This window comes from Archocentrus centrarchus, chromosome 18, assembly GCF_007364275.1.
Source record: "Archocentrus centrarchus isolate MPI-CPG fArcCen1 chromosome 18, fArcCen1, whole genome shotgun sequence".
In the NCBI taxonomy this organism is placed as follows: Eukaryota; Metazoa; Chordata; class Actinopteri; order Cichliformes; family Cichlidae; genus Archocentrus; species Archocentrus centrarchus.
Genome location: NC_044363.1, coordinates 8,022,478 through 8,141,978, shown reverse-complemented (window position 1 = coordinate 8,141,978; position 119,501 = coordinate 8,022,478). Strand labels below are relative to the sequence as shown.

General features: G+C 41.3%; 7 protein-coding genes, 3 long non-coding RNA genes and 1 pseudogene across 15 annotated transcripts; 6 read left to right on the top strand and 5 right to left on the bottom strand.

The window, feature by feature from the left end:
• The first annotated feature begins 10,196 nt into the window (after nucleotides 1-10,196).
• On the top strand, nucleotides 10,197-24,636 carry LOC115797093 (myosin-9-like). The gene is made up of 19 exons (XM_030753569.1): nucleotides 10,197-10,251; nucleotides 10,818-10,863; nucleotides 12,607-12,714; nucleotides 12,913-12,995; nucleotides 15,104-15,217; nucleotides 15,361-15,450; nucleotides 15,536-15,604; nucleotides 15,695-15,793; nucleotides 16,044-16,142; nucleotides 16,824-16,919; nucleotides 17,149-17,247; nucleotides 17,664-17,768; nucleotides 18,656-18,760; nucleotides 18,873-18,989; nucleotides 19,738-19,842; nucleotides 20,735-20,821; nucleotides 21,886-22,014; nucleotides 22,226-22,321; nucleotides 23,136-24,636. Exons 2-19 carry the CDS (start codon nucleotides 10,824-10,826, stop codon nucleotides 23,223-23,225), a joined length of 1,731 nt encoding a protein of 576 aa, XP_030609429.1. The 5' UTR covers nucleotides 10,197-10,251; nucleotides 10,818-10,823; the 3' UTR covers nucleotides 23,226-24,636.
• Nucleotides 24,637-25,761: 1,125 nt separating this feature from the next.
• LOC115797094 (myosin-2 heavy chain-like) lies at nucleotides 25,762-36,758 on the top strand. Of its 3 annotated transcripts, none has more exons than XM_030753571.1 (16): nucleotides 25,762-25,842; nucleotides 26,780-26,863; nucleotides 27,362-27,454; nucleotides 27,581-27,694; nucleotides 27,772-27,858; nucleotides 30,454-30,540; nucleotides 30,720-30,821; nucleotides 32,288-32,398; nucleotides 32,609-32,722; nucleotides 32,803-32,919; nucleotides 33,961-34,074; nucleotides 34,272-34,388; nucleotides 34,760-34,873; nucleotides 34,979-35,095; nucleotides 35,790-35,907; nucleotides 36,571-36,758. In XM_030753571.1, exons 2-16 carry the CDS (start codon nucleotides 26,792-26,794, stop codon nucleotides 36,585-36,587), a joined length of 1,494 nt encoding a protein of 497 aa, XP_030609431.1. In that variant the 5' UTR covers nucleotides 25,762-25,842; nucleotides 26,780-26,791; the 3' UTR covers nucleotides 36,588-36,758. The 3 variants fall into 3 exon arrangements, with proteins under 3 accessions (XP_030609431.1, XP_030609430.1, XP_030609432.1); XM_030753570.1 differs by having other exon boundaries at nucleotides 27,769-27,858; XM_030753572.1 differs by lacking the exon at nucleotides 35,790-35,907 and having other exon boundaries at nucleotides 27,769-27,858.
• Nucleotides 36,759-37,013: 255 nt separating this feature from the next.
• LOC115797095 (uncharacterized) lies at nucleotides 37,014-42,619 on the bottom strand. Its single transcript, XM_030753573.1, has 9 exons — nucleotides 42,557-42,619; nucleotides 40,785-40,877; nucleotides 40,240-40,437; nucleotides 40,116-40,184; nucleotides 39,388-39,657; nucleotides 37,789-37,902; nucleotides 37,635-37,700; nucleotides 37,287-37,333; nucleotides 37,014-37,127 (listed from the first exon to the last, which is right to left on the bottom strand). Exons 2-9 carry the CDS (start codon nucleotides 40,813-40,815, stop codon nucleotides 37,068-37,070), a joined length of 855 nt encoding a protein of 284 aa, XP_030609433.1. The 5' UTR covers nucleotides 40,816-40,877; nucleotides 42,557-42,619; the 3' UTR covers nucleotides 37,014-37,067.
• On the top strand, nucleotides 41,831-48,385 carry LOC115797096 (E3 ubiquitin-protein ligase BRE1A-like). Of its 3 annotated transcripts, XM_030753574.1 has the most exons (10): nucleotides 41,831-41,894; nucleotides 42,125-42,194; nucleotides 42,340-42,438; nucleotides 42,584-42,660; nucleotides 42,843-42,944; nucleotides 43,427-43,537; nucleotides 43,618-43,734; nucleotides 47,150-47,263; nucleotides 47,507-47,599; nucleotides 48,014-48,385. In XM_030753574.1, the coding sequence occupies exons 3-10, from the start codon at nucleotides 42,363-42,365 to the stop codon at nucleotides 48,074-48,076; spliced, it is 753 nt and encodes a 250-aa protein (XP_030609434.1). In that variant the 5' UTR covers nucleotides 41,831-41,894; nucleotides 42,125-42,194; nucleotides 42,340-42,362; the 3' UTR covers nucleotides 48,077-48,385. The 3 variants fall into 3 exon arrangements, with proteins under 3 accessions (XP_030609434.1, XP_030609436.1, XP_030609435.1); XM_030753576.1 differs by lacking the exon at nucleotides 42,843-42,944; XM_030753575.1 differs by lacking the exon at nucleotides 42,125-42,194 and having other exon boundaries at nucleotides 41,870-41,894.
• LOC115796666 (sialoadhesin-like) lies at nucleotides 48,371-49,480 on the bottom strand. Its single transcript, XM_030753028.1, has 3 exons — nucleotides 49,291-49,480; nucleotides 48,529-48,798; nucleotides 48,371-48,429 (listed from the first exon to the last, which is right to left on the bottom strand). Exons 1-3 carry the CDS (start codon nucleotides 49,478-49,480, stop codon nucleotides 48,371-48,373), a joined length of 519 nt encoding a protein of 172 aa, XP_030608888.1.
• Nucleotides 49,481-57,516: 8,036 nt separating this feature from the next.
• LOC115796665 (myosin-2 heavy chain-like) lies at nucleotides 57,517-63,700 on the top strand. The gene is made up of 15 exons (XM_030753027.1): nucleotides 57,517-57,559; nucleotides 58,086-58,187; nucleotides 58,334-58,416; nucleotides 59,399-59,455; nucleotides 59,615-59,728; nucleotides 59,813-59,899; nucleotides 60,081-60,182; nucleotides 60,642-60,752; nucleotides 60,957-61,070; nucleotides 61,145-61,261; nucleotides 61,401-61,514; nucleotides 61,712-61,828; nucleotides 62,215-62,328; nucleotides 62,510-62,626; nucleotides 63,638-63,700. Exons 2-15 carry the CDS (start codon nucleotides 58,109-58,111, stop codon nucleotides 63,698-63,700), a joined length of 1,389 nt encoding a protein of 462 aa, XP_030608887.1. The 5' UTR covers nucleotides 57,517-57,559; nucleotides 58,086-58,108.
• Nucleotides 63,701-64,375: 675 nt separating this feature from the next.
• On the bottom strand, nucleotides 64,376-64,934 carry LOC115797111 (uncharacterized). Its single transcript, XR_004021384.1, has 3 exons — nucleotides 64,845-64,934; nucleotides 64,689-64,754; nucleotides 64,376-64,499 (listed from the first exon to the last, which is right to left on the bottom strand). It is a non-coding gene; the product is annotated as an uncharacterized LOC115797111 (long non-coding RNA).
• A 9,026-nt stretch (nucleotides 64,935-73,960) lies between these two features.
• LOC115796664 (sialoadhesin-like) lies at nucleotides 73,961-75,566 on the bottom strand (annotated as a pseudogene).
• A 2,594-nt stretch (nucleotides 75,567-78,160) lies between these two features.
• On the top strand, nucleotides 78,161-80,750 carry LOC115797110 (uncharacterized). Its single transcript, XR_004021383.1, has 3 exons — nucleotides 78,161-78,356; nucleotides 78,696-79,869; nucleotides 80,614-80,750. It is a non-coding gene; the product is annotated as an uncharacterized LOC115797110 (long non-coding RNA).
• A 3,626-nt stretch (nucleotides 80,751-84,376) lies between these two features.
• LOC115796663 (uncharacterized) lies at nucleotides 84,377-90,851 on the top strand. Its single transcript, XM_030753025.1, has 5 exons — nucleotides 84,377-84,517; nucleotides 84,638-84,910; nucleotides 89,286-89,534; nucleotides 89,913-90,050; nucleotides 90,757-90,851. Coding segments are annotated over exons 1-5 (756 nt in total). The 5' UTR covers nucleotides 84,377-84,516.
• A 2,978-nt stretch (nucleotides 90,852-93,829) lies between these two features.
• LOC115797108 (uncharacterized) lies at nucleotides 93,830-97,538 on the bottom strand. Of its 2 annotated transcripts, XR_004021381.1 has the most exons (4): nucleotides 96,279-97,538; nucleotides 95,948-95,986; nucleotides 95,438-95,542; nucleotides 93,830-95,057 (listed from the first exon to the last, which is right to left on the bottom strand). It is a non-coding gene; the product is annotated as an uncharacterized LOC115797108 (long non-coding RNA). The 2 variants fall into 2 exon arrangements; XR_004021380.1 differs by having other exon boundaries at nucleotides 95,948-97,538.
• Between the last annotated feature and the right edge of the window lie 21,963 nt (nucleotides 97,539-119,501).

Here is a 119,501-nt window from a genome sequence, read left to right as displayed (position 1 = left end):
ATGCACATTTCACACCAGAATGCCCCAAGCTCTTATTGCGAAGAGAGAGACCGGAATAGATAGGGAAAAGGCGGGAGAGAGAGGCCTGGGATAAAAGGGCTTGACTCCTCCTTTTGCAGGAGTTATATTTGGAGTTCTAGTTTGTTGTGAGTTTACCTAATAAAGCTGAGACTACATACCTGCTCGTGTCTCCTTCCACCGACTCCTACATTGGTGACCCCGACTAAAGAACATGTCTGCTGACGACAGCTCAGCGGCCGCGGCCGCTGTTTCCTCACCAGCCGCCGCCGTTTCCTCACCAGCCGCCGCCGTTTCTCCCGCTATTTTTGCGGCCACGGTCAAGCTCCCGGAGTTCTGGCAGCACGATCCAGAGCCTTGGTTCCAGCATGTGGAGGCCCAGTTTCACCTCCGCGGGATTACCTCGGACGACACCAAGTATTACCATGTCGTCGCGGCGCTGGACTCTGCTTCTACCCGCCGGCTGATGGGACTGCTCCGGGACCCGCCGCCTGCTAACAAGTATGGAGCGCTGAAGGAGAACCTGCTGCGGATTTATCAGCTTTCAGACGAAGAGCGGGCTGATCGCCTGTTGTCCCTGAATGGCTTGGGAGATGGTAAACCCTCCGAGCTGATGGAGCACATGCTGGCTCTGCTCGGCCCGGGCGACGCTTCGTTTCTCTTTACGCATCTGTTCCTGCGCCAGCTCCCCCCTCCCGTGCGCACCGCGCTAGCCAGCTCCGCTCTGATACGGGCCAAGGATTACCGCGGGCTAGCTGAAGAGGCGGACAAGATTTTGCTGGCATCCAGGCATTCCGGTGTGCATGCACTTTTACCGAGTGCGGCTCTACAAGGGACGGAGACTAGAGAAGCTGGTGCTGTGGCCGCCGTCGCAGAGCGCCGGAGGAAGGAGAGCGTGCTCTGCTTCTATCATCGCCGGTTCGGAGTGAAGGCGAAGCGCTGCATTCCGCCGTGTACCTTCCAGCACCAGGGAAACGAGAGGGCTAGTGCTCACTAGCAGCTGTGTGCGCTGGCAGCTCGGACAAGCTGCTCTTCATTGAGGACACTGCTTCGGGACGCCGTCTGCTTGTGGACTCGGGTGCTCAGCGTAGCATCATGCCGGCTTCAGCTGCGGACGCCTTGGGACAATGTCACGGACCCCTGCTGGACGCGGCGAACGGTACCCCCATTCGCACATATGGAATGAGGTTGGTGACTGTGTGTTTCAAGGGACGTCAGTTTAACTGGGACTTTGTGATAGCGTCTGTGTCAGTACCTATACTCGGCGCTGATTTCTTGTGTGCTTTCAGGTTGTTGGTCGATGTAGCTAATAGGTGCTTGATAGATGCTGTGTCTTTTGATACCTACCCCTGTACACTTGGTAGTCCTGGCCCCCTGCCCCTCGCTAACATGCTTGCCACAGGTGATGAGTACCAGCGTTTGCTTGCCGAGTTTCCCACCCTCACGGTTCCCACCTTCTCTGCAGCCGTAGCTAAACATGGTGTGGAGCATTACATTACCACTGTGGGTCCGCCAGTTTTTGCGTGTGCACGCCGTCTCGATGCCGCGAAGTTAGCGATAGCCAGGGAGGAGTTTGCAAACATGGAGCGCCTTGGTATTGTGCGCCGCTCAAACAGCCCGTGGGCGTCCCCGTTGCACATGGTCCCTAAAGCTGACGGTGGGTGGCGCCCTTGTGGGGATTTTAGGCGCCTTAATAATGCGACGACTAATGACAGGTACCCGGTTCCCCACATTCAAGATTTTTCGGTTCATCTTGCGGGGGCAACTATTTTTTCAAAGGTGGATTTGGTGAGGGGATACCATCAGGTTCCTGTCCATCCGCGTGATGTGCCCAAGACCGCGGTTATCACTCCTTTTGGCCTTTTCGAGTTTTTGCGAATGCCCTTCGGTCTGAAGGGCGCGGCACAGACGTTTCAGCGCCTCATGGACTCCGTTTTGCGTGGTATGCCATTTTTGTTCGTCTATCTGGATGACATACTGGTTGCCAGCCCTTCCGCCGCGGAGCATTCAGTGCACCTCCGCCAGTTGTTTGAGCGTCTCAGTGAGCACGGTTTGATTGTGAATCCAGCTAAATGCCAGTTCGGTCTGCCGGCCATAGAGTTTTTGGGACACCTTGTTTCGCCCCAAGGGGCGTTTCCCCTGCCCGCTAAGGTGGAGGCGGTTTCTGCTTTTCCGCGCCCTTCCTCAGTGAAGCCCCTGCAGGAGTTTTTGGGGATGGTGAACTTTTATAACCGTTTCATCCCCCGGGCTGCTCACCTCATGCACCCTCTGTACAATGCACTTAAGGGCAAGAAAGGCAACCAAGAGATAGAGTGGACACCTGAGCGGGTGCAGGCATTTGACAGTGCCAAAGCTGCTCTTGCCAACGCTGCCCTGCTGGCCCACCCGTCTCCCGAGGCGCCTGTTGCCCTTACTACCGATGCCTCCGATTTTGCAGTCGGGGCCGTGTGCTAACAATGGGTGGGTGGTGCTTGGCAGCCCCTCGCCGTTTTTAGCAGGAAGCTTCGGGATGCGGAGAGAAATTACAGTACGTTTGACAGGGAGCTCCTTGCCCTTTTTCTCGCGACGCGTCATTTCCGGTTCCTGCTTGAGGGCCGTGACTTTACCGCTTTTGTAGACCACAAACCTCTCACATTTGCCATGGCAAAGGTTTCAGAACCATGGACTGCACGGCAGCAACGGCAGCTTTCTGCTATTTCAGAGTTTACCACTGACATTCAGCACGTCGCCGGCAAGTGTAATCGGGTGGCTGACTGTCTGTCCAGGGCGCAGGTTAGTTCTGTGCATTTGGGAGTGGACTACTCTGCCATGGCTGCCGACCAACTTACGGATACGGAGATTCAGGCTTTTAAGGCGGCCGAGTCCAGTTTGCGTTTGGAAGATGTCTCATTTCAGGATAGTGGCGTAACCCTACTTTGCGACGTCTCATTGGGCAGGCCTCGCCCCTTGGTTCCTGCTTGCTGGCGTCGGCGGGTTTTTGAGGCAGTTCATTCTCTTTCGCACCCAGGAGTTAAAGCCTCAGTTAAGTTGGTAGGGGCCAAGTTTGTGTGGCCCGGCCTCCGGAAAGAGGTCAGGGCGTGGGCTTCCTCATGTGTTGCTTGTCAGCGTGCCAAAGTGCAACGACACACCAAATCCCCTCTGGAGCACTTTCCCATACCCCAGAGAAGGTTCGAACATGTCCATGTAGACCTGGTAGGTCCATTTCCCCCTTCCCGGGGTTTCACCCATCTCCTGACAATGGTGGACAGGACGACTCGGTGGCCTGAAGCAGTTCCTTTGGCGTCAACCACCTCAGCAGATGTTGCTCGTGCGTTCGTCTCCTCCTGGGTATCTCGGTTTGGCGTACCGCTTGACTTGACATCTGACAGGGGTCCTCAGTTCACGTCTGAGCTGTGGACTGCTGTGGCGGAGAACCTTGGCGTCAGACTCCATCGCACTACCGCGTACCACCCGCAGGCCAATGGCCTTTGCGAGAGGTTCCACCGTACCATGAAGGCTGCCTTACGGGCTGCGCTGGTGGACAGCAGCTGGGTTGACCGCCTTCCTTGGGTCCTGCTGGGAGGACCTGCAGTCTTCTTCAGCCGAGCTGGTCCTGGGCCAGCCTTTGAGTGTTCCAGGGGAATTCCTTCCTGGTGCATCTGCTTCGGGGGCCGACAAAAGGAGCGGGCCGGTTTTCCCGGGGAATGATAGGTTTTTGGCCCCAGTAGCGGCGCATCACTGCCTTCCACAGTCATATGTGCCAAAGGACCTGATGTCTGCCAAGTACATTTTTATCCGCCATGACGCGCACCGTTCTCCACTTCGACCTCCTTATGATGGTCCATTCCGTGTGCTAGAGGTGGGACCTAAGGATTTTTTGGTTGAGCTGGGAGGTCGTCAGGAGCGGGTTTCGGTGGATCGCCTTAAGCCTGCTCACATGTTTCCGGATGGTCCTATTGAGTTGGCCCAACCTCCGCGCCGCGGTCGTCCTCCCGTTTCTATGCCTCACTCGGAGGACCTGCCCCCAGCTGCTGTTTTTTCCCCTGCGAGGGGGCAGTCTCGCCGTAGTCGGGGCTATGCCCCTCCCTCGTTTTCACCACCTGTGGTCGCCAAGCACAGCCGTAGTGGCCGCCTTGTTAAACCCCCTAGGAGATACTCTTGATGTGGCATTTTATTTTTGCTATGTTGAGTTGAAAATGGTTGCTGTTTTTATTATTGTATTGTTTGCCATTCTGTGTGTTCAGGGGGGGCCTGTGTGGTGGCCACATATATGCACATTTCACACCAGAATGCCCCAAGCTCTTATTGCGAAGAGAGAGACCGGAATAGATAGGGAAAAGGCGGGAGAGAGAGGCCTGGGATAAAAGGGCTTGACTCCTCCTTTTGCAGGAGTTATATTTGGAGTTCTAGTTTGTTGTGAGTTTACCTAATAAAGCTGAGACTACATACCTGCTCGTGTCTCCTTCCACCGACTCCTACAAGAGTAGGTGAAGATCTCTGCTTTATAGGAAGTGAATCTAAACCACAGTGTGTAAACTGTGCTGTTCCACTGAAACAGGAAGCAGATCTGGAGCTGGAGAAATGAAGTTGGACCTGTTCGGACTTGAAATGAACTGTTGTGGAATTTCACTTCAAGGGAATTAGTGACCTCATAGTTTCATTATCCAAACTTAGTATACAAACCTTTGTGTTGCAGTACATAAATACTTCATTTCTTTTTATAGATTAAATCAGAATTACTTTGGAAAGCTAACATCAATAAAAGGACAAAACAAAAAGGAGCCGGGCATAGATTTAAAAAAACAAAAACTTATGAGAATGAGCTTTAAAAATGTGACTTTTTTTTTTTTTTTGAAGCAAACTGAATCTAGATACTGGCTGCAAATGGACCCAGTTTGCTGTGAGGCAATAAGCGTGCATTATTATTTTTGTAATAGCCTTTAGGTTAGCGTAGTGCTGTAGAAAATACTACATGAAATACCATGTTTCCAGTATCACTGTGGTGGAGTTGTGATGAAATGGTAACAATTCACTTTTAAATTCTATTTACTATTAAAAAATTTTTTTACTTTGTTTTCAGGTTTGATTCAGTGTGATAACAGGATCCTGTCAGCTGCAGGACACGGAGGAAAGCCTTTCACATTTACTAGGAGAAGAGCAGGTGAGGTCTGCACAGAGAGACGAGTTAAATCCATGAAGCAACCAAGAAGAACAACAGTGACGTGACAGGAACCAGCGTTCATACTGTTACTGCAATGATCTGGCAGCAACTGACAGTGTCCTTTATCCTAAAATAACTCGCCTTAATCAGCACACATGGGCAACAGGTGAGTGATGAGTAACCAGCGTGTGCACACACACACACACACACACACACACACACACACACACACACACACACACACACACACACAGGAGTACGAAGCAAAGAGCAGAAAGTGGAAAAAATTAAGAGGTCAGGAGGCCTCAGGGGCCCGGATATGCTGTCTCCTTGGATCACGGATATTACAGTGTGTGTGTGTGTGTGTGTGTGTGTGTGTGTGGGGGGGGGGGGGGGGGGGGGGGGTATTTATGTGATACCCTGCTGAATTTGTAAGTTTGTTCATGTCTAAAAAATTGAACAGTGTCTAATTTTTATGGTAGTTTTGTGTTAATAGAGAACAGAATATCAAGCAAAACAGGACTGAGTACTTGGTGGATAAATCCTTTGTTGGTAAGCTCAGCAGAAAAGTGTTTGCACACATCTCAGGAGGAACTTTGGCCCGCTCCTCTTTACAGAGTCTCTAAATCCTTTCAGTTTCTTGGCTGCTACTTGGAAACTTGAAGCTTCAGCTTCCTCCACAGATTTCCTAAAGGACTGAAGTTTGGAGACTGGCTCCACTCCACGACCTTAATGTGCTTCCTCTTCAGCCACTTCTTTTCCACATTGATGGTATGTTTTGGGTCATTGTCATATAAAACCCATCCATGACTCATCTTCAGTGTTCTGGCTGAGGGAAGGAGGTTCTTGTCCAAGACTTTACGGTACACGGCCTCATTCATTGGCCCCTCAATGCAGTGAAGTTGTATCCTGAGCAGAAAAACAGCTGCACAGCATCATGGTTCCACCTCTGTGCTTGTTTGTTGGTGTCCTTTGGGACACACTCAGCATTTCTCTTCCTCCAAACATGGCGAGTCGAGTTGATGACAGAGAGCTCAATTTTGGTTTCATCTGACCACACCTCCCAAACCTTCTCTGAATCATTCAGATATGTAGTGTGTTACCAGTTATGGTGACTGTGCTCCTAACTGTCATCAGATCATTAACAGGCTCCTCTTGTGTAGTTTTGGGTTGATCCACCATTTTTTTTTCACCTCATGAGGCAAAATCTTGCATGGAGCTCCAGACTGAGGGCTACAGATTGACTCATTTTATATTTCTTCCAGTTCAGAATTATCACACCAGCAGTTGTCCCCTTCTCACCAAGCATCTTGCTGATGGTCTTGTAGCTCATTTCAGCCCAGCGCACCTCTATAATCAGGTCCCTGGCAGCTCTTTGATCCTGCCCATGGTGGTGGAGATGCTGGAATGGAAGAAACTGAATCTGGGGACAGGTTTGCTTCATACACATAATGAGTTGTAATCAGGAGTATCTGTAAATGATTACCTGATTGATAAGTTTTATTTTTGTTTGTTTTAAGCCTGTCTTGTTCAGCAGCATTTGGAATCAGAATCATGATCTGAATGCACTGCTGTGCCAAACATATTTGCTTTTCCAAGAAAAGCGCTCAGAAGCCTTTGTTTTTCTTTTCTTTTCATTATCATTCACATGAGTACATGCATAACATAACAATGCCACAGCTGACAGTAAGGAAAAAAAGAGACAGAGGTGCCGTTTACACGAGACCGTTTTCATTTTGAAACGGTGTCGTTTTGATGCGTTTCGGCCTTCTGTTTACACGACAACAGAGTGAAAACGATGTGTTTCAGAAACGGGGTCCAGAGTGGAGCGTTTCAGAAACGCACCGGCTTGCGTTTTCGTGTAAACACTTGAAACCGGGGTGATTTGAAAACGCTCGACTCGCACATGCGCACTATGGTTGCGACGGCCAGTTTTTCGCGCACGCGCAAACTGATAAACAGTACTCGCGGATTCACGAGTGCTTCTTATGCTTTTCCTGTGTTTTTACAGTTTTGTAATTCAGCGTTGTGTGCAGCAGCGATCCAACCTCATCATCGGTCCACACAAAACCTCTCACATTGGCCGTTTTGTAAGTAATGAACAATTTGCCGCACTACCTACTGTGTCACTCCACGCATGCGCGTCTTGCGTAAACAAACTTTGCAAAGAGAAAACCAACGCCAACTTGTGGCCTGGCATGGGAACTACATCGTTTTCATCGTTTCACATGTCCTCGTGTAAACGCGGATCGTTTCTGAAACGCCATCGTGTAAACGAAAGGCTGAAACGCATCAAAACGACAGTGAAAACGGCTTCGTGTAAACGGCACCTGAAAGAAAAAAGGAAAAGAGGGAGAAAATATGGAAAAACAATAAAAGTACCACAAGTAGGAAAACACAATGGAAGATGGTTCACCATCTGCTGCACCTGTGAGAAAGCACGTGCTGTGTGTGTGTGTTCGTGTGTGTGTATTTTCTTTTCCTATATAAAACTTGTAAATTGATGTAAAATTTGAGTTGGGTGTATAAGCTTTTGCTTCTGCTTGTCTTGGTCTCACTTACTGATTGTTTGATGGGCATTTATTATGGATCATTTGTTTCTGTGTGGCTGAAACAAACATAAATTGAACTGAACTGATAACGAGAGTAAGAAGGCACAACACTGCCCCCCCCCCCCCCCCCCCCCCCCCCCCCCGAGCCAGAGGGAGACAGAGAAAGATCCAGGAGACCCGCACAATCCGCAGCACCCCAAGAGTACTGAAGACCCAAGGCCACACATTTCAATGACCACCATGAGAACAGGGCCCCAGGTGCCTGAAAACAGCTACCCTGGACATCAGCCCCCATGGGAGTGGGTCAGTAACCACACCAAAACATGCCCCAGAACCAACAACTACCTACATCCCAGGTGAGGCGGCAAAGACCAGCGGGGAGCCGTGGGGATTGATGGATTGATTAATCAATTGTAATCTGTGTGCTGCATGAGCACACAGCCACTCTGTGGGGGCCAGAAGTGTGGTTGGGTTGTAGGAGATCAAATACTTGTTTCATTCAGTAACATGCAAATTAATGTCAGCTGTGTTTTTTTGGCTGCACTTCTGTCTCTGTCCATTAAAATTAAACTACTATAAAAATTAGAAACTCAATGGGGGCTCAAACTGATCTCCCCCCATTGTGTCTGACATGAATAATGATAATTAAAAAAAAAAAGCTTATGTTACGGAGCAGTCAGAGACAAACAAGTTTTGGCAGCTCATCATTTCCCCTTTCCTTTCTTTAGATATCGTGCAGATTTTCTCACATAAATATAACGTCACCTGCTGTTCCAGAGAAGCAGAAATCGGATCCAAAGTTAACAGGAAAGAATGAAGCAGGGTCTGTTTTAAAGAGAAAATATTAAACACTTCAAAGATGCGCTGCATTTTTCCCTTGAATTCTACTGAAGGCCACGTGGTTGACTTGCTTTTGTACGGTTTGACCTTAGCAAGGAGATGCCTTGTTTCTTAAAGTTTACATATATATATATATACCAACAAAAAGGCTTATGCCTGATGGTTCTTAATGTAAAAATCCCACAAATTTAAAGTTGAGCTCAGCACTGTAAAGAAAAAAGCTTAACTGATCTGTGTTTGCAGATTATGCAGTATTCATGGTTACCTGTATTTCTTTAGTTGTAGTGCTCTGATAACTCTTACACACTGGAATAAAACAGTTTTATACTTCTATAAAAGGCAGCGCGTTATGATGCCTAAAGCCTAAGATATGAGCTTCCAATTATTTCCATACCTTTGGCCTACATAATACCAGACAACAGGTTTAACAAACTCCACTCTGATAATGATTAGATCATTAAATGTAGTAGAAGTACTTTCAAAAGCTTACTATAGTAAAAGCAAAAAAAGAAAATAAAAATAAAGCAGTCTCTCACAGCTAAATACCTCTAAATCCTGAATCTGCTTTTGAACTACACCTCTGTGTATGTGTCCTTGATTAGCAGGATTTCACACCTGTGCAGTGAACACATGTCCCACTTTATGTGCCATTTATTATTCCTTGTTCCCCTCATTGAACATGTTGGAAGAAAGTCCCACGTTTGATTGGGCCTGTGGTTGTCAGAGTCAGCTGTGTGGCAGGCAGGAAGATGCAGGTCTGTAGAATACGATTAAACTAAACTTCAGCTTTATTTGCTGATTGAAACTGGGTTTACAGAGCTGGACGGGGCCACAGCACACACTAGGAAAACTTACTTAAACTAGGATACAGAGAGACAGCACACAGAGAGCCACAGACGATATTACAACAAAGAAGTGATGAAAACACAGACACTAAATACACAATAGAGGAGAGTGGAAACAGCTGGGGAGAACAGGTGGACAGAATCCCACTGACCAGGAGAAGCAAAGCTAAACACACTGTACACCATACAAGACACTATCAAAATAAGACAGGAAGTGAAACTAAGAACCAGACAGAGGTATAAACAAGCAGAAACTGAATGACACAAGGACCACAACACTTGTGTAGTCAACGCATCTGTGGCTGAATAAGAGAGAAAAGATGTAGCATAGCAACAATTAGCAATCAGAAAAGCAGCTGAAACAACAACAATGGGCTTTAATGCAAAGTATTCAGTCATTCAGTGTTGAGGACCTGCATGGTTTAGGTGGTTTTTTTTTATTTTCTTATGATTAATAAATACTTTAAAGCATCACTAGGACCGCCCACAGAAACAGTTTTGCTGATTTGTTAGTTTGTGTCCACGTTTGTGTGCACAGATGCAACAAAGTAGGCACACGCTCAACAAAACATATCTTTACAGAGATTTAAATGTCACACAGCTGCTTAACCAGATTGTCTCATGCTGGCATGCCATGCACATAATGCAGTTTCATTTCAACATAAACACACTCGCATCAACTGACTGTGTTTGTTTTGATGACAAATTCTTTTCCTCCGCAGACTTCTGCAGAAACCACGCCTCCTGTTAACACGGGTGCTTCATTTGTTTAAACCAGCGCTGAAGGAAGTGTTACACTCACACTCACCTCACACTCACCTCATGGGCACAGAGGCAAGGGAGCAAATAACACAAGGTAACAAACTTCCACTTAACTTTGTGTCTTTCAGATTTGTCTAGATGTTGTGTGTCATACTAAACTAGTAAATAATGTGAGATGTATCTATTTTGGGGCATAAAATTGTTCTAAAATCCACTAAAGCTCTAACTGGGATGGAATATCTTCACAGTGTTCACTTGTAGGCTAAATAAGAAAAAAAATTAAAGCTGTGCATTGATAATTACCTGTAATATAGATTCTCAAACCCAAATTTAGTAGTGATTTGAAGTTTATTTGTGTACAACAAGGTACATTACACACTGTGTGTGCATCTACAGAAAGAAGCAGTCTCTAAAATTAAGTACGGAGACTCAGATTTTTAAATTAGAAGTAAAAATTAAATAAAAGGTATTTTCTGTACCCAGATCAGCACATTTCTCACTCGTTTGTTGGCACGAATGTGGCACCGATTTGTCTTATTATGTCCCTGCACATCATTTGTGTGATGTAAATCACAGGTTCATGTGTGCAGATGTGCAGATGAACGATTATTTAGTTCTGTTTCTTTTACTCTGATTTCTAATGTTATTCTTGATTTACAGAGAAAGATGAGCCTAAAAAGCTGGTTTGGATTCCCAGTCTCTCCAGGTAAACTGATATATATATACTGATATATGATCGTGAAACTGATATACACGATCATATTCAAACCCAAAGATCAGGCCTCCAAAGGTCAGATTTTAACCTTTTTTTTTTACAGTCAACTCTTTATTGGTGTTTAAAAATACTCCAGAAAATTTGTTTACTCATTTTTTTCAGACACTCATTTGTAAGTTAGACGATGAAATGACTACGTCTCTCGTATCTGTACCGTAAATGTAGGATTCAGGCAAACAAAATGACACAATCAAAAAAATGTTAAAAAGTTTTAAAAAAGTGGAACTTTGATTAATCCCAGTTTCATGAAGATTATTACCTCTGCAAAGAAAGTTGTGTTTTTGGTGGCGTGTGTGTGTCTGTGTGTTATTCTGTCTGTGAACGCAACAGCTGGAAAAGTTTTGAATGAATTCTGATAAAATTGTGGCAGTGTAGAGAGGAGTCACCGTAACAATCCATTCACATTAACTTAATGAAAAAATGACAAAAAGCTTTATGACTTTGACAATAAGATTCTTAAAAGTTACGTGTGTATTTTCAACATGCAGAAAGTACTGTATAAAGATTTAAAAGATCATATCACATTTGACCTCTGACCTCTCCTTCAGTGTCAGTAGTTTGAGTTGAAGGTCAAAGTGATAATAATGCTAATGTGGACAAAATGGTATCCTTCCCTTAAAGAAAGGAAAACCTGCAATGGTCACTGGAATAGCTCAAAACTGACAGAAGTAATAATAAATCAATAGTAGATAATAAATAAATAATAAAGTAATAATCCATTTTACTGAAAATTAACTAATAAAAATCAGGAAACTAACGAAACTGGCCTGGACAAGAATGTTGGTACCCCTGGAAAATTTTGAAAATAAGTCAAACACAGGGACGTATTAACCTCAGGTGTGTCCTATAATGAGCATCACAGGTGTGTCTAACCTGTAATCAGTCAGTGTGTTTATTTAAAGGGTGAAAAGTCGTCTCTGTGCTGTTTGGTATCATGGTGTGTACCACACTGAACACGGACCACAGAGAGCTCAGGAGAGAGCTGTCCCAGCAGATGAGAGACAATTATCGGCAAGGATGTTAAAGTTAAAGGCCACAGAAATCATCCCCAAGCAGTCTGATGTTCCTCTGACTACAGCTGAACATATTCAGAGGTTTAAGGTTCACAACACTGTAGCCTGGATGTGGCTGCAAGAAAAAAAAATTGATGACAAATTAAAGAGACGGATAACACGAATGGTGACCAAAGAGCCAGAAAAACTTCCAGAGAGATCAGAGGTGAAGGTCAAGGTTCATCAGTGTCAGACCTGCACCATCCCTCACTTTTTCAGGGGGCTTAATGAAGACAACCAGGAGGAAACACTGCTGAAAGCACATCATAAAAAACCAAGACTGGAATTTCCCAAAATGCATATTAGCGAGGGATTCTGGGAAGACGTCCTCTGGACAGATGAGACTAAACTGGAGCTGTTTGAGGAAATTAGATCAGCTCTGTGTTCAGAGATGAAAAAATGAAGCATACAAAGAAAAGAAGACTGTACCTACTGTGAACATGGAGGAGGCTTGGTTATGTTTTGGTGCTGCTTTACTGCATCTGGCACAGGGGGTCTTGAATCTGTCCACAGTGCAAAGAAATCTGATGACTAGAGACTAGAGAGCGAGCTGCCTCGGTGGATGCTTCAAGTGCTTCATCTTTTTATTAAAGTCATGATTTTCTTTTCTTTTTAACTTCAGAGAATTTGACTCCTACTGCTGAGCTCATCTGCATCTGTTTCACTGCTCTCTCAGTCATCCTTCTTTTGGTTGTTGCTGCCATATACAAGTGTACACAAAAGAAAAACAGTGAGTCACAAATTCATTTTCATTCTGAGATGTTTAACAAGCTAAATTAATATTATTTTTTCTCAAGTTAAATAGTATTTGATTGTGTGTTACAACCTCTGTGACGTGAGCAAGGCCACCCAGATTAATTAAGAGTTTATAAGGATTAAACTCAGCACTAATCTACCTTTACTAACTTGGTTACTGTGTTTCCTACAGGAGGGAAAAAGGAAGATAAGACAGCTGAGAGGAATTTAACTAAAGCGTTGAGCTCAGGAGAAACAGAAAATGAGAACAAACATGTGAGTAAATAATGGAGAATATTGTTAAGAACTCCAGAGAAGCAAAGATCAGTGTGTCAGAACAGAAGTTTGATCTGAATAACACCATTCAGTTCAATCAGAGATGAATCAGAAGCACAAACTTGGGAGATGTGCAGAGAGACAAAGATAGAAACAAACTGGCTACAATAAAAACAAATTACAGAAGCTGTCGGTAAAGGTGTGAGAGGGGAACAGTCTACTGCAGAAATCGATGACACAATAAAATAACACACTGGGTCAGTGAGACTCCATTACACAGCAAACACGAGCTGCAGAGATTTCGCTTTGTTGACTTTCTACAGCTTGTTTCAGTCTTTATTGTTAGCGGTGCTGATCTTCTCAGTCTCAGTCTGTTAGCATGAGAGAGCAACAGTAAGCTAACGGGTCGGTTTTGACTCGCCTCAAATCAGCAGGAAAAAACAAACTCAAGGCACTTTTGTTGTCTCTTGGTCACCTTGCTAGGCTTTTTTATCCATGTAAACAATTTTTGGGGGGTAAAACAGAAAAACAATAATGCATGTTTGATTTGTTATTTACTTTATTTTAATATTTTTTAAATTTAGTAACATCTGGAGTGTTACGGGTCAGTTTTGACTGACATATTTCTTTCAAGAAAATGGCAAAAACAAAAAAAGTCTTTGAGTTACAATTATGGGCTTTTTGGTGCTTCCTGATGACACAGCTGCACCTCTGAGAAAAGTGGACATAAGTATCACACTCCTGTTGTTCTTTTTTTCTTTTTCTTTTTTTTTTTGAACAATCTGAAACAGTGGTGGTGTCTGTAAAAGCAAATTTTTAAGAACGTGGATCCATGTTCTTCACCTGCAAACCTTCAGGAGGCAGCTCGGGTTTATTTGATATTATTCTTTTATTGAGCCCACCATGGTGAGTTTGCCCCGGAGAAGTTCCTGTCCAAGGTGCCAATCTGTAGATTTCATGCATAGCTGTGACAAACCTTGAAGGAAAATCCACAGTGACATTTGGACTGACGAGTACCTCTATGTTTATACTGGTGTTCTTCTCACTACAGTACACAGATCCAGCACTGAGGCAGCTGATATCTCAGGGATGCATCAACAGGCAAAAATAGTTTCTGCTCAACAAAGTTGCTCCAGACCTTTTGAATGAATTCAAGAATCCTCAAATTTGACAACACATATACATATACATATACATGTACATATACATATACATATAAAGAGATCAGGGATGTCTGGGTGAGATGGGTGCAGCTCCTTCCACAGATGTTCATCTACTGTCAGAGGTGAGAGTAGATGAAGACTTTTTCCCTTTCCATGGAAAACACCTCTTCCGGCAATGCACACCCAGCAAGCCAGGCAAATACACAATCTGGGCAGGCTGTGATACAAAAATCCAAACTGCAGTTTTCAGTGCTTTCATGTATTAAGGGAACAAAGTGATCCAAACCTACCTGCGCTGTGATGAAGCAGATTGTTGGAAAGCTGAGTTCAGTCTCACTGCCACACTCAGGCCTGATCACTGGAGAGCTGCTGGATCAGGAAGACCCTTAAACAGAAGCTGTCTGACAAAGTGAAGCAGGCTGAAAGATGCCAGGAAGCAAAAAAGGAGCTTCTAAGACAAAGAAGCTGTCAGTGGCATAAACAGAGCAAAATGTCTTGATGTCACTTATTCTTGTCCCAGCAATCCTTATAATCCCAGAGGTCATTTTGATGACGTGTGGAGCAGCTGTCCTGCCATGGAAGCCAGGAGGAACTGCCAAGAGAAGTTACCACTGTTGGATTTATATGTTTCAGCAGGAGCAGTTTCAGCACCTGTGACCTCCTCATCAGACTCATTAGATGTGTCCGTGTCCCACTGCTGCAGAATCTGTGCATCCACTAATTATGAAATCTTCAAGTTCAGCAAAGCCATTCGTACATTCTCCAGCAGATTTTCAATTACTTCCTAATTTTTCATTTCCTCTCTGAACTCATGCACCTGCACATTTGTTACTTACAACTCTTATTTTTGTTTGTCAGTGGCCGTGGTGCAGCCAAGGTTTTAACCGTTGCCGTGCTGAACTGAACTGACACGTTTAACGACCTGCTTCTTTAACTTTCTCCCAGTCCAAAGTCGTAGCAGCCGAGGATCAGATCGATGGACGGCTGGAGAAACAGGAAGAAGTGAAGGAGGAGGTGAAGACAGAGAAGATCACGACCACCAAGACCAAGAAAAATGAGGTTCATCAAGTTTTGAATTGTTTATCTGCTTCATAGGATCCTGATTTTTTTTTCACTTTTTTTTTTTAACCAGTGGACCAAAAGAACATCAGCTATGAAATTAAGATTTTGTGTATTTTTGCGTTTTTTTTTTTTAAACTCAGACTAAAGACATAAACGCTGACATCCAGCAGCTGCAGAGTCAGAATCAAGCGAAGACACTAAACAAAGATCTGAAGCATGACAACCCTGAGGTTTGTCTCTTTGCATTAATGCTTTCTATGTTTAAGTTGTTTAAAATTAAACTTGACCGTAAACTTCTGTCAGCCTGCCTTTCAGCTGGAGCTGCCAAAGTCAGACGAGCAGTTAAAGGAGACAAGACCTGAGCCGGAGATCCAGAGTTCAGAGGTCAGTACACCAAATGCGTGTACCAAACCAGGCCAGCTGTTCCCACAGCTCTTATCTATTCTACTCTTCAGCTGTGTTTCTGTTTGTCAGGTGGACAAATCTGAGTGGCTGAAACATGACACGCTTAACAAAGTGAAGAAGACTCCTTCAGGGCTGAAGCTCGCCCTTGCTCTCACCAGGATGATGAAAGTAAGCAAACATAGTCTCATTTTTCAATTCAGTTTAATTTTATTTATATTACACCAAATTAAAGTACCATTTTAAGTTACTTTACATTTTAATGTGAGAGGATAAATTACACAATTACCTGCAGCCACAGGTGATCATCTGATCTGTTATATTTGACCTTGTATAAGAATTTGACCCCAAATTCATTTATTCCTGCTTCAAGTGTTTTTATGTTTTATTTTTTGATTAAATCATAAATTTCTCTTCTCAGTTGGAGGACAAAGTAGACACATTTTGCAGTGGTAACAATCAGTCGATGGAAAACGACCTGGAAAACCTGAAGAGGAAGCTACAGGCCAAAGAAAAAGAGGTTGATTTTTTTTTTTCACTTTTGTTCTTGTGTATTTATACTCTAAATGGTCTGAGTTTAGATGTCTATGTTTTACCTGATGGTTAACAAACACACTTCATTGCTGCTGACCTGCACACAGACCTTATGTTTTGGAGAAAAGCAAGAAGTAATTTTGGACTGAACATTTAAACATTTAATCCTGAACCCTAACGTCTTCCAAATTCTTGGCAATAAGAGGAGAAAGTTGTAGTCCCCCTAAAAGACAAAATATCAAATCTAATTACGCCCCCACAACCACACACACACACACACACACACACACAGAAAATAAATAAATAAATAAAAATAATAAAAATAAAATATAAAATCATGCAGTTTTCCCCCATGATTGCCACAGTGGATCATCTACCTTCTTCTCACCCTAGCCCCACTTTCCCTCCTCTGCACTGTCCAAACCACCTCAGCCTTGCCTCTAACTTTGTCTCCAAACTGTTCAACCTGAGCCGTCCCTCTGACGTACTCATTTCTAATCTTGTCCCTCCTCGTCCGTCCCACTGACCAAATTAGTAATATAGTTTACAAACAAACTAATATCAGTGTGTTGGACTTTCTCATGGCAGACTATAGTTTAACCATTTCACTATTTGTCCAGTAATTGGGCTAAGCTATGGCGCTAATGCTCTTGACTGTATTTGTTAGCTGGAGAAATATGAGTGGCTGAGAAATGAGCTGATTCATGGAATAAAGTCTTTACCGCAACTGAAGCTCACCCTCGCCATCACCAGGATACAGAAGGTAAACACACATACTTCACTGTACATACACAAACTCTCTACATACCACATATGCACACAATGTCCGGATTGTTCATTTCACTTACATTTATGTTGTACCAAATCAGAACACAGGGTGCTTTGTATAGAAATAAACAGATGGAGAGAAATATGTTTCTGACCTCAGTATCATATCATGCCTTATAATGTTCTGTTTAATAAAACAGGCTCATTCCCATTTCATCTTTCAGTTGGAGGAAACAGTGGATGAATTACTTCATGTTAAAAATCAATCAGTGGAGAACAACCTGCAGATCCTGCAGTTGAAGCTTGAGGCCAAAGAAAAAGAGGTTGATATTTTTATTTTGTCTCTGTGTATTCAGAGTGACATAAAGTCATGTCTGCATGTATATTTCTATTCTTGAATCTGATCTTCCTTCAAGCATATGTCACTGTCTGCCCATCCCAGATTTATTGTCCTAACCTGAATGATTGTAAACTTTTGGAGGACTTCCTTTACTTCACACATATATTCTTTGATAAAATAATAGATCTATGTATAATCTAAATGGGCCTCTTTTCAGTAAAGTTCTACTTTTCTCTAAGTTAAAACACAAAGAGGCCACAGCTCTGAAGCTCTGTGTTGAACAGAATAAGGAAGACGATGAGAAGAACCTGTTATGAGTATGCCTAAACATCAAGGATAAAAGTATGTATTTACTCATATTTTAAAAGCTCTAATAGTTTTTTCTCTCTCCTTTTTCAGGCAAATGAGGAAATGGCTAAAGTTCAGCAGCAGCTCCAGGATGAGCAGCAGAGGAGGGAGGATGCTGAGCTGACTGTTCAGAAAAGGCTGGAGAGCACAAATGAGGTGGTTTGTCCTGTATTACTTCTACTTAAGTTATCTGTATCCAGCTGGAGAATGGCAGTCTTTCCAATTGTCGATGCTTTAATCTTAAAAATTATCAATCTGTCTTTATTAGTTGGCTATGTACCACAGGCCTTCAAAGTGGCTGTAATTAAACCTCTGCTTAAAAAGCCATCACTTGACCCAGCTGTCTTAGCTAATTATAGGCCAATCTCCAACCTTCCTTTTCTCTCAAAGATTCTTGAAAGAGTAGTTGTAAACCAGCTAACTGATCATCTGCAGAGGAACGGTTTATTTGAAGAGGTTCAGTCAGGTTTCAGAATTCATCACAGTACAGAAACAGCATTAGTGAAGGTTACAAATGATCTTCTTACAGCCTCTGACAGTGGACTCATCTCTGTTCTTGTCCTGTTGGACCTCAGTGCAGTTTTTGATACTGTTGACCATAACATTTTATTACAGAGATTAGAGCTTGCTATAGGTATTAAAGGTACTGCACTGCAGTGGTTTGAATCATATTTATCTCATAGACTCCAATATGTTCATGTGAATGGGGAGTCTTCTTCACACACTAAGGTTAATTATGGAGTTCCACAGGGTTCTGTGCTAGGACCAATTTTATTTATATTATACACACTTCCCTTAGGCAGCATCATTAGAAAGCATTGCATCAATTTTCATTGTTATGCAGATGATACTCAGCTTTACCTATCAATGAAGCCAGATGACACACATCAATTAGTTAAACTGCAGGAATGTCTTAAAGATATTAGGCCTGGATGACCTCTAATTTCCTGCTTCTAAATTCAGATAAAACTGAAGTTCTTGTACTTTTTTTTTTCTTTTCCTTGAAACATCATTGGTTACCCCACATCTCACTCTTCTCTCAGATTGAAGACAGAGTAGCTGAGCTTGAGCAGCAGCTCCAGGATGAGCAGCGGAGGAGGGAGGATGCTGAGCTGACTGTTCAGAAAAGGCTGGAGAGCACGAATGAGGTGGTTTGTTTTGTATTATTTCTGTCTAAGTTTTCTGTATCCAGCTGGAGAATGGCAGGATTTCTTTTTCTTGAAACATCATTGGTTACCAGACACCTCACTCTTCTCTCAGCTTGGAGACAGAGTGGCTGAGCTTGAGCAGCAGCTCCAGGATGAGCAGAAGAAGAGGGAGGATGCTGAGAAGGATCTTAAGAACCTTAAGGTTCAGGTGGCAACCAAGAACAGGAAGGTGATGATCTTTATTTTAAGTTTTATTGTATCCATAGAAAATCCAAGTGGGTAGCTAAAGGTTAGCTTTGTTCTTACACATGAAAATGCTTCTGTGATGATCTGTGCATGTTTTGTCCTAAATTGTGTGTCTTGGCTTGTGTGTCCTAGTCTTCCCTCTCCTCTGACCTTGAGGATTTATTAAAAGACATTGAGACCATCTACGCAGAAATGGTTATGAAGGAAAATGACTTGCAGATGCCGAAGAAAGAGCTGGAACCCATCAACAAAGGGGTTGATTACCTCAGTTTATGATTTCACCTTATATTTGACCTTTTATCTCCTGCTGCATGCAGCTTCATATTCTACTCTGTGTCACAACAGTTTTGAAAACTGAATTTAATTTCAGCTGCTGCTCTGGAGCTGATGACACCTTTCCTTTTAAGATTATTGATGTTTCTATTAATGATAATATTGTGTTTTTATTCGTCCCTGCAGTTTTGTGTCATGTCTCAAAAGGCAACAATAGCTTTATCCTGTGACTTTAGTCAGTAAAAATGTTTCTTTAATGGTATAACTGAACTAATCAGATAATTGTAAATCTTTCCAAAAGATTCATAAGTGTGAATAATTGACACAATGGACTGAAAGCACATGATTTCCTTCTGTGTGACTCATATATTTACAAAGCAGTAAGGTGTCTTACTTATTACAGCAAATCACAGCAGAATATAGTTCCTGAAAATAATCCATTTGTTTGTCTGATTTAGCCATCAGCTGATCATGAGACCATGAGTCGGACTATAGATGAGCTGAAGCAGACCCAGACTCAGCTGGAGGAGAGGAACACCGAGATCAGGAAGCTGCGGAAACAGGTATCGTATTTTTCGGACTATACGTCGCTCCGGAGTATAGGTCGCACCAGCCAAAAAATGCATAATAAAGAAGAAAAAACATATATAGGTCGCACTGGACTATAAGTCGCACTTTTTTTGGGGGGGGGGGGGGGGGGGGGGGGGGGTTGATAGAATCCGAGACCCAGAGCAGAAATTCCATCTTGAACGGCAATTTAAAATAATAATGGATTAAAGAACAGGACGAACACGGTTACGCCTACGTTATGCTAACGTAACACATTCAGCTACATGACGCACAACGAACACGTGTTCGGTATGTTAACGTAACATTAAGTTATTCAGATAACCATAGCATAAAGAACATACTAACAAGTTAACCAAACCATCAATCCATTGAATTCTTCATCCTCGGTGTCACTTCTAAACAATTCCGTACACTCCGTAGACGAAGCGCCGCTTCCTCTTCTGTGTCGCGTTAGTCAGACTCGTTGTCAGCTGCAGTTCCAATTATTCCAGCCTTTCTGAATCCCAACAGGATGGTTTGTCACTGAAGCCCATGTTTTCTTGATCCATCCAATGACTTCCAGGAAAGTTGGGTGGCGCATTCTCCCAGTTGCCGTTAAGCTGTGCTCTCCATCCATCATCCACTGCGCCCACAGGTTACGCAAGACTGCCTTAAAGCTGCGGTTCACGGAGATGTCAAGTGGCTGGAGTATTTTGGTTCATGTGTTATAAATGTCACATATACGTCGCTCCGGAGTATAGGTCGCACCCCCAGCCAAACTATGAAAAAAAGTGCGACTTATACTCCGGAAAATACGGTACACACAAACACTTTTAACCTTTTAAGAGACGGCAGACTGGAGATATCTGACCTCTTTGCTTAATTTTCAATATCCTTTCCTACTAGTTGGACCACAAACTCAATGAAGAGAAGCAAAGAAATGAGAAAAACCTGGAGACCCTGAAGAAGAAGTTTGAGACCCAAAAGCAGAAGGTTCATTCACTGACTTTAATGTGTTTATTATTCTTGTAATTTTAACTGAAACACTTACAATTTCCTTTACTGTTTCATTTTATAGTTAAAAACTGTTAGATTCAGCAAGGTATCTCAGAATGTGCTCTCATTTTTGGTTCCTTGATATCTTCCAACCCTCATTTCAGACTCTAATAATGAACATAATTTACAAAATGAACATAAACTTATAGAAAAGTGTTTACTGAGGGTTTAGAGGAAAGGAATGCCATCTAGAAGGTCTGGGTTTGAATCCATCTTGGCGCGGGCCTCTCTGTGTGGAATTTGCATGTTCTCCGCGTGGGTTTCCTCCCACAGTCCAAAGACATACAGTTACTGGGGTTAGGTTAATTGGGCACTCTTAATTGCCCATAAGTGTGAATGTGAGTGTGAATGGTTGTCTGTCTCTCAGTGTTAGTCCTGCGACAGGCTGGCCACCTGTACAGGGTGCACCCTGCCTCTCATTCTATGTCAGCTGGGATAGCCTCCTGCGACCCTGAACAGGATAAGAGGAAGTGAATGGATGAATTACAAAGAACGCCCACTTTCATTTATTTATATACTGTTGCTGTAGCATGCATTATGCACTGATAATCAGAGCATTATGCACTTCATCTTCAATTGGGACTATGTTGCATGTATCTGGCATAGATAGATACAAGAGTGATAAAAACAAAATAAAGTATATGGTAAAGAATAAGAGTGACATCATGCATTAATGATTTGCATTAATAAATAATATGTACACTAGAAAGGTATTATAGTAATACTTGCAGATACTATTCAAGGATAACTACATTAGCTGTATCTCTGCAGTAATAAAATGTAGATACATTATTTGTCTAATGCAGTATTGGAATTATAGCACACTTTTTATTTTTAGATCTTAAAAATAATAAAACTACTAACATTCGAAATGTTAGTAAATCAGTGGAAACCTCTTTATTAAATCCACACTGCAGAAAAAGGACGCGTGAGGTTCTTAGCTGTTCATGACAAATGAACCATCTTTTTAAAGAGTTATATATTCATCTCGTTCCTCCCAGTTTGAAGACAAAGTAACTGAAGTCCAGCAGCAGCTAAAGGACGAACAGCAGAGGAGGGAGGCTCTGATGGAGCTGAACCAGGAGTTTCAGAGACAGCTGAGTGAACTTAAAGCGAGGCACAAGGAGGAGGTCAGTGGTTTCACCATCTGCTCTCCAATTCCTCATTAAGAAAATTACCCAAGACATAAATTATCTAACAAGAAACCTCCGCACAAGAAGGAGGGGAATGAGTTAGAAAAACAAAATCTCACAAGTGTTCATCCAGAAGTTAATCAATTTATTTTGTATTGATTTAGCAAGAAACAGAATGTCCTCTTTCTCCTTCTTACCTCCCTTCCAGCTGCAGGAGAAGACTCAGGTTGAGCAGGAGTGGAGGAAGGAGGTTAAGGAAGAAGTGGAGGTCCTGAAGCAGGAGCTGGAAAGCAAGAGGAACCAGGTATTTTACTTTAAAAGATGTGGACCTGTTTCTATTTTTGTCGTGTCTCATATATGTGTGTGTACTATTCCAGTGGTGGATGCTCATTGTAAACATTGCCAGACTTTCTAATAATGAAGCTACTGCATGTACAAGGAATCCCTGTGAGCCAAAGGTTCAAACTGCTCATTACAGTCAGTTTCAGACATTTTTTTCTGTTCTTGATTCTGTATGATGTCACTGAGTGAACATCCCCAACATGTTACCTCAGGCACAGAAGCCCCTCCGACCTGTTTTCATTCATTAAAGGAGAAAAAAAACTGGTTTGTTTCAGACATCTGATGAACTCAAGGGCTGAACCAAGATAGTGATGATTTTGGACTCTAAAGCATGCAGAACTACTACAGTTGAGTCCAATAATTTAAAAAAAAAATATGGAGGTGGGTATGAGAAGAATAACTATTTATTATTCATAGATTGTTATTCTCTTTGTTCACAAAACCTCCTGTTTTGTTATCTTTAGTGTGTATTTGGTAATTCCTTGATTATAAAATACTAGTAAAATACTGAGAAATGTGAAGTTATTATATTGTGCTTTGTAGGCTTTTTCCAACACTCACTAAGGTTTTTCAGTCTGTATCTCAGTGGTCCCCAGAGCTAAGTTACAGTCATGTCTAATGACTAAACAGTGACATCAGCGGCTCCTCAAGAACAGAAGAGTGGAGTTACACCAAATACGTGACGCATCACAGTAACGACTTTTCAGAAGGTTGTACTGCTCAGATAAATGTGTAACATTTGGATTCTTGTTGTGTGTATTTATTCTTTCCCTCAGCTAAAGACGGCCGAAGAAGAAGAACCTGACATCTCTGCAGATGAACCTTCGGCACCAACAGAACCAAACGAAGCTCTGGACTCTGTCTGAAGTACAAATAATGACGTCATGGACAAAAATTTTCTTTCATTGATCTCAGTTCAAAGTTCACACAAGCAGACAGTGAACTTCATAATAATTTGATTTCAATAGTTCAGTGTTTCTTTTACATTCTTGATCACTGAATCAATTTAGGAAGTGTTGACTTCTGTGGTTCTTTCTTACTGTGCATTTGTATTAATGGAGTGCAACGGTGTAACAGCAGGAGGATTTAAATGCAGATGTTTACATTATGTTTTAATATCTGATTTTTTCACGTATACCTACCTGCATGCTGCAGGGCTTTTATAAAAATGTGATGCAAAAAAAACAACACAGACTGTTGGCTATATGTAATGTGCTGATGCCAATATGTCACCCACCTGCCACTGGGATGCAACATCAGTACAAGTACAATACCACAAACTAACCACCTCCTGTTGCCAGATTTGATTCACGTTTGGAAACCACTGTTCTAGTCAAATGTGAGGCCATCGGTCTGAGAGATCTTCAAGCTACTGAATGATAGGATATACTTAGTGTCTCTCAGAAAGACACTTTCACATGATTGTACAATTTTTTTTTAAGGCAAAAATGAGCAAAACATACTTACGACCAGGAATTCAAAATGTTTTGATTGCTTTTGATTATTTTTTGTCAGGATTTACCTGCTATTTTGGAAATGGCTGTCATGTACCCCTGTGACAGGCAGGTTGAGGACCCCAATGCAGGACTCCAGAGACAGAGTTATACTCAAAAATCTCAGCTTTTTTTCTGGAAAAAAACACAGATGAAAAAATAAACTGGAAAACTCACTCACAGACAAAAACGCACACAGCAGGAGGAAAATCTGTGATGACATCACAACAACAGACATGGGAAAACTGAGACAATATATACACACCTGAAGCTAGACAATGGGAAACAGCTGGGTGGGAATTAATGGAAGTAAAACTGAACACAACACACAGGGAACAGGACACTAGTAAAATAAAACAGGAAGTGAACAAACAGGAACACGGCAAGAACACAACAGGAACTAAATACAAAAACATGACACAGAAGAAAACTCCCAAAACTGAAGTAAGAATCAAAACAGAATCTAAAGGTAAAGAACAAAAACACACTGGGACTCGACCCAGAACAATAGCTCTGCATGTTAACATTGTTTTTAGCTGTGTTGGTGGCCCTGTGGATGACAGTGTTGGTCTGCCGGTCAGTCTTTGGTCCAAGATAATTAGAGTTAAATTATTTGATAAGTTCAGTGAGCCCCTGACTCGCCATCTACTTTTGTCAAGTTGAGATTGAACATCTTTCAGTTTACCTGCACTTCCATCAGGCTCAGCTGCTTTGTGTTTTATTCTAGCAAACCAAGACTAAAAATAAAAGGCGACTGATGCTCAGTGCCTTTTGCTGTATATATGAGCAGGAAAATAAAATGTATTTTTAGAAAAAGTATACTTTTACAAAAAAATATATAACAGAAAACAGCTGATGTCATTGCCAAAACCTTGGCTTTAATAGAAAACAACAAAATAAAATAAAATTTGTTCTGGTTTGTTTTTAATTATAAGCAGGAAATGGCATGTCGGTATCAGCTTAATATGTAATATTTTGTCACTGTAAAACAAAAGGTGGCGAAAAAAATACTTTTAGTGCATTGTTGAGGTTTATTTGGTACCTCAAAGATATGGAACGACTGAATGTAATATCCCTGCGTAATCTGTACAAACTATAGAAACAATACTGAAGTCTTTGTTTTTGCATGAATCAATGACCCTCTAATGTGAAAAACAAGTAAATCTGAATTGTTTATGGGTGTTTATAGATGAAGAAATATTTCCATCGCTTTTATCACTTTGGTATTTGAAAAAAAAATGTATCACAACTTGTTCTGTAAGGTCTGAACAGCCTTCGCGTGTAATTAGACCGCGGGAAACAGGAAGCAGCTCAAATCTTCAGCTGAAGAAATAAAGAGGCTCCTGCTATGAATTGTTGAATCTGATGAATTACTGTGTGCTCACTTGTAGATATGGATTTTCTTTTTTTTTTAGTATTAAAAATATATAATTCAAAACTACAAGATCACAGGTAAAACCTAAAAATATCTCACACAAAGGTGAAGAACTGAAAGTAAAAGGTCAAGGCAAGTCTCTAACATGCCTTTTGCTTTAGCGTTCCTGTGGACTGATTAAATCAAAGTCAGATTGTCTCTGTTTCTGTTTTGGTTTGTCACATTAATGTTGTTGCATGATGGTAACTTTGTGGCATTTTGACCCAAATTAATTTTGTTGGTTTGCTACTTTGTGTCTATCCTGTGTGCATACATCTAAACAGAGTGAGAGTGCACTCGTGAAGAGGTTCCTGCACAGCAACGTCATTTAAAGTAACCTTTGGTGCTTATCTACGATCTAATACACTGACATTTCTGTCACTTTCCTTCTAATGTAGTTTCATTTTGATGTGCGCTGAAACTAAACCAGCACACACACACATTCCTCAGCAAGTGTGAAGAAGTCACTCCTCCTGTTACACAAAGTGCTGCTTATTTTCTTGAAGCAGTGTATAAAGAGAAGTGACAGGGTCATACTCACCTTAAGGGAGCACATTCAGCTCTTTGATTACAGAGGTAAGTATTGTCTGGTTATTTCTTGCTGTACGATGCAAATTTAAGGTCTGTGTATGCTTCTCTTTAGTTCTAACTGGGCTGAAATACAATAGTGTGATTTGAATTGGACATGGCAGAGATTATGTGATGAAAAAAATTATTAATATGGTATTTCTTACTTTGAGACTTTCACAATTTAAGTTCAACTTAAACTGCAAGAGAATGAGACGTTATCAGTCCTTCATTTTAATGTGATTCTTTTTCTTCATTTACAAAAACAAAAACATTCAGCCAGCACGAGTAAGCTGACACAGTTAAATTAAAATTAGAATCTTTCAGAGGGTCATGTATGTTATTCTGACCTTTTATTATTTTTATTATTAAATAAATGGAAAAATAAACTGTGATTTATTATAAATTAAATCAGTTTACATGTTTAAAAAAATTTCAGAAAAGCAGCTTTATTTTTGAATCACTGACTTTTTTTGTTGACAAAGAAAAAAAAATGCTATCAAACATTTACACTAAATACGAAAAAGAGTTATGTATAACTTAGCTAACAACGTCTTCACTAGCAAGTAAACCAAAAAAAAAAAAAACATGAACACTCCTGTAGTTTTATATCATGGAGGTCATTTTTAAATGCATGTTTTTCATTCCAGAGAATTTCTCTCCTGCTGAGCTCATGGCTTTTGGTTTAGCCGTCTTTGCGTCCGATCTTTTTGTTGCCTTCATCGTCTACAAGTGGAAAGAAAATAACAAGTCAAAAATTCCTTTTGAATCTGACACAGATTTGTTAGGCCTGATGAATACAGATCATATTTTCTTAAGTGGATCCAATGATAATCTTCATTTTAAGATGTTGTAAGACAAAGACTACCTGATAACTTGAGGAATTATTCATATGAAACAAAATGCTGATCTACAGTTACCAACATGATTCTCCTGTTTCTGACAGGAGGAAGAAAAAATGGATGAGCATTCCAACACAGCTGAGAGGAAGTCAGCAGAAGCTTTGAGCCCAGAAAATGAAACCAAACCTGTGAGTCAATAATATCCTATCTGCTTCAGAGGAAGAAGGAAACAAAGAGCTCAGGTCAATCTAATCTGATATAAATCAGAAACACAAAACTGGAAGAGCTGTTTATTAAACTGACAGGGAGACAAAGAGATTGTATGAGCAAAAAAAAAAAAAAAAAAATCAACAAAGTGCACAAAGCTTAGAGGAATGGAATCCAAGGACTGAGGAATGTCAGGAATGCTGCACAGAAACCCTCATTGCTAATGTGGTTGCTAGCAGAGTGTGACAGTCTGAATTTTGAAAATATGGCAACTCATTGGAAAACGCTCAGCAAATATTCTCTCAGCAGTTCCCCTGTCTTCTATCATGTATCTATATACTATTTGCATATTCTCCAAAATATGTCAATTCAATGGCATTTAAAAAATTACGATCATGAAAAAATCATTTATTTATACTTAGGGTGTAGCGAAGATGACTTCCCAAACTCAAATTTCCTTATTTCTCAAAATTAATGAGGTGAAGCAGGAGAACGAGATGAAGACAAACGAAGGGAAGACCGATGACATCGAGGTCCAGGTGAATGAGGTCAACGAAGGCAAGGCCAGTGAGGTGAACATGATTTCTTCATGTTCTCTTAATAAAAACATTTAGTTTTCTCTTATATTCACATTTGGTTTCAATTATCAATAACCAATAAATAAAGTTAATGGTTATTTCTTTTTCCACAAAATAAAGATGCCATCCTGTGACTCTCCGATAAAAGATATGAATGCTGAAGTTCAGGATGAGAATGAAGGGAAAACCAACCTGCAGACAGCGGAGAAGGAAACAGAGATCAACAACACTGAGGTTCATGTTCTTCATACTGTCTAAAGACACTTTCCACAGCAGCACTGCTGTCTGACAAACAATCTGCTTTTTAGCAGGTGCTCGAAGAGACAGTCGAGCAGCTGGAGAAGACACAAGATGAACTCCAGAGCATGACTGAGGAGATCTGTGAGCTGAAGGACGAGGTATATAACAAATGAAGTCACGTGACGTGTTCCTACTCTCTGCACTTTTTAGCTTGGGCAGATTGGTGTGGTCAAACCCAGACCAGCTGTTCCCCCAGTTATTATGTAGACATTATGCTAAGCTGTAGCCTAAGCAGTATGACTATTCAATTCAATTCAATTCAATTTTATTTATATAGCGCCAAATCACAACAAACTGTCGCCTCAAGGCGCTTTGTATTGTGGGTAAAGACCCTACAATAATACAGAGAAAACCCAACAGTCAAAACGACCCCCTATGAGCAGCACTTGGCGACAGTGGAAAGGAAAAACTCCCTTTTAACAGGAAGAAACCTCCAGCAGAACCAGGCTCAGGGAGGGGCAGTCATCTGCCGCAACCGGTTGGGCTGAGGGGAGAGAAAGACATGCTGTGGAAGAGAGCCAGAGATTAATATCAATTAATGATTAAATGCAGAGTGGAGTATAAACAAAGTAAATAAGGTGAATGAGAAACAGTGCATTATGTGAACCCCCCAGCAGCCTAGGCCTATAGCAGCATAACTAAGGGATGGTTCAGGGTCACCTGATCCAGCCCTAACTATAAGCTTTATCATAAAGGAAAGTTTTAAGCCTAATCTTAAAAATAGAGAGGGTGTCTGTCTCCCGAATCCAAGCTGGAAGCTGGTTCCACAGAAGAGGCGCCTGAAAGCTGAAGGCTCTGCCTCCCATTCTACTCTTAAGTATCCGAGGAACAACAAGTAAGCCAGCAGTCTGAGAGTGAAGTGCTCTGTTGGGGTGATATGGTACTATGATGTCTTTGAGATAAGATGGTGCCTGATTATTCAAGTCCTTGTATGTGAGGAGAAGAATTTTAAATTCTATTCTAGATTTAACAGGGAGCCAATGAAGAGAAGCCAATATGGGAGAAATATGCTCTCTCTTTCTAGTCCCTGTCAGTACTCTAGCTGCAGCATTTTGGATCAGCTGAAGGCTTTTCAGGGAGCTTTTAGGACAGCCTGATAATAATGAATTACAATAGTCCAGCCTAGAAGTAATAAATGCATGAATGAGCTTTTCAGCATCACTCTAAGAAAGGATGTTTCTAATTTTAGAAATGCACAAATGCAAAAAAGCGGTCCTACATATTTGTTTAATATGTGCATTGAAGGACATATCCTGGTCAAAAATGACTCCAAGATTTCTCACAGTGTTACTGGAGGCCAAAGTAATGCCATCCAGAGTAAGTATCTGGTTAGACACCATGTTTCTAAGATTTGTGGGGCCGAGAACAAGAATTTCAGTTTTATCTGAATTTAGAAGCAGGAAATTAGAGGTCATCCAGGCCTTAATGTCTTTAAGACATTCCTGCAGTTTAACTAATTGATGTGTGTCATCTGGCTTCATTGATAGGTAAAGCTGAGTATCATCTGCATAACAATCAAAATTGATGCAGTGCTTTCTAATAATACTGCCTAAGGGAAGCATGTATAATGTAAATAAAATTGGTCCTAGCACAGAACCCTGTGGAACTCCATAATTAACCTTAGTGTGTGAAGAAGAATCCCCATTTACATGAACAAATTGGAGTCTATGAGATAAATATGATTCAAACCACTGCAGTGCAGTACCTTTAATACCTATAGCAAGCTCTAATCTCTGTAATAAAATGTTATGGTCAACAGTATCAAAAGCTGCACTGAGGTCCAACAGGACAAGTACAGAGATGAGTCCACTGTCAGAGGCTCTAAGAAGATCATTTGTAACCTTCACTAATGCTGTTTCTGTACTGTGATGAATTCTGAAACCTGACTGAAACTCTTCAAATTAACCGTTCCTCTGCAGATGATCAGTTAGCTGTTTTACAACTACTCTTTCAAGAATCTTTGAGAGAAAAGGAAGGTTGGAGATTGGCCTATAATTAGCTAAGACAGCTGGGTCAGTGATGGCTTTTTAAGTAGAGGTTTAATTATAGCCACCTTGAAGGTCTGAGGTACATAGCCAACTAATAAAGACTGATTGATCATTTTTAAGATTGAAGCATCAATAATTGGAAAGACTTCTTTGAACAGTCTAGTAGGAATGGGATCTAATAAACATGTTGCTGGTTTGGAGGAAGTAACTATTGAAGTTAACTCTGAAAGATCAACTAGTGTGATACTGATCCTCAACTGTGTTTGTCTGTTAGCTCGAGAAACTTGAGTGGCTGAGAAACGGAGATGAGAGAAAGCTCAATGAGCTAATCCAAGACTGGCAACCACTGCTTGCTAGGGAAAATTGTATATTCCCCAATCAGTTGGGAGGTGAATCACAGGGCTTGCTTATAGCATAGTTGCTGTGAAATCACTTGCTGAAGCCGCAGTCCTGCAGGCCTAGAGGTCATGTAAGTGGCCCCTATGGCAACCACAGGTCACTAGCTTGTATTTTGTAACTGGAGAGGTGGCTGCTGGAGGTTGCTCCAGTAGCAGTCCCTCGGTGAAACTGAGCTCAAAGAGCTGTGTATATGGAGCTGCATGGAAAACCTCGTTGTAATTTGGTTAGCAGAGTGTGACAGTCTCTGTATTTTCAATGGTAGATGCAACTCGTTGGCAAACACTTTTACCGTCTGCTTTTTAACAGGTGCTCAAAGAGATAGTCGAGCAGCTGGAGGAGACACAAGCTGAACTCCAGAGCAAGACTGAGGAGATCTGTGAGCTGAAGGACGAGGTATATAACAAATGAAGTCACGTGACGTGTTCCTACTCTGCACTTTTTAGCTTGGGCAGATTGGTGTGGTCAAACCCAGTCCAGCTCTTCCTCCAGTTATTATGTAGACATTATGCTAAGCTGTAGCCTAAGCAGTATGACTGGTGTGATACTGATCCTCAACTGTGTTTGTCTGTTAGCTCGAGAAACTTGAGTGGCTGAGAAACGACACCCTTAAAGGAATGAATGAGTCACAACGGAAGCTCACCAAGCTTACCCTCGCTATCAAAAGGATGGAGAAAGTAATACTCAAACACACACAAACTATCTTATATGGATACAAAGTCAGTGTTGTTCAGTTCAGTTTGTGGAAAATCACAATGGACGCCTCATGGTACTCAATAAAGAAAGGTAGCCTTGAACACTCTGAGGACGAAATCTCAGAGTGAGGGAGGGCAGCAACTTTACAATCAATCAATGAATCAATGAATCAATGAATCAATCAATCAATCAATCAATCAATCAATCAATCAATCAATCAATCAATCAATCAATCAATCAATCAATCGCACATAAAAATCGAGTTCACATGCAATTAGTGACTTTTTTTGTTCAAAAAGGAGTAGGAGGAAGCAACTGCTGAATAATTCCTGCCAATAACTTGCTCATCCTTTAATTCTGTCTTGATTTTACAGTCAGAAGAATACATAATATGTACATAATACACATCCCCTTGTTATATGTAACTATATGTAGCCAAAGGTATTAATTTTCATACTATGTCATAATAATCAGTTCTATATATTTCTTTTAATATCCAGTATATTCATATAAATATTTAACAATCTACCTCATTCATATAGCGCTTTATAAGTGTTATTTCATATAATTATTTAAACTGATTTATATTAGTACATGTTTTCAAATTATCTTCTAAATTGTTCCACAAATCCACTCCACAGGCCACTATGCACATGCTTCTCATTATTTGACCAGTTTCAAATTTTACCAAATCCATAAATTTCAATATTTTTGACCTTTCGTAATGTGCATAGTGACTGTAGTGTGCTTTTGTATGTTACCCCATAGTTCAACACAATAATTCAATTAAAATAACACCAATGAACAGTATAAAATATGCAGTGATTTCTAAACCTGCTTTGTTTTTCCTAACAAGGCGATGCTGTTTGTGATTTTTGCTTTTATGCAATTAACACGAGGCTTCCAGCTGATTTTATAATTTAATGAGTTTGTTAATATCAAACCATTGTTTCAAATTATTCATGTCTGTTGAGATTGTTTCTAAAAGCTGATGTCACCTAAAGAAAAGATATTTGTATTGTCCACAAATAGTACAAATTTCAGCATGTTTTAGACTTAAAATATGTCATTTATGTATAATATGAATACTTTTGAACCTAGCACTGACCCCTGAGGAACTCCACATTTATATCCATTCCATGCAGGTTGATTTGTTTTCACTTATTTCTACAAAATGTTGTCTCTTTCTTAAATAGCTCTTTACCCAATTCTGTCCAACCCCTCTGATTCCACACCTTTCCAATTTGTTGAGAAGTATGTTGTGATCAATCTTGTCAAAAGCTTAAATCATTCCAAAATCATTCCTGGGTTTTCATTTGGAAGACAAAGTGGCCAAATTTCTCAGTTCCATTTTATTCAGATTTCATGCAAATATGTATTATCCTGGTATTAAAGAGAGGTAAGATAGAAATTCTGAGTTTAATAAAGCTCTTCATTTATCTTTCAGTTGGAGGAGTACACAGACTTGGACAAGCTCCAATCACTTTGTTCTGAGAATACGTCACTGAAGAAAGACCTGCAGACACGGAAGAAAGAGCTTCAGGACAGCAAAAAAGAGGTTATTATCTCACGTTTATCTCTGCTTCTTCAGTGTGATATGAAGTTATGTCTGAATATTTTTTATAAAGAGGAATGAAAACAACAGTATTTCACTGTGTGTCAGGGCTAAGATTGTTGGCAGTGTGAAACTTTCTCACCCCATCTGAGCTTTGGAGATCTTCCACCCAAAGGTGCCACCTTTTGAAATACTTTTCTCCTTTTTTCAAAGTTGAAAGACAAAAGTGATGAAATCGTGGAGCTCCATGCTGAGAAAAACAGGAGGAAAGAAAACGAGGAGAACCTGCAGACCATGAAGCTGAGGCTTGAGGACAAGAATAAAGAGGTTCATGTATTAAATGTATTTCTTGAACTTAAACTTAAATTTTTTCAAAGCTACCTTTCACATTTTTACTCTCCTCCCAGGTGAATGAGGAACTAGCTAAAGTCAAACTTCAGCTCAGGGATGAGCGTCAGAGGAGGACGGATGCTGAGATAAACATGCAGACGCTGAAGAAGGAGCTGGGAGCCAACGATGAAAAGGTTCTTTACTTCAGTTTCTTTCATTATTTCATTAATCTATTTCACCTGTGTCAGACTCAAGGAGATGATTTCATATAGCTATGATTAATGGCCCACTGTTATATAGTGTTCCCACCACTAAATCAACAAATCCCACAATGCACTGCAACAGCTGCTGTGCAGGCCAAGACTTGAGCACTAACTAATATTTCGGTGTTTCCAGTTACTCATTGATCAGTGATCAGTGGATAAAAACATTGGTCAGCACTTTTTACAGCAACATTTATGCTAGCCTGAACCTCAAAAATGGCCACATAAAATTCACATCACAGTTTTTACCTGAAAAATGTGCAAATGTTTATCAGCTTGAACGATATTCATTTTCCTGATGTTATTTTGAAGAAAAATATAATTTTATATTTTATTTAATGTGTTGAGGGGAAACTTGCTGTATTCTGGCCATTTAAATTCATAATAATGATTAAATTATTACTTTTTAATCCTGTTGAGCCCGCGACTCAGACTGTGTCTTTTTGGCCCATCGTATGGCTGAGTTTGACACCCTTGCTGTATTACATTATATCTTCTGTAATAGTCCTTCTGTTTTAATTCACAGTTTACTCTGTAATTCAGTTGCAGTTTCTCTTTGGAACAATCTTAAATTCACATTTCCTATCTAAAGTTATTCTTGATCTTTTTATTACCTCGCCCACCCAGAGTGGAGAGAATAAAATAAACTTTTGGTCTTTTAATTTATGATGGAGTATGACAACACTGATGGCATCTCTTGCAGCGTTGCATTGGTGCATCAAAAATCTGGAGCGGGGGAGGTATGCGGTCTACTGAGTGCCCTGCTATTTAATGACACTATTATTTTTGGTATTATTACTTTTTCACGGTGTCTGTAATTTTGTCTCAAATCTGAACGCCATAGAAACTTTATGTCCTCACTTTGTTTAACAAATGTCCTCATGCTAATCAGAAATGAGCAGAAAAAATAAATAACCTGCACAAGAAAAGATTTCTGTAAAAATGACTTCAGTGTTTTACTTTTTCTGCAAGATAAAAGAAAAAGAGGATGAAATCCTGGAGCTCCGTGCTGAGAAGAACAGAAGAGAAGGAGATGAGAAGGAGCTGCAGACGATAAAGAGGAAACTCCAGACCAACAATGAAGAGGTTCATATTTTGTTCCTGTCAATAAAGCTGCTCAGTGTCTGAGCTTAATCTTAATTAACCAAAGTTTACACCATGAGGTCCTTACCAGACTTCATTGTATGCATCCTTATACATCACGGATACCTTAAATACATTTAAAAATCTACTGGAAGTCCGAAAGTCTTCCAAAGAAAACTTTGCCTTTTCTGTCCCTACAGCTGACCGAGGAAGTCTCTAAAATAAAGCAGCAGCTTAATAATGAGAAGCAGAGGAGGATGGACACAGAAATGACTCTGCAGTCCCTGAAAACAAAGCTGGAGGCCAACAGCAAAGAGGTTATATCTTTTTATTATGTCATTAAACTACCACCTCATATCTTCTGTTACATGTATTCAGGTTTGATTACGTTTTTACTCCGTATCCCAACAATTTGGAAAATTCTGTACTTTAGCTGCTGTTTCTCTCTGGAATTCTCGGTTTCTCTACAATCCACATTTATTTTTTAAAGATTGTTAATTCTGATAATAACTGTTGCAGTCAGTGAAAGTCGTCCTCATTATGGTTAAAAATAAACTGACATGATCAGACTGAATGTTTGTCTGTTCTGATTATCTTTGCAAACGTTCCTGAAGGCAGATAATGAACACAGATGATCACAGAACAAATGATTTCACCGTTCAGTAAAAATGTTTCTCATTTCTTCAAGATAAAAGAAAAAGAGGGTGAAGTCCTGGAGCTCCGTGCTGAGAAGAACAGACGAGAAGGAGATGAGAAGGAGCTGCAGACCACACAGAGGAAGCTCCAGGCCAAGAATGAAGAGGTTCATATTTTGTTCCTTTCACTGCAGATACACAAGATAAGGATGCACACAGCTAATGATGGTTAAAATATTTATTTTCTCCCAACATAACACAAATACATGCAGCTGCAAGAGGAAGCAGCTAAAGTACAGCAGCAGCTTCAGACAGAGAAGCAGAGGAGACAGGAAGCTGAGACGAGCCTGCAGCAGCTGAAGAAGAAGCTGGAGACCAAAGACACAAAGGTTTATACATTTCATTTAACTGCATTATCAAAGTCTGGATGTCTGAGTTTATTCTTACAACCCACAGTTATTATATTCAACAAGCTATAATATGATTTTACTCCTTTTTTGGTTACAGTGTAATCAAATATATCATTGGGCTAATTTCTCAGATCATGTAAAATGTTTAAAATGACTTAAAGTGTTCATACTTTTATGTAACAGATTGTGGGTGTGAAAAGTGAAGCCAGTGTAGAGGTGTGTTAAAGCGCCATTAGTTCTAATGACCAGCAGGGGGAGACTCTGCTGCGCTCTGTTAGCAGAGGGCAGATTTTCTCAGTCAGCAGCGTTTGTGATGTGAAAAGATCTTCTTAAACCAGCAGCTCCTGAGATCCTGATTTCACTGAGACTTTCAAGATGAGACATAATAACAATAATTACACAAGTGTTTTTATAATAATGTAATAAAATATAATGTAAATAAGAATAGTTTAATAAACTAATGGGAACAAGGCAACAATATCTACCTATCCTGTAGCCCACAGGTTAAAATGACATTGTACTTTTTTGTTGCTGACTTTTTGTTGTTGTTGTTCGTTTTTGGTTAATAAATTGTTCACAGCTTTGAATAAACATTTGATTAGATTCTGTGCTGTGACATTTTTTGTCAGTTAAGCTCCGTTTGACAGTTATATTCCCTTATTTCTCCTCCAAGTTTGAAGATGAAGTAACTGAAGTCCAGCAGCAGCTGACGGATGAAGAGCAGAGCGAGGAGGAATCTGATCAAGAAGAGGAGTTCAAGCAGGAGCTGGAAAACCTAGTTGGAAAAATAGGTACATGCTTTTTTTCTATCCATTCATGGGGGTGGGGGGGTGGGGGGGGGGGGGGGGGGGGGGGGGGTGTTGACTGGAGTTTATCCCACCATCATAGAGCACGAGGCAGGGTGCACCCTGGACAGGTCGCCAGCCTTTCACAGGACACACTCAGTCAACCATTCACGCCTACATTTACACTTACAAGCAATTAAGAATCGCCAATTAACCTATGGGAGTTTTTCCTTTTTTGTTTTTTAAGTATTCTTTACTCTGTATGATGTCATAGACTGAGGCCATCCTTACTAAGGTCATCTCAGGACATCTGGAGCTGTAATGTTCAGATTGTTCCCAAACCCCTGTTTGTCTCGTTAAGTCTGCTGGTATGTGTTGTATTATCACAGCCCTACAGTAATAAGAACTGAGACTGTTAATAAGAAACAACTTGATAATGACCCAGGAGCATGGCCCCCAATGAAGTGAAGGGTAACACAGTGGTAATGGGGTTAATGAGCAGAGTACATCCACTTTAAACTCCATTTCCATCTTTTTTTTTTTGTTTTTGCTCCTTTAGACTCAATAGACTAAAATATGACCAAACATTTGATTTTCTGACTTGCATGTGGTCAGAAAAGATAAAAGTGTAACCTTCTGGTTTTTGTGTGTGTCTCATCTTTTCTTCAGGTAAAGGCAGCAGCTGAGGAAGCTGTGAAAGAATCACAGACCTCTGGAGAAGAAACTGAATGAAGGACTGAACGCTGTTTACAGCACAGAGTCGCAGGATAATGTCACAGCCACACAGTTTACTCTGAGTGTTTTACTCAAAACAGCGAGCTTCATAAATCTAATAAAGTGTATGTATTTATTTTATATGGTGGATCACTGAATCTAATGTGGACGACCACGTCCCTGTGAGGAGGGCTGAGGGTAACGTGGGGAGCAACAATAAATAAAACTGGGTAAAGAAACCAAACAGGAAGTGAGTGATAAATAATTTTTATTAAATAACAAAAGAATAAATCTCAGCTCAATAAGACGACAACGCCGCTTTCAATAAAAAAACTCAACACAAGGAGACGGCATATAACTAAGACTCCTCGACCACGCTGCTCTCAAACAGCCACCACTGAGGCTCTCCTTTCACCAGTCTCTCCAGCAGGTCCTGCACACCCTGGATTTTATCATGTCTGGGCCTGATTGCTGAGTGAGCCCAGGTGCAGACCGGGGAGCATGAGGGACACCTGAGGAGGAGCACCACACACACACTTACAGCCACACATCTCTGCAGTGTGTAACAGCAGGTCAAAGTGCTTAAGTGACATCATTTCCCCTCATCAGCTGTCGGCTTTGTAAGTCTGCACAGTGTAAAGCATGTGTCTGCAAACGAGTCTGTATTCAACCTCAGGAGATAATAAAGAAGACCTCCTTCTCTTCTTCAGTACTCGACCTAAAAGATAAAAAAAAAGCTGCAAATTGCAATAAAGGAAATGAACCTATTTACCACTGAGACATATGTTGAGAGATATGGAAGATGCAAACATGACTCATGAAGACAGTGAGACGAAACAAAACTTAAATAAGTGAAAATTACTTCAGTGTATTTTTAGGTTCCCCATCTATGAGCTTTTGTTTATTTGTGTCTTTTTGTCCTTTTCATACAACTGTGGTGCAGTTATTCAACCTGCTGACATTGACTGCTGCCATTAATTTTGAGGTTTATGACAATGTTTCTGTGCATGTGTGTTTACCTTTTCTCTTGCACTTCAGTGTGTTGGTGACGTCAGTGTACAGCACAACCACAGGGTCGATTTGATCTGCAGCAAAAAAAGTTTTGGAAAACATTTAAATTATGACAATTGGACAAAAAAAGGCTAAAAACAGTCTTTTCTTCTATGTGCTGACCTTTGCTGCTTCCCAAAAGACAGAGCAGGAGAGCTGATAACAACGAGAGGTAGACGCACACCACAGGAAGCAGAGTGTGAGTCAGGACACGGTGAGGTGGCTCAGGAAGTCCTGCTTCAAAGAACAAAAACCACAGGTTAGCATCAGTGGAAAGAAAAATATAAATAGCCACTATGTGCTTGACACACATATTTACTGCTCAAAAAATTGTTTAAAGGAAACTATGAAAGTATATCAGACCTCAATGGGGAAAAAAATCCATATATAGACTGTGTGGGGAATGAAAGATGCCAGATCATTTAAAGGAAATGAAAACGATCAACCTACAAAGTTCTGCATTCAAAAACACCCTGAAAATCAAATTTAACAAATGATGCAGCAGGCCGGGATATCAGCTGAGATTTCATTGCAGCAACTTAAGTTCGGCCCTCACGTGTTTGCATGCATGCCTGACAATGTCGAGGGATGGTCATGGAGGATCTCCTCCCACATCTGGACCAAAGCCTCAGTGAGCTCGTGGACACAAACTGCCTGCATCCTCTCATCACATGAGGCGGGCCATTGTGGTGCACAGTGGGTCTAAGGATTTCATCCTGATACCTAATGGCAGTCAGGGTGCTGTTGCTAGCCTGTAGAGGTCTCTGCGTCCCTCCATGGATATTAGACCATCACTGACCCACCACCAGGTAGCATTAAGTTTTCCACAGTTTTTCCTACACTTTCATGTCTTTTACATGTGCTCAGGGTGAATCATCTGTGAAAAGCACTTCCCAGCTCCACGGTGCTGGGGTGTGAGCACAGGACCCACTATAGGCCCTCGAACCACCCTCATGAAGTCTGTTTCTGATTGTTTGGTCAGAGGCAGTCACACCAGTGACCTGCTGGAGATCATTTTGTAGCTCTGGCAGTGCTCATCCTGTCTCTCCATGCACAAAGGAGCAGATGCCAGTCCTGCTGATGGGTTAAAGACCTTCTCTGTCCCTGTCCTGCTCTCCAAGAGTAGCTGCCTGTCTCCTGAAATCTCATCTTGAGACTATGCTGGAAGACACAGTAAACTTTCTGGCAGTGCCACGTGTGATGTGTCTTTGTGGAGGAGTTGGACTACCTGTCCAACCTCTGTAGTAGTGGCACTGAGCCCACCCAAATGCAAAACTAGTCAAAAAAAACGGGAGGACCACCTGTAACTCTTCAATACTTTCACTGCATGTACTATTACTTGTCAGGATGTATTCATGCACTTAAAATAGCAAGTATAAGTAATGGTTGAATTGACTATTACTGGAAGTAAAAACTGGTGTTAAATGGGATGCACGAGCATTCACAGAACTTTCAAACCATGATCGTGGCCTTTCTTTATATTATTACACTACTAGGAGCAGTTTAGACCATTGATTTAAAGCAGTGAGATACCTTAGATTCATGCTGCTCATGCATCACACTAGTGGCACATGCAAGACTAATTTCACAACTACAGGTATAAGCTAATATACAGTTGTTCCCATAAGGTGCACAGTGAATGAGACAAAAAGAGCATTTTTAAGTTTAAATGTAATAATACTGATAACAATAATAATACAAATAAGAATACTGTCCTCTTACCTGTGATAGTAAAAGTAGGTCGGTGGATAGATAGCAGGCTGTCCGGCGATTCTCCAGCTTCAGGAATGCTGCACTTGTAGAGTCCTTGATCTAATTTAGAAACTCTGTGGATGGTCATGTTCCCTGTAGAGCTGGTCCCAATGAGACGTTCATTTTTATAGAAGTTAGTGATGAAACTGTTGGAGCACGTCACCCTGTTTCTGCAGTGCAGAGTCACAGTATCTCCCTCCATCACAGGATGAACGGGACTCTCCAGGATCACAGAACCAGCTGAAAGAAACACGTAAAAGGACAAAACGAGTAGATCAACATGCTGGAGTCTGTTCAGTTCTACCAGCTTTAACTGAGACACAGAAAAAGACTTCTTCTTTTCTCACTACGCTGTAAATTCTCCTCATTTACATAATCAAAACACAATTGAAACAACGTTCAAACTGGATGTTTGTTGATCAATGAGTAAGGTGCATAAAGACCTATTTCATATGCACGCATGCACATGGACTTTATCAGGATGTTAACTTGGTTAATCTTACTTTCTGTTTCTGTTATCTCCCCTCTTTTGAATGCATGTACACACAGGAATTATCATATGAGATTTTATGATTCCCAACATTTCTCAGGCTGCTACAAAGAGGAGAATTATAATTTAAACCAAAAGTCCTGCCAGCTACATTTTTATGTTTATTACTTAAATATGGTTGAACTGAGAGTAAGTGTCCCACTTCCACCTGCCACTGTGATGCTGCTGGCATCGAAGCACTCTCCTGCTCCAGACTCACACCAGTAAACTCCACTATCTGAATCAGAATCAGAATCTTTATTGTCATTGTACACAGAAGTTGCACAACGAACGATCTGAAGGGTAAAGGTCACTGATGAAGCACTGAGATTCCTTTATTCCATTCAAAGATGAGGTGCATGTTGTGTTTTTGTGTAAGGATGTGTTCCTCTTAACACACCACTCAGAAGAGTTTTCCTGCTGCCCACAGCTCATGGAGACAGACTCATACTGGAAGAACTGGGATCTGTTGGGAATAATACTCAGAGAAGCTGAGAAAAAAGGTAAAGTGAAGATTTTTATTTTAAACACATTAACACTGAAAACAGCTGCATCTTTTGACTTTTTGTGGGTTTTCACCCAGAAATTAGAGCTGTCGATGACGGTGAACAATGTTCAAAATAGTTCAAACTACAAGTGGAAACATTCTATATATGTGCATACTTTCCAGTAATGATAATAAACCAGTACTTGCTTCATGTCTATGAGGTGAAATTAAAAACCACACATTAAATCAAGACCTGGCAGCTGCAAAGTGCTGCAATAAACAGAGTAGATGTAATCTAAACTTTAAGCCTTTAGCAATCCTGGAAGAAAAGAACTTTTATATCGTACTCACCAACAACAGCACAAAGCGTGGTGACCTCCATGCTTCTTCACTGCTCATGTAATGAGAAGCTCAGTGGTGGCCAAAAGGTGTGAAGTCAGTCATCTGTAACAGAGACCACAGCTTCCTGCTGGTGTGGAGATGAACAGCATCACAACTCTGAAGTTAGAGCTTGTGGCTCCGCCCTAATTTTACTTTCTTTTACACAAAATAACCTTCCAATGACCTCAATTAAATCAACCTCCTTCTTTTACAATCACCTGAACAAGCAGAACAGCCTCAGCTTGAATGTGTATCACAAAATCAAAATATCACAATCCAAGCAGACATTGTTTTATTGCCACCTTCACTTCACCGTTTGCACAGACCCACACTTTGGTATTTGGAAATTGTTTTTGTTGTGTGTCAAAGCATATTTTACAAATGCATCACATCTGGTTCAGTAAGGTCTGAAACAGGCTTTGGGTGTAATTAGACCGCGGGAACCACTGCTTTAGCTGAAGGAATGCAGAGGCTGCTGCTATGAATTGTTTGTTGAATTTGATGCTTTGTTGTGTGCTCACTTGTAGATACAGATTTTCTTTTTTTTTTTTCATTTGTTTTTCAAAAAAGTATAACAAAATTATAATTAAGAACTACAAAATAACAAGTAAAACCTAAACTTTTACTGTTCTTCTGGACTGATTAAATCAAAGTTAGATTATGTCTGTTTTGGTTAATGTTTGTCATTATAATGTTGGTGAATGGACGGAGGGAAATTTATGTGGCAATTTGACGTAAATTTGTTTTGTTGGTTTGCTACTTTGTGTCTGTCCTGGAAACACACTTGTGTGCGTACATGTAAACAAAGTGAGAGCACACTCGTGAAGGGGTTCCTGCACAACAAGGTCTTTTAAAGTGACCTTTTGATGTGTAGCAGGTGCTCGTCCTGAATATGAAACACTAACACCACTAATATAGTTTCATTTTGATGTGCACTGAAACCAAACCAGCATGCACACATTCCTCACGCACTTGTGAAGAAGCCACGCCTGCTGTTACACTTCTTGAAACAGTGTATAAAGAGAAGTCACAGGGTCATACTCGCCTTAAGGGATCATATTCAACTTTTTGATTACTGAGGTAAATATTGTCTGGTTATTTGGTGTTGTATGATGCAAATTTAAGGTCTGTGTATGCTTAGCTTAAGTTCTAATTGGGCTGAAATACAATTGTGTAAATTGAATTGGACATTACTATTATATTTCTTATTTTACTTTGAGATCTTCACAATTTAAGTTCAAATTGAACTGCTAGAGAATGAAGAGTTATCAGTGCTTCATTTTAATGTGATTCTTTTTCTTGCTTTACAGAGACCAAAACATTCTCAAACAGCACAAATAAGCTCAGACAGAATTATATTTAAATTATAATCTTTAAAAAGTCAGTCAGACTCCAGCTTTATTTTTTCAACATTTTCACCAGCAAGTAAAACAAACAAACAAAGATGAACAAAAAAAGTTGCAGTGTTTGCTCCTGTAGTTTTATGTCATGGAGGTCATTTTTAAATGCATGTTTTACATTCCAGAGAATTTCTCTTCGGTCGAGGTCATGTCTTTTCGTTTAGCTGTTGCGCCCGGTCTTTTTGTTACTCTCGTTGTGGTCATTTACAAGTGGAGACAACGCAGTAAGTCAAACAACCCTTCTGAATCTGATAATAATAATTTTAGTATTTAAGATGTAAAGACAAAGTCTACCTGGGTAACTTGAGGCTTTATACACTTGAAATGCTGATGTACACTTACCACCATGATTCTTGTGTGCACTGAAAGAGACAGTCGAGCCGCTGGAGAAGACACAAGCTGAACTCCAGAGCAAGACTGAGGAGATCTGTGAGCTGAAGGAGGAGGTATATAACAAATGAAGTCAAGTGACGTGTTCCTACTCTCTGCACTTTTTAGCTTGGGCAGATTGGTGTGGTCAACCCAGACCAGCTCTTCCTCCAGTTATTATGTAGTCATTATGCTAAGCTGTAGCCTAACCAGTACGACTAGTGTGATACTGATCCTCTCAACTGTGTTTGTCTGTTAGCTCGAGAAACTTGAGTGGCTGCGAAATGACACCCTTAAAGGAATGAATGAGTCACAACGGAAGCTCACCAAGCTTACCCTCGCTATCAAAAGGATGGAGAAAGTAATACTCAAACACACACAAACTATCTTATATGGATATAAAGCCAGCATTGTTCAGTTCAGTTTGTGGCAAATCATATTGGATGCCGGCGCGTGGTACTTCACAAAGAAAGGTAGACTTTCTTTGGAGGGACCAAGTAATGACCCAGTGAGCAGCACTCGGCAGCAATGAGGAGCCAAAAGCCCTTTAAGGATGAGACCTCAGAGTGCGGAAGGGCAGCAACGTTACTGTCTGTCATACCTGAGTTTTCATTTGAAAGACAAAGTAGACTCATTTTATTGCAGGAATCAGTTCAATTTTAATCAGATTTCATGAAAATATGTAAATTATATAATTTACATCTTTCTAGCACCAAACCATGTTATGTCAAAGGGCGTTGTAAGGACAGCTCAAGAGCTTCTTACATGATTCTGGTATTAAAGAGGGGGAAGATAAAAATTTTGAGTTTGATTAAGCAATCCGGCTCTTCATTTATCTTTCAGTTGGAGGAGAACACAGACTTGGACAGGTTCAATGCTGAGATCAACAGGAGGAAAGAAAACGAGGAGCACCTGCAGATCATGAAGCTGAGGCTTGAGGACGAGAATAAAGAGGTTCATATATTAAATGAATTTTTCGAGCTTAAATTTAAACTTTTCCAAAGCTACCTTTCACATCTTTCCTGCCTTCCCAGCTCAATGAGGAACTAGCTAAAGTCAAACATCAGCTCAGGAATGAGGGTCAGAGGAGGAGGGATGCTGAGATAACCATGCAGACACTGAAGAAGAAGCTGGGAATCAGCAATGAAAAGGTTCATTACTTCAGTTCCTTTAATTATTTCATTATTCTATTACATTATATCTTTTGTAATATTCATTCTGTTTTAAGCCACAGTTTGTAATTCAGCTGCATTTTCTCTTTGGAACGATCTTAACCCTCCTGTTGTCCTCATTTTCTGTATACTGTACACCCCGTGTCCTCCGGGTCAAAATGACCCGTCTTCACTAAATCCCAATATAAGCAGCTTAATTGAATTTTAAACACCAAATTTCATCTTGCATATTGTCATTCACCACAAAATGTGTGAATACCTGAGTTTTCCCTCTTCAATTGAATTTCTATATTTCTCTTCACTTGAATTTCTATGACCTTTCTAAAGAAAAAAAATGTGCAAAAAGGAGTTTTGAATGCATTTTTATTCATCCCAATGACTCAGTTTCTTGGTTTTTGTCCAGTGAACAATTTAAGACAATGTACAATGCAAAAAATATAAAAATAACATAACCCAATCAACTAATTACGTGAAGAGGTGAAGAAGTTGTCACATGTCACATTGTGACCCCTCAGTCCCTCTGTCACATCAAGCACAACTCGCATGGCCTGGTTCTTCTCTGGGCATCCACTGGTCAGCTTCCCAGTATAGACTTGCATTTTCCAAGCATAGCTTGATTTGGCATTGCAAACCACCCATGACTTGATCCCATATTTTGCTGGCTTGTCACTTTTATTACAAATATGAAAACAGATTACCTCTAAATGGAACCAGTTGCTCATCCACTGTTACGTCAGGCCCTGGATTGTAGAGGTAGGGCAGCCGCTCCACCCACTTGTCCCATACCTCTCTTATGGCTGCAAGTTTGTCTGTGACACGTCTTGCTGGTCTTGATTCACAGTCATCAAATCGTAGCAGTCTTGAGTAGGTGTGAAAGAGTTTGAGTGGCATTGTGGCTTGGAAAATTGGCCTTCCACTCTCTACATCCCTTAGACTAGCTGCAGCCTCACCTCGGGACCTGTATACACCTGCTAAGATTAGCAGCCCTAAGTAGGCCTGCAGGTCAATCTCATCCATCTTTTTCCAGCTGTCTCCATATTTGCGAAAACCCTCCAGATTTGTCATCTCCTTATTTTTCCTGTTGCTGGTGTGATAAACAGGTAGAATGTAGAGACAATGTCATGGGCGTGAGAAACGGCATACCTTGTCGGTCCTGGGGTCATCTTTATGACATTTTGTTCTGCATGCCTGCCGTGTTGGTCATATGCTGCTGAGGACCATGTTATTTTGCCATTTTTTGAAAGGAAAGTCTTTCTTTCAGCTTTAGGGTTTTCTTCTTCTTCTGAAGATGATTGATCATGCTCTGGGTTGTATTCCTCCCCATCTTCTTCGGATACATCCTCCACTTCCTCTTCTGAATCAGAGTTGTCTTGCTGGACATCTGAGAAAATCAGCTCTATAGCCTCTTCAGCGTTATAACGCACACTCATGGCTTCAGCACAGACAGAATTCGGGGTCCTGTTATCTGTAGCACCTTTATAACCTCTGGAAATAAACAGGTGGTCTTTTGAAGTCTGCGAGAACACCTCCTGATTTGCCTTGTTTACTTCTGCTACTGATTGATCAGAGACACAACTAAACCACTGTAACATTCTGTGGTTTCTAAATAACTCTGTGACCTTGATTTCAACTCTATTTGCCTCACGGGTCATTTTGACCCGAAGACCACCTTTGTAACTTTTTTTGTACAGCTTACATGGAAATGTGAATAAAAGCAACATTTCACTTTTTCTACTGTTGGGGCCAATCTAGGAAAAGTCATAAAATTTCAAGTTAAAAAAATAGCATTTAGTGGATTTTTGGGGGGGTTTTAACACAGTGGCGGGTCATTTTGACCCGAGGACAACAGGAGGGTTAAAATGCAAAATCCACTTTTTTAGCCCTTAAATACATTTTGTAGTGTAGTTTGAGTGTGTAGTAATGCAGGAAATTTAAATGCATTCTGTCGCGGTGCTGCTTAGATATCTTCATATTTTTTTTGGGTCATATTTTTCAGGCTGTCCAGTTTTCTCTATTCCCTGTTAAGTCTTATCTGTTACGTCACAGTATTTGCTGTGGAACAGCTAAACATGGTCCTGGACTTCCGGCTAACCAGTCGCATCAATCCTCCAGTATTTTTGCTCGCAGCAATTTTGTAGTCCAGTTTAGTTATGCTGAAGTTGCACGTAGGTAAGTCAAAATGTTCGGTTGTTGGGTGTGATAACCCACACGATTCCTTGCATCGCCCACCAGAATCAGAGCCTATTGGAAGTGCCTGGTTAAATTTTATATTTCTGGGAAATGTACCTGCATCAGTGGGTCAAGTCCTCTGAGTTTGCGCTCTCTCAGTATAAAAAGGGATTTCCCAAAAAACTTAATCTGATTGAGGGGTCAGTTCCACGGACACAGCAAAGCGGTAAGCTTCAAATAACGCTAAAAAGGCAACAAACATTTTTTTGGACATGAATTTTGTGTGTTGATATGACGTCCTGGCCATTGTTTTGAGAGCAGTAGCATTGTGCCTTCTGTTAGTGCAGTGTGCTAGCTTTTAGCTCCTTGAGGATATAATTGTACTGCATGTTTTGAATAAGATTATTTGGCTTTGTGTTTGCTGTTTTTGTCTTGGGATTCAGCGACGATCTTGATGCAGGCATTAGCTAACTCCTACGTCGAGGCTTTATTTACTTCATTCATATTGTGAATAAAAAGTTTCTCTGCCTGTAGCTATCAAACTACAATAATGGCCAAGCGGGGTGGATGGAACGCTCTGCGACCAGGAGGGGGGCGGGGCGTGAAATTTCTCATTCACCTTTAAAGAGACTGCACCAAAATGGGTTGCGATAAAATGGGTGTCAGAAAAGGGGTCAAAGTGGGGTCTGTGGAGCTGCAATAATGAGGAATTCAGACTGAAGCACTGCAGTTCTACTATATATAGACCACAAGTGAATGATTCATATATGAAAAGGAAGGATTTAAAGCATGACATATCCCCTTTAAATATGCATTTCTTTTCTAAAATTCTTGTTGATGTTTTTATTACCTCGCCAACCCAGTGGAGAGAATAAAATGAATTTCTAGTCTTTATGATTTAACACTTTATGATGAAGTATGAAAATATTGGTGGTATTTTTTGCAGCGTTGCATTGGCACATCAAAAATTTGGGGGTGGGGGAGGTACGAGCCCTACTTAGTGCCCTGATAGTTAATGACACTGTTATTATTGCTATTAATACTTTTTTAATGGTGTCTGTAATTTCGTCTCAAAGCTGAATGCCATAGAAACTTTATACCCTCACTTTTTTAAAAAATGTCTTCATTCTAGTTAGAAATAAGCTGAAAAAAATAAATAACCACAAAATAAAAATACAGTAAGAGTGCAATAAAAATGATTTCAGTGTTTCTCATTTTCTGCAAGTTAAAAGAAATAGAGACTGAAGTCCTGAAGCTCCGTGCTGAGAAGAATAGACGAGAAGGAGATACTGAGGAGCTGCAGACCTTACAGAAGAAGCTCCAGGCCAAGAATGAAGAGGTTCATATTTTGTTCCTTTCCATAAAAGATGCTAAGTGAGCTTAAAAATTTTGCATCATACATTCCTTACCAAACTAGAAATAAACGGACTTGATCAGATTGAATGTTTGCTTTGTTCCGGTAAATATGTCTCTGTTCATCTTTCTAAACTTTCATAAAGGCAGATAACGAACACAGATGATTACAAAACAAATGATTTTATCGTTCAGTAAAAATTACTTCAATGTTTCTCTTTTCTTCAAGTTAAAAGAAAAAATCGCTGAAGTCCTGAAGCTCCGTGCTGAGAAGAATAGAAGGGAAGCAGATGTTAACGAGCTCCAGGCCAAGAATGAAGAGGTTCATATTTTGTTTCTGTCACTGAAGTTTTCTAGTGAACAATTAAAATGTTGACATACGTGTTTTGTTCTCACCACAACTTCATTATGAGTATCCTCATCCGTCAAGGATACGCACAGAAAATGGTGTTTTATATAACAGACCCTGGGTGTGAAAAGTGGAGCTAGTGTAGAGGTGTGTTAAAGCGCCTTTAGTTCTAATGACCAGCAGGGGGAGACTCTGCTGCACTCTGTTAGCAGAGGGCAGCATTTGTGGTGTGAAAAGATCATCTTAAACAAGCAGGTTTCACTGAGACTTTCAATATAAGACTCAAGAGACAAAAATATGCTAGACAAGATTTTCTGATTTGCATGCAGTCAGAAAAGATAAAAGTGTAACCGTCTGGTTTTTGTGTGTGTTTCATCTTTTCTTCAGGTAAAGGCAGCAGCTGAGGAAGCTGTGAAAGAATCAGAGACCTCTGCAGAAAAATGTGAATGAAGGACTGAGCGCTGTTTACAGCACAGACTCGCAGGACAATGTCACAGCCACACAGTTTACTCTGAGTGTTTTACAGTCTCAGTTCCACAACCGCATACACAAACAGCAAGCTTCATAAATCTAACAAATTTTATGTATATATTTTTAATTGGTGGATCACTGAATCAAATGTGGAAGGCCATGTCCACACAATGAGGGCTGAGGGTAAAATGGCAAGGATGTATATATACATACAAAGAAGCGTCTGTTTGACATTGTCTGCTCTGCAATAAACTTTTGTCGCAAAGGATTTCTTCAAGAGCACGCACACCCAACAAAGACACAGCAGCCCCAGGTGTAATGCCAATATACAGCTGCTCTCATGAGGTGCACAGTGAATGAGACAAAAAAAAAGTTTAAATGTAATAATAATGATAACATTAATAATACAAATAAGAATACTGTCCTCTTACCTGCGATAGTAAAAGTAGGTCTGTGGATGGATAGCAGGCTGTCCGGCGATTCTCCAGCTTCAGGAATGCTGCACTTGTAGAGTCCTTGATCTAATTTAGAAACTCTGTGGATGGTCATGTTCCCTGTAGAGCTGGTCCCAATGAGACGTTCATTTTTATAGAAGTTAGTGATGAAACTGTTGGAGCACGTCACCCTGTTTCTGCAGTGCAGAGTCACAGTATCTCCCTCCATCACAGGATGAACGGGACTCTCCAGGATCACAGAACCAGCTGAAAGAAACACGTAAAAGCACAAAACGAGTAGATCAACATACTGGAGTCTGTTCAGTTCTACCAGCTTTAACTGAGACACAGAAAAAGACTTCTTCTTTTCTCACTACGCTGTAAATTCTCCTCATTTACATAATCAAAACACAATATCGGTACAACATTCAAACTGGATATTTGTTGATCAATGAGTAAGGTGCATAAAGACCTATTTCATATGCACACATGCACATGTACTTTATCAGGATGTTGACTCGGTTAATGTTACTTTCTGTTTCTGTTATCTCCCCTCTTTTTGAAAGCAGAGTTCATACATTCAGGAAACTGCATATGCATTTATAGAAACAGGACTTATCATATGATTTTATGATTCCCAACATTTCTAAGGCTGCTATAAAGAGGAGAATTATAATTTAAACCAAAAGTCCTGCCAGCTACATTTTTATGTTTATTACTTAAATATGGTTGAACTGAGAGTAAGTGTCCCACTCCCACCTGCCACTGTGATGCTGCTGGCATCGAAGCACTCTCCTGCTCCAGACTCACACCAGTAAACTCCACTATCTGAAGGGTAAAGGTCACTGATGAAGCACTGAGATTCCTTTATTCCATTCAAAGATGAGGTGCACGTTGTGTTCCTCTTAACACGCCACTCAGAAGAGTTTTCCTGCTGCCCACAGCACATTTCTCACCTGATTGTATTGCATGAATGTGGCACCGATCTCTCTTTGTGTGAAGCAAATAAATCAGATTCATGTGTGAAGATGTTCAAATGATTATTTTCTACTTTTTCTTTTACTCTGATGATTTACGGAGAAAGATGAGCATGAAACATTGGTTTGGATTCCCAATCACCCCAGGAAATGATCATATTCAAACCCAAAGCTCAGGACTCAAAAGGTCCGTTTTTAACCATTTAACAGTCAACTTTTTATATGTTAAAATACTGCAGTCACTCATTTGTTCTGGCAGTTAGGTGATAAAGTTACTACAGCTCTCGTATCTGTACAGTAAATGTAGGAGTCAGTCAAACAAAATAACACAATCAAAACAAATTTTATAGTAGAGATCAATCAGAAGGGGGCAGCAAGGGTAGAATAACATCTGAAAGGTCTGGGTTTGATTCCACCTTGGCCCAGGCCCAGGAGTTTCCTCCCACATTCCAAAGACATGCACTTACTGGGGTTAGGTTAATTGGCTACACTACATTGCCCATAGGTGTGAATGAGAGTGTGAAAGGTTGTTTGTCCCTCTGTGTTAGCCCTGCGACGGGCTGGCGACCTGTTCAGGGTGTACCCTGCCTCTCGCCCTATGACAGCTGGGATAGGCTCCAGCCCCCCTGCGACCCTAAACAGGATGAGCGGAAGAGGATGGATGGATGGATGGATGGAGATCAGTCAGAAGCACAAAGCTGAGAAAGAATCTGGGGACACAGGCAGGGAGATGAATGGAGAAACAAAAAGAAAAAACATTACAGACGCTGTCAGCAAAGGTGTGAGAGGAGGACAGTCTGAGATTAATACAGAAATAGGTAACAGCAAAATTACAAAGTGGGTCAGTCAGACTCGTTATCGTTAGTGGTGCTGATCCTCTCAGTCTAGTGTCAGCTTTCCGTTTGTCTCTTATGCTTATTGGTCACTTTTGAATTGTGTCTCAAGTCAGCTGAAAAAAACAAAATACAATGTTTTTTATTCATTTTTTTAATTTTCTCTTGTTACCTTAATGGGCTTCTTTATCCATGAAAACATTAATTTTGGGGGGTAATAAAGAAAAACAATAAAACAATTTAGCTTTACTTTGTTTTTATTTATTATTTACGTTAATTTAATATTTTTAAATATATTAAATCTGGAGTGTTACAGGTCAAATTTGACTCATATATATTTCCTTCAAGAAGGTTTGTCACAGCAATTGTTTAGGGACAGTGGCATAAAAAGTCCAAAATATATCTCAGTGTCACTGCACACCCTGTAATCTCAGAGGTCATTTAATGACATGTGAAGCAGCTGACCTGCCATGGAAGCCAGGAGGTGCTGCGCTCCAACAGCTGTTACCATTGATGGATTTATATCTTTCTGCAGGAGCAGCTTCAGCACCTGTGACCTCATCATCAGACTCATCAGGTGTGTGCGTGTCCCACTGAATCTGACTGGTCCCCTTAGAATTACAAGGTTCTATCTGCATTTTACTTGGTCAAAAAAAAAACCCATTTGCACATTTAATAGGATTTTGATATTACTGGTTTACAATACATATAGGGTGTGTTTCATAATCATGTGTGAACAACTTACTCCATGTGTAATCTTTGCGATACAGAGTGCAAAAACTTTAAAGTTTACTTACTGTCTCAAAACTGGTCAGAACGTAGACAGAACCTTATAATTCTAAGGGGACGTTGTGTTTCCACTAATTGTAAAATCTTCAAGTTCAGCACAGCTATTCGTACATCCTCCAGCAGATTTCAATTCAACTGCGTTCTAATTTTTCATGTCCTCTCTGAACTTATGCACCTGCATAATTGTTACTTAAGGTCTTAATGTTATTTGTCAGTGCCCGTGGTGAGGCCAAGATTTTAACGGTTGCCATGCTGAGCTAAACTGACACATTTATTGACGTGCTTCTATAACGTCCTCGTCTCTCTCCCAGTCCAAAGTCATAGAAGCTGAGGATCAGATCGATGGAGAGCAGAGAAGCAGGAATCTCTGAAAGAAGTGAAGGAGGAGGTGAAGACAGAGACACTGACAGGAAATATGATCGATACAAACATGGGAAAGAAGGTTCATCAAATTTTAATTGTTCATCTGCTTCATAGGAACTTGATTTCTGATGTCACTTTGTTTTTTTAACCAGTGGAACAGAAGAATCTGAAGAACAACTAAAAGCTGTAAAATTAAGATTTTCATGTATGTTTACTTTTTATTAGACTCAGACTAAAGACGCTGACGTCCCGCAGCTGCAGAGTGCGAATCAAGCGAAGAGACAAAAAAAAACCCAGGGATGGGGCCGTGGTGGGGTGGTTGGGGAGGACTGGGCACTGTATTCCCATGCCCAGGCCAGTATGTCCTGTCGCTTGTTTGTGTCTATTGTTGAGTGAATGGGCATCTAGGGGGAGCGGGCCGCCCTCTGCAGTGGGGGCGGGGGCGCAACCTCGGGTGCTGCAGTGCTCCGGGCTCACCTCCCCCTGCCCTGTGCTGGGGTGTGGGGGGTCAGGGTGCCTATTGAGCCAGCGGACAGCTGGCTCTCTTCTTCCAGGATTCTTCCTGGTCATATGCCCCCCTGCCCTCCCCCTCCCCCTCCCCATACACAAACACGCACACACACACACACAGAATACACATCACTCACAGATGTAGGATGGAGAGGCCACGTGGAGAGCTGCACCACCACTTGCCTCTCCCTTTTAATTGCACTTTAGTCATTATAACTCACAACACATACACACTTACAACCTGATACACATAGGACCTTTGGGGCAGGCATGTTACTCAGAGGTTGATGAGGTGGGGCCGCTGAAGTGGCCCCACTCAGATCCTCATCATTGTCTGTCCCCAAATTTTATTTGCACTTTAGACATGGAGGGTTTTGGGGGGACAGTGTGGGCGACCAGCAGTTGGTGCTTGTGGCACAACTGTCCCCTCAATTTTAACAGCACCGTATACACCTCATTCACTCACAAACACATACACTTACAAGTTGGGGAGGAGGAGGGGTGGATGGGTCATCTCACACCCTGATTTCTTACACCTCGCCCAGGGTAGGGGTCGGGTGGTTCCTTGGGGACCGGGCTGGTGGCGTCCTGGGGTCGCTGTTGGCCCTGGGGTGGTTTCCACTTGCCCCGTCTTCAGAGGGTGGGTAGCTATGGATGAATGTGTGTCTTTGTGTATTTGTCACCGTCTCCGTGAGTATGGGTGGGTGAGTGAATGTGTATGTATGGCATATCTGTGTGTGGGTAAGTATGTATGGGCATGTATGAGTATCTGTGCATAAATGTGTACACGGGTGTGTGGGTGTGTTTGTATGTATGGCTGGACCTGGGTCTGGGCCTTGTGCCTTGCCTCCTGGCCGCTCCTTGCTGGTTACCTCCTCCCCCCTGCCCCCCTGGGGTGGGGGTGCCTCAGGGCTCCTGGGTGGGGCTGGACGTTCTGGCGTGGGTGCTGGCCTGCTCCCCTTGGGGGTGCGGTGCGGGGCTGCGTTGGCTTCTTCGGCATGGGGGGGGGCTCTGTGGAGGGTCGGGCGGTCCTTGGGTGCCGTGGGCCCTGGGGCCCTGCCGCCGGCCAGTGCAGGGGGCTGGCCGCTGGGGGGGGACTGGCTTCTCATCGCCTTGGGTTCCCTGGAGCCCTCGCTCCTCGACTGGGGGGGCTCCGTCTGAGACCACCCTCTCCCGTCTGCTGGGGTGGGTGTGCGGTTGTCTTTGGATTGAGTAGCCACGGGTCTTCCTGGCTCTTGATGGGCTGCTGGTGGCCTGGGGTTCCGGGGGCTTTCTCTACCTGCCTCTGGCTTCTGATGGGTGGAGCTGCAGCGTTTTGCCCTCATTGGTAAGTACGTTCCATGACACAGACACAAACATGACACAGACACAAACGCCCACTCAATCACAACTCAACAAAATTGTTGGTGTGCGTAACATGCTTTGTTAGTTTTGTTTTTCACACACAAATTTATTTTTGCAAGTATTGATAGTATTTTTTTATATGTTAAAGTGATGAACTATTTGATTAATTTACTTGTGCTCTTTCCTCTTTTTTTTTCTGTCTATTCTCCTTTTTTTGCTCTCTTTCTCTCTCGCTTTTTCTTTTCTTTATTTTCCTTTTCTTCAGCCTGTCAGCTCTGGCTGTTACATTGTATGTTAGAAATAACTCAGATAAATGAAATAAAGGGTTAAAGCATCGACGGGAGGAGCCTATTGAGAACCTATAGAGCTCATCTTGAAATAGCAAATATGTTTGGCACAACAACGCATTCAGATCACAGTTCTGCTTTCAAGATCTACCAGACATGACAGGCTTAAAAAAAAAAAAAAAAACAGAAAAAGAGGTACATTTTTTCTTGTGTATTTGTGTTCTAAAGGGTTTCTTTTTAGATATCTGTATTTTACCTGATGGTTAACAAAGAAAGAAAAATATCAATGATCTGCACACTGAACCTGTTTTGGTGAAAAGCAAAAAAGTAATTTTGGAGTAATTATTTAATTTTATTATTTAATTATTATTATTTATTATTATTTAATAATTATTTAAAGAGGTGGGCGAGGCGTGGTGGTTAGCACTGCTGCCTCACAGCTAGAATGATATCCAGAAGGTCTGGGTTCGATTCCACCTCGGCCCGTCCCTCTCTGTGTGCATGTTCTCCCCGTGTCTGTGTGGGTTTCCTCCCGCAGTCCAAAGACATGCAGTCACTGGGGTTAGGTTATTTGGTCACTCTAGATTGCCCATAGTTGCAATAGTTGTCTGTCTCTCTGTGTTGGCCCTGCGACAGGCCGATGACCTGTACAGGTGTACCCTACCTATCACCCTGTGTAAGCTGGGATAGGCTCCTGGGACCTGAAGAGGATGGATGATATAAGAAGAAACAGAATCTTCTTTTTACCTCCCGTCCAGCTGCAGAAGATCATACAGGTCGAGGAAGAAGTGGAGGTCCTGAAGTGGACCTGTTTTTATTTTTGTTGTGTCTCATATGTATATAAATGCACTGTTCCCGTGGTGGATGCTCATTTTAAACAGACTTTCTAATAATGAGGTTACTGCATGTACGAGTAATCAGTGCGAGTCAAAAGCTCAGGCTTCAGACTGCTCCAAACAGTTTGCTATAACAGGAGGGAAAAAACCCAAAAACTTGAACTCAAGGCCTGAACCAAGTCCCAGTATGAGTGATGATTTTAAGCTAAAAATCACACAGAGCTACTAAATATACAGTAATAAGGCTTGAGATAAAAACATGGAGGTGGGCACGAGAAGAATACCTCTATATATTATTCCCAAAATGTTAATCTCTTTTCTTCAGTGTGTATTTGGTATTTCATGTATTGTAAGTAGGAAAGTATAATGCTGAGAAACATGAAATTATTATATTGTGCTTTGTAGGCTATAATCTCAGTCTGTAGTTTAGTGGTCCCCAAAGCTGAGTTACTATAATGTCTAATAAATAAACGATGACATCAGCAGCTGCTAAAGAACTGAAGAGTTATTTTAGTGGACTTAATAAGCAGAACGGGCCCAATTTAAGCTGAATGTTCACACAATCTTTTGCTTTGGAGAGACTCACACAAAAACATGATGCACTACATGAATGATTGTTCAGAAGGTTGTACTGCTAAGGTCAAAGGGTAACATTCCTGTTCAGCATTTATTCATTCTATCAGCTAAAGACAGAAGAAGAAGAAGAAGAAGAAGAAGAAGAAGAAGAAGAAGAAGAAGAAGAAGAAGAAGAAGAAGAAGAAGAAGCAGCTAAGGAGGCGATGGAAGAACCTGACATCTCTGCAGCTGACCCTTCGGTGCCACCAGAAACAAATGAATCTCTAGGCATGATGACGATGTCATGGACAAAAACTTTGTCCTGAATTTTGTTTTATTGATCTCAGTTCAAAAGAAGCACATGGAGTTTGTACGGCTTCATCATAATTTGATTTCACTGGTTGCAGAAATGTTGACGCCTGTGGTCCTTCCTGCGTTTGTAGTAATGGACAGCAGCACAACTGTGTAACAGCAGGAGGATTCAGATGTTTGTGCTATGTTTTAATATCAGATTTCTTTTCCCTATTAGGCCTACCTGTATGCTGTAGGCTTTATTATATTCACATTTAACATTGTGCTTCACTCACTAATGGTATTTGTTTTTAATAGTGACATAAAACTATTCTATCTGATTCTAACCAATTTATTATTAATACTGTTCTTGTTGTTGTTTTGATTTCTTTTAGCTGAAAGACTGAACAAGGCAATATATATTTAATATTTTTCATTATTAATATTTTCTTCACAATTTGGGTTTTTTCCTGAAATCCTTTTTTCAGAAAAAAATTGTCCTTTGCTGCCACCTTTGCCTTCATAGATCATTGATCCACTTCAGCCAGTGGTGGACTGATGGGTGTTGACTGTGGAGCAGATGAGACTTTGCTTAGACCCCAGATTTATCCTAGTATAACAAAGTTGGTTGAAACTGTACCGTATTTGTATTGTAGGGTCTTTATCTACAATACAAAGCACCTTGAGGCGACTGTTTGTTGTGATTTGGTGCTATATGAATAAAACTGAATTGAATTGAATTGACTAGAGTCTATAACACATCTGTCCAGACAGAAGAATCTGTTTTCATACAAGCTGAAGGATGGGTACCTTTCACTGAAAACCTTCAGTCATGTGAGCGAGCGCTTTCACAGCTCCATGCAGTCCTGTGAAAAGTTCTTTCTATTTCCAGATTAAATAGGAGGTAAGTAGCAGCCAGGTGCTGAGAATTCACCTGATGAACTGATCATCACAGATCATCCTATAAAAGCTGTTGGCAGTTTGTTGGTCTGGAGCATTCAGCTGTGTTTAAACACATTGACACAATCTTCCCTGGAGGACATCTGAGGAAATTCATCGACATACTTTTGATTATTTTTGCCAGGATTTGTCTGCTGTCTGCATGTCAACATTGTTTTTAGCTGTGTTGGTGGCATGGCCTTATGGATGACGGTCCATGATGGTATTTCAGTGACTTCTTAAGACTCTTTAGATGCAGTTAAATTCTTATATGTTCAGTGACCCCAACTTTTCATCTTCTTTTATCAGGTTAAGACTGAAGCCTCAGCTGCTTTGTGTTGTATTATAGCAAACCAATGTTTATGGGGTACCAAAGATATAAAATACTATGTTAATGAAGTTAATATTGCCGTAAAATCTGTAAAAATTGCAGAAACAGCACTGAAGTCTTTGGTTTTGCATTGTTAATTAATGACTCTCTAATGTGACAAAAATAAACCTGGATTGCTCATGGCTGTCACAGATGAAGGAACTGTTCCACCACATTTAACACTTTGGTATTTGGAAATTGTTTTTGTTGTGTGTCAAAGCATATTTTACACATGCATCACATCTGGTTCAGTAAGGTCTGAAACAGGCTTTGGGTGTAATTAGACCGCGGGAACCAGGAAGCAGCTCAACTCTTTAGCTGAAGGAATGCAGAGGCTGCTGCTATGAATTGCTTGTTGAGTTTGATGCTTTGCTGCGCTCTCACTTGTAGATACAGATTTTCTTTTTCATTTGTTTTGTTTTTCAAAAAAGTATAAAAACAATTATAATTCAAAACTACAAAATCACAAGTGAAACCGAAACTTTTAGCGCTCTTCTGGACTGATTAAATCAAAGTCTTTGTTTCTGTTGATGTTTGTCACATTATTGTTGGTGGATGGACGAGGGTAACATTATGTGGCATCTTATTGGTTTGCTACTTTGTGTCTGTCCTGGACACATGTTTGTGTGCGTACATGTAAACAAAGTGAGAGCGCACTCGTGAAGGGGTTCCTGCACTGCGAGGTCCTTTAAAGTGACCTTTTCATGTGTAGCAGGAGCTCATCCTGAATATGAAACACTGACAACACCAATGTATTCTCCTTTTGATGTGCACCGAAACCAAACCAGCACGCACACATTCCTCGTGCACTTCTGAAGAAGCCACGCCTGCTGCTACACAAAGTGCTGCTTATCTTCTTTAAACAGTGTATAAAGTGAAGTCACAAGGCCATACTCGCCTTTAAGGGATCATATTCAACTCTTTGATTACTGAGGTAAATATTGTCTGGTTATTTGGTGTTGTATGATGCAAATTTAAGGTCTGTGTATGCTTCCCTTAAGTTTTAATTGGGCTGAAATACAACTGTATGAATTGAATTGGACATTACTATTGTATTTCTTATTTTTATTTGAGATCTTCACAATTTAAGTTCAAACTGAACTGCCAGAGAATGAGGAGGTATTGGTCTTTCCTTTTAAGGTGATTCTTTCTCTTGATTTACAGAGACAAAAACATTCTCAAACAGCACAAATAAGCTCAGACAGAATTATATTTAAATTATAAACTTTTAAAAGGTCGGTCAGGTAGGTTATTTTGACCCTTTATAATAAATCACTCTTGACACATATATAAAAAAAAAGTTCAGAAAAGCTAGCCTTATTTTTCAACATTTTTAGCATCAAGTAAAACAAACAAACAAAACAAACAAACAAAAAAAAACACATTAAAAAAATTGCAGTGTTCTCTTCTGTAGTTTTGTATCATGGAGGTCATTTTTAAATGCATGTTTTTCATTCCAGAGAATTTCTCTCCGGTCGAGGTCATGTCTTCTGGTTCAGTTGTCTTTGGGTCCGTTCTTGTTGGTGCTCTCGCTGTTGCTGTCTTTAAGTGGAGACAAAGCAGTAGGTCAAACAACCCTTCTGAATCTGATAATAATAATCTTAGTGTTCAAGATGTTGTAAAGACAAAGATTACCTGGATAACTTGAGGCTTTATACATATGAAACAAAATGCTGAGCTACCAACATGATTCTCATGTTTCTGACAGGAGGAAGCAAAACAGATGAGCATTCCAACACAGCTGAGAGGAAGTCAACAGAAGCTTTGAAGCCAGAAAATGAAACCAAACCTGTGAGTCAATAATATCCTGTCTGCAAACAAAGAGCAGCTTAGGTCAGAAGTAAAGTCTGATCTGAGATGAATCAGAAACACAGAACTGAGGAAGAGTTATTTATTAAACAGTGTGTATAAAAATTGTATAAAAAGTGTATACATTTTTTTTCCAAAACAAACAGGAACTTACAGAAATTATCAGGAAGTGTATTTACAGTTATTTGCAGATGGGAAAATTAGAGTCCGATTTTCCGAAGTTTGGAGCTTATCAGAGCTGGTTCTAGGACTAAACTGAGACTGGGGGTGCACAAAGCTTGAAGGCAAGGGATCCAAGGATTGAGGAATGTCCAAGAGGAGATGAGAGGAAGCTCAATGAGCTAATTCAAGACTGGCAACCACTGCTTGCTCGGGAAAATTGTATATTCCCTGATCAATAGGCAGGCGGATCACAGGGCTTGCTCATACTGCAGTTGCTGTGAAATCAGTTGCTAAAGCCGCAGTCCTGCAGGCCTAGAGGTCATGTCGGTGGCCCCCCATGGTCACTAGGGTGTACTTTGTAACTGGAGAGGTGGCTGCTGGAGGTCGCTACAGTAGCAGTCCCTCGGTGAAACTGAGCTCAAAGAGCTGTGTATATGGAGCTGCATGGAAACCTCGTTGCTAATTTGGTTAGCAGAGTGTGACAGTCAATGTATTTTCAATGGTAGATGCAACTTGTTGGCAAACACTTTTACCGACTGCTGGCTGAGCAGCTGTGTGTCTTTTTTAAGTTTCATTTCTCCCCAGTCATCTATCATGTATCTGTGCATCTACTAGTTATTAAATTTCCAAATACAGTAAACTATTTGTGTATTCTCCAAAAAGATGTCAATTCAATGGCATTTAAAAAAAATTATGATTATGAAAAAATCATTTATTTATACCTGTGGCGTAATGAAGATTTTAGCTGTTGTCATGCTGACTTCTTAAACTCACATTTCCTTGTTTCTCAAAAATTAATGAGGTGAAGCAGGAGAACGAGGTCCAGACAAATGAGGTCAATGAAGGCAAGACCAGTGAGGTGAACATCAAAGATATTTCTTTATCTTCTCTTGAAAACATTTCATTTCCATTAATATTCATATTTGGTTTCCATCATTAATAGCTTGAATAAAAACACAGAATTTACTAAAATAATATGAAAAAAGTTCAAGGTTACTTGTTTTTCCACCAAAAAAAGATGCCTACCTGTGAGTCTCTGATCAAAGGTATAAAAGCTGAAGTCCAGGATGAGAATGAAGGGAATACCAAGCTGCAAACAGCCGAGAAGGAAACAGAGATCAACAACACTGAGGTTCATGTTCTTCATACTGTCTAAAGACACTTTCCACAGCAGCACTGCTGTCTGACAAACATCTGTCAATCTGCCTTTTAGCAGGTGCTCAAACAGACAGTCGAGCAGCTGGAGAAGACACAAGCTGAACTCCAGAGCAAGACTGAGGAGATCTGTGAGCTGAAGGAGGAGGTATATAACAAATGAAGTCACGTGACGTGTTCCTGCTCTCTGCACTTTTTAGCTTGGGCAGATTGGTGTGGTCAAACCCAGACCAGCTGTTCCCACAGTTATTATGTAGTCATTATGCTAAGCTGTAGCCTAGTATGACTAGTGTGATACTGATCCATCCTCAACTGTGTTTGTCTGTTAGCTCGAGAAACTTGAGTGGCTGAGAAACGACACCCTTAAAGGGATGGAGGAGTCACAGACGAAGTTCACCAAGCTTACCCTCGCTATCAAAAGGATGGAGAAAGTAATACTCAAACACACACAAATATGGATACAGAGTCAGTGTTGTTCAGTTCGGTTTGTGGAACATCACAATGGCCGCCTCATGGTACTTCACAAACAAAGGTAGCCCTTCACTGGAGGGACCAAGTAATGACCCAGTGAGCAGCACTCGGCAGCAATGAGGAGCCAAAAAGGCTTTAAGGATGAAACCTCAGAGTGCGGAAGGGCAGCAACGTTACTGTCATTCCTGAGTTTTCATTTGGAAGACAAAGTAGACCCATTTTATTGAAGGAATCAGTTCAATTTTAATCAGCTTTCATGCAAATATGTAAAATATATATTTTATGTATTTCTAGCACCAAATCATGTCATGTCAAAGTGCTTTGTAGAGAAAGCTCAAGAACTTTTTAGATGAACCTGGAATTAAAGAGGGGGAAGATAGAGTGTAATAAAGCAATCTGGCTCTTCATTTATCTTTCAGTTGGAGGAGTACACAGACTTGGGCAAGCTCCAATCACTCTGTTCTGAGAATACATCATTGGAGAAAGACCTGCAGACTCTGAAGACAGAGCTTAAGGACAGCCAAAAAGAGGTTATTATCTCCACCATTCGCTCTGTTTATTCAGTGTGATATCAAGTTATATCTCTGTCTACTGAATGAAAACAACACTATGTGTCAGGGCAAAGACTGTTGGCAGCGTGAGTGACTGCTCACAACCCAGCTGAGCTTTGGAAAGCCCCCCCCCCCCCAAAAAAAAAGTACCTCCATTGACATAATTTTCTCCTTTTCTCAAAGTTGAAAGATAAAACGGATGAAACCCTGGTGCTCCGCGCTGAGAAAAACAGGAGGAAAGAAAATGAGAGGTACCTGCAGACCATGAAGCTGAGGCTTGAGGATGAGAATAAAGAGGTTCATATAGTAAATTTATTTCCTCAGCATAAACTTTTCCAAAGCTACCCTTCACATTTTTCCTGCCTTTCCAGGTGAATGAGGAACTAGCTAAAGTCAAACATGAGCTCAGGGATGAACATCAGAGGAGGACGGCTGCTGAGATAACCATGCAGACGCTGAAGAAGGCGCTGGGAGCCAACGATGAAAAGGTTCATTACTTCAGTTCTGTATTTTTTTTTTTTTAAATGTCCCAATTGTATTTAGAAATGAGCTGAAAAACAAACAAGAAAAGATTTCTTTAAAAAGATTCCTGTAAAAATGACTTCATTGTTTTACTTTTTCTGCAAGATAAAAGAAAAAGAGGATGAAATCCTGGAGCTCCGTGCTGAGAAGAACAGAAGAGAAGGAGATGAGAAGGAGCTGCAGACCACACAGAGGAAACTCCAGGCCAACAATGAAGAGGTTCATATTTTGTTCCTGTCAATAAAGCTGCTCAGTGTCTGAGCTTAATCTTAATTAACCAAAGTTTGCAACATGAGTTCCTTACCAGACTTCATTGTATGCATCCTTATACATCACGGATACCTTAAATACATTTAAAAATCTACTGGAAGTCCGAAAGTCTTCCAAAGAAAACTTTGCCTTTTCTGTCCCTACAGCTGACCGAGGAAGTCTCTAAAATAAAGCAGCAGCTTAATAATGAGAAGCAGAGGAGGATGGACACAGAAATGACTCTGCAGTCCCTGAAAACAAAGCTGGACGCCAACAGCAAAGAGGTTATATCTTTTTATTATGTCATTAAACTATCACCTCATATCTTCTGTTACATGTATTCAGGTTTAATTACGTTTTTACTCCGTATCCCAACAATTTGGAAAATTCTGTACTTTAGCTGCTGTTTCTCTCTGGAATTCTCTGCTTCTCTACAATCCACATTTATTTTTTAAAGATTGTTAATTCTGATAATAACTGTTGCAGTCAGTGAAAGTCGTCCTCATTATGGTTAAAAATAAACTGACATGATCAGACTGAATGTTTGTCTGTTCTGTTAAACGTGTCTCTGATTATCTTTGCAAACGTTCCTGAAGGCAGATAATGAACACAGATGATCACAGAACAAATGATTTCGCCGTTCAGTAAAAATGTTTCTCATTTCTTCAAGATAAAAGAAAAAGAGGGTGAAGTCCTGGAGCTCCGTGCTGAGAAGAACAGACGAGAAGGAGATGAGAAGGAGCTGCAGACCACACAGAGGAAGCTCCAGGCCAAGAATGAAGAGGTTCATATTTTATTCCTTTCACTGCAGATACACAAGATTTCTAATGAACAATTGAAATGTTGACATACATGTTTTGTTCTGACCACAACTTCACTGTGAGTATCCTCATCCGTCAAGGATGCACACAGCTAATGATGGTTAAAATATTTATTTTCTCCCAACATAACACAAATACATGCAGCTGCAAGAGGAAGCAGCTAAAGTACAGCAGCAGCTTCAGACGGAGAAGCAGAGGAGACAGGAAGCTGAGACGAGCCTACAGCAGCTGAAGAAGAAGCTGGAGACCAAAGACACAAAGGTTTATACATTTCATTTAACTGCATTATCAAAGTCTGGATGTCTGAGTTTATTCTTACAACCCACAGTTATTATATTCAACAAGCTATAATATGATTTTATTCCTTTTTTGGTTACAGTGTAATCAAATATATCATTGGGCTAATTTCTCAGATCATGTAAAATGTTTAAAATGAAAGTTTAAAATAAAGTGTTCATACTTATATGTAACAGATTGTGGGTGTGAAAAGTGAAGCCAGTGTAGAGGTGTGTTAAAGCGCCATTAGTTCTAATGACCAGCAGGGGGAGACTCTGCTGCGCTCTGTTAGCAGAGGGCAGATTTTCTCAGTCAGCAGCGTTTGTGATGTGAAAAGATCTTCTTAAACCAGCAGCTCCTGAGATCATGATTTCACTGAGACTTTCAAGATGAGACTCAATAATTGCACACATATTTTAATAATAAAGTAATATTATATGTAATATAATATAATGCAAATAATCAAAATTTAATAAACTAATGGAACAAGGCAACAACATTTAAGTATTGTACCCTGTAGCCCACAGGTCAAAATGGCATTGTAGTTCTTGTTTGTTTTTGGTTAATAAATTGTTCACAGCTTTAAAAGGTTTAAATATGCCACAGCCATCATAGAGCACGAGGCAGGGTACACGCTGTACAGGTCGCCAGCTTTTTACAAGGCTAACACAGAGAGACAGACAACCATTCATGCCCACATTCACACCAACTGGTATGTTTTGTATTATCACAGTATTACAGTAACAAGAACTGAGATTGTTAATATGAAACAACTTGATAATGACCCAGGAGCCAATGAAGTGAAGGATAACACAATGGTAATTTAGTTAATGAGCAGAGTAGATGCACTTTAAACTCCATTTTCATGTTTTTATTCTTGTTTAGACTCACGCTAAAATATGGCAGACCAAACATTTGATTTTCTGACTTGCATGCGGTCTCAAATGATAAAAGTGCAACCTTCTGGTTTTTGTGTGTGTCTCATCTTTTCTTCAGGTAAAGGCAGCAGCTGAGGAAGCTGTGAAAGAATCAGAGACCTCTGGAGAAGAAACTGAATGAAGGACTGAACGCTGTTTACAGCACAGACTTGCAGGACAATGTCACAGCCACACAGTTTACTCTGAGTGTTTTACTCAAAACAGCGAGCTTCATAAATCTAATAAAGTGTATGTATTTATTTTATATGGTGGATCACTGAATCTAATGTGGACGACCACCTCCCTGTGAGGAGGGCTGAGGGTAACGTGGGGAGCAACAATAAATGGAAAAAGAAACCAAACAGGAAGTGAGTGATAAATACATTTTAGTAAATAACAAAAGAATGAGGGTAGCTTGGTGGTTAGCACTGGGTTTGATTCCACCTTGGCCCGGACCTCTCTGTGTTTAGGTTGCATGTTCTCCCCGTGTCTGCGTTGGTTTCCTCCCACAGTCCAAAGACATAGTTACTGGGGTTAGGTTAATTGGTCACTTTAGACTGCCCATTGGTGTGAATGGTTGTCTGTCTCTCTGCGTTCGTCCTGCGACTGACTGGCGACCTTTCACCCTATGTCAGCTGGGATAGGGTGGCGCTCTCCTTTCACCAGTCTCTCCAGCAGGTCCTGCACAACCTGAATTTTATAATGTCTGGGCCTGATTGCTGAGTGAGCCCAGGTGCAGACCGGGACAACAGACACACAAACACACACACAGACCTCTGCGGTGTGTAACAGCAGGTCAAAGTGCTTAAGTGACATCATTTCCCCTCATCAGCTGTCGGCTTTGTAAGTCTGCACAGGGTAAAGCATCTGTCTACAAACGAGTCTGTATTCAACCTCAGAAGATAATAAAGAAGACCTCCTTCTCTTCTTCAGTACTCGACCTAAAAGATAAAAAAAAAGATCTGAAAATTACTTCAGTGTATTTTTAGGTTCCCCATCTATGAGCTTTTGTTTATTTGTGTCTTTTTGTCCTTTTCATACAACTGTGGTGCAGTTATTCACCCTGCTGACATGGACTGCTGCCATTAATTTTGAATTTTATGACAATGTTTCTGTGTATGTGTGTTTACCTTTTCTCTTGCACTTCAGTGTGTTGGTGACGTCAGTGTACAGCACAACCACAGGGTCGATTTGATCTGCAGCAAAAAAAGTTTTGGAGAACATTTAAATTATGACAACTGGACAAGAAAAAAGGTTAAAAACAGTCATTTCTTCTATGTGCTGACCTTTGCTGCTTCCCAAAAGACAGAGCAGAAGAGCTGAAAACAACGAGAGGTAGACGCACACCACAGGAAGCAGAGTGTGCGTCAGGCTGCAGTGAGGCGGCTCAGGAAGTCCTGCTTTAAAGCACAAAAACCACAGGTTAGCATCAGCGCAAAGAAAAATTTACTGCTCAAGGAAAACTTTGAAAGCATATCAGATCTCAATGGGAAAAAAATCCGCGGGATATCCATACTCTTATGGTCTGTGTGAGGAATGACAGGATGCCAGGTCACTTGAAGGAAATAAAACTGATCAACCTACAGATTCAAAAACACCCTGAAAATCAAATAAATTAAAAAAAAAGATGCAGTTGGTCCTTGGATTTTATTGCAGTAACTTAAAATGGTACTCAGTAGTTTGTCAGTTCGGCCCTCATGTGTTTGCATGCATGCCTGACAATGCACCAGCGTGGGGTCTGATAGTGGGTCCAAGGATGTCATCCTGATACCTTATGGCACTCAGGGTGCCGTTGCTAGCCTTTTTATTTTATTACCAAAGCAGCTGAAACTCATTAATAACCCCTCTGCTACCTGACTGATTGGAACAGGATCCCAGAAATTTACCTAACTGAACTCTGTTTTTGTGAGCAGTGCATGGATCATGATCTCATATACAGTAAATTGGGGTACTACACACCTGAGCATCCTTTGACTTTCTAAGAAGTTTATCAGGACCAAAAAAATTATCAACTCTATAAGCCGGATAACCTGAATTAATAAATATGAGTGTTCCTCCTCCTACTGGCTGAAAATTGGCTGGTGCCCCCCACCTCCTCTCCCTCAGCCTCCACAGCCAAGCTGGTGAATACTGACAGTAAGAAGTGCAATGTTTCAAAATCAGCCATTTACTTAGTACAGTACACCATCCAGGTACTTCTAGTACTTTAATTCTAGCACTGCATGTGCTGGTACTTGCCAGGATGTATTCATGCACTTTAACTTTGTGACATTACTGGAAGACACATAAAAATTGAATGGGATGCACATAATCATTCACAAAACCTTCAAACCATGATCTCATTGTACATCCTGTGTAATGGCATTCTATAAATAATATTACACAACTAAGAGCAGTTTAGACCACTCATTTAAAGCAGCTAGATATCTTTGACTCATGCTGCTCATGTATTACACATTCACATGGTGCCCTGTGGTGTCTAATCTGCAATGTTAAACTCCATCTGTGTATGATTTTTATCCTTTAGGACGGAGGCTTGAGTTCAGGCCTGCATTGAGCCTGTCCAAAAAAGGATAGCTCAGAATGAGCGTATAGTTTCCATCAGCAAAATGTATGCACTGAGACTTTGCAGGGGATTTCTTTAAGAGCATGCGCACCCAACAAAGACACAGCAGCCCCACGTGGAATGCCAATATACAGCTGCTCTCATGAGGTGCACGGTGAATGACACAAAAAGAGCATTTTTAAGTTTGAATATAATAATAATGTAGCTTTCACACACATATACATATTCTTCCCACTCCATACACTCACATGCACCCAACATATCACTCCAAACACGTTGAGTGGAAGGAGGGGGAGGGCTGGTCTTCCACACCCCAGTTTCATGCACCCTGCCGGGGGTAGGGACTGGCTTGTGGTTTGGGGCCGGGTTGGTTGCTTCGCCGGGGTGCCACTGGCTCTGTGCTGGTACCCGCTCACCAGTGACGTGCGGTGAGGGTCGTGACTGGTGAGGCACTGACGTCATCACATCAGATTTACAAACATATAGCTTATTCACCATTTGATTGGCAACAGTTGTTTTGTTTAACATTAACATAGTCTGAAGCAAACCTTTTAGCTCCGGTGTTGGTCTTCCTTTAATTATTATCTTCTGCTTCGATTGAAAGTCCAGTTTAGAAAATTCTTTCAGTTGAGTTATGTAATCTTCCATGTTGAACATAAGGCCAAGCAACAGGAAAAACTAACTGGCCTTGCTAAACTGTTTATGGTAGCTTGCCGCCGAGGAGTCGTAGAGTCCCTGGGATCACCAGCGCCCCCTACCATGAGGCACGAGAACTGCGTGCCTCACCTAGTGTCTCTTCGCAGCAGTTTCATGATCACTCAACACAAGAATGCATTACACACACATACAGTTGTTAATGAAAAAAACAAAAAAAAAACTGTGCATTATATACACCAGCTAAAATATGGAAATTTAGTTCATATAGTAAAAGTGTTAGAACATTTTAATAGCCACATGCAAAGGGAAAGTAATCCGGTCTCACTGCATAGCATGCCAGCACAGTTAGTAGTCATTGGCAATGACTATACTGAGCCGCACCACCGATTGCGCAATCCGTGGTGCGGCTCGCCGGGCTGGTGCCTCACCGTTCGTCTCTTAGTATTTGACCGGCAAATGCGAAAATTCAGCGATTTTGAAAAAACTAATCTAAAAATGGTGTAGTTAAATGGAAAAGAACTTTAAAATACAAATCACTGAATGAATATAACCATTTAATTTATTTTTTAATTTTATATTTCCACGATGACAGGTGAGGCCGTGCCTCACCTGCCTCCCCTGACTGCACGTCACTGCCGCTCACCCACACTTGGTGTCCATGTAAGTTCTGTGTGTGTGCGCATGAATGTGTGACAGTCATATGTGTGAGTATGAGTATATGATTTGTGTGTGTGTGTGTGTGTGTGTGTGTGTGTGTGTGTGTGTGCGTGCGTGCATGTGTATTAAGATTAAGATTTAAGATTAAGATAGTGTTTATTTGTCACATGCACAGTTATACACAGTACAATGCACAGTGAAATGTATTTTGTACCTGCAACCATATATACACACACATATAAATAAGAAGAATAAAAATAAAAAAGTAATTCACACTATACACTATACTCTATATACTATACACTATACACACTTTTATGTGGAATTATAGATTATAAATTATAATATTTACATTGTGCAATAATGGTCCAGTTAGGGCTCAGAGTTGAGCAGACGGATGGCTTGTGGGTAAAAACTGTTCTTCAACCTTTCAGTCTTAGCCCTCAGGCAGCGGTAACGCCGGCCTGATGGGAGCAGGGAGTGTCCGGGGTGGCTGGGCTGTTTTAGGATCTTCATGGCCCTCAGCCTGCACTGCTTGGTGTAAATGTCCTGCAGGTTGGGGAGGGTGGTTCTGATGGTCCGTTCAGCTGAACGAACCACCCTTTTTAGAGCCATGAAGTCCTGCTTGGTGCAGTTTCCCATCCAGGTGGTGATGCTCCCACGCACGATGCTCTCGATGGTGCAGGTGTAAAAGTTCCTGAGCACCTTGAGTGGGAGCTTGAAGTCTCTCAGCCGCCTGAGGAGGTAGAGACGCTGTCTGGCCTTCTTCACAGTGATGTTTATGTGATGAGTCCAGGACAGGTCCTGTGAGATGGTCACTCCCAGGTATTTGAAAGTGTCCACTCTTTCCACCTCAGCACCACTGATGACAAGTAGATGGGAGTCCCTCTGCTGCTTCCTGCTGAAGTCCATGATCAGTTCCTTCGTTTTGCTGACGTTGAGCAGGAGGTGGTTCTCCTGGCACCAGTTCTCCAGGCGGGAGACCTCTCTCCTGTAGGCTGTCTCTTCATTGTGGGAGATTAGTCCCACAACAGCAGTGTCGTCAGCAAACTTGATGATGACGTTGGACTCTGACGTGGCCTCGCAGTCATGGGTGTACAGTGAGTACAGCAGAGGGCTGAGCACACAGCCTTGGGGGGATCCGGTGTTGAGGGTGAGGGAAGATGAGGTGAGGTGACCCACTCGTACCACCTGTGGTCTGCTGGTCAGGAAGCTGTGAACCCACCTGCACAGGGATGGGCCCAGGCCCAGGTCCAGCAGCTTAGAGACCAGCCTGGAGGGAACTATGGTGTTGAATGCTGAGCTGTAATCTACTTCAGGAAGCACAGGACTGACCCAGCTCCCCTCTTCATCAACGGCAAGCGTGTGGAGAGGGTCCACACCTTCAGGTTTCTTGGTGTCCTCATCTCTGCTGATTTCTCTTGGTCAGATAACATCACAGCTGTTATCAAGAAGGCTCAGCAGCGACTTCACTTCCTGAGGGTCCTCAGGAAGAACAACTTGGTCTCAAACCTGCTGCTGACCTTCTACCGCTCATCCATTGAGAGCCTGCTGACGTACTGTATCACAGTATGGTACGGCAGCTGCACTGAGGCAGACAGGGTCAGGCTTCAGAGGGTAGTCAAGACAGCACAAAGAATCATTGGCTGCCCTCCCCCCTCCCTGATGGACATCTACACCTCCCGCTGCATCAGCAGAGCCAGGAACATCATCAAGGACAGCTCACACCCTGGCTTTGACCTGTTTGACCTGCTGCTCTCTGGCAGGCGCTACAGGTGCATCAAAGCCAGAACAAACAGACTCAAGAACAGTTTCTTCGCCAGAGCAATCACCACCCTGAACTCACATACTCACCCACTGAAACTGTGCAACACCCACATCTCTGTGCAATATTATATCATTCATACTGAACAATATCTATCACTCCTATATTGTGTAATATCCAGTATTCATTCACTAGTGCAATATTCATTCACCAAGTGCAATATTCATCATCTTCATTATTATATGTATACACACATTTACTTTTCTTACAATGTACAGATGCACCAATGTATGTATATATTTTTATACATTCTATTTTTTGTATATTTTACACATTGTTTATTTCTGTATATCTCTTGATTATATCGATTATACTAGATTATAATATTTTTATTTTAGAGAGTTTGATTTTCTGTTACATGGCACTGAACAGGAGTGGCCCTCCAATCTCATTGTACATCCTGTATAATGACAATAAAGGCATTCTATTCTATTCTATTCTATTCTATTCTACAAACAGCACTCTCACATAGTTCCCCTTACCAGTGTCTATGTGTGAAAGGGTCTTGTGGAGGAGGAAGGATATGGCATCATCTGTGGATCTGTCTGGCCGGTATGCAAACTGTAGTGGGTCGAGGGTGGTGGGCAGTGAGGAGGTGATGAATGTCTTGATGAGTCTCTCAAAACACTTCATCACCACAGAGGTGAGCGCTATGGGCCTGAAGTCATTGGGGCTGCTGGGGTGTGGTTTCTTTTTTTTTTTTTTTTTTGTTTTTTTAAAAGCCTGTCATGTCTGGTAGATCTTGCAAGCAGAACTGTGATCTGAATGCGTTATTGTGCCAAACATATTTGCTATTTCAAGATGAGCTCTATAGGTTCTCAATAGGCTCTTCTTGTTGATGTTTTAACCCTTTATTTTATTTATCTGAGTTATTTTTCCACATACTATGTAACAGCCAGAGCTGACAGGCTGAAGAAGAGGAAAATAAAGAGAAGAAAAAGGGAGAGAGAAAGGGAGCAAAAAAAAAGGGGAAAGAGCACAATCTATTAATCAGATACTTCATCACTTTAATATATAAAAAAATACTATCAATACTTGCAAAAATAAATTTGTGTGTGAAAAACAAAACTAACAAAGCATGTTACGCACACCAACAATTTTGTTGAGTTGTGATTGAGTGGGCGTTTGTGTCTGTGTCATGTTTGTGTCTGTGTCATGGAACGTACTTACCAATGATGGCAAAACGCTGCAGCTCCACCCATCAGAAGCCAGAGGCAGGTACGGAAAAGCCCCCGGAACCCCAGGCCACCAGCAGCCCACCAAGAGCCAGGAAGACCCCCGGCCACACAGTCCAAAGACAACCGCACACCTACCCCAGCAGACGGGAGAGGGTGGTCTCAGACGGAGCCCCCCCAGTCGAGGAGCGAGGGCTCCAGGGAACCCAAGGCGATGAGAAGCCAGCCCCCCCCCAGCGGCCAGCCCCCTGCACTGGCCGGCGGCAGGGCTCCCGGGCCCACGGCACCCAAGGACCGCCCGACCCTCCACACAGCCCCCCCCCCCACGCCGAAGAAGCCAACGCAGCCCCGCACCGCACCCCCAAGGGGGGCAGGCCAGCACCCACGCCAGAACACCCAGCCCCACCCAGGAACCCCGAGGCACCCCCATCCCAGGGGGGTAGGGGGGAGGAGGCAACCAGCAAGGAGCGGCCAGGAGGCAAGGCACAAGGCCCAGACCCAGGTCCAGCCATACATACAAACACACCCAGACACCCGTGTACACATTTATACACAGATACTCATACATGCCCATACATACTTACCCACACACAGATATGCCATACATACACATTCACTCACCCACCCATACTCACGGAGACGGTGACAAATACACAAAGACACACATTCATCCATAGCTACCCACCCTCTGAAGGCGGGGCAAGTGGAAACCACCCCAGGGCCAACAGCGACCCCAGGACGCCACCAGCCCGGTCCCCAAGGAACCACCCGACCCCTACCCCGGGCGAGACGCAAGAAATCTGGGTGTAAGATGACCCATCCACCCCTCCTCCTCCCCAACTTGTAGGTCTATGTGTTAATGTTTGTGAGTGAATGAGGTGTATAGGGTGCAGTTAAAATTGAGGGGACAGTTATGCCACAAGCGCCAACTGTTGGTCGTCAGTGCTTGCCCACACTGCCCCCCCAAAACCCTCCATGTCTAAAGTGCAAATAAAATTTGGAGACAGACAGTGACGAGGATCCGAGTGGGGCCACCTCAGCGGCCCATCTCATCAACCTCTGAGTAACATGGGGTGTGGTTTCTTTGGGACAGGGACTATGATGGACTTTTTAAAGCAGGTGGGAATCACACACAGTTTCAGTGAGAGGTTGAATATCAGTGTAAACACAGGTGCCAGCTGGTCAGCGCAGGTCTTAAGGACACGTCCACTAATACCATCTGGTCCAGCCACTTTCCTGGTGTTTACACGTCTAAACGCCCTCCTCACGTCGCGCTCCGTCACAGTGAGTGTCTCCGCCCCTCCGGCCGGGAGCGCAGCGGGCTGTCGGCTTCCCGACTCGAAGCGCGCAAAGAAGTTGTTGAGTTCATCAGCCAGAGAAGCGTCGGCACTCACCGGGGGTGTGTGTGGTGCTTTGTAGTCCGTGATGGTGCGTAGTCCCTGCCACAGTCCCCTGGAGTCAGACTGTTGTAGTTGCTGTTCCAGTCTGCGGCCGTAGCGATGTTTAGTCTCTTTCACCGCTCTGCGGACATTGTATGATGCAACCTTGTAGTCCTCCATGTTCCCAGAGGCGAGGCCGGAGTTGTAGGCAACGGTGCGGGACCTCAGGGCGTCGCGGACAGATTCATCCACCCACGGCTTCTGGTTGGGAAAAGTCCTGATGGTCCTCCTAAGTGAAGTGTCATCAACAACTTTCCCAATAAATCCCACAACAGTTTCCTCAAACTCCTCGATGTCTCCACCCGCGCTGCTGCGAAACATGTCCCAGTCGGTTGAATCCAACGCACCCTGCAGAGCAGCCTCTGTTTGATCAGACCACCGTGTCACTTCTCTCACAGCAGGGGGTTCCTGCCTGAGCCGTTGTTTGTATTTCGGCATGAGAAGGACAGAGGTGTGGTCAGACTTCCCAAAAGGCGGAAGAGGCCTTGCTTTGTAGCCCTCTTTGAATGGAGAGTAGCAGTGGTCTAGGGTCCTCTCTCCTCTGGTGGGGCAGTCGATGTGTTGAATAAACTCCGGTATCACCTTTTTCAAGTTTGCACTGTTAAAGTCCCCGGCTACGATGAGAGCCGCATCACGCTGGTTAGCCTGATAGCCTGATATGGGTGTGTGTGTGTGCGTGTGTGTGTGTGTGTGGACAGCAGGGCTTGGGCCTGTGGTTCACTGAGCCTTGGCACCTGTGGGACATGGTTGTGGAGGGTGGGAGTCACCCCTCCCTATCACTCCCTATTGCTTCCTGCTGCTTCCCGCTGGTTGCCACTGCCACCCCTGGGGTGTCGGGTGCCCGTGGGTCCCAGGGTTCATGGCCAGATGTCTTGGCGTGGCTCTTGACCTGCTCCCTTGGCAGTTGTGGCCTGGGGGTGGCTTGGGCCTCTTTGGCGTGGGGGGGGCTCTGCTGGGTGTCGGGCGGTTCTCGGGCGCCTGGGACCTTGGGGCCGCATTCGCGGCTCATGCGGGGGATGCCGGCCTGCGGCCGGGATTGGCTGCTCATTGCCTCTGGCTGTCTGGACTCTTGCCGTTTGGCCGTGGGGGGGTCTGTCTGGGGTCTCCCTCCTTCCTCCTCTGTGGTGTGTGCGCAGTTTCCATCGGGATGTGTGGCCTCTCGTCTTCTGATGTCCTGGTGGGCCGTGGATAGGCTGCGTCCCCTGGGTCCTTCCCTGTTCGCCTCTGGATCGCGGGGGGCGTGATTGCAGTTTCTTGCCCCCATTGGTGAGTACGTTCCATGACAGAGGCACATACACACATTATTTGCAAGCAACAGCAGGATTGTGTGTGTGTGTGCGTGTGTGTGCGTGTGTGTGTATGTATGTGCATGTGTAGATATGTGGATGTGTATGTATATGTGTGGATATCATTCTTTGATTATTCTTTTCTCACCTTTGTTTTGTTTTTGTTTTGTTTTTTTTATTTTGTTTTTTTGTTTTTTTTTCCCTTTTCTTTTTTTTTCTTTTCTCTTTCTCACTCCTTTTCATACCCTGTGGTGTCTGTACTGCTCTGCTAAACTATATATGCATATATGGTCTCTTTCTCTTAGGCTTTATTAATTTGTGTAAAATAAGTAACATGAGCTTGAACATGAAGGCTTGGCCTCAGCTCAAAGAAAGAAGAATGCAGAGGGCTTCTTGCAGGTCTCTGGCCTTCCATATAAGGGATGACCATATGTTCAGATATAGGATGAAGTTGTTTTCTTAACCATATATGGAAAGTTAGGAGTATGGGGGTTTTGACCACCTCTATATAATCTGTGTGATCTCTTTGTTCGGGGAGCTAGGGCGATTAGAGACTTACCCTCTCCCAGGTCGCGAAGGAAAGCGCCTGTTTTGACACTGTCTGTTTCTTTGCAATAAACTTTTGTATATATGCATTAAGACTTTGTCAGCGAGGATTTTTTCCCAAGAACACATCACTGAAGACACCTCAACCCTTTCCTTTCTGCCTGTCACGCCTGGTGTAAATAAATTAAATAAAATAAAAATACAAACTAAATACATACTAACAAGAGTAGCCTATTGTAAAACGCACAGAGCTATTCCTGGAAAAGCAAATATGTTTGGTACACCAGAGCATTCGGATCATATTCTGATTGCGAAAAATGCCAGACATGACAGGCTAAAAAAAAAAAAAAAAAAGAATATAATAATAATCATAACAATAATAATACAAATAAGAATACTGTCCTCTTAGCTGTGATAGTAAAAGTAGGTCGGTGGATAGATAGCAGGCTGTCCAGCGATTCTCCAGCTTCAGGAATGCTGCACTTTTAGAGTCCTTGATCTAATTTAGAAACTCTGTGGATGGTCATGTTCCCTGTAGAGCTGGTCCCAATGAGACGTTCATTTTTATAGAAGTTAGTGATGAAACTGTTGGAGCATGTCACCCTGTTTCTGCAGTGCAGAGTCACAGTATCTCCCTCCATCACAGGATGAACGGGACTCTCCAGGATCACAGAACCAGCTGAAAGAAACACGTAAAAGGACAAAACGAGTAGATCAACATGCTGGAGTCTGTTCAGTTCTACCAGCTTTAACTGAGACACAGAAAAAGACTTCTTCTTTTCTCACTACGCTGTAAATTCTCCTCATTTACATAATCAAAACACAATATCGGTACAACATTCAAACTGGATATTTGTTGATCAATGAGTAAGGTGCATAAAGACCTATTTCATATGCACGCATGCACATGTACTTTATCAGGATGTTGACTCGGTTAATGTTACTTTCTGTTTCTGTTATCTCCCCTCTTTTTGAAAGCAGAGTTCATACATTCAGGAAACTGCATATGCATTTATAGAAACAGGACTTATCATATGATTTTATGATTCCCAACATTTCTCAGGCTGCTAGAAAGAGGAGAATTATAATTTAAACCAAAAGTCCTGCCAGCTACATTTTTATGTTTATTACTTAAATATGGTTGAACTGAGAGTAAGTGTCCCACTCCCACCTGCCACTGTGATGCTGCTGGCATCGAAGCACTCTCCTGCTCCAGACTCACACCAGTAAACTCCACTATCTGAAGGGTAAAGGTCACTGATGAAGCACTGAGATTCCTTTATTCCATTCAAAGATGAGGTGCACGTTGAGTTTTTGTGTAAGGATGTGTTCCTCTTAACACGCCACTCAGAAGAGTTTTCCTGCTGCCCACAGCTCATGGAGACAGACTCATACTGGAAGAACTGGGATCTGTTGGGAATAATACTCAGAGAAGCTGCATCAAACAGAAAAGAAGGAAAGTGAAGATTTTTATTTTAAACTCGTTAACACTGAAAACAGCTGCGTCTTTGGACTTTTTATGGGTACACACCCACAAATTAATCATAGAGGCATCAATGATGTTGAACAATGTTCAAAATAGCTCAAACTACAAGTGGAGTCATTCTAGGAGACTGACTACATATGGGCATACTTTCCAGTAATGATAATTCACCAGTACTTGCTTCATGTCTATGAGGTGAAATTAAAAACCACACATTAAATCAAGACCTGGCAGCTGCAAAGTGCTGCAATAAACAGAGTAGATGTAATCTAAACTTTAAGCCTTTAGCAATCCTGGAAGAAAAGTTTAAAACTTTTATATGGAACTTTTATATCGTACTCACCAACAACAGCACAAAGCGTGGTGACCTCCATGCTTCTTCACTGCTCATGTAATGAGAAGCTCAGTGGTGGCCAAAAGGTGTGAAGTCAGTCATCTGTAACAGAGACCACAGCTTCCTGCTGGTGTGGAGATGAACAGCATCACAACTCTGAAGTTAGAGCTTGTGAGCTTGTGAACTTTGTGAGTATATGTCAGTGAGCGGAAGCACCTCATAATGTTCATTTAGCAAAGTGCTAACAGTAATGCCCATCAACTGAAACACTTTCTTTTGGTTTTGCAGATGTGACATAAGAAATGGTGAGTGTTTTGTTTCTAAGGTCTTTATTTAACAGACATGGTGCTGGATTACAATTAACCAAGAAAAAAGACAAGACATTACTGAACATTATACATGATAAAAGATAAACTAACAATATTTAATAGTCAACAACATGTTGAACGAAAATGAAACAAGAGAGGAGTGTCGTGTATTTTTATCTTGATGACATCAGTATTTTCTATCAATATTTTTATATCATGTATTGTTATATATATTAATCACACACTCTAATTAATGGTCACATTATATATTATTTGTCACCTATATTGTCACTCACACACTGAAGCTCTGCATGCTGTAGACAGGTAAAAATGCTGAGGCCTGCTCTGCGGCGACCTGGGATTTTTCCATTAAGTAATGCTAGCCCCCACCTTTGTGAGGAGCTTCACCTTTTACACAGTGCACTTTTGACCCAGCTTCTCCCGAGGGGAGGGCGAGTAGCCGGAGTGTGTCCTGGAAGGGAGGGGCAGAGGCGCACCTGGACTTCGGGCCGTGGGAAAGTCGGGTGTCTTGCTAGCCCCCCGAGATCAATTCATAGAACTGTTGCTTAAGGAGCATCTTAATATGTCCCCTCCGCCTGATAACAGCTGGAGGAGGTGTGAGATTGGGCTATATAAGGCCAGGCTAAATTTGGGTGATAAGCTCTTTCTCTGGTCTTCCTTATCTCCGTGTAACGGCTTCAAGGCGCTTGACTCCCGGGAGAAGCTAATTGCTTTCTTGCATTTTGTTTAACTTTTTGCTATCTTGTACTTTGTTTAACTCTGGGCTTTAATAAATCCTGAAAACGAAACCTGCTCATCTCCAGTGAGTTTTTGTGAAGTGTGGTGGTTTTTCAAGGTGCATTGTTTCCATTGATCTCCCCTTTGCCTGGTAAGAAGAACAGCGGGAGAGAGCCGAAACCACGACCCGACAGGAGCACATGGTAGTGAGAGCAGGCTTTATACACAGGATCCAGAGGAGCTCTTGTTATTGGATGTTCTATTTAAAACAATGAAGACATACACTCGAAATCCCACAGCAGGTTTCGCAGTGTTGGTCACAGTTGTTACAAAAGTTGGTACAACAGTTACAACAACAGGAGAGAAAAGTGCAGAAACATTTGGTAAACTGGTCACAACAATTGTAACACTTTGTTAAGCTCGTGTCCTGACTTGTAGTTGTAGTTGGAGCTGTGTACACACACACACACACACACACACACACACACACACACACACACACACACACACACACACAGTAAGTGTCAATGTCATCCAAAATAAGAAACATTTTAAGTTATTTATTTATCATTCTGGATAATGTGTATATGCATAATAATAACATAAAAATGTAGCTACTTCCATAAAGATCTATAACAACTGGAGAAAATATGCAGTTGCTAGTTTGCATGAATATGGGTCTTAAATATAATCATATGTAACAACATTACCCATGTGATAATCATCTAAAATGAGTAAACACATCAAAGATAACCTTTAGCTGTTTTTAACCCTTCATTCTTCAGTCTTATTAAATATCACTTCATGAGATTGGAACGAAGCTTAATACATGTATGTTTCTTTTTCCTTTTTTCATTCTCATAATCATATCTTAATTATTTAAAACACAGTTTCTCATGTTATTGATGTCTTATATGAATAAGTGTTATCCTGGTATATTAGAGACCGAGTCTTAGGTGTAAATTTAGATTTGAGAACATATTCAGATTTACAGGTCTGTTGCTGGTCGGCCATTCCTGTCACAGCAAAGACAATCACAGTGATGATGACAATGGCGGTGACGAGGCCAGTGACAAAGTAAACACCAGCTTGTAGAAATGAAAGAATTTATGAAAACAGGAGATTGAAATGTAAAAAAAAAATACTAAATATGATCAGAGGATATCAAAATTGACAGTCTGATTACTGAAGAAAATATTTCCATGTTTACCTGCAAGAAACATTTTAATATTGTTATTTATTATTATTATTTATTAAATATTCCACATGATTGAAGATAAATCTTTTTACTCATTTCTGTGGTTACTTTCTGTTTCTGAAATTCTCACCTGGTGTCAAACCTAAACTACAGTCACATCAAAATATCAACATATGTTATGTTATTGTTTTCATTTCACACAAAAAAATGTTAGATTCAAAACACATGCAGATGTAACCCCCATGAGTTTTACAGAGAAAAAACCATTGGATTTAATGTATGTTTTATTTTTTGCAATTCCTTGAAATGTCCCACAGAGGGCGCTAGGTGCCTATGTGGTGATCCAAACCTACCATGGGGTCAGAGAAGAAAGAGGAGGAAGGAAAAAAAAAGCGAGACACCATGCAAAGAAGCCAACGTGGTTTGGCTCTAGCAACCTAGCTTAGCCAAAAACGTAATCGAGTTGCTTCTTTAATGTTGAATTTAAGGTTTTGTTAAGTGTAACAACCGTGTCTGGATTTTTGTTGTTTGTGAGGGAGGAATTCGGAGGACCCGGGTTTGATGTGATTGGCCGGGATTTTCTCCGGTGAGTGTCTTGTGTTTTACTCCATGTATTAGTCGTAGCCGAACAGAGATCCTGTTTGTTTGTGACTGTAACCGACACTACAAAAAAAAAAAAACAATCGGAGAAACGAGAAACATGCACTATGTAATGTATGTCTAACACTGTAGGAAATGTTAAGTTTTATTGTTGTAGACTAATTCTGGTTGTAGTGTTTTACTTTATTAGCCAGTGAATATGTGTTCAAGTTTTGTGTAGGCTTGACTAACATGTAAAACTGATGAGAGTAGGAGACTGAGGGATTGCTCATTGCTAACTGCATAGGGAAAATTTGCCATTTATTGGAAATTGTACAATATGCAGGTTGGTTTTATGACTACGGTCGGATTCTGAGAGAGGACGACTGCAGATCCACTGCGAGCAGGAGGCACAACAGTGGTCGTTGCAGCGGTGCGGAGGAGTGAAGGATTGGTTCCATGGATTTGGATGCACGCGATTCTCCACTGGATAACAGATAAGCTTAAGCAGACAACCAATAGGGGGCCCCTAATTGAACTAAAACTGCGCAGTTGACTGACAGATATTTTGACCTTACTGAACTTAAACCAAACGGTTGACTGAAACACTTTTGACTGAACTGAACATTTCAAGTGAAGAAACTTTAATCTGTTGCTTCCATCAGGGAAGATAAAAAGACCCTGATAAACTTAAGGACTTTTACTACCCGGGTAGAAATTTAAAGAGAAGGGTGGACAATTTTATTTATCTATTTTTTTATTTTGGTTATTATTCCACAAGAGCTGTCAACAGAAAGGGACAATCCCTAAGTGTATTTGTGTTATTGGAAACAAACAGAAGAGAAATGTGAACTGAAGTTTTATTTGCTTTTATTTTGTTAATAAATTTATTTGTGTCCAGCTTAAGAGTGTCACCCCTCCTTTTACTTAAATCCTCCTGTCAGGCCCTAGGTCGGAAATATTGCTGTGTATTGTTTAATAGTACTTTAATACAGGTTACACATAATAATAATAATGACAACAAAAACAACAACAATATTATTAATGCACATGTAAAGAGGCAAATTCAGTTTAATTTGGCTTTTTTCTTACTTCAATCCTCTGTTGGTCTTGATTCACGATCTATTGGAGCTGATGGAATATTGGCATAAGAAGTTAACTCAGAATTGTTCTTTTTTTCAAGCTTTAAAATGCAGAAGCTGAGGTTTGCTGCATAGAAGAGACAGATGCACTTCTGCCAGCAGAATGAAGACTCCTTCTGCCTCTCTGAGCCTCAACTGTGGGAAATTACATTCACATATTTAAAGATTCAGTTCTCTTCTTCCTAGAAGTTTTGCTCTGTCTTTTTAAAGGGGCTGCAGTCATTTTGGAAGATGTGAGATCATTTAAGGTGTAACTAAACTGCTCCTGCTTTTTTTCTTTCATTTGAGTTCCAGTTCTAAAACACAACAGAGAAATAATCATGGTTCACTTTAAGTGGAAGAACTGGTTCAGTGAGTCTAAAGGAACATGATCACTGGGTAAGGTGCAACTCTTATAAGTCTGGGTGCCATCTGTCTAACCATGACAAAGCAGTGTTGATCTGTACATGTCTGAACATCAGTGATGTACGCTTCATTTCCGTTGTTTCAAAATGCAAGTCTTTGAGTTTTGTTTTCATTTTGAGGACGACAGTCACAGGGAGCTAAATTTGGAAAGTAGGGCAGACTTTTGTTTTCAGTGCACTGTCAGAAAGCCCATAATAGAATGAGAGCACACACCACCATTCAGACCACTGAGTGTGCACAATTACCTGCTCCAACCTCACATTCTGTCACTCTTGAATGCCACACTTTCTTTCTTGGCGCCCTATCACATTCTTTCTCCTGATCCACAAAGACACACTGCAACTCCTTCTGCTCTTTCTATCTTCTTCATCAACACTCGAGTCTGTAGCGCTCCTGCTCAGAAAGGTGGAACATATGGCTGCTTTTGTTATGCAGAACCTCTTTGCAACCCTGCAAAATACACCACAGTGTTAAAACTAGCAGTTCAACTAATCTTTTACTTATTTCCTCAATTATTCACATGAAGTGAGAAACGTCTGTGCAGATAATATCACTCTGATTCCGAACAAGTTTGCATCATCACATCTGATGCATTAAAGCAACAGTAAACTAAGAAATTGCAAAATACCTGCATATTGTTCTGTTTGATACGAAACAAAAAAACAAAAAACAGTGGTTACACACTGAAGTTAACTCATAATAATTTTTCTTTTATAGATTTTTAAAATGCAGAAGTTGATGTGTGACGTGTAGACCATACAGTCATTGCATGTGTGATAAAGCGGCCACAAAAGTGCAGACACACACTCCTCATGCAGCAGAATGAAGACTCTGTTTGTCGCTTTGATCCTCGGTGAGTCAAACATAGAAAATCAAATTTATTTAAATATTGAAGATCTCTTGTGCATTTTTCTGCTTATTCAGAAAGTATATCTAAGCTTTAAAAAGCCAATGAGATGAAACCCTCATGGCAACTGCAGGCCTGAAAATAACTTGTATTGAAATCTTGAGCATGCACCCATGTTCTTGATATTGTAAATTCAGAATAATTTTGATTTTTTTAACCTTTAAAATGCAACAGTTGATGTTTAACACACAACATACAATCACTGTATGTGTGATAAAGAGCAGACACACTTTGCACACTTATTTCATTTCAGCTAAGGTTGACAGATTCTGCAGGATGGTTTACTCCAGCTTCCTGTAGTAAGTTGGTGTGTTGACAATAAATATATTAAAACAACGGAGCAAAAAATCAGGCAAAAAAGAAAACCGCAAACTGCAAATTCTGCAGCATGTACTTTCATGCATATGCACATATTTGGTCATTTTCAAGCCACAGCAATAACATGAAGTATAATAGATATGCAAAAGGAGTAATGTATTTCACCCACAAATGTAAGCCACCATAAAGATTCAAGAGCCAGTTCTTCTTTCTACAAGTTCTGCAGTAGCTTTTTCAAGGACCTGCAGTCTGTTGTGGACGCACAGGCTGTGAGATGATAGAAGCAGTCTGACCTGCTGGAGTTTAAAGAAGCTGTTGCTTTGTTAGCTGAGGGTGAGTTCTTTCTAAAATACAATGGAGAAATAATCATGTCTCACATTAAGAGAAAGAAATGTGACGCTTATCTGCTACAGTAAGAACTGGTTGAGTTAGTCAATTACTGGGTAATCACTAAGTAACTGTGCAACTCTTACAAGTCTGGATGTTGTTTGTGCAACAATAGAAAGCAATTTTGAGCTGTGCATATGAGCTGTGCATGTCTGAACTGTAAGAAGCATGTTGAATATGTGATCAGGATGTGATAAAATAGTTCTGTGGCTTCATCTACAAAAACTAAAAACCACAACTTATCTTGGTTCTTTCCATCTAGAAACAGGCTCGTTATGTTTGCATTTACTTTTTTATTCCCATCCCCCTATTGTGCACCACAGACAGGGAATATACAATAATACATACCTACACTGCTCAAAAAAATAAAGGGAACACTCAAATAACACATCCAAGATCTGAATGAATGACATATTCTCATTGAATACTTTGTTCTGTACAAAGTTGAATGTGCTGACAACAAAATCACACAAAAATCATCAATGGAAATCAAATTTATTAACCAATGGAGGCCTGGATTTGGAGTCACACAAAACATTAAAGTGGAAAAACACACTACAGGCTGATATAACTTTGTCCTTAAAACAAGTCAAAATGAGGCTCAGTATTGTGTGTGGCCTCCACGTGCCTGTATGACCTCCCTACAACACCTGGGCATGGTCCTGATGAGGTGGCGGATGGTGTCCTGAGGGATCTCCTCCCAGACCTGGACTAAAGCATCTGCCAACTCCTGGACAGTCTGTGGTGAAACGTCACATTGACGGATGGAGCGAGACATGATGTCCCAGATGCGCTCAGTCGGATTCAGGTCTGGGGAACGGGTGGGCCAGTCCATAGCTTCAATGCCTTCATCTTGCAGGAACTGCTGACACACTCCAGCCACATGAGGTCTAGCATTGTCCTGCATTAGGAGGAACCCAGGGCCAACCGCATCAGCATATGGTCTCACAAGGGGCCTGAGGATCTCATCTTGGTACCTAATGGCAGCCCTCCAAAGAAATGCCATCCCAAGAGCACAGGGCGCCAGTGGCAAATTTGCCAATCCTGGTGTTCTCTGGCAAATGCCAAGCGTCCTGCACGGTTTTGGGCTGTGAGCACAACCCCCATCTGTGGACGTCAGGCCCTCATACCATCCACATGGAGTCGGTTTCTAACCATTTGTGCAGACGCATGCACATTTGTGCAGGGCTCTGGCAGTGCTCCTCCTGTTCCTCCTTGCACAGAGGCAGAGGTAGCGGTCCTGCTGCTGGGTTGTTGCCCTCCTACGGCCTCCTTCACATCTCCTGGTGTACTGGCCTGTCTCCTGGTAGCGCCTCCAGCCTCTGGACACTACGCTGACAGACACAGCAAACCTTCTTGCCACAGCTCGCATTGATGTGCCATCCTGGATGAGCTGCACTACCTGAGCCACTTGTGTGGGTTGTAGAGTCCATCTCATGCTACCACGAGTGTGAAAGCACACCAACATTCAAAAGTGACCAAAACATCAGCCAGAAAGCATAGGTACTGAGAAGTGATCTGTGGTCCCCACCTGCAGAACCACTCCTTTATTGAATGTGTCTTGCTAATTGCCAATAATTTCCAACTGTTGTCTATTCCATTAGCACAACAGCATGTGAAATTGATTGTCAATCAGTGTTGCTTCCTAAGTGGACAGTTTGATTTCACAGAAGTTTGATTTACTTGGAGTTATATTGTGTTGTTTAAGTGTTCCCTTTATTTTTTTGAGCAGTGTACATACATACACTGTGATCACTATAATGTGATTCTATTGTAACACCCCATTCTAATCTGACACTCCATTCAGTATTATGACATTCCAGTCTGTACTGTGCACCAGTGATGCATGGTTCATCTCCACTGTCTTTTAGCAATGCATTACCAGATGGCCCACAGTACAATGACAGCATACACCACATCTCCAGGAAACTCCTGGAGATGTTTTAATCAGACTGTTATAACGAGTGTCCTGTTTTACACTGTGGTGTGCTTTGGGGGTCAGCACAACCAGGAAGGACACATCCAGGCTGAACAAACTGATCAGGTGGGCCAGCTCTGTAGTTGGCATGAAGCTGGACTCTCTGGTGACGGTGGCAGAGAAGAGGACTATGGACAAACTACTGGGCATTATGGATGATACCAGTCACCCTCTGCACACGGTGATCAGCAACCAGAGTTTGTTCAGTGACAGACTGCTGCTTCTCAACTGTAGGACCAACCGACTGAAAAACTCCTTTGTCCCTCACGCCATCAGACTGTACAACTCCTCTTTTTTTTGGGGGGGGGGGGGGGGGGGGGGGCAATGAATAATATCAATGTACAATTATTACCTCACCTGTCTGACATCTTATATCTTCTTTGTCTTATTGTATCTTTGCGTATTATTTAGCTATTTATTCTTTGCTTGTATATTCCTGACTGTATATTTCTGATTGTATATTTCTGACTGACAATATTACCAACTATATCTCTGCTTGTGTGACTATAATGTAAAAAGCGCTACTGGAACTTTAATTTCCCTGACGGAACCCTCCCAAAGGGATTAATAAAGTTTAATCTAATGTAATCTAATTCAGGTCATTGTGTGAGTGTGTAGAGATAATGTAGTTATAAAAAACAAACCTTTATATGACTTCATCTTTGAGCACAGTTTCATGTAGCAGCAAAAGAATAAGTTAAAACAAAGACACATTGTGTGCATGAGTCTAGTTGCAACACAGGAAATGCACATAAGAACACAGCTGGTCTGTAGCTGGAAACAAGAATTGTTGACATTTGAGTTTATGTACATCCTAACTAAATATTTTCTAAAAAAGGAAGAAAGAAACATGCAAATACCAAAAAAAAAAAAAACCCAAAAAACAACAGACTTCTCTGAGATTCACTTCCTGTTATATTATAAATGGAATATCATGCATATAAAAACAAGTGAAATGTAAGAAATTGTGTTCACTCTCTGCTCTGCTCTTGCAGGAGAGCTACTTCTCTGTGGACTCACAGTTTCTGCAAGTAAGCTGCTGGAAGGGAAATCCTTCCAAGTAAAAATCAAACCTGATACTAAAAATCAAATTATAAAACATGTGTTGTTGAATTTCTGCCTCTTCTTTCACCTGTGAATTCTTCTTCCAGTGAAAGTCCAACCAAACTGTCAGCAGTTTTTTACGGGGCAGTGTGTTCATCTGAGCTGTGAGGAAGAGGAGGAGGAGGGGAACTCTACTGGGTGGACACTGAAGAGGATATCAGTTGAACAAACAGAGACGTGTGGAGCTGCTGAAGGCTTTGGGAGGATCAATGGTTCCACCTGCATCGTCTCAGATTTATCTCCTCGTGCAGATCGAGGAGTTTACTGGTGTGAACACCAGAGTGGGCAGAAGAGCCTCCAAGTCACCCTCACAGTTTCAGGTGGGAGAGGTTATCATTCAGCTTATTCTTCTTCTTTTATGTTGTTTAGTTGAGAATGGTTGAGCTTCAAGAAGTGATCGCAAATCGACTAACCCCATTTTACCAAACCCCTCACCCAACCAGACTACCAAACTGAGTAGACAGTGAAGGAATTTAAATAATAGGAGTGTGTGCTGCTTAAGCCTTTAGGTTTCTGTGTGTTCCTTTATCAAACAGGAATGACACAAACAAACGGAATAAGGAGTTCAATTTTTAAATTTAATAAAGCCATTTCAAACAGTTTACAGATTAATCTGGGTCAGACTGCATGCCATACCCGTGTGAGATGGTATGAAGTACTGGAACTTTCTAATTCAGCTTACAGTTTCATATAGTCACAGCTTATCAGTCTGGGTTACATCATTATACAAAACAAGAAATGTGCAAAACAGAGAATTTCAACAACAGGGTGACCTCGAAGTCTCCATTTCTATCATTGTGTAGTCTCCATCAGTGTGGTTCGTTGTACAGTCAGAACACAAAGTTCATGATGACACGGAACATTATAAGCTTCTGTATTTTTAATCATTATGTTGTTTTACAGACACATTTCTCAGGGAAGTAAATGTACATAAGATATATATGTAGCATATACCATGAATATCCTAACAATCCCCCTTTTGAGCTCAGACATTTCTGAGGTCAACTTCACCAGCCTGACCTCGAGTGGTCAGCCAGGACTGCACTGATGTTAAGAGCCAGAAGAGGATTTTTGTGAAAACTAATCTTATACTATTGTGATTGTGAATTTAGCAAAAAATTAGGAGAGGTTTAATAATGTCATATTTATAATGGATGTACCTACTTTCTATACTTTCTTATGGCCTGAAAAACAAAAAGAAAACAAGCATTAGTCTTTCATATGTCAATGTTGTTTAGTGAAGTGGATTAGCATTTAAATTTAATCAGTCCAAAGTAAATTCTGCATATAAATTGGCCCACATGACAAACAGTAACATGAAACAGTCACTATCTAATCATTTTCCTCAAATTCCTTAAGAATAGAATGCCTTTTATTGTCATTATACAGGATGTACAATGAGATAGGAAACATTAAAAAAATGTGGATTGCATCCCTTCAGGATCAAATCCAGTTCCATGATGAAAATCTTACTGCAAACATAAAGAAATGATCACTGATCAGTGCACAGGTAATAGTTATATATGCAGCCTTCTTTCAGCCTTCAGCACAGCGTGCTCATATTCACCAAAGCCATGGATGTTCAAACCACAGTAGTCAGAGCTCATCCCTGGAGATGCATCCCTGCACCTCTTTAGACATCAGCTGTTCACATCTGGCCGTCATCCTGGTTAGTTTCCTGTTAAAGGCTCATAATGTCTCAGGTATGATCTCAGGTACCTGTGGAAAACGTCCAGTGAAGAAAGTTCCAATTTTTCCCTGTCAATTAAACAAAATACCATGAACTGCAGGTCTTGTGGGTCAATAATTAAATTTACACAAACTAAGACAGGACATCAAAATGTCCATAAATATTCTAAAGATCTATTTATTAAATGGCTTTTAGTTATAAATCTTGTCTTTTGTTTATCAGAAATGAGCTTACAATTTTCATATACCACTAATTTACTAATTTACTAAGTGGATTCAATCCACCAAACGTGAACCTGATTTAATGCACCTAGAGTTAAATGTCAGATTAAGGAAAAAGCTAATATGAGCTTGTCTGGGTGAGTGGGTGAGTGGGTGAGTGAGTGTAAGCTGCTTCTTCACTGCAAGTGTTTGTGTTTTTTTTTGTTTGTTTGTTTTTTTCACAAGGTCAGTGTCAGCTGTCTCAGTTTTCATCCAGTTGTAAAGTTAACTTTTGCATTCTGGTCTCAAACTCATCAAGAAATTTAAAATATAAAATTAATGTCCTCATGTGAGCTAAAGTGGAACAAAAAGAACACAAGAAAATAAAAAACAAAACATGGGATGAATCTCAAAATATCTAAAAATAATCATTTTAAAGTTCTCTAATCTTAAGCAGCTCTTAAATAAGTTTGTCTGTACCTGTAAAATTACTGTTCAATTCTGACTCCTTTGGCATGAAAATCTGGGGAAATAAAATATCTTAAAAAGATCGACAATCAAAATCATTTCAAAGGATTATACTGGACTCAAAATCATATTTATTCTGTAAGGGTCTGTACCCCCAAAAAACATAATTATGGCAGACAAAATATGGCTTTATAAACCTCAGGTTGCTAAATTATGAAAGGAAAAATGCATAACCTTGACCTAAAAAACATCAGCAATTGTTACCACTTTGGCAGTGAAATAGAGGCTTTAGCTATTTTTTTCTTTTCATTTTGTGTAATTCTATGATTTTAAATCTAAACCCCTGCAGTGGGATTTTCATCGTTTGTTGACCTTACATGCAGCTCTAAACTGAAATCAGGGCGTGTCCCCCTGAGGCCTCATGGGAATTTATGAGAGAACAATAGTTAGTGTTGGAGGAAGCATTAAACAAATTATACTCTTGAAACCACAAAATTTTGGCCCCTGTAGGGGTGACCTTACAATATTAGTTATGTCATACTACTGAACATAGCATAACTGAAATTAAAACATTGAAATCAATTGCTTTCTGCCTGGGAGTTCTCTGACCTTTGACCCTCTAATATGCTCTGGTTCTTCACTGAGACCCTGTGACTAGTTGCACCTGTTGTTATCAACCCCCACATCAAAGAGGTCTCCTGTTGATGACCCTCTTTCTGGGCTCAGACTTCTGCACAAAGATCATCGGTCAAGAACTCTCAGGTCACCTGTCTGTGAGATGGTTGGCCTCCTCCTCCTTCTTCAGCACCAGGAGCCTTTTTTATGAGTCTGTGGAGCTCGCAGTCTGTTCAGGAGATCTTGGCATGAGCTTGAACACCTTGTAGCGCACCAGAGTTTCTTTATTGGTAGTTGATCAGTTCAGTCTCTGCAGCTCCAGTGATGTTCAGGCTTCCTGTTAGAATAAAACTGAGAGATTTTCATTAGTTAAATCTTTAATTTTCTGCTAGTCTATCTCCCTCCTTTTGAGACTTAACTCTGTTTGTCTCATTAATTTACCTTAATTTAGCTTATTTATCTAAAGGGCAAACTGATTTTTATATTATTAGCTTCTGGGATTTTTCCTTTAATGCTTGATTTAATATCAAATTGTTCAGACATTGAAAATTCAACTGTTCTCTGCTTTTCTCTTCCAATCTTAGCTTTAAACAAATCTACCAAATGTAAATGCACAAAAGAGTAAATCGGTAACTTGTATTTTATCCTGCATGGGCAAACAAATAGGTTTTTTAGTTCTCTGTTTTGCTTTGTAGCAGAGCAGCAGCTCAAAGTTTGGCACTTTGTTTTGGGTTTCAGATTCTGTACTGGCACATTCTAATTCAACTTACAGTTTCATATAGGCACAGCATATCAGTCGTGGTTACATCATTATACAAAACAAGAAATGTGCAAAACAAAGGATTTCAACAACAGGGTATACGGAGAACCTCGAAGTCTCCATTTCTATCACTGTGCTGTCTCCATCAGTGTGGTTCATTGTACAGTACAGGCCAGAAAGCCACAGCTGGCCCAGCCAGGGCCATATGGGAGGGGATGTTATGGCCCTGGCTGGGCCAGCTGTGGCTTCCTGGCCCATTGGGTGTGGCTTGTGCTCTCCAACCTTGGGTGCCACCCCTTTTGGAACAGCTGACCCAACTCAGCAATCAAGCTGGGGTACTTAAGGCCAGAGAGAGAAGAGATCCAGGCCAGTCCCGATGTGCATGGTGTACAGCTCATGTTACATCACCCATAATTTGTGTTTTAAATGGGGGTTTTAAAAGTTTTCACAGTCAGGGCTGAGTCATGGTTGCTAAAAACTTTACAAGACCGACTGACTTTAGTGATGTAGTAGGTGCAAAATATTCTTACATTCAACTTTATGACACTCAAATTTTCGAGTGGGTCGCCGATAATCTCTCCAAGTGTATTGTGGGTAAAACTCATCACCAACCGTCCACCACCGTCATCATCAGTCACTTGGCAACAGACTGTAAACTAAGTGGAGCATTTTTACAGAATAAGCTAACATGAGTGGCACTTCATTACATACACATGCCCGCTGTTGCAGGCATGTGTATGTGGTAAAATGACGTTATGATGAGCTTTACTATTTGGGTATAAAGGGCCCGGTCATTTGCCCCATCCCCGGCCTGGCTCTGATTTGTTCCGCTAGTGACCCCCGACTCTGCAGTTTCCCTCACCATCAGTCCTTGTTAGTGTCTGCTGTTGAAGGAAGCTTCTTTCCAGCCTGTGATGAAAACTTGTAAAGACATTCACACCCTGGTTCCTCTTGTTGTTCAGATCGACCTTTCATCATGGAGATCCCTGCTCTTCCTGTTATGGAAGGAAGTGATGTCACACTGCTCTGCAGGAGCAAAAATGGTTCTCCCATCCCAGCTCACTTCTTCAAGTTTGGGAGACACGGTGCCCCAATTCAAGCTGCCCCTGAAGGAGAGTTTGTCATCAAAAAGGTCCGACAGTCTGATGAAGGTTTCTACTGGTGTTCTACTGGTCAGAATACATCACCATCGAGCCGGCTGAATGTCGTAGGTCAGGACGCCCACATTTACCGTTTTTCCTTGTACTTAAACAAACTTTGGTGGAAGAGGAAATATGATGACGTCGTAGCCAACCCTGCTGATAGGGCAATACCCAGCAATGCAAAAATACTGGTCACAAGTGGAAACCAGAATATTCTGAATATTTTAACAACAAAACAAGTTTAATTCATCCTGGTTACTTCATAACAATAACATTTTATTTCTGTAAATCTTGTAAATTCAATTCAATTTTATTTATCTTTTGTTTAATCACTACAAAGAGCACAAATAAAATTTCTCACAGAGAAATACCTTAACCTTTGAAATCGATCATAATTCTGTAAAATATGTGTAACACTGTATTTATTTCTGTTTTCTTCCTCCACAGCTTCTTCTTCCACCACCAGCTCCCCGACTCTCCTCCCTGCTCCTTTTCCAGTCAGACTCTTCTGCCATTTAGTGGTTATAATTCCATACTGCATTGTCACAGGTCTAATGGTTTGTATTTACTGCAGCAGGAGGACAGGTTTGTACTTCTGCTTGTACAGATCTTATTATATAAACTCACTGTAACGTGTTACTCATTATTGTTTGCAGTCAGTTACTTTTTAGAAATTGTGCTCTTTACATAATTAATTCAAGAGGCTGCCCAGTGAGGGAGCAGCAGTAGATAAGATAAGATAAAACTTTAATGATCCCACGACGGGGAAATTTGCGCATTACAGCAGCTCAGTACAGAAAACTAAAATAAAATAGAAAAACACTATACACATATACATAAGCACTATATACAGAAAATATATAGTCAATACACACATGTACATATACATACATATACACACACATCAAAACACTATATACAGATATCAAAATATTATATACATTTGTAGTAGAGGTAAACGTGTGTATTGTGACTGATTACAACAAAAACAGCAGGTCATTAGACTGATAACATTAAAATCTGAGGTTTAAACTTAAAGTGATAATGTGTTTGAAGACAGTGTATTAAAAAAATGAGATAAAAACAGCACTAAAGGCTGACTGAGTGATTCTCCTTCAAGAAAGACCATAAGAATTCAGGTTGAGTTTAACCAGCAGAAAAACTGAGTTTAATAATGAGTAGTGTTCATTTTTCAAATAATGCACACTCCTGCTCCTTCACTCTATAGTTCTGTTCAAATTCCTGTTTTTGAGTCACAAACTCTGGTACAATTTTCTAATTTAACCTACAGGAAGTCCACCGGCGGTCACCATGGAGATGGCACAACAAGATGAACCTGAGCGGGCTTTAGATGAGTGTGGTGTGACCACCCTGCATGACTTCTAAGCTGAACAGAGTCTACTGTGAAGCAGTGAAGTTGCACATTAATGTTAAATTGCATTTTCTTCATAAAGCAAGTAATTAAACAAGTTAATTATGAATTTTTGAATAACTTTCAAGCAACAGCAGATACGTGTAATGAGTATACTGGACTGAATTCTGTAAAATAACATGACTGACTCACATCTTCACAAAACAGGAAACTAGATTTTGTGTTTTATGCTTACTCACATGAAACATGTGTTGCTCTCTGATTTCAGGCCTATAAAATAATAACTATAGATTTGTTTCATGACCATGGGAAAAGGTCTTGTGTAACACATTTTGTGTAACTTTTCATTTTGGGTTTGTGCATAGTGGGTGAAACAGCGCCATCTCTTGGTGGTTAGCCGTGATAAGTGTTGTGGACACAGGGATCTCGATGCCAGTATATGAGAGAAGAGCACGAGGTTGGTTCACTTATGTTAACACTGGGAAAATATTGTGTATCATCATCTGATGTCCTTTCTATCATCGGCTAACTGCAAGATGTAGTTCTAGCAATCAAGACGTTAACGAGTTGTATATGGTACATTTGAGGAAATTAATAACATTGTGATAGAGCTAATACACAAGTGAAAATGTCCACCAGCTTGATGCTAATATAAAATGCTATTGCTCGCAAGGTGCTGTACTCGCTGTGATGAGCCTGAATCCTGACCAATATATATATTCTGATTCATGCAGATAAACAGCTCATCCTGTCTCTTGGCCATTATTCATTATCACAACACAATGCAGAGTAATATTTAGACTGAGCTGAATTAGTGTAGGGCTAAGTTCAGCAAGGTTATAAGGGTTAGCTTTAAATTCCAGGTTTGTGTTAAGCCTCAGTTCCTGTTTTGAGTCTGTTGTCATTACTGACTCTGGTCTGTACTTGTGGAACTTCAGGTACGGTTCAAAGCAACTATGCTCCAAGTGTAAACGTGTTCGTGATGTATCCAGGTGACTTAAGTGAACTTGTTACACTGAAGTATCACAGAATGTGTGTGTGGGCGGGTGTATGAAGGGTGAGAATATTTCCAAAGGCAAACAAAGGAAAGCACAAATATAGAGAGAGTACTGTGGAAATATTATTTTCCTCCCTTTGAAATTGCACAGATTTTTGCATAATTGTTACACTTAATAACCCGGGTAAATAGAAATGCAGTTTTTAAATGATTATTTCATTTATTAAGGCAAGTTTTCCATATCTATCTGGCTCTTTGTGAAAAAGTAATGTCCCCTAAACCTAATTACCTAATAACAGGTTGTGTCACCCTGGACAAAAAGAACTGCAGTCAAGCCTTTGAGATAACTGGCAATGAGTCTTTCACATCACTGTGGAGGAAATGTGGCACATTCTTCTCTCCAGAATTATTTTAATTCAGCCGCATTTGAAGGTCTTTAAACATGAACGGTCTGTTTTAGGTTATGCCAAAACATCTTAATTAGATTTAAGTCCAAACTTTTAATAGGTCACTCCAAAACCCAGTTAGAACTTTCAGAAATATGAACATTCAGAACAATGTGTTAGGTATGGGTCTCAACAACTATAAACAGTACATGAGACAAACTTCTTATGCTCTAGCATAAGAGCCATGGCAGCAGCGGATTCCTCAGGCCCAGTGTTTGTGGGTCAGTACATTACAGGAGCTATAAAACTCTCTGTGCGTGTCCTGCTCTATTGTGAAATGAGTGATGTGTGGCTCTGATGAGCAAAATGTTTCATTATACCATAGAAACTGTAAGGTAAGGTAAAGTTTATTTATAGAGCGCCTTTCACAGACTAGAAAAGTCACAAAGCGCTGAACAAACAGTCAATATAAAAAATGAATTACACCTTTGCATTAAAAGAGAGAGCAGTAAAACAACAGATTAAAAAATTACAATGAGAGTAATTGATGAAAAGCTTGGTTGAATAAAAAAGTTTTCAACTGTTTTTTAAAAGAAACTGCGTCAATGAAAAAGAAGGATAGAAGTATGCTTCATGGTCAATGTGACATTTTGACTTCCAAACAAAAGGATTTTTATTAAAGCAAACAAATCAGGACTGAGAAGAAGATCAGGCTCAATTTTAGTGTGGAGCAGAATAACAGTATTGTAAGTTGTGATGTTTCCACCGCATCTTTCTGTTCTGACTTTAGACTCTTTCTTTCAGCATCAGTAAGAGGATATAACCTATGGTACCGAAAGCTGGTACAGGTCCTTTCAGGAAAATATAAAACCGATGTTTATCCAAACGTAGTGAAAAAAATGGTTTAGGTTTATTTATCCAACACAAAGACAGGCTTAACCATCAAGTTGTGGAGAAACTAAAGTAGCTCAGACCCTGAGAGTTGGCATGCTTGGTCAATGTGTGTGTGTGTGTCTGTGAGGTCATTTCTTTTATGAATAAAAACATTTTACACCTCACATGTCAGAGACTTGTTTTGTTAGCTGTACATTATACAGGTAATGCTATTCTTAACCTGTGGTGTTTTAAAGGTGTTTTACTTTATGTTCTGACTTTGTTGAGTCAAACTTAGAAAAGGTTGAGAAGAAAAACTGGTACAGTAATGCTTTCACAGTGGGAGTGTGGTTTATCATGGCTGAATAAAAACAACAGAGTATTCAGAAGTTTTAACTTTGGATTTAAAAAGTAGGGTTTGTGTGTGTGTGTGTGTGTGTGTGTGTGTGTGTAGGAGAGGAGCTGTTGTATGTCAAGTTAGGGGAAAAACAGGAAGAGGAAGTTTGGGAAGGGGGGTGGGGGGTGGGGGGGCTAAAAGCCTCATTTCATTTACCACTGATGTATCAGCAGTCTTATCTTATCTTTGGGTGTGTTAGCTTTTACAGGAAGGACTGTAGGTTTTTTTTTTTTTTTTGAATAATCAGAAAAAAAGAAAAGACAGTTTAATAAAAAAACAAACAAACATACATATATGTATATATGCATATATACATATATTTACATATACAGCAGATACAAAACAACATTAATAACAACATAAAATGTCCAGCAAAATATGTAAACAAATCTGAAGAAGGAGAGTAGTTGGAAAGTAGTTCGAAAAAGGAGCAGGAAGAAGCAATAGCTTATCCAGTCCTGTCCCTATGTCATTATACAAGTTCTTAATTAGACTAATTATATTATAACCCATACATGCATCTGTATATGTATGCACAGACATATGCATGTATGGCTACATATATCTACACATATCAAAGTACCAGAAAATACAATTTCCTCAATCATCTACAGATCAGAGCTTAATGTACATGTACATACAGCTAAGAAATGATAAAACATTCTATCTCATTCATATTTATACACATTATTTATAAGCTCCTTATATTTTTTCTTGAATTGTGTAATATTTGTACTTTGCTTAATGACATCATCTAAACCATTCCACAAAATCACTCTACAAACTGATGAAGATCATTTTAAGAGTGCTGCAAACACACTAAGTTAGATCATACCTCCGCTCTCTATACTTAAATTTTGAATATTCTGTGGAAACATCATTTTCAGCTTTAAAGATCACCTGAGCAGTTTTAAATTGTACTAAATCCATAAAGTTCACAAGCTGTGATTTAAAGAAAAGTTTTGTAATGAAATGAAACTCATAGAAAATTCGTCAGTTGGGGTTTGGATACAATGAAGCACTGACTTTTTGAGTGTGTGTCAATAAGTGGATGCAGCTTGTGATGTTAATTTAGCAAAGCGCTAACAGTAACAGCAGCTAACTGAAACACCGTCTTCTAATTCTGCAGATGTGACATTAGAAATGGTGAGTTTCATTTTTAAGGACTTTATTTAACAGACATGGTGCTGGATTACAATTAACCAAGAACAAAGACATGAAAACAACAATTAATGAACATTATACATGATAAAAGATAAACTCCCAACTATATATAATAGTCAACAACACCATGAATGAAAATGAAACAAGAGAGGAGCACATGGTAGTGAGAGTAGGCCTAATCCACAGGATCCAGAGGAGCTCTTGTTTTTGGATGTTCTGTTCTATAAACAGCCTAGACATAAATCTGACATCCCACAGCACGTTTGGCCACTGTGGTCACAGGCCTGACAAAAGTCCATAAAACAGTTACAACAGCAGGAGAGAAAAGAGCAGAAACATTCGGAAAACTCGTCACAACAATTGCGACATCTTGTTAAGCTCGTGTCCTGACTTGTAGTTGTATCTGTACGCACACACACACACACACACACACACACACACAAAAACATAAGTGTCAGTGTCTTCCAAAATAACATGCATTTTAAATGATTTATTTATCATTCTGGATAATGTGTGGGGAATTTTATATAATAACATGTACGTGTATCTACTTCCATAAAGATCTATAACAGCTGGAAAAAATGTGCAGTTGCTCGTTTGCATGAATATAAGGCTCAAATATCATATGTAACACTGTTACACATGTGATAAACATCTAAAATTAGTCCTTTGTTTTTTGTTTGTGTTTTAAACACAGCTTCTCATATTATTGATGGCGGTAAATATGAATAAGTGTTATCCTTGTGTATTTGTGTGTAGATCTGAGAAAATATTCAGATTTACCGGTCTGTTTCTGCAAAGCCATTCCTATCACAGCAAAGACAATCACAGTGATGATGACAATGGCAGCGATGAGGCCAGAGTCAAAGGAAACACCAGCTTGTAGACCTTAAAAGATTTAAACAGCAGTTGGAAAAAAAATTACTTAAGTGAAATTGATGTAAAAAAAAAAAAAAAAATTCAATGTAAGCAAATATAGGCATTTAAAGTTAGAAATGTAACAAAATATGATCAGAGTGTATCAAAATTGAAAGTCTGATTATTTCATATGTTTACCTGTGCAACTTGAGCCTGTTTTGCTCTTTTTTATGGTTACTTTCTTTTTCTAAAAGTCTCACCTGGTGTCAGACTTAAAGTACAGTCACATCAAATTATCAAAATATCTTATCACGTGATCATTTTCATTCCACAAAAAAAGATTTGTTAGATTGTTACACATGCACAATAATAAAAACAATAATAATAATCCACATGTAAAGAGATAAATTCTGTTTAATTTGGCTTTTCTCTTACTTGAGTCCTCTGTTGGCCTTGATCCGCTGTCTAGTGGAGCTGATGGAATATTGACATAAATGTGAAATTGCTCTTAATTCAATAAATCAAAATCAAATTCATAATTTAGTACAGCCTCAATCTCATTTTGGTTGATCTGTTTCTTTATGCTTTAAACACTGCAGTCACCATAAACTCATTCTAAGTGAAAAAGAGGGAGAAACGAGCAGGACGAGCATTTAAAAAAAAAAACAATTCTGGAAAAGAAAACAAGGGTGGAGTTCACATAGCAGACAGTTATTTAGATGTTAAAACTGGAATCAACTTTGTTTGCATTATTATTATATCATACTGTATTGTTATATAGCGCTAGCAGAAAGGACTGTATAGGTGATATTGGGTGTCTTCCCGGTGTGTCGATCAGAACACTCAGCAGCCCATCACATGCAGTTGTGTACTTTAATCAGGCTTTGGCATATGAACAGCACAGTAACATCAGTAGGCATGCGTGATAGTATGTGTGGTCTGAAAAAGATTAATAAAGAAATAATATTTACATTAATAAACTCAATAAACAGATAAATCTGAATAAACATCATCAACTTACTAAACATCTGACAACAGGTCAGGAAGGTGCACTATTCTACCTATTTCTCCTACTTCACTACAGTTCTACAGGTATTAGGGAATTCACATTCAAATGTAATGCAACACTACCATCTAGTGGCTACAATGGCTCATAACATGGAGACATGTCGCTACATGCCCCTCGGCAAATGGGTCGGCAAGCCAACCGCTAGCTTACAACTAGTATCACCATAACATGCATGGCACAAGCAAGGTAAACATTCTAACGTGTATGTGAGCTGAAGGGTGAAGTCTGCCCACAGTTTACACTGGGAGAAATTGTATTGGAATACAAAGGGAACATTGTTCCTGCTCATCACAGATCGGACTTAACTGTAAGTTTATCACACTACGTCACCTACAACTCAGGCTACTCGTAAGTACGACACACAATAAAGTAAAAGGCAGTTAAATGATCACTCACATCCTCAGCAATGACGCACACTACACACATTAAGGTTTTCCCTCATAGTCCACTCCAGCACTCGCCATCCACTGCCGATCTTACTGCTACGTTGCTGCTATACTGCTACTTGGCGCATGCCCAGTAGGTCGGTCTTTCCAACATTGCCGCCCCCAAATTTGTGTCCAAATTTGCTCCCTGGAAAGGCCGACTTACTGTCCATCTTTCTTGTCGGGGTGGTCCTCTTGATCCGTTATCTCTGGGAGCACTACTAAGCGGGTGATAGGTCTGGTGTACACGCGGTCCTTTATCTGTACCTCTACTGTTCTGACTCGTCCATCCGGCCCTGGAAATACAGTGACCACTCTCCCAATCTGCCACAATGATCGAGGTAACTGGGGGTCAACCAGCATCACAACCATTCCTACTCTGATGTCTTGCGTGGGACTTTGCCACTTCCCTCTGGTTTGCAGTCCAAGCAAGTAGGTTCTTACAAAGGCCGCCCAGAATCTGTCTGCCAGCACTTGTGTGTGTTTCCAGCGTCTCTTACTCAGGAGCTCGGACTTGGGGTACACAACCTGGGGAAGTGAGCCATCAGGCTGCCCCATCAACAAGCAGTTGGGGGTCACAGGATCAAGGTCTGCTATGTCTGCCGAGACATATCCGAGGGGTTTAGAATTGAGGATGGCCTCAATTTCGATAAGGACTGTCCTTAGGACTTCTTCAGTGACCGCCTCTGAACCGAGGGTGGTATAAAGTGCCGTCTTAGCTGAACGGATCTCCCACTCCCATACCCCACCAAAATGTGGTGCTGCAGGAGGGTTGTAATGAAAGCTGATCTGTTGCTTAGCCAGGCGCTGTTGTAGTTCCGGACTGAGCTGATTGAAAGCCTCTCTGAGTTCAGTGTCTCCACCTCGGAAGTTGGTCCCTTGGTCTGAGTACAGTTCCGCAGGTTTCCCACGGCGGGCAATGAATCGTCGAAGGGCCATTAGGAAAGCATCACTGTCCATTCCCGCTAGTACCTCCAGATGCACGGCCCTAGTGGTCAAACATTTAAACAAGAGACCCCATCTCTTTTCATTACGCCGTCCTACTTTGACGATGAAGGGACCAAAACAATCTATGCCGGTAGAGTGAAATGCTGGTTTGAACAGCCTGAGGCGTGGAGGTGGAAGATCTACCATCTTCTGGCAGGCTGGTTTGGATCTCCATTTGCAACATTCCAGGCAAGTTCTTTGGTGTCTGCGTACCGCCTCCCTGCCTCTTAGGATCCATACCTTTCGGCGGAGCTCTGCAAACACTCTCTCAGGTCCAGGATGACCAAGTTGGCAGTCATAGTCCTTTATAAGGAGTCTAGTGTTCGGGTGGTTGGAGTCCAAGACAACGGGGTGTACGGTATCCCGATCAAGGTCTTCACTCCGTCTCAACCGGCCTCCAACACGGATAAGTAGGCTGGAGTTGTCAAACTCAGGAGAGAGGCACAATAATCGGCTGGTATGTGGAATGGGTTTACCTGTCTTTAGGAGCTGATAATCCTCTGGGAAACTGTCAATCTGGACTCGCCTCATAGCCAGGATCTCAGCTTCTTTGTAGGTATTAGCTGGAGGCTGTCCTGTCAGACCTGCGGCCCCGTGGAGCTCCTCCGCTATTGCTTCTACTAAGTCCTGCCAGCTGCTATGCTTACTTCCATCAGTCCCAGGAGGTGGTGAGGTTATCACTCCACAGAAGGCGGGTTTCCTTAGCTCTGCCTCATAATTGCCTGCGGGTTCAGAGGGACTCAATGGCCATTCACTGGGAGGCTGTAGGAGGAACTGTGGGCCCTGTGTCCAGCGGCTGGCTCCAAGTAAGTCTCTCAGGCTCTTACCTCTGGTGAGGTCATCAGCCGGGTTTCTGGCTGAGTCCACATATCGCCATGCCTTCAAATTGGTCAGTTCCTGAATCTCAGCCACTCTGGTGCCCACAAATACCTTGAAGTGGCAGGATTCTGAGTTCAACCAGTGTAGGACTGTGGTGGAATCTGTCCAGTAGGTGACCTCTTGAATTGCTATGGTGAGCTCCTTCATGAGCACCTTTGCCAGCTGAGCTCCGGTTAAAGCTGCACAGAGTTCCAGGCGGGGCACAGAATGCTGCTTCCGCGGGGCTACCCGGGATCTGGCCAGAAGAAAGGACAGGTGCACTTGGCCTGCCAGATCAACTGAACGCAGGGAGGCTACCGAACCATAAGCCTTCTCAGAGGCATCTGAGAAGACATGAATCTCGTGGATCACCTCCGGATGATCCATTGTACTTGGGGTGTAGCACCTAGGTAATTTCATCTGTGGCAAGTACTGAAGTTCAGCTTCCCAAACCTTCCATGCTTGGAGAAGGTGATCAGGGAGTGCAGGGTCATCCCACTCCCTCTGTTTGTCCCACAGCTGCTGGACGATCACCTTTGCCTGGGTGGTGAAAGGAAGGATGATCCCCAGGGGGTCATACTGCATGGCCAAAACCCGGTATATATTCCTCATTGTAGGGGCACCATAAGTCGCCCTTCGGCCCTTGAAGCCTAGGTGGTGTCGCAACACCAGCTCAGACCCAGGGTGGATTCCGTGGCCTCTGGTTTGTCGTGGGAGAGCCACAGTTCCAACTTAGGGGACTTAGCCTCTGGTGGAAGATGGCTAATGACCTCAGGTTGGTTGCTGGCCCACTGCCTGATATCAAACCCGCCAGATGCTAGGAGATCTCTTAGTTTATCAAGGAGATGACGGGCTTCTGTAGCTGAGGGAAAGCTCTGTAGACAGTTGTCCACATAAGTGCACCTCTCCACCGAGAATCTCACATCCTCCTCAGGCCGACTGTGTGACAAAGCGTGCTTCTGGAGAGCAAAGGATGCGCAACAAGGACTGCAAGTGGTCCCAAATGGCAGTACTTGCCACTCGTACACCGCCGGGGTTTCTTCTCTATTCATGTGGCGCCACAGGAACCGTAAAAGAGGCTTGTCTTCCGGCAAGAGTAGCACCTGGTGAAACATACCACGTATGTCTCCACTGATGGCGATGTTGTGCTCCCTAAACCGAAGGAGTACACCCAGGAGAGAGGGACTCAAGGTGGGACCAGGCAGTAACCATTCATTGAGGTTGAGGCCACCGTACTGGAAGGAACAGTTAAACACAATGCGGTCTTTGCCATTGTGGTTGACGTTCTCCAGTCTTTCCAACATGTATCATAAATATGTAGAACCTACCTGCTGAGGCCGCATATGCAAGAAGCAAAATGATAAATCCCACTGATGACTTCATTATGTTTAGTGAAATCAGAGTGCTCACAAACCGCTCAGGCTGGAACTAGTGCTGCTTTTGATGCGTTGCTGCCATTATATACACATACAGTGTGCGTGTGTGTGTGTGTCTGTGTGTGTGTCCGTGCGTGTGTGTGTGTGTGTGAGTGTGAACAGAAACTGGTTTGATGAGATAAGATACTGCAGGGCGTTCAGCATGGAAGACACGTTCACCTCTTAAAGTGGTCAAACATTTGTTGGCAGCAACAGCCGTGCTTTAACATGCAGTAGTTACAGCCACTGTGAGCACGTCGAACTTTAGTCCAGGTTGAATCCCGCTCCTTTTTTTTCTGTGAAACATGAGGAATTGTAAGGAGTTATTAATTCAGTAAAATAAGCAAGTGCAGAATATGCATGTTGTTCTGTCTGATATGAAACAAACAAACAAACAGTGGTTACTGGAAGCTGAGGTTTGCTGCAGACGCCGTACCATAAACTGTCTTTGAACATTTCTATTTCTGTCTGTTTTCATTTTAGTGAGAACAAAGTCACAGGGATTTGGAATTTGGAAAGTAGAGCAGACTTTCGTTTTCAGTGCATTCTCAGACAGCCCATAACAGGACGAGAGCCCACACCACCCTTCAGCCCACTGAGTGTGCACAATTACCTGCTCCAACCTGTCACATTCTCCTCTGCCACTCTCGACTTTCACATGCAAACAGCACACTTTCTTTCTTGGCGCCCTATCAAAGACACACTGCAACTACTTCTGCTCATCTCTATCTTCTTCATTAACATTCTCAAAAGCAACTATTGAATCTGTAGCGCTCCTTCTCAGAAAGGAGAAACGTGTGGTTGTTTTTGTTATGCAAAAACTCACAGTGCAGTTTGTGTCTCTGCAACCCTGCAAAATACACCGCAGTGTTAAAACTAGCAGTTCAACTAATCTTTTACTTATTTCCTCAATTATTCACATGAAGTCAGAAGCTTGATGCAGAAAAGCAACAGTAAACTAAGAAACTGCAAAATACCTGCACATGGTTCTGTCTGATATGAAAAAACAAACAAATAAAACCAGTGGTTACTAGCAGAAGTTAACTCAAAATAATTTTTCTTTTTTTAACCTTTAAAATGAAGAAGCTGATATGTGATGTGTAAGAAGTGCAATCAGTGATAAAGTGGCTATGAAAGAGCAGACGCACACTCTTCATGCAGCACAATGAACACTGTTTGCCTCTGTGATCCTCGGTGAGTCAAACATAGAACATTGCATTTATTTAAATATTGCAGCTCTTTTGTGCATTTTTCTACTGTTATAAAAAAATACATGCTTTAAAAAGCCATTTTTTTAAACAAGAAGATCCCATTAAAGAGATGAAACTCATGTTCCTCATATTTCAAACTTCAAGTCTACACACTCACATGGTTTCAGCTTTCCTGTAGTAAGTCAATGTGTTGACAGTAAATATTATATTATATTATATGAAAACAATGGAGCAAAAATCTGGGAAAAAAGAAAACCCTGACATGTTCAGCAGCGTGTATTTTCATGTACATGCACATATTTGGCCATTTTCAAGCCACAGGAGAGGGGGTGGGTGAGGAAACTGAAAACAAATAAGATGAAGCATAGTAGGTATACAAAAGCAGTAACTATAACTGTAAGACATCATAAAGATTCAAGAACCAGTGATGTGTTCAGTTCTTATGTAGCGCTCCCCGTAAATAGAAATATTAATAGGGGTAGGGCTTTTGGGTTCTTATGCTATATTCACTATGTTTTAACCCTGATTAAGTCAGTGTCAATTTAAGCCTTGGATTTAGGTTACACAGTACCAATAAAACCTTTCGAAACACACTTTTTAAAACTCACCTTTAAGGGTTTCTGTCTCTCCAAGAGTTTTAATCAAAAAACCTGTAAACACACTTTTCAGATGAAATGGTTTCTATTTATCTATAAGCTATAAACAAACTCACGGCACTCAAGTTTTAAGAAACAATATGAACAGATTTACTTAAAACTATTAGTTTTGATCAAAAGATAGAAAAAACAAATACAATTACATTAAACGGTCTTCAACATTTAACTGACTCGAACCCCTTTGTATAAAGTCACAACCAATATCATATGTGGGCCCACATACACACACACACACACCTAAAGCCGGCAAACTCAAAATTACTTAAAACCAAATAAAACGTTGCAGGCCTGGTTCGTGGCTAGTGTACGTGGAGGCCCAAAACACAATGGCCGTTTCACTCGTTAATGAGCCAAAATAAATGGGTGGTACCTTAGTATTTTGGTTGCTGGTCTGTAATCCAACAGTCAGGTAATTGCTCTGAAGCAGATCCTTCTCACCTCACCGGCACAGCAGAGTCCACCGTCTCCTCGCTCACCTCGCTTCCAGAACAGGTACAGATGAGGCTCTGTCAATCCTCGAGCAGGGTATTTACTCCGTTCACGGTCTGAAAACAGTCTTTCCCCTCTCACACAGTTCAACTGGGTTAGTCCAACTATACGCAAACAGTCTGTACACTTGTAGTGTGCTGACTCAATGCTATCAAGCTCGTTAGCTTAGCCGTAGCACACGCGCTAACGCTCGGGCTAACATTAGCATACGGGCCACAGTCATACACAGTCATTGACAGAAGAATTGGCCACCCCTCTCGTCCTCGCAACAGGAAGAACTTGTGCTCTAACGACAGATTGTCGAGCAGACAGTCCCACAAGAAACACAAGAATCCCCGCTTCTGTGTACTTAGCCTTAAAACTCGCTTCCGTCCTGTTCCGACACACTCGTTCTTAGCTCCTCTCTTCTCTCTCCCTCTCTTACTCTTGACACTCCCTCTGCCCTCTCTTACTCACGCATTAACCCCATAAATGCTGGTTCAAACAGTTCTTTGTCACACTTCACATTTTTAAAAGATAACCAAACAAACAAATCACAGTATTAAATGTATTTAAACCTTTCATTACATGAATAACAGTTTTTAACTGAAACATTTATATATTAACTGGATTTGAACAATCGCTTTTAAACTAAACCAAACACATTTTCTAACCGGGTTACACTTAATTCTCAGAAGTTCTGCAGTAGCTTTTTGAAGGACCTGCAGTCTATTTTGGAAAAACCTGATGTGAGATGACAGAAGCGCTCTGATCTGCTGGAGTCTGAGGCGTAGGAACCGGGGGGGCATGCCCCTCCAATATTTGAGTCAGGCACATTTGTCCAACCCAAAAATTACATCGCGGAGGAAAAAACCCCAAAAAACAAACAAAAAAAACCCCTTGATTTTGAAATCTTTAACTTCTGTGCTTTTATTTTGAAGGCGCAACATAGCTATAGCTATAGCAACATAGCTCCTATCTCATTGTACATCCTGTATAATGACAATAAAAGGCATTCTATTCTATTCTATTCTAGCGTCATGTCTCTGCGCTCCCCCTGCCCCCATCTGAACCGCTCTGAGTGTTTGGGAGCAGTAATGCCAAGTCCGCTTATTATAAGCGCCTTTGGGCTTGTTTTTTTTTCTAAAGTCACTTGCAAATCTCGTGAGTCGCGGGTTGCGGGTTTTTGGGCTTGTTTTTGAACGTCAAGTTGCTTATTTGGGCTTGACTTGACGAGTGAAACTTGTTGATTATCTTTCGGCACCCCATAATAAAGCAAAAGACGAGTGGTAGGTAGTTTTTTCCTTCCAAGCCCCAGTTGAGTTGCCAGTTGAGCTTATTTTGGGCTCGTTTTCATAGAGCTGGTTGGTTGTTTCTATCGCGAGATCTGGCAACATTGTTTGGGAGACAAAGCAGCAGTCAGAAACTCTTATGCATGAGGTAGAACGGTCTGTGGGGAATGTTGCCATGAATATGGCTTGTTTAACTGACAACGTCTTGTTGTCAGTTTATTTTCATATATGGAAAACAAATTTTTTGGTTCAGTCATCTTAATCCTGGGATGGTCACTCATCCAATATTTAACTGTTAACTTTGTCTAGAAGTTAGCTACACTAGCCAAAATGTTTTGTTATCTCATTTCAGCACAATGCCACCACCAACTGGATCTGGTGTGCCACGGCCGCTGACGAGCCTCCATCACTATCAGCGAACTGTTTTGGCTAGGAGCTGTCAGTTGGCTCCACAATGCCCTGACCCTCTCGTCTCCATCTGTACAGTGCTCATCTTGAGCACCGTACGAGATGAATTTATTTTTAACCTGACTACCCCATGATGTGTTAGTTTCCTTTTTTCTGGAGAGTGATTGTACCGGCGGTGCGAGTAGTGGCAGGGGCTGCAGACCCCCATCTCCCCTATGTTAGTCTTGTCTTTTCTGTTCTGGATGGTTGTTCTGAACGCAATTTCGTTATAGTATGACGGAATGACGTTAAATAATTAGTTGTATAATGATTAATTTCGTTGTATGTATAATGACAATAAAGTTCTATTCTATTCTATTCCATTCTATTCTATTCCATTCTATTCTATTCTATTCTATATGTGTGAAATGTGCTCTTACACGATGTCTTTTACTGAATAGTAAATTTTCTACAGCCTGATTCTTGCAGGTTGTTTTTATATGTATTCACTGCAGACTTTACGACCCTTTTGAAGATGTATTTTTCTCTGTAAGACACACTGTGTTCAGGAGTCTAGTTGCAGCACAGGAAATGTGCATCCAGATCACAGATGTTCTTTAGCTGGAAACAAGAATTTTATGACATTTGAGGTTATGTAAAAAATACCTAACAAAAAAAAAAGACGTCTCTGAGTTTCTCACCTGTTCTTACTGAACATCATTTGACTATGACGGCATATGAAAACAAGTGAAATGTAAGAAACTGTGTTCACTCTCATGCTCTGCTCGTGTAGGACTCTCTGAGCTACTTCTCTTTGGACTGACAGTTTCTGCAAGTAAGCTGCTAGAAGGGAAATCCTTCCAAGTAAAAACCTGATACTAAAAATCAAATTATGAAACATGTTTTGTTGAATTGCTGCTGAAGGCTTTGGGAGGATCAGTGGTTCCACCTGCATCGTCTCAGATTTATCTCCTCATGCAGATCGAGGAGTTTACTAGTGTGAACACCAGAGTGGGCAGAAGAGCCTCCAAGTCACCCTGACAGTTTCAGGTTGGAGAGGTTATCATTCAGCTTCTTCTTCTTTTTTATGCTGTTTGGATGTTTATAAGAAACAAAAATGGTTGAACTTCAAGAGGTGATCGTAAATGAACTAACCCCCGCAGAGACCCCCTGCGATAGGTTAAAATCCATAAAATATTGTTGTTATATTTATTATATATTTACTTTATTATTTATACGTATTTTAAGGCTTTATCAACCCTTCCTACACTCATGTAAATGTTTCCCACTCTCATAATACAACTTGAATGGTGAAGAAGGTGAAGGTGGTGCAGTATCTTCGCCCTGTAGGCCATTACTGCCATTTCTGCTAAAGGCGTAGGCATAACTTATCTCTTCATCCGAGTGATGAACATACTAATGGGGTGTTACAGAAAGACCGATATGCCATTCTATACTATAAACCAATCAGGAACTCTTATGATACAACTCAAAACTCTGAGCCCCAGACCCAGAGTTTAGGACTGTGACAGAATCATAGTTATCCTCTACTTCTGGACTCATGGAAGTTTAAACTTTAGTTGAGTTTATCTTGCTGGAAAGTAAAGTCTTGATGTCATAAATTTCTGTGAAGATCTCACTGATTCTGAAAGAGTGTCTCTAATTTCAGAGGCATCATAACCTTTGAAAAAATGCAGACGCTGTGAATGGACACAGAAATAGACTGCATCATTGCATGTGTGACAGTGTGCTTGAGAAAGAACAGACACTTTTCACACTGATAGAATGACTGTTTTGGCACCTCTGCTCTGTACATTGTATATAGTGTTAGTACATTGTATATAGTGTTATTATTAGTAGTAGTATTGTTATTATTAGAAGTATTAAGGTTAATCTTGTTTGTTGATTTTATATATATATATATTCTTTTCTTAATAGTGTAAATTATTATATTTATATTTATAATAACTGCGGCTGCTGTTACACCCAAATTTCCCCTCTGTGGGACAATAAAGGCTGTTTCTTCTTCTTCTTCTTCTTCTTCTTCTTCTTCTTCTTCTTCTTCTTCTTCTTCTTCTTCTTCTTCTTCTTCTTCTCTTCTTCTTCTTTACTGAGTTAAACATATTTTAGTTTCACATTTGTGTTAGCGGCAAAATTTAAGCTTTAAAAAGGAAGGGGAAGTATTCACTGTTGGTGTACAGTGAGGAATGTGCCAGAACTGTGAGTGTGTTAAAGGAGCTGCAGTCTTTTTAGGACAACAGGTACAAGACCCTTACTGTAGTTCAACTTGCTGGAAATAAAGGCATGAATGAGCCACAGCTTTGTTAACTTTGTTGTTGTTTGTCTCTCTTTTTGGGCAATTATACTTCTACTTCTGGACTCTTGGGTAGATTTTTACTTTAGTTTGCCAAAAATGGAAATTTTGATGTCATATTTCTGACATCAACTGAGAAAATGATACTCATTCTGAAAGAGTTTCTCTAATTTTTGATGTGTCATGACATATAACACACTTCCTTTTGCACCTTTACACACACTGCATGTGTGATAGAGTACTTGTGAAAGAGCAGACAGCCACTCTTTGCTGTGACAGAATGAAGACTCCTTTTTCCCCTCTGCTCTTCGGTGAGTTAAATGTATAAAATTTCATTCACACATTTGAATTCTGCAGCTTTTTGCACATTTTATTGTTTGCGTTGGTGGCCAAATTTTTGCTTGTAAAAGGAAGGGGAAGTATTCATGTTTTGATGCGCAGCTGAAATATCTGCAGGAATGTAGTCATCTACTGATCCAGGGTGAAACTTTGATCCAGTCACCTCGTCTGCAGATAACTCGATTTAACAAAACTGCATTCAAATCTTGAGTCTTCACCGATATTGTTTTAAAGTTTAAGTCAGTTCACTGACGTCACATCAGCTGAGTTTATTCCAAATCCTTAGCACAGTCCTTTATTATATATAAAATGTTATGACCTATGCCAGACATCACTAATAGGTGGACCTCAGTCCCGATCTGGACCGAAATGATGTCTCAAGCGGACCCAAACCTAATACCAAAGCAGAAACGATCATGCTGTGTCTTGAGTGGATGTGTTCTTGAAGAAAAAATCCTCACTGACAAAGTCTTAATGCATATACAAAAGTTTATTGCAAAAAACAGACAGCGTCAAAACAGATGCTTCTCGAGCCATCTGGGAGAGGAGGCCCAATATTCCTAACTCAACTCAACAACTCAACCTCCACATCCTAACTTTCCATATATGGCTATGAAACAGCTTCAACCAATAACCTATATCTGGACATATAGTCAATTCCTTATATGGAAGGCCAGAGACCCTACAAGGGGCAATGTGCAGATGTCCAAATCAAATTACCCTTTGCATGAACCCTTACGGAGGAAACCATACATGCATATATTGAGTTTAACACAGCAGTACAGACACCACAATCACTTAATTAAAATCTTGTTGAGCACTTTCTGGTTTACCGGCACAGCTTTTACAGTCCTTACGGTAGTAGTGAAGCGTCCAAGGAAACCCACTGACCAATTGCACGCGAGTTTGGCTATACCACGTGATACCACCAAGCTGGTTCCTGCTGGCTGGTAAACTTTGTAACAAACAGGGTTATTATAGTTAACGAAAACGAACTAAATAATGAAAACTGAAACTGAAAAAAACATTTTCATTAACTGTAATAAATAAAATCTATAATTAAAAGCAAAAAACAGTATTGTGAGTTTACAAAACTAACTAAAACTAAGAGAAATTGTAGATAAAACGACCTTTGTTTTTGTAATTTTATTTTAAAAAACCCTTGTGGATTCATATTAAATCATTTTTTTCCACTCTAACAGTTTAAGCTGGGAGCGCCATCGGGCAACTGTGTGTGTGTGTGTGTGTATGCGTGCTCACCGCATCGGTCCGCAAAGTAATGGCAGCGGTCTGCCGAGAAACCGCACTGATCCTTCAACGTAACCTGACGTGCGCCTCCGGAGAAATTGAACTACGTGTCGGGTCCACCCAGCCCACAAGGTTGTGATTAACGTGTTCAGTCCTTGTGCGGTTCTGGCTACTTTTTGCTGCAGTGTTTGAATTTATCAGTGAGAGAATAACAATCAGGAATAATAATCAAAGCATCAATATAAGGACTCACAAATGTCAGCAAATTCCTGGAGGGAGACTGCTGAAACTATCGAAATGGATGAAAGTGGAAAAACAGGGACAAATATGTTTGCAGCCAAAAAACTGAGCACAAAGAGCGAGGACCAAAAAAGTCCCAGCTGGCACGAGATCGCAAGGTAATTAACACACACAATCCAGCTACACAAGCATAAATGGTTGGCCACTTAAGTAGGTTGTGTACAGAGGCCGCAAAGCTAACTCTCTGAGCAGCTCCAAAACAGAAGCAGCTTCATATGGTGAGAACATCAGGATATCATGATAAAGTTCAGGCCGGACCCAAAAAGCGGACTCCAACTACGTTTAACAATTTTGTAATATTTATTGTGAAGATGTGGACCAGCAACAAAAGACACGGGAGCCTGTGAAGCAGACTGGCCAGCAACTACGGAGCGTACTGCAGCTCTGCCAAGAAAAGAAAAGATTATTAGCGCTAAGACGAACCATACGTGGGGCATACTGGTAGCGCCTATCACAAAAACTGCAACCTCCCACCTGCTAGAGCAGGGGTCGGGAACCTATGGCTCGCGAGCCAGATGTGGCTCTTTTGATGGCTGCATCTGGCTCGCAGACAAATCTTTAATAAAAAAAAAAATAATAACGTTAAAAAATATATAACATTTTCAAGTATTTCAATCCATTCATTTCCTACCGCTCATGTTCATGGTTGCGGGTGGCTGGAGCCAATCACAACTGTCCTCCGGGACCACACCAAATTTTTATTGGATAATGCCTAACGTACGCGGGTCGTTGTGAGGTCAGGGAGTAAACTTCCCTCCTTTTAATCAAGTAGTCAGCTAACTAATTGAGGAAACCTTTTACGAAGAAGATGGCTAAAAGAAAAAAAGATGAGGAGTATCGTACTTTTCAGCAGGAATGGACAGATGAATTCGCCTTTGTGGAGAGAGCAGGTTCTGCAGTGTGTCTAATATGCAGTGATAAAATTGCATTGATGAAACGGTCAAATATAAAGCGGCACTTCGACACACGCCATACTACATTTGCATCGAAATACCCAGCGGGGGACAGCAGGAAGAAAGCATGTCAAGAGCTACTGTGCAAAGTGCAAGCTAGTCAGCAGCAACTTCGTGTTTGGACCCAACAAGGTGACTGGAATTCGGCTAGCTTTGCTGGTGCTTTAGCAATTGTGAGAAACGGAAAGCCATTCACAGATGGTGAGTATGCCAAAACATTCATGCTTGATGTCGCCAGTGAACTTTTTGACGACTTTTCGGATAAAGACAAGATAATGAAACGAATAAAAGACATGCCTCTGTCGGCAAGAACTGTTCACGATCGTACCATCATGATGGCAAATCAAATTGAGGAAACACAAGTGAAGGACATAAATGCAGCAGTATTCTTTTCTCTCGCTTTGGATGAGTCAACAGATGTAAGCCATTTATCCCAATTCAGCGTGATTGCAAGGTATGCTGTCGGTGACACACTACATGAGGAAAGTCTTGCTGTTTTGCCTATGAAAGGGACAACAATAGGGGAGGATTTATTCAAGTCTTTCACTGAGTTCGCTAAAGGAAAAAATCTGCCGATGGATAAACTTATTTCGGTGTGTACTGATGGTGCTCCGTGCATGGTGGGGAAAAACAGAGGATTCGTAGCGCTTCTTCGTGAACATGAAAAGAGACCCATCCTAAGTTTTCACTGCATCCTACATCAGGAGGCGCTTTGTGCTCAGATGTGCGGTGAGCAGCTTGGTGAGGTGATGTCGCTGGTCATTCGAGTGGTCAACTTTATTGTTGCCCGAGCTTTAAATGATCGCCAGTTTAAAACACTGCTGGATGAAGTTGGGAATAATTATCCTGGTCTGCTTCTGCACAGCAATGTGCGTTGGTTGTCAAGAGGGAAGGTGCTCAGCCGTTTTGCGGCTTGTCTGAGCGAAATCCGGACTTTTCTTGAAATGAAAAACATCGAGCATCCTGAGTTAGCTAACACTGAGTGGCTCCTGAAGTTCTACTATCTCGTGGACATGACTGAACATCTGAACCAGCTCAATGTGAAAATGCAAGGCATTGGTATTGATATTAATCTCTGGCTCTCTTCCACAGCATGTCTTTTCTCTCCCCTCAGCCCAACCGGTCGCGGCAGATGACTGCCCCTCCCTGAGCCTGGTTCTGCTGGAGGTTTCTTCCTGTTAAAAGGGAGTTTTTCCTTTCCACTGTCGCCAAGTGCTTGCTCATAGGGGGTCGTTTTGACTGTTGGGTTTTCTCTGTATTATTGTAGGGTCTTTACCCACAATACAAAGCGCCTTGAGGCGACAGTTTGTTGTGATTTGGCGCTATATAAATAAAATTGAATTGAATTGAATTGAATTGGAAATACAGTCTTATCACTTCAACAAGCAGTGTTTGCATTTGAAAACAAGCTGGAACTCTTCATCGCCGACATTGAAACAGGTCGTTTACTACACTTTGAAAAACTGGGAGAGTTTAAAGATGCATGCACAGCAAGTGACCCTGCTCAACATCTTGATCTCCAGCAGCTAGCGGGCTTCACATCTAATCTCCTGCAGTCATTCAAAGCGCGCTTTGGAGAATTTCGTGAGCGCTCTCGTCTCTTCAAGTTCATCACCCATCCACACGAGTGTGCAGTGGACAGCGCCGACCTGAGTTACATCCCCGGTGTGTCCGTCAGAGATTTTGAGCTACAAGTTGCTGACCTGAAGGCCTCAGACATGTGGGTGAATAAATTCAAGTCACTAAATGAAGATTTGGAAAGACTTGCACGACAGCAAGCAGAGTTGGCGAGCAAACACAAGTGGGGAGAAATGAAAAAACTTCAACCCGCAGACCAGCTGATTGTCAAAACTTGGAAAGCACTTCCCGTCACATACCACACACTGCAGCGTGTGAGTATTGCTGTACTAACAATGTTTGGCTCTACGTATGCATGTGAGCAGTCTTTCTCACATCTAAAGAACATTAAGACCAACCTACGATCACGTTTAACGGATGGAAGTCTCAACTCCTGCATGAAGCTTAACCTCACCACGTATCAACCAGACTACAAAGCCATCAGCAAAACCATGCAGCACCAGAAGTCGCATTAATGGTAAGAAGTACTTTATTTATCATTGGTTAGCAACAGCATAATGTTACTAAATGCAATTCAGACTTATTGTACTTTAAAAGTGTTGGTCTTACATAAAATGCACACATTTACTTGTATTTAGTGTTAAACATATTGTATGGCTCTCATGGAATTACATTTTTTAAATATGTAGCGTTTATGGCTCTCTCAGCCAAAAAGGTTCCCGACCCCTGTGCTAGAGTGTAGGGCTAGGAGCGCAAGGAAACGTCAGCAGGACGGAATGAGGCAGAAAGAAAGGAGGCGGGCAGAAGACCGACAGATGACGAGCCTCTTTCCGTAGACACTGTCGAAGGAGAGCGGACAGGTAGAAATCCGACGGGTGACGAGCCTTTCCCCGTAGATGCTGCCGGAGGAGAGCGGACAGGCAGAAATCCGACGGGTGACGAATCCCTCTCAGAAGATGAACCCTTCTCAGGCTGAGGTCGCAGAAGCAGACAAAACGAAGTGGCAAGGAATCACTGCCCTCCTCGCCCCTTAACTGTTGGCCACACCACTGGCTGATTAGAAACAGGTGCCGGTGACGCCAAGCTCCACCCTGTAATGGAAAGAACACATAACCCTCGCTCCACCCCACTGTACTGAGAGAGTGAGGTGGGGAGGGAGAAAAAAGAAACAAACCCCAAAACAAAACCCCACAAACCCTCAGTCCATTACGCCCTCCTCAACGGCCACCTCTAGGTGGCCCACCCAACGCACGAGGATGCGCCCGGTAAAAATCCCGAAGCAAGGACGGATCCACAATAAACCGCCGGGGAACCCAGGACCGCTCCTGAGGCCCATACCCCACCCAGTCCACCAAAAATTGGAGACCCGACCCCCGTCTATGAACAGCCAAAATCTGCCGAACAGACTACACCAACCCCCCACCCACCATCCGAGGCAGAGGCGGCGGAACCCCAGGAGGACAAAGGAGACTGGAGACCACTGGCTTAACCCGGGAGACATGAAACGTGGGATGGACCCGCATAGAAGCCGGCAAACGGAGCCGGACGGCAGAAGGATTGACAACCTCGATCACCTCAAAAGGGCCAAGAAACCGAGGAGCCAGCTTCCTCCAAACCCCCTTCAAGGGAACGTCCCTCGAGGACAACCAAACCTTCTGACCAGGAGAGTACAAAGGAGCCGGAACCCGCCGACGATCAGCAAAACGACGATATCGCGCCGCGGACCGAAACAGCGCCGCCCTCGTAAGCCGCCAAATGCGTCGACAACGGCGAAAATGACAACGAACCGAAGGCACCACAATCTCACCCTCCTGAGAAGGAAAAAGAGGCAGCTGATAGCCCAAAGAAGCCTCAAACGGAGAAAGACCAGTCGCAGAGGAGGTATGAGTATTGTGCGCATATTCAACCCAGGGGAGACACTAGCTCCAGGTGGCAGGTTCCTGGGAAGCAACACAACTCAACATAGACACCAACTCCTGATTCAACCATTCAGACTGCCCATTAGACTGAGGATGAAACCCAGAGGTCAAACTGACAGAAGCCAAGGCAATGTGAGACCAGGGCCTACCAGTAACAGGCAAGGGCTGCAACAAACCTGAAGGAGGCTGAGAAACACCTTTATTAGAAGCACACACAGAGCAGGCCGTAACATACTCCCGGGCATCACTGTCCAACGAGGGCCACCAGAAAAAACGCTTAAGAAAGGAAATAGTACGGCGCACCCCAGGATGACAGGAAAACCGAGCAGTATGACCCCAATGGAGAACCTGGGAGCGGACAGCAGAAGGCACAAAGAGACGGTTAGCGGGACCAAAGCCGGGATCAGGCTCAGCAACTTGAGCCTGCTTAATCAAACCCTCAATCTGCCATGAAACGCCTGCCACTACACAAGCGGAAGGTAAAACAATCTCACAAACAGCGGGGGCAGTCTCCGAAGAGAACTGTCTAGATAGGGCATCACATTTCGAGACCCTGGCCGATAAGTAATGGTAAAGTTGAAGCGATTGAAAAACAGGGACCACCGCGCCTGCCTGGGATTCAAACGTCTTGCTTTTTGAAGATAGGAGAGATTCTTATGATCAGTCCAGACTAAAAAGGCTGCTCTGCCCCCGCCAGCCAATGTCTCCATTCCTCCAAAGCAAGTTTAACCGCCAAAAGTTCCCGGTCACCCACATCATAATTGCTCTCTGAAGGAGACAGGCGGTGAGAAAAAAACTCACACGGATGGAGCCGCCCCTCAGGACCACGCTGCGACAATACCGCCCCCACCCCAGAGTCGGAAGCATCCACCTCCACAACAACAACAGTTACAACAGCAGGAGAGAAAAGAGCAGAAACATTCAGAAAACTGGTCACAACAATTGCGACATCTTGTTAAGCTCGTGTCCTGACTTGTAGTTGTAGCTGTACACACACACACACACACACACACACACACACACACACACACACACACACACACACACACACACACACACACACACACACACACACAAAAGTGAATGTGCTGCTGAGATTTTAATGTTTTATCACATTTCACTCGTGCTTGTGTGCCCTGATAAATATAACCACTTGTTCTTTCAATTAACCACCCTTCAAACACACACATCACATGTGGCACTTAAGATGCATTAGAAAGTTTTCTGTTTGTCTTTGATTCCAGAAACCTCAACGATCAAACAACAAGAGAACTTGGAGCTCATAGCACAGAATGAAAAAATAAAGGATTCTGAAAACAACATGATCAAACTTAATGATGAATTACAGAGAAAAGAGGAAGAACATAAAGCATTGATGGAGATACTGAAGGTACAGAAGAGAGAACTGCAGCAACAGAAAGATCAATTAAAACTAGAACATAAGAACATGGAGGAACTGATGGAGGCCAGAGAAAAGGAGCTGCAGTCAGTGGAGAAAGACACGAAAGAGAAAGAAGTCAACAGTGCATCATCTTTAAGTTTTAAAAAGATAATCTCACAATAAAAATGGGGCCTCACTGACACAGTGAAAGCAGTTGATGGACTGATACTAAACACAGAGAAACTGTTAAATAATATAGAAACTGTGAACAACACTGATTTACACTGAGCTCAAAAGTTCAAAGCAGAAGAGTATAAACAAAGCATTTTTTTGTGAAACCAAGAAATGATTTTAGAAATCATTTCTTGGTTTCACAAAAAAATGCTAGTAAAATGATAGTAAATAACATTATTTTCAATCATGTTAATGTCTATGTAATAATGAAGAATTGCAAATTCATGTAGTGCCCCCCCCCCCCCCCCCCCCCCCCCTCCCCATGACCCTTAACAGGATAAGTGGAAGAGAATGGATGGATGGTGTTAGAACTTTAGGGGGCAGCACTGCACCATCAATTCTCCTTCACTTGGGGCTTAGAAGTGGTGAAAATACCATGTTGGCAAAATGAAGAGTCTGAATTTAGACTCTGTACACCAGAGGAACTTTTAAAAGGTTTATTGAAAGTCAACTTTTTTTTATTTAGAACTGAACTTGATCTTAACTAATAAAAGTGCTAAAATAACTAAAATAGGCCCAATCCAATATTCCAGACTCTGCTTATTAATACTAATAATAATTTTACTTTGTACCCTTTACAAAATTACTAAACATTAATATGTTTAGTATTAGCATAATCATAATTCATATATCACAAATTTTCACTCAACATACCAGTGACAGTGATGTTAACAGCCTCACTTCGTTCTCCATCTTCATTTTCACACCAGTATTCTCCACTGTGTTTTTCAAAGGTGAGATTAATGCTGTAGGGTGATGCTGATGTGTTTGATGTGTGGGTAGAGTTGGTTATTTTATGGGGCTTCCACTTCACGCTCCATTCAGAGATGCTGTTATCGGCCTCACAGCGTACAGAGACCGACTCGTATTCAAAGAACTGAAGTTTGTTTGGAACAATGTGAAGGGAAACTGCACCTGAGACTGAGACATGAAGAAGAAAAGCAACCAAATTAATTATCTGCTATTAAAACAAGAAAAAAAAATCACTCAGAAGGTGTGGCTACTACAAAAAATAAAATTGCTAATTTTGTCTGATTGTGTGGTAGCATAGTTAGATGCTACGTAGGATCTGCTTATTTTAAAATTAACACAAACCATTAAAGGCTACAGCTTCAGAGCTTCAAACACTTTTGAAGGTATTTTATTTATATATATATTTTTTGTTTGTTTTTTGCTAAAATGCAACTAACATCAAAATCCTGCTTCTAACTCATCAGTGTGGTCAGCTCGAACGGCCATCAGGACTAAAACATCAGCCACTGAGAGACAAATGAAAATGCTGTAAATCAGACGTATGTGATAGCTAAAGGTTTTAATGAATGATTGTTGGTTAAATCATTACTTACAAAGTTGAATGCTGAGAGCTGTAACCTCCATCATGCCTTCTGCTGACTGTCAGAGTGTCAGACTGAAATACAACAAAGACAAAATGCAGACTGGTGCTTCCTCTTCCTGTTTCATTTATTTTTGATGTTGATGCAGCAGGAGGTGCAAACTGTACTAAGACGTATCTGTATGACACATAACTGCTATGATGATGATAATGTCACAGGTTTGATCCTATTTGCAGCAGTGACTGTTTGGGGGAAGGAAAAAGGAAAAAATGAAATTCCAGCTCAAGCATTTCAAAACAAAGACACTAGGACTGGTGGATAGAAGACAGAGGATTAAAGCTAATTTAAATCAGTCCAGAATCTCCAGTCATCCACAGAACAGCATTCAATAATGATTGTTTTCCTTTCCCTTCTGTTTTTATTTGAACACATTAAAGCTGTTCCACTCTGCCCTCTGCTGTCAGTCAGCTGCTTTAGATTAAGATTAAGATTAAGATTAAGATAGTGTTTATTTGTCACATGCACAGTTATACAGTACACAGTACAATGCACAGTGAAATGTATTTTGTACCTGCAACCATATATACACACACACATATAAATAAGAAGAATAAAAATAAAAAAAAGTAATTCACACTATACACTATACTCTATATACTATACACTATACACACTTTTATAAATTATAATATTTACACTGTGCAATAATGGTCCAGTTAGGGCTCAGAGTTGAGCAGACGGATGGCTTGTGGGTAAAACTCTTCTTCAACCTTTCAGTCTTAGCCCTCAGGCAGCGGTAACGCCGGCCTGATGGGAGCAGGGAGAAGAGAGAGTGTCCGGGGTGGCTGGGCTGTTTTAGGATCTTCATGGCCCTCAGCCTGCACTGCGTGGTGTAAATGTCCTGCAGGTTGGGGAGGGTGGTTCTGATGGTCCGTTCAGCTGAACGAACCACCCTTTTTAGTGCCATGAAGTCCTGCTTGGTGCAGTTTCCCATCCAGGTGGTGATGCTCCCACGCATGATGCTCTCGATGGTGCAGGTGTAAAAGTTCCTGAGCACCTTGAGTGGGAGCTTGAAGTCTCTCAGCCGCCTGAGGAGGTAGAGACGCTGTCTGGCCTTCTTCACAGTGAAGAAGGCCATCTCTAAAATTATTATTGCTCATTTTTACTGAGTAAATGACCTTTGAACCTAATAAATTACAAAGAGGAGTAGTGATGGTATGATAAAGCTGAAATTTGATAAGCTACTGAGATGCCATAGAGTTTGCAATAACTGCACTCAGGTCAGCAGGTCACTATCTCAGGTTACACGTCACACGAAAGTAGAAGTAAAAAATGATTTTAGTGGAGAACTCAGGCCTTAAATATAACTGAGTCTGAAGTAAGCAGTGGTCAGCTGACTTGTTTTTACAGGTAAGCTATTAGAAAATGTAGATTTATTTTAAACATAGTTTAAGTTAAAAAAAAAAAAGATTTACATTTCCAGTTTGAGAAATAAATTCAGCTGTTTTACAGTTACAAAAAGGTGATTATTCTTAGCTGCTGAAGTTCAAACACAGCCTCAGAGTCAGAAAGAAAGATGACTTTAAGTGACTGGGAACTTTGTATGGTTGTTGGTACCTGCTCTGAGTGTTTCAGAAACTGCTGATCATCTCACTGAAAATGTCTTGTTGTTGCCAGAGATCAGAGGAGAATGGCCAGGCTACTTTAAGGTCACAGGAAGCCATGAGCAACTCAAATAACCACTCGTTACAAGCGAGGTGTGAGGTAAGAGCATCTCTGAATACTCAACAGATCAAACCTTCAAGGACTACAGCAGGGCTCTTCAACGCCAGGCCACGAGGTTCAGTGTCCTGCAGGTTTTAGATGTGTCTCTGCTTCTACACACCTGAGTCAAATATAGAAGTCATTAGCAGGACTCTGGAGAACTTGACTGCTTACTGAGGATGTAATTCAGCCATTTGATTCAGGTGTGTTGGATCAGGGACACATCTAAAACCTGCAGGACACCGGCCCTCGAGGCCTGGATTTGAATAGCCCTGGACTGCAGTGATGGAAGACCACAGTCGGTGCCACTGCTCTACAGTTTACACAGGCTGACAAAGGATACGTAATAGAAGATTGGGAAGCTGTTGCCTGATCTGGTGAGTGTCGTGGTGAAAATGTGGTGTTAACTTAAAAGCATAGATCCATACGGCTTTGCATCAGTGGTTCAGGGCTGCAGTGGTGGTGTAATGGTGTGGGGGGTGTTTTCTTAGCAGCCGAGCATCATTTACATGTCCCAGCCTCCAGGACTGTTATTGCTGTTTGAACATCCCTTCATGACCACAGTGTGATGGCTGCTGTGTGCCATGTCAGAAAGCTCAAATGATCTCAGCCTGATGAATTACCATCAATTGTGAGATGCCATCCATCGGTCTAGCTGTCTTTATCTCTCAAACATTTTTTTGCCTGTCTGTGTTTCTGATGTTCTGATCTCAGAATTTTGTCTTTTAACCAACAAACTCACCTGATGGAGTGTGTTTAAAGTACAGATCTGTTCATATTATTATCTGGTTGACACTGTCTTTGGGTTAAACATTAACCTGTATGTTTTTGCTAAAACAATAAAACAATTAGCAGCTGTTTTTGCATTGTTTTTGCCTTATATAATAGTTAAAAGTGTTCTCTCTTTTTTTCTAGCAGTTTGTGAGGGTGAGCTACAGATTACCTCTCTGTCTGTAGTTTCCATGCTGGACTGCATATTGTAAAACTAACCTTCCTTTAAATCTTTTTTTTTTTTTTAATATGGTCATGATCAAAGTGCAAATCCTTCCGAGGCTGTTGAACGCAGCTTACTGAGGGGACAAGTGCTGTTTTAATGGGCAAACAGGTATTTAAGTTTATTTGTTGTTTTATTAAGTTGTTGGTGTTCATTGTATTCCAACACGTTACACAAATGACTTAATTTCAAAGAATGCAATTCTTTAGGTGGAATAAATGCAGGATTATTATCTGTAACATTGCAGTTATATGTGCATAGAGTTTTCTGCCAAATCCCAGATTTGTTTAAATGAACAATCTAAGTACAGTCAGACTTTTTTGTTACATGACATTGGTTTCTGTTCTGAATTAAAGTAATTCAAACATGTCATACCTGTGTCTTTGAACTTTTAGCACCCAAAGGATTGCAAATCATGGAAGGACTTTTGCTTAAGCCTCTGCTCAGAGCAGTCAGTCACTGCTTTCGTTTCACTAAACATTGTGATATTATTTCTCCTAACACTCATTTGCAAAGCTAACTGTTAAATAAATCTCAGCAAGTGTTCAAATGAAATATTAAGCTTTGTTTCATGGAAACAAAAAGAAAGAAGTCTTCATAACTGGAGTATCACTGACTTCACCCCCTAACATGTTGTGTTTTTGTTTTTTCCACCTTTACTATTTTTATTCATCAAGTAGGGGTGGGACTTTAACGCGTTAATTTCGATTAATTAATTACGGGGAAAATAACGAATTAAAAATTTTAATCGTACTTTGCACCGTGGAACGTTTCTCAGTGTACGAGTTCCAGGCATACAGATTATATCGACGCACGATGTCAAAAATTCAGGGGCCACATCCTTCGAAGGACCCGGCCCACGT

What these genes read in the sequence shown, in the direction of transcription:
- LOC115797093 (XM_030753569.1), top strand. Translation starts at nt 10,824, where the DNA reads ATGAGCCTAAAAAGCTGGTTTGGATTCCCAGTCTCTCCAG. An exon ending in CCAAGACCAAGAAAAATGAG is followed by an intron (nt 15,218 to 15,360) that starts GTTCATCAAGTT and finishes TTTTAAACTCAG; the next exon opens with ACTAAAGACATAAACGCTGA. An exon ending in TTGAGGCCAAAGAAAAAGAG is followed by an intron (nt 17,248 to 17,663) that starts GTTGATATTTTT and finishes CTCCTTTTTCAG; the next exon opens with GCAAATGAGGAAATGGCTAA.
- LOC115797094 (XM_030753570.1), top strand. Translation starts at nt 26,792, where the DNA reads ATGGATGAGCATTCCAACACAGCTGAGAGGAAGTCAGCAGAAGCTTTG. An exon ending in CTATCAAAAGGATGGAGAAA is followed by an intron (nt 30,822 to 32,287) that starts GTAATACTCAAA and finishes TTTATCTTTCAG; the next exon opens with TTGGAGGAGTACACAGACTT. An exon ending in TTGAGGACAAGAATAAAGAG is followed by an intron (nt 32,723 to 32,802) that starts GTTCATGTATTA and finishes CTCTCCTCCCAG; the next exon opens with GTGAATGAGGAACTAGCTAA.
- LOC115797095 (XM_030753573.1), bottom strand. Translation starts at nt 40,815, where the DNA reads ATGGAGGTCACCACGCTTTGTGCTGTTGTTG. An exon ending in CACGCTTTGTGCTGTTGTTG is followed by an intron (nt 40,438 to 40,784) that starts GTGAGTACGATA and finishes CTTTTTTCTCAG; the next exon opens with CTTCTCTGAGTATTATTCCC. An exon ending in CAGCAGCATCACAGTGGCAG is followed by an intron (nt 39,658 to 40,115) that starts GTGGAAGTGGGA and finishes TGTTTCTTTCAG; the next exon opens with CTGGTTCTGTGATCCTGGAG.
- LOC115797096 (XM_030753574.1), top strand. Translation starts at nt 42,363, where the DNA reads ATGTCTTTTCGTTTAGCTGTTGCGCCCGGTCTTTTTGTTACTCTCGTT. An exon ending in TTACAAGTGGAGACAACGCA is followed by an intron (nt 42,439 to 42,583) that starts GTAAGTCAAACA and finishes GTGCACTGAAAG; the next exon opens with AGACAGTCGAGCCGCTGGAG. An exon ending in TCCAGGCCAAGAATGAAGAG is followed by an intron (nt 47,600 to 48,013) that starts GTTCATATTTTG and finishes TCTTTTCTTCAG; the next exon opens with GTAAAGGCAGCAGCTGAGGA.
- LOC115796666 (XM_030753028.1), bottom strand. Translation starts at nt 49,480, where the DNA reads ATGTGCTGTGGGCAGCAGGAAAACTCTTCTGAGTGGCGTGTTAAGAGG. An exon ending in CAGCAGCATCACAGTGGCAG is followed by an intron (nt 48,799 to 49,290) that starts GTGGGAGTGGGA and finishes TGTTTCTTTCAG; the next exon opens with CTGGTTCTGTGATCCTGGAG. An exon ending in ACCTACTTTTACTATCGCAG is followed by an intron (nt 48,430 to 48,528) that starts GTAAGAGGACAG and finishes TCATGAGAGCAG; the next exon opens with CTGTATATTGGCATTACACC.
- LOC115796665 (XM_030753027.1), top strand. Translation starts at nt 58,109, where the DNA reads ATGTCTTCTGGTTCAGTTGTCTTTGGGTCCGTTCTTGTTGGTGCTCTC. An exon ending in CAGAAAATGAAACCAAACCT is followed by an intron (nt 58,417 to 59,398) that starts GTGAGTCAATAA and finishes AAAATTAATGAG; the next exon opens with GTGAAGCAGGAGAACGAGGT. An exon ending in TGGGAGCCAACGATGAAAAG is followed by an intron (nt 61,262 to 61,400) that starts GTTCATTACTTC and finishes TTTTTCTGCAAG; the next exon opens with ATAAAAGAAAAAGAGGATGA.
- LOC115796663 (XM_030753025.1), top strand. An exon ending in AGTCACCCTCACAGTTTCAG is followed by an intron (nt 84,911 to 89,285) that starts GTGGGAGAGGTT and finishes CTTGTTGTTCAG; the next exon opens with ATCGACCTTTCATCATGGAG. An exon ending in TTACTGCAGCAGGAGGACAG is followed by an intron (nt 90,051 to 90,756) that starts GTTTGTACTTCT and finishes TTTAACCTACAG; the next exon opens with GAAGTCCACCGGCGGTCACC.